This window comes from Emys orbicularis, chromosome 7, assembly GCF_028017835.1.
Source record: "Emys orbicularis isolate rEmyOrb1 chromosome 7, rEmyOrb1.hap1, whole genome shotgun sequence".
NCBI lineage: Eukaryota > Metazoa > Chordata > Testudines > Emydidae > Emys > Emys orbicularis.
Genome location: NC_088689.1, coordinates 2,562,473 through 2,705,047, shown reverse-complemented (window position 1 = coordinate 2,705,047; position 142,575 = coordinate 2,562,473). Strand labels below are relative to the sequence as shown.

Below are 142,575 nucleotides of genomic sequence, written 5' to 3'. Positions count from 1 at the left end.
CCTATTAACGTCATTGGGTGACTCCCTAGTTCTTGTGTTATGAGAAGGAGTAAATAACACTTCCTGATTTACTGTCTTCACACCAGTCATGATTTTATAGACCACTATCATATCCCCCCTTAGTCGTCTCTTTTCCAAGCTGAAAAGTCCCAGTCTTATTAATCTCTCCTCATACGGAAGCCGTTCCATTCCCCTAATAATTTTTGTTGCCCTTTTCTGAACCTTTTCCAAGTCCAATATATCTTTTTTGAGATGGGGTGACCACATCTGCACGAAGTATTCAAGATATGGGCTTACCATGGATTTATATAGAGGCAATATGATATTTTCTGTCTTATTATCTATCCCTTTTTTAAAGATTCCCAACATTCTGTTCGCTTTTTTGACTGTCGCTGCACATTGAGTGGATGTTTTCAGAGAACTATCCACAATGACTCCAAGATCTCTCTCTTGAGTGGTAACAGCTAATTTAGAGCCCATCATTTTATATGTATAGTTGGGATTATGTTTCCCAATGTGCATTACTTTGCATTTATCAACATTAAATTTCATCTGCCATTTTGTTGCCCAATCACCCAGTTTTGTGAGATCCTTTTGTAGCTCTTCGCAGTCTGCCTGGGACTTAAATATCTGGAGTAGTTTTGTATCATCTGCAAATTTTTCCACCTCACTGTTTACCCCTTTTCCCAGATCATTTATGAATATGTTAAATAGGACTGGTCCCCGTACAGACCCCTGGGGGACACCACTATTGACCTCTCTCCGTTCTGAAAACTGACCATTTATTCCTCCCCTTTGTTTCCTATCTTTTAACCAGTTACCAATCCATGAGAGGACCTTCCCTCTTATCCCAGGACAGTTTACTTTGCGTAAGAGCCTTGTTAAAAGCTTTCTGAAAGGCCAAGCACACTGTACAGACTGGGTCGCATTCACCCTTTGGGCCGCAGCGTTGCACTGGGAGCCCACGTTTAGCTGATTGTCCACCACGACCCCCAAATCTTTGTCAGAGTCGCTGCGTCCCAGGATAGCGACCCCCCCCCCCCCCCAGGGCTGGCTGCATTCTCCGTTCCTCCATGCGACATTCATAGATTCATAGATTCTAGGACTGGAAGGGACCTCGAGAGGACATCGAGTCCAGTCCCCTGCCCGCATGGCAGGACCAAATACTGTCTAGACCATCCCTGATAGACATTTATCTAACCTACTCTTAAATATCTCCAGAGATGGAGATTCCACAACCTCCCTAGGCAATTTATTCCAGTGTTTAACCACCCTGACAGTTAGGAACTTTTTCCTAATGTCCAACCTAGACCTCCCTTGCTGCAGTTTAAGCCCATTGCTTCTTGTTCTATCCTTAGAGGCTAAGGTGAACAAGTTTTCTCCCCCCTCCTTATGACATTTGGCCACATTCGAATGCGTATCCCCAGCTCGCCCTGCACCGGGGATCTGACCTCTCCGTTACTTCCCACTCCCCCAGTGGGTGTGTCACCTGCAAACGTTACCAGGGAGGATTTTCGGTTTCCTTCCAGGTCACTGATCAGAATGGTAAGTGGTGTAGACCCAAGAACCAACCCTGGCGAGATTCCTCCAGAAACCCCCCCGCTCCACGACAATTCCCCGGTTACATTTTGAGACCCATCAGCCAGTTTTTAATCCATGTCCCGTGGCCGTGTTAGTTTGATATCGTGCTAGTTTTTTAGGCAAAATATCATGTGGTACCAAGTCAAGCGCCTGACATGGCCTTTGGGGGTGAAAGGAAACACAAGGGTCTACAAGCCGGCTGGGAACCACCAGGGAGGGCCTTGCGTCAAGCCGCCTAGCGGTACGTGAACCTCACGGAGAAATCAGGCTTCAGGGCATAAACCTGCAGGGTCAGAAAGGAATTTTGACAGCAGCTGTACAATTAACCAGGTGCATTATGGGGATTTGGCCTGACTGTGGGTCATAGGTGTGATACTGGCAGACCAGGCACCAGCTCGCCTGGGCACTGGCAAATACACAGCCGGAGTCCGGCTCACCTGCTAACGCAGGTATTCGATTGATCAGCAGCCGTGTTGTGTCTCTGTGACTGCGAATCGCCGTACAGGAGAGGGGCATTAACCCGAGCGAAGAGCTGCAGAGAGCGCAGGAGCTCCGGGGCTGGAGAGTGTCTCGGAGGCTGGGTTACCGCCCTGCCTGTCCACACCCAGAGTACTAGGTGCAAACGCTGGCTCAAGTCACAAGGGGGAACGAAGCGGGTAAGGACATAGGAGCTGCCAGGCTGGGTCAGACCAAGGGTCCGTCTAGCCCAGTGTCCTGTCCTCAGTATCCTGCTAGTGGCCAGCGACAGCTGCTCCAGAGGGAACGAAGAGAACAGGGCAGGTATGGAGTGCAGGACTAAGTGGCCGGGGGCTGTGGGTTGGGATGGGGGCACCGGTGGGGAGGGGGAGGCTGTGGGTCAGGATCAAAGATCGCAGAGCTGGGGCAGGGGAGGGGGGGAGGGGAGTATAGGGCTGGGAAAGCCGTGGGGTGGGGGTGGGGGGTCAAACCAATGAGCTCATTGGATCAAGGACTGTCCTTTCCTAGCTGTGTACCACACCTGGCACATTTGGGGCACTCCTGTAATCCTGGGGTTCTCCACCTTTTCCATACCAGGACCCCCCCCCATCTAGCCATGACCCCCACGCCCCATAGCAGAGAACCCCTGCTGGGGGTCACAGCTACTAGCAGGCTCAGGGACGCAGGGCAGCAGCCGGCCGTGGGCACACGGGAGAGGGGTTAAGCCCGAGCCAGGTTCCTCGCCCGCTCAGCTCCCTCCCGGGCACCCGCCGGGCGAGCTGTCGGCACTCACCATGGGCAGGATGGCCAGCCCCAGCGCCGCATGCTCCTCCACGCGTCCCAAGACCAGGCCTGAATCCAGGAGCGAGAAGCAGCCGCCCTCGGCATCCAGGAACGTCCGTCTCAGCTCCTCCAGGAGGGACAGGCCGCACGCCTTGGTGAGCCTCCCGTAGGCGTCCTCCACGGACGTCTTAGTGGGAGCGCTGGCACCCGCAGGCCCCAGGTCCCCGATTTGCTGGGCCTGGCTGGCCGGATCCTGGGAGACGGTCTGGCTGCTTTCACGGCCCGGGCCGGCTGAGCCAACAGAGCTCCCGGTCCCCGGCCGCTTCCCCAGCTCAGTGCCCCGGGGCCGTCTCGTAACTGCCTCCTCCTCTGTCCCGCCAGGACCTTCCGGCGGCAGCTCCTCTCCCCGTGGGTCTGCTGAGGGGGGCTCTGGCTCAGGGGGGGCACACGGGGCCAGCCCACTCCCCACTGGATGGGGGATGTCCCGTGCCCCTTCCCGGCCTATCACCGGCTCCCTCGCACCCTCGCTCAGCGCGATGCTGCCGTCCCGCTGCGGCTTGGCTGCCGTTTCCGATGCCAAGGGGTCACGCCCACGGCCTGCACCCTCAGCCCGGCGTGCGCCCGCCCTGCCCGCCGAGAGGCCGAGAGCTGTGCTGGGAGGGACGCCCGCACAGCCCTGCTCTTCCCGGACCCCATGGCGACTCTCTGGTGGAGACACATCCCGTCCCGGCTGCACGGGGCAGGGCCGCGCCTCAGCCCAGCGGGAGCAGCCTTCTCGGATGGGGGGCTTCTCCAAGGCCGAGGGGGGAGCCGTCCCATCCTCCAGCCCTGGCTTGGTCTCTGGGGGCTCCCAGAGCTCTAGATCCAGGCCTTTGAGGCCCCCGCACCTCCCTGGCTCTCCCCAAGGCCCGCTGCTCAGCCTGGCCGTCCCGGTGGGCAGCTCGCTGGGCTGCAGTGTGAGGGGGGGGTCTCGGTGCGGGGGCGCAGAGTTGGTCCCGAAGCTGAACGGCAGTGTGGACTGGCCAAAGCCCTTCCCCGGGCAGGACCCCGGGGGCAGCTTGGGGTAGGGGGCGTTCCAGAGCCGGCAGCCGGCGCCAGGCTGGGGTCCCGTCTGCAGCTTAGCGAGGCTGCAGCAGCGGCAGCCGGCGGGAGAGGGGGGCCCCTCGTAGCCCGGCACGGGCAGCGCCCCCGTCTCGCTGACGGCCGTCTTGATGGCGTGCTGATGGCTCCGCGTCCCCCCCGAAGGCAGCAGCGCGGCGGTGAGGTCGATGTCGGTCTCCGTGGTGATGGGGGACCCGGTGCGCTGCATGGTGACCCCGCACAGATGGTGGCTCCCCAGCAGGAACAGCCCTGGGAGGAGACACAAGGGACGGGGTGACAGGCGCAGGCCTCGGGGCTAGCTAGGCGCTGGGCATGCGGGTGCAGCCCGCTCCCCAGCTCGGGTGCAGCCCCAGGGCCCGTCACTGACCCGTCCCCAGCCTGGGGCCGAGGAGAGACGAGGGGAAGCTCAGGGTCTGTTCCCACCCCGGGCAGGTCCCCAGCCCTCGTGGGGACGCGGTGCATTCTCACTGCTCTCCGGGTGCCCCCCACCTACCCCGGCCAGCCCTGCAGCGACCCCTCTAGGGCGAGGGGGATTTGGTCCCCCAGTCCCTTTCAGTCCTCGGCCCCCTCTTGGGGTCGCCAGCAAGGGGCCTGGCTAGTGCCCAGCGTGGGGGCTGTTTGTACGTGGACACCCACTCCCCGGGAACCGGGCGGAGCGTGACCCGCTTGGCACAGGTCAGCACTGGCGGTCCCCACATCCGGCCACCTGCTGCTCCCTCCCGGCTGCCCTGGCGGCTGGAGGGGGCTGATCTGCGGGGAGCTGGCGGGCGATCAGGCCCCAAGGACGGGCTGCAAATGAGGGAATTCCACAAGCCTTGTCCACACACGGACTCGGCAGAGCGGCCACAAGAGGGTGCCATTCTCACACCGATGCTCACGGGCCGGGGGAATCAACGGGACAGAACCGTAGCCACGGCTGTGAGCCCGAGGGGCCAGGCAGGGCCTGGGGACCCCCCGCTGCCTGCCTCAGCCCCGTCCTAATGCTTTGAGAGCAAGAACGGGTGAGCTGCTGCGCCGCAGGGCCCCGCTGCCACCCCGGCTGCGAGCTTCCTCCCCGCAGTGCCCTGCCAGTAGCAGGGTCAGTCCCCTTCCGGGGGCTGAGTCTCCGTTACCTGTGACCCGTCCCCGTCTCCACCCCTCCATCGCTCGCTCTGTTCTCAGAGTTTTCCCCACTCAGGAACTTACTGGATTCTCCCCGACCTCACTGGCGCCCAGGATCCGCCCCACGAGGACACCCGCTCACTCGCTCACAGCCTTGGCACCGATCTGGGGGTCAGCTGCAGAGAAAGGGGACTGTCAGTGGGGGAGACGGCTCCTGAGGGGCGGGGGCACTGCAGCCTGTGCCCTCCCTCAGCTCTGGGCCTGGCATGAGCAAGGCCTCAATCCTGCCCATCAGAGCAAGGCCCAAGTCAGATCCAGCCACCCGATGCGAGCTCCCTGGCAGCAGTGCCCCGCCAATGCCCCAGCACTCCCCAGCTCAGGCCCCTTTTCCGGGAGGCCTAGGTGGGGCCCTGGCTAAGGCTCATCTGGTTCCAGCCTGATGGGAAGTGCCCGAGAATCCCCGCTCAACCCCCCCCCCCCCCCCCCACACACACACGGGGCCTTATCCTCACACCCAAGTGTTCAGGGAAGCGCCCGAATCCGAGCCGCACGCCCCAGACTGCCTGCACCAGAGCCTCGCTGCCCCTTCCCCTGCACGGTTACCCAGGATCACTCTCAGTCCCTGAAAACCCTATCAGTGCCAATGTGCCCACCCCAGTACCCCAGGCTGTTGAGCAGAGCCCCATGGGGACAAAACGCCGATCCCCTCCTGCACAGGCCCTGACCCCAAAGAGAATCCCCATCTGCTGTTGGCAGTACAGGGCCAATGACACACAGCACAGCGGCTCCAGCTCCATCCAGCAGAGGGCGGCAGTGGCACAGCACCCTGGGTGGCTTATTGCCACATTCTCCCCCTACCTAGGGACAGCACTTTGCTGTTTTCCAACCCAAGCGCACAGCCCCAGATCCAACCCCCCACCCCACTCCCCACCCCCAAACGCTGGTGCCGGAGTCTGCCGCACAGATCCAAGGGCCTTCTCTGCCGCATCACCGCCCAGCTGGCCTTGGCCAAGGGCCTGCACGAAACCCCCACGCAGCAAGGCCCGTTACCTCGCCCTGAGATCCTCCGGCCTACGTGCCGTAGCCCAGGCCCGAGCGCACCGACTCTGCGGCAGCCACCCAGCTTCCTTCCTCACCACCCTGCCGGGGAAAAGCAACAGCGAGACCGAGAGGGGAGGAAGTGCCGCTGCCAGACCCTAGACAAGCAGCCCTGGCTGGACGCCGCCCCACGGAGCCTGGCCCGCAGCGGCCTGTCCAGCCCCCGACAAACTCCGGGCTGGGGAAGCCGCCCGTCCCAGGGGATCTAAGCAGCTGTGGGACATCGGTGCCAACCAAGTCCAGCCAGAGCAAGCCCCAGTCGGATGGAAAGCGAAAGCAGCTCCCGCCCGTGCGCATGTGCAGCCAAGTCTGGAGGCTGGGCTTTGCCAGCTGCCCTGGCTGCGTGCCCAGAACTGGCCCACGGCTTGTTAAGGTCCCCGGGCGGCTGCATGGGCAGCGTTAGGTGGACAGGGTCGGTTTGCCGATCGCTCCCTCGGTAGCGGGATGGGGGTCCTCATGGGTTAGTGTCCCCCTGGGACCAGTCACCGGACCGGGGCTGGGTTCAGAACACCCCGAAGCGCAGGGTCATTGTCTGGGGGCGGCCAGGAAAGGGGGATGGAGACCCCGCGACCTCTGTGAAGCAACGACACAGATGAGCTTTGAGCTCAGCTTCTGCGGCAGCAGCCCAGACAGGAAGGTGATGGGCCCTTTAGCAACGCCTAGACAGACGCCACAGCAGGGTAGGGGGCCCAGGCCTGTTTCTGCCCAGACCGTCCCCGTGGCACGGCGGGGGCCCAGAAAGGCCACGGGCATCGCCTCTCTAGCAGGTTGGCGTCTTCTCCCAGAGGGGCCCGGCCCAGAACGGGAACTCAGGCCACGTTGCCTGGCTCTTCGGGTCCCAGGGGGTGGACGGGCTGAAATCCTGCTCCCTGCAGCTGCCCAGCCGCCCGGGGGGTGAAGCGGGGAGCCGACAGGGAGCGAGGGGTGAGATTGGCCCAGGGAGGGATGGGCTCATTCGTGAGGTTGCAGCAAACTCAGAACAGGGCCCAGCGCCAGCATCTCATGGAGTGGCGAGAAGCGCTGGGCACATAGCGCCGGCTGTCCTCGTGCTCCGTGTCCGGAGTCACCCCAATGCCTGGGGGAACGGGGAGGACCTGCCAGGCCAGCGCCCCTCACCCGATCACAGCCCCAGGCAGACGGCCGGGCTCGGCGGTTTGGATCAGATCCTGCCGCTCGGGGAGAAAGGAGCGGAACGAAGACGGACAAAGCTGCTGCAGTCGCTACACTGGGCGTACGGCCCCCTCGAGCCAGCCCCAGGGGCTCCCGCCTTCCCAGGAAACATTCAGCGGAGACAAGACCGAACCGGGGCGGGGGGAACGGCAGGGAGGTTTGCAAAGCCCAAGGAGGGGCAGCTTGGCTCAGCCCTTCCGGCCTGGGGGACCCTGCCACTGAGGGCTCCCTCCTTGGCAGCAGAACCGCCCTGAACGAGGGCTGCGGAGCCAGCCGGCTCCGGGCCCCAGCCACGCCCTCCCTGGGCGCCGGGAGCCGGGGGGCTCAGATCCGCCCACCCAAAGGTCTGGCAGGTCCCTGCGCTGGGCCAGGGGGCCCTGGGCCTCCCCCACCAGCAATGGGAAGAGGGCGCAGCCGAGCAGCTTACCCACTCCCAGCCAGCCATCGCCGCCCTGGCTTCCTGCTCCCAACCCCGCGGCCGCTCACAAACACCAGCCGAGCTGGAGCTGACGAGCCAGCCTGCGCTCGGCCTACACGTCGCAACTCGCAGCCTGGCGGAGAGCCGAGCAGCCCCACGCAGGGAAGGGAAGGGCTAACGGGCGAGCGCAGGCACCGCAGGGGCATCTGGCTCCGGCCCAGACCCACTTCAGCTCCTGGAGGGGAGTCGTGGGAGAGGCTGGGCCTTCCGGATGGGTGTGAATTAACACCCAGGAGCGTCAAGAACTGATGGGGCAGCTCTGCCGGTGCCCCTCACTCCTGACCCGCAGCCCCCTGCCGGCCCCATCCTGGGCCCCCCTCCCAGCTCTGCCGGTGCCCCTCACTCCTGACCCGCAGCCCCCTGCCGGCCCCATCCTGGGCCCCCCTCCCAGCTCTGCCGGTGCCCCTCACTCCTGACCCGCAGCCCCCTGCCGGCCCCATCCTGGGCCCCCCTCCCAGCTCTGCCGGTGCCCCTCACTCCTGACCCGCAGCCCTTGCTAGTCCAGCCCAGGGCACCCTTCCCTGGGCCGATGCCAGGTCTGAGCAGCAGATAAATGCGCCCATTTCCCAGGTCCCCGTCCACCCCCCAATTACAGACGGGGGGGGGTGCTCCACAGCTAACACCTGGAGCTCTGGGGGGGTTCGGCGGCTACGTCCACACAAGGAGCTGGTTCCCAGCGTACCGCACTGAGCTCTGCGGGTACCAAGGGCAGCGTAGCCGGGGTAGCAGCGGCGGAGGCTCGGCTGAGCCGTGGGCATGTCCCTTGACACGGTTCGGCCGGGCTGCCACGGCCACACTGCTCTTCACCCAGGCCCGGTCCGTGAGCGGGGAGCACACCCCTCGCTCACAGACGTAGCCTGACGCTGACCGTTCCGGGGGGGGGGGGGGGAAAGGACAACGCCCCCGGACCCCTCCAGGGGACGCAGCCCAACACACCGGCCAGCCCTGCACTCGCGGGCCGAGGCGTCGCTGGAGCGCGTGCGTGAGGCCTGCCGGGAGCTGGCTGGGACCCGTGGGACGCACTCTGCGCTTTGGCGAGGGGTCTGCCCATGTCACCCGCTCTCAGCCCCCATCACTAGGGTCCTGTAGGCCCTGCCCCAAAGAGCTGCCAGGCTAACACAGGGCGAGGGACCTGGCTCCCAAGCCACAGACTCGAGGGATGGGACCCATGCCTCCTTCCCTCTGCCGGGCTGGGGCCATCCAGGGCCGGGTAAGTATCCGCTCAGCAGCGCCACACTGAGCCAGACGAGCACAGAATAAAGCCGGCTGTGTCCCCCACACCGCACTCCCCAGCGATGGCTGTCACCGCGGGCTATCTGCCCCAGGAGAAGGGGCTGGCCGGGCCACACACTCACCCCTGCAGATCGGGCCCATCTTTGGCCAGGCTGAACTGCCCGTTGACCCCCTCGCCTTGCCCTCCTTGTGGGTCTGCCCCGGGGGTGCCCTTGCACAGACAAAAGCTTGCTTGCTTTCCGTGCCAGTTACTGCCTAAGCCGGGGGTGGGGGCGCTGGCAGGCCGGGGAGGGGCAGGCCAATGCACAGATGACATTACGACTTCGGCAACGACGTGCGACCCCGCGGTGCGAATTTTCTCACGGGCTGGATGTGCAGGGCCTGGCCGCCCCTCCCCGGGACAGAATCCATGACAAAAGGGGCTGGGCTGCGGGGGGCAGGAGCCTCGGCGCTCCTTCTGGGGGCTGGGAGAAGTGGCCCCCATCAAGCTCTGGCTGCTGTAAGAGCAGCAGCATCACCCCGGCTCCGTCACACACCTGGGCTTCTCGGCCTTTTGTCAGCCGCTCGTAAAAGCCCTTGTAACTCCGAGCCTGGGCTCTTTGATGAGCCGCAGGCTCTGGTTGGCGCCTGGGTGTGAATCGTGGCTCTGACCCCCGCTGCAGAGGGACTGACAAAGGGAGAGAAGGGGGGGGGTCCCCAGCCCCATCTCACATTCCCAGCCAGCGAATACCTCACGGGCGCAAAATCCAGGGCAGGTGCAGAGTGGGATCTTACCCAGCCCCCACTGCCCACGGGTCTTCCCGGTGCTACGGAGGGGCATTCTCGCAGTGAGCAGCGCGGTCAGGCAGAGCCGTTAGAGACAGGACAGAGAGGGCATTGCCCAGGGCCTTGTCCCGGCTAATTTCATGCCCCCCAAGGGCCGGGTCTCCACGGCCCAACAGGTCTCTCTGGGGCGGGGAAGCTGATCGTGCTGGTTAGCCTGTTTCTCCTTCATTTTCCCACCCCCCGGCTACACCCCTGGAGCCCCTCAACGGTCCTCACCATCCTTGCGCCTTTGAAACACACGGATGCTCTTCTGTCCTCTGCCATCGCTCGGCCAAGCCAGACTCACTCAGGGGTTCCACCCGTCCTCGCAGGCCCCCCCTTCTCACTGCCGTTCTCAGCTCCGGCCACTGCAGGACGGAGGGGCCTGGCCCGGAGAGAGTCAGGGCAGTTGTGATGCCCCCCTGTCTGCTCCGCGCCACACCTCTGCTCAGCCCGCCCCAAACCACAGCCACAGGGCACCAGTTAACCAGGACACAAGGACTCACTCTGCCCTGGCCAGGGGAAGGCGCTGGTGACCCGCTGGGGCAGGTTGGAATCAGTGACCTACAAGTGACAGGGCGCTGACCCCAGTCCCCTTGCCTCACGCCCCTACAGCGGCAAGCGGGGCCCGAGCCCCCTGGTCTGGGACAGGCTGAGGCAGGTGCTGACGGAGCAGAAGCAGACGAGAGCCGAGGCTCTGGGTTCTGTACTGGAAAAGGCTCCAGACAGCAGCCCGAGAAAGCACAGGTGGCCGACACCAGCCAAGGGTGCTGAGCTGTTCCCGGGATGAGGGCGGGATAAGAACCTGGACCGACCAGACCAGAATGAACTTACAGACACCAGCAAAGGAGGAGAGCGGGTGGATTTTATTGTACTTCCCTTCCAGGAACTCAATTTCCCAGGGTCGTGGCAGATTCTCCCCCGCGAAGTTTTTAAATCAAGCTGGGCTGTGTTCTCCAAAGCTCTGAGCTAGGGATATCTGGGGGCAGGTTTCTGGCTGGCCACGCAGGAGGTCAGACTAGATGATCACAGTGGTTCCTTCTGGCCTTGCAATCGATGACAGCAGCATTCCTCTTGCTACCCCATTCTGGCACCGCTCAGCCTCCACCAGCCCACTGCGGGAGGGAGCAGACCCCCGGCTGACGGGTAGGAGACAGCAGCTGGACCAAAGAGCCCAGCGGGAAGCTAGGTGTGAATGTCTGGGTTAGTGCCCCAGCGCCGGCAAAGCAGCATTGTTGCTCAGTGGCTTTCCCGTCCACGCCAACTCTCCGGGCGCTGCTGGAGAGAAATCAGCGTGTGGTTCACAAACCAGCATCCGCCTACATCAGAGCGAGGCACTGGAGAAAACAGGAGTGGGAGAGGAGAAAGCCGCCATACGGGAGGAAGGCACGGCATGCCCACGCTGTGAGGTCTGGTGAGCTCGCTGGTAGTTACCCCGAGGGGACCGCAGAACTGAATTCACCTGACAGCTGGGAACACTCCTGCCCCCCCCCAGCAGCGTTACCTGTACGGCGTCAGAGCGGAGTGCCTGACGCGAGCACCACAAACGAGCAGCTCCTGGGGATGCACGGGGATGGAGAGCGGGTTTGTGCGTCTCTTATGCGGAGCTACGTCTGCCGATGTGTAACTATTGCGCTCCTGGGATCAGAGGGGCCATCACACGCCCCCCCACCCCCAGGGATCCCAGCAGCAGGGCCGGCTCCAGTTTTTTTGCCACTCCAAGCGGCGAAGAGAAGAAGAAAGAAAAAAAAAAAAAAAGCCACGACCAGCAGTATTTCGCAGGTGCTGTACAGCGCTGCTTCATTCGTCGGCTTCCCTCCGAGAGGGACTGAGGGACCCGCCGCCGAAGATCCGGAGGTGCCGCCCAAGCACCAGCTTGCTGTGTTGGTGCCTGGAGCCGGCCCTGCCCAGCAGGCCACTGAACTACATTCCAGAGCTGGTGATACCCCAACTCCCAGGCCTGGCTGGACAGTCACAAAGTGCCACTAGCAGCAACAGCAGCCACTGTCCATCGGGGCCAGCTCAGAGCGAGCCCGGATGATACGAATGTAATAATAATAATAATTAATAATTAATAATAATAATAATTAATGGAGATATCCCATCTCCTAGAACTGGAAGGGACCTTGAAAGGTCATCGAGTCCAGCCCCCTGCCTTCACTAGCAGGACCAAGTACTGATTTTGCCCCAGATCCCCAAGTGGCCCCCTCAAGGATTGAACTCACAACCCTGGGTTTAGTAGGCCAATGCTCAAACCACTGAGCTATCCCTCCCCTACGAGATGAAGGACTGCCCCCCTTCAGTGTCTGACAGGAAACCCCCCTACCCTACTAGGGCACTGGTGCCTGCAGGACTCATCAGGCAGCTGGCAGCTCCCCCCAGGACACCCTGGAGGGCAGGAAGGAGAGGGCTGGGCCCAGCCCCATCACCAGTCCCGCTCGGTGGGCTCCCGGTAGGGCAGCCCCAGCAGCATGAAGACGTCCCTCTCAGTGGGGGTGGGCAGGACGAGGCCGGGCCCCACCTTGCGGCCGCCGGGGGCACGCACCACGGCAGTGTGGAGTGCGTGCTCTGACAGGCTCATGCCCTTGGTCTTGGCCAGCGCTCGCATGGAGCGGTTGAAGTGGGCTGAGCCGGTGAAGTACAGGAGGGCGCAGGCGAACTCGCTGTGGGGCACCACGATGATGTCGAGGCGCCGGTGGCGCCGGCCCAGCCCGGGCAGCCGGCACACGCCCAGGTACTTCTTCTGGTTGCCGCTGTCTTCTTGGCTCACCAGGTCGTCGGTGAGGAAACCTGCCAGAGGAGTAGCGTGAGAGGAGGGGCCGGGCTGTGACCCCACCCTCTTCCCTGGCTCCTGCGGAAACATCCCATAATCCACTGCACGGGTCCCTGGGCACCTCCTAAAGGGGGCTCCTGGGCACTGGCTCTGGGTGCAACGGGAGCACTCGCCAAGCCGCACCCACTGCGCCGGCAGCACCAACGCTTGGCCGCCTTCGAACGAGGGTCCTGTTGGGAGCCGCCCCCGCCGCAGCGCCGACCCAGCCAGCTTCCCGAGCTCTGTCCCAGGCCCCCCGAGTGAGAACGCCCCCGGGACCAGCTGGGGTCCATCGAGCCCAGCATCCTGGCTCAGACAGGGGCCAGGACCAGATGCTGCCGAGGAAGACCCCTGCGGCAGGTACTATGGGGCACCCACCCACAGGGAAAGTCCTCCTGACCCCCAAGACAACAGACCATCCTGGATTCAGCCCTTTAGTGTCTGATCCACAGGCAGAGCAAGGGCCACGCGCCGGCCGCTCGCACTGACACAAACCCCTTCGCCTCCCATCGCGGAAAGTGCCAGCCAGCCGCCCGGCTGCAAGCCACGTACCGCTCCGCCGCAGGCTGTCAAGCAGCTTGCCGAAGACGCCGCAGTGAGACTGCCCGTCAGGGTGGGTAACCAGGACGTCCACATCGCCGCAGGTGGCCTTCCCCCGTCGGTACGAGCCGCACGCCATGCACACCAGCCCAGGGTTCAGGGACTGGGCTGCTTCTCGCACCTTGGGGAAGAGTCAGGATCAGGAACCAGAGACCAGCACTCGCCTCCTAATGCCGTGGCCCAGTCTCCACGGCGCCCCCACACAAACAGCACCACCTGCTGGCCAAAGCCCGGTGCCTGTAAAAGGCACCAGCACCTTCCGCTCAGCACCGCTCTGCCTACGCAATGCAGCACAGACACTCAACTCTTCAGAGGCCGCCTGCCTCCCTCCACACCGGGCCATTTAGGGAACGTCTGCGCAGCAGCTGGGAGCTGCCGTGTAGATGGACCCGAAAACGGCCGAGCAACCCTGGCCTGCAGTCACGGGGCGGCCTTGGCGAGTCTGAGTTTGTGCTGCCAACCCCTTTGAGGGGGACTGGGCTGGATCGGAGTTCATGGGGGATCTCAGCAGCAGAACGCACGGAGAGTGGGGGAAGCAAAGGCAGGGTACAGGTGATGGGGAGCCCATAAGCCTACAGATAATTGGTGGAGTGGCAGCAGGCTTTCAGCTCTGCTTCCACCCGTTTCCCCGTGGCTGGCTGGCTCTGCTATGGCAGGTCTGCGCTGAACCAAAGCTCTGGAGAGCAACTAAGGACTGAGCAGGCAGAGTTCAGCAGCAACTCACAGGCGGGCCGGCCGGAGAAGCAGCCCCAGCCCCTGGCTAAGTGATAAACAACCAGGAAAGAGACATGGCCCAGCAATAGCCCAAAGGCCGGAATGCCCAGGAGCTTCTCACCAAACTGCTGCACTGTGGGTGTAGATGTAACGCACCTCCCTCCCCAGGCCTGCTAGCCAAGTGCACAGCCTGGCCCCTACCTAGCAGGGCTCCAGGAGAGTGGGTCTCTGGCTTGGCAAAAACGGGCAGTCTAATGATATTAGACACGTTTGCCATTAAAGTGCCACGTATCTACAGCCACGCACAGGTAGCTAGGGGGCCTCCCATCCCAAGGGATACCAATCAATCTCATAGAACTGGAAGGGACCCCAAAGGGTCATTGAGTCCAGCCCCCTGCCTTCACCAGCAGGACCAAGTACTGATTTTGCCCCAGATCCCTAGGTGGCCCCCTGAAGGATTGAACTCACAACCCTGGGTTTAGCAGGCCAATGCTCAAACCACTCAGCTATCCCTCCCCAAGAGCCTTACAAACCACAGAAGTTGGGATTGCTTTGCCTGTGCGCTGAAATGCAGCCACCTCTGGGGTGGAACCTGGCAGCTATTCTGCATGGGCAATGCGAGCCAGCCAGTTCTGATGGCTTCATTCCCGAAATGCTGGAGCAGTGCGAAGGGCTATTCCGGTATTCCGGTGCCAATCACACTGACAGCCACAAATCATTCCAACACCAGCTCTTCCCTCTGCCCGGGCTCAGACAAGCCCAGCCTGTCCAGGACACAATGGCGGGGGCAGGGAAAGCAGGCTGGGGCTCGAAGGGGGGTGTCAATCTCAACTGTCCCGAGTCAGTCTCCAGGATCATCCTTCATTAGGGAGAGAGAAACCCATTAACCTTTGCCCCAGAGGTGCTCTGAGAAGCCAGGCAGCTTTTCTCATGCAGATCGACCCCTCCCCTGCTCCCTTTCTTGCCTCAAATGAAGATTTCTAGACAACTACAAGCCCTGCTGGAGTCTGAAAGCTCCTCAGATCTTGGTGTGAGAGGCAGCACGGACGGTGGCTAATCCCGTCATTCTCCTGTCTGTCTCCGGGGGCCCAGATCCCAGGTGGGGGGGGAGACGCGTAATCCCCTCAAACCAACAACAGCCCCACCCCTCCTCCCTAAGGGCCAACGCTACACCCTAGCGGGCTTGGGAACGAGGCGGCTGGCTCTAATCCCGCAGTGGGGATGGCAGCGCCGACGGGGGCGTATTCTTCGCGGCCAGGCCCCGTGGCCGAGTGACAGCGTTGCACTGGCCGCTGCTTCCATGGTGATCACATAGCAGGAGGGAGCAATGACAGAGCGAGCCCTCCCCCAGCTCTCTGCTAGCACGGGGGCAGATTGGGAATTCAGGGCGCCCCGGGCTGAGCCAGCGTCCAGGGCGAGGTAAGGCCTTGATGCAGAGGAACGTTCTGGGGGGTGCGGGAGGGGCAGATACAGCCCGTTTCCCTCATATGGGGATTTTTCATCCAACGATGCTGACCCCGGTCTGATGACCAGCAATGGCTGCCCCCCATGAGGCACTCCCAGAATCCTTTGCAGAAGTGCCAAGGAGTGGGCACAATGGTTTGCGTGGCTCAGGAGGACCTGGGTGACGGCAGCTGGTTCCGTGGGAGATCAACGACAGAGAACAGGCGCTGGAGGGTAACATGCAAACTGCCCCCTTCGTAAGTTACAGGAGGGATTAGTGCCAAGGACAGACCTGTACACACACATCCAGCCCTGCTCTGTTGGTAAAGAGCCACTCCACTAGCTCTCACCCCTCCTGCCATCCTGAATTGCCAGGGATTTCAACCACAGAGATCCCTTTGAATCACAAACCCAGCACCCATAGCCCAGGGCTGCTGCCGTCTAAACCGCCATGGCAGGGAACGTTCCCAACTCCCATTGCTCCACGGCGCAGATTGTCAGGGAGGAAAACCAGACTCCAGCTGGCCTGGCAGTTGTTGGACTGTGCTCAGCACCACTGCAAATCGAAAAACTTGGGGTATGACACTGAACTGCTCTGTGCCTCAGGTCTGCATCTGCATTAAGCCAGGAAGAGGGGGGGGGGGGAGAGGGGGGGTGGGCAGGCACTTTGAGATCCTCAGATGGAAGTCCCTGGCAAAGCACTCAGTTAACAACTCGGCCCTTGGCAGCTCCTCCAAGCAGGGCAGGGCATCTGCTGCAGGAAACGTCCTACGCCCTTGCTGGACACAGGAAATGAACTTCTCGAAGACTCAAAATGAGTCTGGGTCCCTTTTTTGTTTGTCTTTTTATTTTCATTGCTGCCCCTGCACTTTCACCCAGCTTGGGACCCAGAGTCCCAGCTCTGCTTGGGGACAGGCTGGGAACCTCCAGAGAGAGCCCAGCTCTGCAGGCCCAAGAGCGTGGGAACCTTTGGGTGTCAGCCCCCTGCCTGTGATTCCCTGGGGCTGGGCTACTTACAGTCTGTTCTATTTCGGCAGCCTCCTCTCGCGGCATTCGCTCCAGGAAGTCTTCGTAGTGCTTCAACCCTACAGCCTGCTGGCTGGTCAGACGAGCCTGGGTGCGGATATCGTCCAGGGTCCGGAAGCCCTGCCCCAGAGCACATGGAGACATTCAAACAGGGGGATCACTGCAGGGATTTTGGGGATTGGTCCTGCTTTGAGCAGGGGGTTGGATTAGATGACCTCCTGAGGTCCCTTCCAACCCTGATATTCTATGATTCTATGACTTTGCTCCTCCAATGCCCCCACCACGGGTCTAGGGGGTGTCACGGCTCAGGTGACCAAAGCCGCTGGGCCCAGACCTTACCCAGGGAAGCGACCCTACTTGTACGGCTCCCCCTGCCCGTGGGGACTCCAGTGCCCACAGGACCGTTAGGCGTGCAGCTTGGACGTCACGACGACGAACGCTGCCTCACCACGCATCAGCACAGCGTCGCCGCAGGCCAGCCTGTGATGTGGGTGCGAGTCTAGCACCCAGATCAAGCCTGTTCGATTCCAACATGAAACACCCCAGGCGGCCTCTCGCAGGCCTAGCCTAGGTTCTAGACACCCCCCCACACACAAAACATTCACAGGGCAGCCAAGCCACAGAACTGACGGCTCCCCACAGCTGTCCCATAAAACCTTATCACTCCCACCCCTCCCCACACACCGACTTTGGTACATGCCCTAAAGTCCAACAAATACGGGCTCTGGCAAACCAGACTGGAGTGGTGAATTCCAAGGCCACAAGCCCTTCCCAGAGAACGTCCTGCCATCAGCCCCGGCTCCTGCTTGGGCACCTCCTGTGATCTCAGCTGTGGCAGTACAGCCTAGGGAGAGGGGTCTCACACACACGCAGCCCTTGAGGGTCAAACCCAACACCTTCAACCCACCGGAAACACCCAGGGAGCCAGTGCAGTTCACAGAGCCTGAAGTCACGTGCTCACAGCCAGAGACACTGCTTAGCACACAGGCTGCTTCCTTTTGCGCCCAGTGCCGCTTTCACAGGATTTAAGAAGCGGCCGTGTGCTGAGGGCGTTACGAGGGGCTGAGCTTGGGGTGACAGAGCAAAGAGGGGAATGCTCTGCTTGCAAAGAGACCGTTCTGAGCAGCCATGCTGAAACGCTGCCGGTGAGCACGGTGGGCAGAGGAATAGCAGGAGGGAGCCCGCTATGGCCCGACTCGGCTCACGGTGTCTGAGAGCACACACTCTCCATAGGAAAGGAGGAGACAATGACCTGTTGGTACCACATCTGGGCTTTCTTGACTCCTGCTCCCCAGATGTTGGAGAAGACCTCCAGCACTGCCACGCTCTCGCTGATGTGGTCCAGCTTACGCAGGTGGCCGCTCTCCAAGATCTCCAGGATCTTCTCCGCCATCCGCTTCCCGATCCCAGGAATCTTACAGGCTTCCTAAAGGCAAACACAAAGGAGCAGCCGGCTAACGGGCAAGCTACTGAGCTGCCCCAGGGCTCAGAGGCGGGAAAGCCCAGGGGGCTGGTTCACACCTCTGAGCCAGGTTAGCACTCAAGCAGTGGATGACAGCACCGGAACAGCAGGGCATGGGCTCTGCACACGGTACCTCTCGGCCAGTTTACGGCAGGCTGGCACGTCGTGGGACACAGTGTAACCGTAGAACATTGATCGGACACATCGGCAGCCGCGATGTAGCAAGTGCGTCAGCACCTCAGACATGCATCCAGCTCTGCCACTGGCCAGTAGCTGAGGCTTCAGCAGAAGGAGAAAGGCCCCTCCCTGCGCTGCTGCTAACTGAACGAGGCAGTAATGCGGGAAGGAAATTACTCCAAAGCTGGGCCCGCCAGCCTGCAGAAGCTCAAGGCTCCATTCCCCTTGCTATCTTCTTACTCCCACTTGAAGACTTGAAAATACCACTCATGCTCAATGAATCATATTCAGGCTGACTGAACTGGTCATGTCCACAGCCTCCCATGGCAGGGGCCAACTCCGGGGAACTGCACGTCTGGAGAGAGGACCAGGCAGCCTTGTGATTAAGGCCCAGGACTGAGAGTTAGGACTGGTCCCTATTCCCACCTCTCCTGCCGATTTCAGCCTGCTCACAGGATAGTGGGTTGCTGGTTACCTGGTAAGAGGTGACTGGTTTGTGGTAGCTCTTGAGTGCATTGATGGCTTTGGAGTAGCCCAGAGCCCTCCACTTGTCCCCCTGGACGGTGTAGGCTTTTCCCAGCACTTCCAGCTTCTCTGTGATGTGCCGGTTGTGATTCTCTTTCTTGCTGTCAGAGGACTGAGCACAAACCCACTTGCCAGCAGCAGGGGGCACTGTGGTACAGCTGCCACTGGACAGCCCCGAAGAGGTGTCAGGGCAACGTCCTGAAATTAGTGCTTCCAGGTCTCCCCGGGTGACGCTGGTCTCTTCCCCTTCGCTTCCTTCATCATCAGAGACCCTCTTCAGGGAGAGACAGAAAAGCAGCAACGAAATAATGCCTGTGTCTCTCAAACACTTCCTTGGCACTGGCCCCAGCATTTCCTGGGGCAGGAAGTCACCACAGCACTAGGGGAGGTGGGTAATCTCCAGTGTGCGCTGAAGTGCTGTTACAGTAGTGGGAAGTGGCTGTGTTCTCTAATGATCCATGGCTGTGTATACACCAATCCCACCCCCAATCACACCTAGTTCACACCTAAGGCACAGGGGAAAGAGGCAGCTGCATATCAGGGGAGTGATCTGGACTTTTGAGGTGACTAGGATGCAAGGGGTTCCACAGATGTGAGATACTAGTGTAACCAGCAGCAATGGAATGGCTTTTATGCTCTACAGGCTGCAGCCACTAGAGGGTGACATTGTCACCTAATCGGAGCTGACACTCCAGTCAGTGGAGGGCAGTGGTACTGCACAGATGCACATGGTGGATATTCATGCAAAAACCGGTGTTACTGAAGTGTTACGGTTGCGCAGTTAAAAAGTCGGGCAATGTAAAAGTTAGCGTTCAGAAATCATCCACCAGCTGCGTTGCACTTCCTGGCTATTTCATGCCATGCAGCGTGCTAGAGTTGACATTGTTGGAACATTAAGTGACAGAAAAGCCAGGGAGGTGGGAAAACGTAAACTGTGCAACCCTAATATTTCACTAACACCGATTTTTGCATTTTATTTCCTAGAAAAAAAAAATGAATGAAGCCTGGAGCTCAGAGTCGGCAACAAGGCTTGTAAGCTCTTTAAAGCAACCCGTGCAAACTTAACTAGCCACTCCTGAATGCGCAGCACACATCCCCTCAAGTGCACAATTGTAGCCTTAGTCAGTCTGTGATTTTCAAATGCTCATCATTGTGTTAAATCAAAAACATTTTTTCCAAACCTAGAAAAGAGCCTATGGGTAAATGAGGCTATTTCCAGGCTAAGATTCCAACCTCACCCTTTCCTGCTATACTTATAATAATAATTATAATTAATGGAGATATCCCATCTCCTAGAACTGGAAGGGACCTTGAAAGGTCATCGAGTCCAGCCCCCTGCCTTCACTAGCAGGACCAAGTACTGATTTTGCCCCAGATCCCCAAGTGGCCCCCTCAAGGATTGAACTCACAACCCTGGGTTTAGCAGGCTAATGCTCAAACCACTGAGCTATCCCTCCCCACCCTTGTGTCTTAAAAGAATGGTTGGAACTTTCTTTAAAGTGTTTCTTCCCCCTCACCTAATCCTAAAGATGACTCAAGAAATGTTGCTCAAATGCTTAAAAAGACTGCTCTCCTCCACAGACCAGGCCTGGAAAATTTAATCACAGAAGGTAACTTTATGAAAAAGTTACAAGTCTGCAATCAAATCTTAACCACAGCAGATGCTGCCAAGCGACCACTATAATAAAACTCCTCACAAAGCAGGAGGCCTGCAATGGAATCCCTACGTCTATTACAATTGCCCCTAATAGTGGGGTTCGTTAATAGTGATGATTACGACGTTAGCAAGTGATGCAAATATCAGCAAAGAGAGGGGAATGCTAGGAAGGGGCCTGGAGAGATTGGAAACGTGGGCACAGGAGATCGTGCCTGTAATATACCAGCTAATATTTCTAGGGGACAAGGAGGGAGAAACCTTAACAAAGAGGGAACCAGTGGACAGCAAGTTAGGTCCTGGCTGGTGTTCTGTGCCAGAGCACGGCCATGGCAACTGGGGGCAGAGACACCACCGTGCAGAGGAGCAGCTCACTCTCTAGGTGGCCCTGGGACGTTCCTGGCTGGAGAGCATCTTACCAAAAAGATGTCAACAAACGGGAGCGAACTCAGAAAAGGGGGAAAGATAATGCAAGGTCTGGAGAGGCTGCCTCTGCGAGGTATTGTCCGACCCCATTACTGTAGTACCTGACACCTCACAATCTTTAACAGATTTATCCTCAACACTCCATGAGGGCAGGGCTGTTATCCCTACTGTGGGGAACTGAGGCCGAGAGGCTAAATGACTTGCCCCAGGTCACACAGGAAGTCTCTGGCAGAGCACAGACCTGAACCACGTCTCAAGTCCCAGGCTAGCGCTCTAACCACTGGATCATCCTTCCTTGCGCTGAGACGGACTCACAGGGAAGGAGTCTAACAACCTGATATGTATATTCCGAGTGCAAGCGATTGGGTGCTGGGAAGCAATATGATCTCTTGTAGCTGTATGGGTGTCAGAAGGGGTAACCCCATGGCGTGGGGAACTGGTTGGGGTGAAGTATCAGAGAAAGCTTCCTAGTAGGGAGGTGTCTTAAGCTGGTGAAGTCTCCCCAAGGATGCAGGGGAAACACTGGAGTTTTCCGGCTTAGCTTGGCCAAAGCCCTGGGACTTGCTCGGCTGGGAATGGTCCTGCAGGGACAGACACCTAGAAGGTGTTTTCCCCCCTCTAACATCCAGGAGAGGCAGAGAGAAGCAATAACAACGCCCACATTGCTGAAAACCCCAAACACTGTCGCCGCCTTTTGGCTGGGGTAGAAACTGACACTTTTCATAGATTCATAGATTCTAGGACTGGAAGGGACCTCGAGAGGTCATCGAGTCCAGTCCCCTGCCCGCATGGCAGGACCAAATACTGTCTAGACCATCCCTGATAGACATTTATCTAACCTACTCTTAAATATCTCCAGAGATGGAGATTCCACAACCTCCCTAGGCAATTTATTCCAGTGTTTAACCACCCTGACAGTTAGGAACTTTTTCCTAATGTCCAACCTAGACCTCCCTTCTTAGCCTTGCTCGGCTAGCACGAGCCAACAGAGCAACCACGCAGCGTGTGTTTGGGATGACACTGACCTGGGTTTGAAGGCTTTGCTCCTCCACATGTTGCTGTACTGAGGTGGCTGGGCCCTGAGGCAATATGGCTGCTGTCTGTGCTTCAGCCTTCAGCTCCAGTGCTTCCTTCTTTGGCTGGGGTTGGACAGTCTCACTGCCCAGGAGCTGCTGTTCCCCCTTCGGCAGATCTCCCTCCTCCAGGTACCTGCCAGGGGCCAACATGGAGCTGAGCAGATTCACAGGCAAGGAACACAAAGACTTCTCAGCCCAAACCCAGGCTGGGAAATCCTCTCTCTGGTTTGGGGATGGGACAAAGAGCTAGTGTTAGCTTTGCTCAGCCACGCTATAGATTCATTGCTCTGGCTATGCCTGGCTTCCTCACACCTCACTGACTGCCACGTCTACCCCTTGCTAGTCCAGCCCTGGGCTCCTCCTACACAGCTCTGCGGATACGCCTCAGGCCTGACCTGCAGCCCCCCACTAGTCCATTCCCGGTCCGTTCCTGGGCTTAACTGCCAACCTGCTCTCTGCTTTCCATCTGCAATACGCAGGAAATGGTATTTAATTGTTAATCGTTGTATTAGAAACATGCCCTTGTTATCGCTAATGAATCGGGAATGTGTCCAGCAGTTAGAGCAGGTGACTGAGAACCAGGATTCTTGGGTTCTATTCCCAGCTGTGCTATGGACTCACTGGGTCACCTTGGCACTCTGTGCCTCAGTTTCCCCATCTGTGACATGAGAATGATATTGACCCCACCAGCAAGGGGGTTACGAGGCATCATGGATGAAAGGTCTCTGGGTGAAAGGTCAAGATCTCAGCTCAGTTCGGGCAGGGACAGAGCTGCTGCCGGGGGGGCTGAATACCTGTCTGGGATGAAGATGCTGTACCCAGTGGTATCCAGCAGCTTCTGCTCTCTAATGCACAAGCTCAGCCAGGCTGCCTTCACCAGCTGGATCCCGGGGGGAAGCCTGGCCAGTCTGAGGAGGCGAAAGGCCCGGTCGCAGTCCATGTCTTCTGACACTATGACGTGCGTCACCTCCGAGGAGAGCTGGCTGCAGACGCGGCCCCCCTTCTGGACAATCTGCGTGTGAAAGATCTCTGCCCGGGCCCGCCCGATGCCTGCTGGCAGCACGTAGGCTGTGACCGGCTTCAGCCATTCTACAAAGAGGAGGCACAAGGGAGAGACATGGGAACAGCTTCCCAAACGGAACAGGTTACATACCTTGCATGGCCTTACTGGGACTGTCAGCAGTGTCTGGCCCCAGGACGACAGAGACCATGGGGTGCCCTGGCTTGACACATAGAGTTGCCTAGCCACAGCCCCCTCCCCATCCCCCGGACATCAGGGTTGCTTGGCACCAAATGATCTGATAGTACTTCAGGAAAGATCTCACCCTACATCTGCAGTTAATAAACAGGGACATGAGTCTGACAGATTGTGTAGAGTGGGTGTGGGTAGTACCTTCAATGCTCCCGGTTTCCTCCTCTTTCAGCACCTGTGGAGGGACCTTCCTCTCTGAGTCATCCCTCATCTTCTTCCTCTTTGGAAAGGCTTTGACAATTCCCCTGGGCTCCATGGATTATCATTACAGGGTGTCCCCTCCCTTGGCAGGCAGTTAACGTTCCACTCACTGAATACCAAAGATAAAGACAAGAATTGTTTAGAATGCCACCATGTGGGCAAACATGTGTTTCCCTAACTGAGTTCTCAGAAACAGCTGAACCGTTTTTACTGAAACTTTCCAAAAATACTCAGCCTGAGGCAGACAGCCGTAAAGGAAAATTTCAGCTACAGTTTGGCAAAGTTATAAGCAACTGAGAAGAGGTTCTTCTAATGGAACATGTCAGATAACTAACTGCAGGCATTGCTACCAGCTCCACATATAGTAATCACCTTGTAGCCACTTCCCAGCTTAGACAGAGGAACAGATTCCTCCAGCACTGAAATGCAGCCACCTCTGGGGTGGGATGTGGCGGCCATTTAACACTCAGACACCATCGCTACCTAGGACAGCAAAAGGAGGAGAACCTGGTCTCCAGTTTCAGTTGCAAGTGAAAATTAGCGAGGTATAAAGTAACTAACTGAATTCATATTTGGTCACACCACCAGAGTTAACACCCCAAAAATAACATTGGATCTTGCCTCAGGGCAGGGGCTGGACTACACGGCCTTTCCAGGTCCCTTCCAGCCCTACATTTCTATGCGACTGTGATCTTTAATGACCATCCACGAGTGATCAGGGCCTTCGTTTTCATCCCATCCAAAAGCCAGAACCCTCCGGCATCACAGTCCGCTAGCACTATGCTGGAGCTCTGATTCTCTATGGACTCTGAGAGGGTCCAATTCCTGCAGTACCTGGGTTTTGCTTAGAGATCGCTCATCCAAGTACTGAGGCAGCCCGACCCTGCGTGGCTTGCAAGATATAATAAACCCACAGCCAGTCTGGTTCTAACAGGAACACAAGCTAAGTGTCCATACAAGGCCAACACAACCCTGCATTTGGTTTTCAACACTAGAGGGGAAGATTTAACTTAAGAAAGAAAAAGAACCTGTACATTTTAAAAATTCTAATTCATGAAAACATTTCTGTTCCTATGAAGTTTTGTCAGATGCTTCCTTTAAAAAATGGCATTCTGGGGGCTGAAGTAAAATCCTCTTGAACTCAGAGCTTTCCACCACATTGCAAACAGACCCGACACTCCGGAGATCATTACGGGCCAAGAATACTAGAAGTGGAGTTGCCGCACTGATCCCAGATTGGACCGCACCACACCCCAGCCAGGCAATTCAGGGCGAAGAGCAAGGTGCTGTGATGGGAGGGGGGAACGCCAGAGCTCACTGCAGGCATTTCAAAAGCAACCAGCAGGGTGGATAAAAATCAATGATTTTAAAAAATAAAAAAAAATAAAAAAATCAGATTTTGTTGATAAAATGTTTTTTGAGGGAAAAACTATCTAAAGATAGTTTGAATTAAGATACATTATAGCTCAAAGATATCTCACCATGGAATAGGGATTATAAATTCTAATTCTATAGTCTGAGACAATATATTCATGTCATGTTTAAGAAAAGTTTTGTAAACGAGTTCCAATAGTTCATGGATTAGGGACCCAATCTTATGGGGTTCCAGGGGCTTCTGTACAGATTATTTAGGTTAATCTTTCTCTCTACCCAATGGGACTCAGTGCTCAGTTTAGGAGATACCATCAGAGATGCTTAGTTTTGCAGTTCTCAAACTGTGGATTTGTGTCTCCAGAGGTAACACGCTTGTTAACAGCAAAAATGTTTTAAAATAAATAAATAATGTATAGAGGTGAGAAATAACAGACCTCAACCCTACTGTCCCTCTGCAAATTTGTGTACACAGTGTCAATCCCTTATCTCTCTCTAAAAGTGCAAAGTTTCAAAAAGTTCAGTGAATAGAAGATAGTTGGGGGCGGAATAGATCTGGACAAGGAGAAGTCTGGAGATAAACGTGAGAAGCGAGGGACAGATGCGTGTTTTGTTACAATATTGTATGTTTGCTGTTGAAGAAAAAAATCCAGAATACTTAACGTTGTTGTTTTAGTTAAATAAAACAATTTAAATGTCTGTCTGGTGATGTTCTCCTCCTAATACAACATGGCAAGAAAATCCACCAAATATTAATGATTAACCTGTTGAATTGGAGATAGTTCACCTCCCAATGACTTCATAAATATCTGCTTCAATTACCTTTGGTAAATGAAATAACCAAACAATCATTCATTTTCTGATATAGCTGTAAAACTAATCTGAAAAGTTTTCAAAATAAATCACTGTTTAAAAATGCATAGTGTGTACCTTCTAAAAATGAAACCTACATCTATCTCTGAGTTGTGAAGAATATGTATTAAGGTTATAACAACCAACAAGAATGCACTTTTATGTAGAAAATCATGATTAAATCAAGTCTTCCTGACTAGTGATTTAAATCAAATCCACCCGGGCAACCAGTGATTTGGATGCCTCTATCTCCGGGCACCAACCCTGAGACCCGCGCTCAGCACTTACTGTGGGCCAGACCCCTTCAGGGGATCTCACGCCAGGGATGGGGGAAGGGAGAAAGGACCCCTGGTACCCCACACTGGGGGGAGGGACCCCAGCTTGAGGGGGAAGGGGAGAAGGGGCCCCCATGCCCCACATTGGGGGGAGAGGAGGGGGGAGAAGGGGCCCCAGCTCCCCAGCCATAGGGGAGGGGAGAAGGGTCCCCTGTAACCCACACTGGGGGGGAGGGAGGAGAAGGGGCCCCAGCCATGGGGGAGGGGAGAAGGGGCCCCCATACCCCACACTGGGGAGGAGAAGGGGCCCCCGTACCCCACACTGGGGGGGAGGGGGAAGAAGAGGGCCCAGCCATGGGGGAGGGGAGAAGGGGCCCCCATACCCCACACTGGGGAGGAGAAGGGGCCCCCGTACCCCACACTGGGGGGGAGGGGGAAGAAGAGGGCCCAGCCATGGGGGAGGCGGGACTCGGGGACCCCCCGGCGAAGGAACCAGCCCCTCCCCCGCCACTTACTACTCGGGCGGGCCCGGCGGAGCAGCCTGGGGAGGGGGCGGGGCCTCGCGCGCCCAGCGCTTCCGGGTCCGGCGGAAGCGAGCCGGTTGCCATGGGGACGCGGCCTAGCCGCCATGGCGGGGCCGAGCTGGCTGGAGCGGCTGCGCAGGGCCCGCAAGAGCGCGCTGCTGCAAGACGGTACCGGGGGGCTCGGGCCAGGCGGGACCTGGAGCCACGGACACGCGGGGCGGCGGGGGGCAGGGCCCAGCCCCTCCCTGCACGGCGGGGGCGCTGGGCTCAGGGCGTGGGCTGGGGCCAGGCACATGGGGGAGGGGCTGGGAATGATGGGGGAAGGTCTGGGGCCAGGGCACGTGGGCCCAGGGGAGGTGAGGAGGGGGGGGGGAGGGACTGGGGATGATGGGGGAGGGGATGGGCCCGGGGGGAGGGGATGGGCCCAGGGGAGGTGAAGGGGGAGGGGATGGGGATGATGGAGGAGGGGCTGGGCCCAGGGGAGGTGAGGGGGGAGGGGCTGGGGATGATGGGGGAGGGGCTGGGCCCGGGGGGAGGAGCTGGGCCCAGGGGAGGTGAGGGGCTGGGGATGATGGGGGAGGAGCTGGGCCCGGGGGAGGTGAGGGGGGGGAAGGGCTGTCCCCCGGTTCTGGCCTCACCTTGCCCCTGTTGTGTCTAGGGAAGAGGAAGGTCCATTACCTGTTTGAGGATGGGCTGGAGATGGCTGAGGAGTACGACCTGAAGACCAGCCAGCTGCTGGGTAAGTGAGAGGGTCCCTGGGCTGGCCCCGGAGTTGCCCTTAGTAACGACTCCCCCCCAGCCTGGCGCTGTAGGAATATGTCGCCAGACGGGTGGTTGGCCAGGACGCAGCCTTCCCCCCGGCATGCTGCAGAGTCAGTTCTGCCAGTAGCTACCCGCCTGCAACGCCCAGTGACTTCACCAGGGCCAGCCTGGCTGCCAATGAGCGCGGAACTGGGTGCAGGCGGCTCTGAGCTCCGTGCCACCATGGGGAACATCTCACCCAAACGGCAGCACTGCTGCCATAAGGAATTCAGCGTGGCAGAATGGCATTGCCATTTGCATTGGCCGAGGGTGCAGGGCAGGAACACGTACCCTGGTGAAAAGTGCCACAAGGGCTTCAGTTGCCTCAGGCGGTCAAGCTTTTGGTTTTGTCTCCCTCCCTCTGCAGCCAACGTAGAGTATTGATTCAGTACCATCTCCGAAAGAAGAGCTCCTGCGGCTGAGTCGCTGACACCACTTGCTGAGTTCAGCTGCACGGGGAGCAGCAGGCAGTCATCTGCCCTTTGGGGGAAAGGGCTGTGGTGGTCATGGGAATGAGACCCCATCAAACCCCTAGTCTGACGCAGCCAAGGCTCTGCCTGAGGTGTTTGCTGGGATTTTTCACCAAAGAGCAGCTTAAAGAAAAGGGGTGACCTTTCTTCTTTCCTCCACAGCTAGAAAGTGGCGAGAGAAGACTGCTCTGGGGAGCTCCGGCAAGTGGCAGTTTGAGGTGGGAGAGCCGACCATACACACTGCGGGAGCGCTGGAATCCGAGCTCATAAAGGAAAGCAGCTCCAATGTACGTAAGGTGGTCCTGCTCACAGCAGTAACTAGACCTACAGCCTCACAAGCTGCAACCACTGAGTGGCTGGGAGGCTGAGGTTATGGCTTATCTCCTTGGACTTGCTGCCAAGGTAGAACACTAAACTCTAGGGACACCCCTCAGCTGTGTTAGGACTCAGGTCTTCGGCATCCAGAAAGTGGGGGACGGGGGAGAAAAGGGAAGGCCTTGCTGTCTCCAAGGGACTTGTAGGTTTCCTAAGTGGAGGAATCTCCTTTATTGCCTGCTGGCTGCCTCAGTTGTCTGTCCTCCATGAAGCAGCTTGAAAGGGCACCTGGAAATTCCAGTGAGTGTAAAGCACTGAGAGGGTGACCGCTCCAGTGCCTGCTATTTATATGTCCCACATGCAGTGCTTTATTCTGGTTGGTCAATCCTCCCGGGAGGGGGGGTGGGGGGAGTCAGTCTTTGTCTCCATTCTACAGCTGAGGAAATCGAGGCCCTCAGACATGCCCAGGGCAGCACAAGTTAGTGGCAAAGCCAGAACTAGACTCCAGCAGTTGTGGATTTGTAGCCCCTGAGGAAAGGCAGTGGGCAGTTCCTGGAGAGCCTGAGGCCAGATTTCCTTGTACCAATGGCAGCATAAGTCTCCCTGGCCCATCTACGCAGTGGGAGAGTGATTGAGAGGAAACCTACCCTCACGGTAGGTGCAGGTGCTGCCATGGGAACAGGGAGAGAGAGTGCCTCGTCCCAGGCTCCATATTGCCTGTCTGACACTCCTGGCCCTAGTCAGTAACCTTAGCATGTAACCTCGGGAGCCCACCCCATCTCTTCCATCGGCCATGTCTGTGTTTGCTGTAGCCCATCTTCATGAGGAGAGACACTCAGAGCAGTTTCCAGTGGCGGATCCGGAACCTGCCCTACCCCAAAGAGGTCTACAGCGTCTCCGTGGAGAAGGAGCAGCGCTGTTGTGTTGTCCGTACCAGCAACAAGAAGTCAGTAAGCACAGCACTGCCTTCACCGAACCCTCCTTGCTTGTTTTGATTGGGGAGGGATAGAGCTCGAGGGGGAATAGGTGATCAGACCGGGGAGATGTTCTCTCCAGCTCAGTTGGGTGGCCTGAGCAATTTCTTGGGTGATTTATAAACATGGCTTTGCAGACCCCTCATCCCCACCACTAGTCAACTCTTGGGCGCCCCAAACAGTTGTGCTGCACCTCAGTCCTGTTCTGCAGCACCCTCGGGTATTCAGGCCTGTGGCCCCCGCCATACCATAGGCAGTGGTTCCTCCTTTCCTCTTCCCTAGACTGGGGCCCCCCATTAATGCACCTCAGATATAACCTAGTCAGACAGTTCACTGCTATCTGTTCTGAGGCCAGGCTGCATGGGGAGGAGGGGGCATTATACCTTTGAAAGTGTAATGCCTCATGTGCCCCAATATGGTGGAGCAAACTGCAGAGTGTGTCTGTAATGGATGGAGTCAGTCCTCCCACAGCACAGCTCTCCCTGCCCTTCGTGTGGGAAGGCCCTCTGGGGGCACTGCAAGGACCACTGACCAATCCCACTGCCTCACACGGACTGTGAGCGCTGCCCAAGGAAGGGCTTCCTCTACCCTCTCCATCCTCTAACAAACCCTCTGGTGACCATGCGATAGAACTAGAGCTGGGGAAGAGCCAGGACCCCTCCCAGCCAGCTCCCTGCTGCTTGCAATTCTCCTCAGTTCAGTAGCCTCTTCAGCGGTCAGTAACCTGGGGCTTGCTCCCTCTCCTAGATCACCGATGTACAATAGGCCCTACCCTGATCTGGGGGGTACCCTCCTGGATACATCCCCGTCACTCGACATTGAGACGCTAATCAAATTCATCAAGTCAGGGTACCTGAAGCCACAGAAAGAGACTGTACTCAAGGACCATTGTAACTACCCAGATTGGGGGTGGGGATGTAGCCAGCTGCAGAAAGGTGCCTCAGTTACCCCAAAACAAGTCAACTTTCTGATCTAGAAGTAGAGAATGCAACCAATGGCGAAGCCAGCCCGGATCTGCCATGGGTAGGGAGGAGCTGTCAGAATAAAAGGAAGCTTAGGTCTGTCCACACAGCAGTGGGGAGTGAGCCCCCAGCCCGGGTAGATAGACTCACACGACCTTGGCTTGAGCTCGCACACTGACACCTGCAGGGTGGATGCTGCAGCTGGGGCTCTCAAGCCCACCCGAGCCCCTGGCTCTGAGCAGGGGTGACTAGCCCAGGTATCCCCTGGAGCCACAGCGTTCACACTGCTGTTTCTAGTCTCCTCCTTGTAGACATACCCCTTGAGACCTGCAGCAGCCCTTGGCTTGTTAAATAGAATTCCCTGCTGTATAATGACATGGTGCTTTGTGCACCGAATGAGACTGGCTCTGCCCCAAAGCGTTTACAGTCCGGGTTCAGACACGGGCCTGCAGTCATGGGGACAGAGGAGGAGAGTTCAGACAAGGGAAGGAGGGATGTGAATGAAAATTCCCTTTCCTTCCATGTGCGAAAGGGCCTACTTGCAAATTGGGGACATTCCAGGGGTTGCTTAGCAGGAGCTGGAGGCAGCTGCCTTGTTCTGCTCTTCTCCATCTTCGAACAGTGTCGCTGGAGACAGAAATGAGGTTACTGGGGAGAACCCCACTCTGGGATTGCCCTGCTTAGCACCCAAGCCCTCTAGTCCAGCTCCTCGTAACTGGCTGTAGGTGGCGCTGTTGCCAAATAACTGTTCCTGTGACATTTAACAAGGCCTGCACGAAAGCAAAGGGAACAAGTGGCAGCCGTAACCCTCCTCTGCCAAGTTCCCCCGCAGTCACAGAGAGGGGGGTACGGTGGGCTGCACTAGGAACAGGACATGGCCACCCCTCAGCATTTAATAACCACAAGGTCGGAAGGATGGGGGTAGAGGTGCCTGTGCTCCCAAGGAAGTGCTGAACATTTGGGGTTCTCAGCCTGGGGAGGTGCAGGCTGAATCCACACAACTGGGACTCGAGGGGGAAGAGTGGCCAGTTACTCAGACAGAACCACGTCCCAGGGCTCAACATCACGCAGCTCAGGTTTGTTCCACCTGCTCGGAGCACGGAGCAGGGTTCAGGCGGTTGCCTCCCATGCCCTCAATGTGTTTGCTTGTAGAGGGGTTTCTATGTAGAGGCGGCACCCTTCCATTTGCCTCTGGAGAGCTGTTTGAGTGACAAGAATGGCAACGTTTCGGCTGCAGGCCAACCTGTGATGGTGCATAGAGTTTTGCACATGCGTGTACATTTGCCATTTTCACCTTGAAGCTCGTTCACCAGCTGGAAGGTGGGAAGGGGGCGGGCGGACAGGGACATTCACAAATGCTCGGGAGTGAGTGGTTGTGCACAGGAGTACTGAAGTGACAGGCCATTTCATTAACCTGAAGGGAAGGATACTCACTGAATGGGCAGCGTTAGATGATTGCTTCTAAGTGCTAGAAGCATTTTTATCAGAACCTCTCCCATCAGTCACTTAACTAGTAGCCTTGGAGCTGAAATTGGCCGTGTCCGACGACTTCTTATTTAGGGTTTGAGCCGGCTCCCCTTCAAATCAATGGGTGTTCTTCCCTTCACTGGCAGCGTGCTCGGCGCTGTACAATAGAACACCAGAGTTACGAACTGACCAGTCAACCACACAGCTCATCTGGAACTGGATCAGGCAGCAGCAGAGACAAAAAAAAATTAAAAAAAAAAAAGGCAAATACAGTGCAGTACTGTGTTAAACATAAAATACTAAAAAAAATAAAGGGAAAGCAGAATTTTTTTCCTGCTTTGTAAAGTTTCAAAGCTGTATTAAGTCAATGTTCAGTTGTAAACTTGTGAAAGAACCACCATAACTTTTTGTTCAGAGTTACGAATGTTTCAGAGTTATGAACAACCTCCATTCCCAAGGTGTTCGTAACTCTGAGGTCCAATGGACAATCTCAGGGCCTGACTTTGCAAGAGGCTGAACACTTTTAGTACTCACTGTTTTCAATGGCACTCGGAGGTCCTCTGTGAGGATCACAAGCCTGTGGAGGACAGTATACTAGCAAAGAGAATGTGCTATGCTCCAGGCAGCACATGTTCTGAAAAGGCCACTTCTCCTCCCACAGCAGTGAGAGTCAGAAGAGACTCTATTCAAGCCAGTATGATTACACAGCTGTAAAGCTAGTGAGAGATCAGAATCAAACCCCAAGCCCATACAGATCAAGTACATCAATGGGACAGGGCCTGGACTGTTTGTGTTTAGTGTGCGGGTTATTGTGGCAGCGTGTTAGGGAGGGAGCTGAAAGTTGTTAGCCTGCAGATGGAACTTCAGGTCACTCAGAAAGGGCTTACGTTTAAAACTGCCCTGTTACTTCAATGACAAGTACCTTGGCGATGTCTGAGGAACCTTGCTATGGAAATAAAGTTATAAGGATCTGAAAATTGCTCTCCTTAAAGGACTGTCAACTCCACTGGCCACGCTGCAGCTGTGAGCACAAGCCAACCTGAGTGGGATTAGCCAGGAGCTTTACAGCTGTCCGTTTTGTGCTCTGGTTTTTAAATTAGTTTTCATTTGTTTCCTGCTGACTACGGCAAACTTGTGCGGGGAGGAGCTAGGAAGTAGTTCTGGAAGTAGCAGCAGCTGAAGCAAGTTATGGAGCAGGCCAACGTCCCTTGTGGACAATTCGGATAGATCACTTGGTCCTAGGCCCCTCTTGCCCGATTCTATCCACCATAGCCAGTGGGAGCTCTAATCACTGACTTCATTGAGAAGGATCACACCCCCTACAGATGACAGGTGCGTTGGGCCCAATGCCTTAGATAGTTGAATTCTTCTGGATCCTGGATCCAGACCCTACTTGACTAGTAATAAGCAGACACTGGTAAAGGAAATGAATCCACAGGTGGTTAATGCACCATCATAGGAGAGAAATTAACCATCCCAGACACCATCACAGGAGAGAAATTAACCATCCCAGAGTTCCCGCAGCACTTCGCATTTCAGTTAACTCGTTACCCAGGGGAACACAGCAGTTCAAGGGGGAGAGGTTCTGGTTGGAAAGCAGTCGCAACTGAATGTCTGGACTCTGGCTCTAAGTCCTCAGTTACTACGTTGCAGTCAAGGGTTTCGTAAATCTAGAATTCTCTCTCCAAGTAAACCCATTTCAGACAAGACGAGCAATGAATTCACTTAAGCAACACATAACCTCTGCCAGCATCTAGTCAAGGAGCGGCCTGAGAGTGCAGTTCCGACCTCTGCCACAAGGGGAGAGCCCAGGGCAGAGAATGCCAGTGGCCCGAGCAGGGCTAACAAGTCCATTTGCTGGCCCCTGAGCGAGAGCCACGCACCCAAGGCAAGGGGTGCTGGTAGCTTCCGCCCAGCCGCTCCCATTCCCTCTGGCCACGGGGAAGGCTGCTCAAGTGGGATTTGCCTAAAACCTCTTGCTGTAAAATAAATCCATTAAAGTAAATTCTGAAAACAAAACCACAAAGCCGCCTCCTCCCCGCCCGCCGAACCTGATTCAATTCTTGAAGCCAGAGGTAGCGGTAATGTTACAAGGAGGAGGGGGATGGCCAGGCAGATCTGGTTTCCTTTGATCTTGTCACAGATTTGAGTTTGAGGCCAGTCAAAGCCATTCTTCTCCCCTGCGCCTCAGTCCTGGGGCAGCAGAAGGCTGGTGTTTCCATTGATGGCTCCCGAGCCCTTTCAAACAGTGGGTTTTTCTGTGTACTGCGGTTTTTGTCTAAGCGGTAACACTTCCTTACCATGTCTTTGTGTTCATCTAATCTCTGCTGTTTAACCTTTGACACTTCCATTATTATCCATGTCTGCCACCTTTCCCAAATACCGACAGCAGCGACAACACAGAATGGTTTGAGCCCTGCGGTAACAAACCGCTTGCATTCCTCCTGAGCGGGAGAGCCATTTGCCCTTTGTATCTGTTTTCACCAGGACTTGGAAAATAAACTAGCTGCACTTGGGGCAGAGGTAGAGAGACGCTGGGCTTCATGCAAAGCCAGCTTAATGGAGGTGAATCGCTCATGCTCTGACAGTAGGAAATAAACCCTTTTCCGGTCAGTTCGGGGCACCTTGGGGCCAGAAACGTGTCAGTTTCACAGGCCAATGGGGCTGCAGGCCTTGATGGAGGATGAAAGCCTGAAACCTCAACAAGGGCTGGAGGGGGGATGAACCATCTCCATGGAGGGTGTCAGCCCCCAGAGGGAGAGGATGGCTCAGCATCAGCCAGCAAGCCGCAAGGGGCGGGGGCTTGTGGTTAAAGCCCCAGCAGCGGGAGCCTGCAGAGTGGAGTTCCTGGCCATACTGGGCCAGACCAAAGATCCGCCTAGCCCAGTATCCTGTCTTCCCACAGTGGCCAATGCCAGGTGCCCCAGAGGGAATGAACAGAGCAGGCGACCATTGGGTGATCCATTCCATCACCCATGGGGCTCTCTGTGCCTTACCTCAGGCAGGAAAATGAGGCTACAAGGGCTTATTAGTGTGTTAATGGGCCATGTGCACCTACCTCCTTCCCTCCCTGGATAAGTCTCTGCTCCTGCACGCAGCATAAAGCTCCCCAGACTACTCTGGGAAGCTGTTCTTGGTTCTGGCTGCCCAGCCGAGAGTGGGGCAACAGAGCCGGCTGCTGCCCCTTTCTCCGCATCCCACGCTAGCCCAGACGCCCTCAGCTGGAATGCAGGGGAGCAGCAATGGCAGCGTGAAGTGGGACTACACGGAGGAAGCGCGAGGCTGTCCTACGTGCACCTTGCCAGGCCGGCAGCACTCCATCTCAGAGCCCTTGTGCTAAGACAGGGGGAAGGCCAACGCCCTGCCCACGTCGGCCCCTCGTTCTCAGTCTGCTCGGAAGCACGGGCCAGATTGGGAGAAGCCAGTTTCCGAGACACGCTTGGCTCCGAGGATGCAGCCATGGCAGCCGCTCGCTTCTCGCTACGAAACCATGGACTTGCCAAAGCAGCTAGAGCGAGTCTGGCCTGGGCCCCTCCTGACGGCAGGGCTGCCTTTTCAAGAGCGGCCGCTCCTTTCGCATCCCTCCATTACTGGGTTCCCCACAGCAGACACCTGGGGTCGGATTTGCAGAAGTGCGGAGCACCTGCAGCGGGGGCTGGGGCGCTCAGCTCCTCACCACAAATCGGTGGGCACTTGGGAAAGCTTTGGCCCGAGGGAGGTGCAGGCAGGGCTCTGGCTGAGGGGGGCGGGAGCAGACTGGCCCGCCGAAGGGCGGCGTTAGCCTAGCAGAGTCACCTCGCTGGTGTGCAGGACAGAATTTCAGTCTCTCCCCTCTCTTGTGCTCTTGTGCAGGTATTACAAGAAGTTCCCCATTCCTGACATGGACAGATTCCAGCTTCCCCTGGACGCGGCTGCCCTGAGCTTCACTTATGCCAATGCCACCCTCATCATCACGGTGAGATTCCAGCCCGTGCGGGAGCTGTCCAGCCTCCGTTTCACAGCTAGGGTGTGGGAGGCCGAGAGAGGAGATTTGCCCGAGGTCCCAGAGGGGATCCAGTGCCAGAGCTGACCTGCCTGATGGGTACTTGAGAGCCAGTGTATGTGCTGACAGTCCGCCCATTGCCAGGCAGCCCTTGGGCGCAGGGGTGTGCTCTCTGCCTAGAGCAGCTGTCTGAATAGCGCAAGGTGTTACAGAAGGGCCTTCTCCAGTGCCGCCCCTGAGGCCTGGAACACGCCCCTTCCTGGGGCAGCAAACTCGCCCCCTCTCCTTGGTCAGACCCCCCCGCCCCAGCTCCCTTTTCCTGGGGGGCCCCTCAGTGTTACTCCCACACAGGGTCACCCAGTGCTTTGGGCAGGGGAGGATGTGCGAGCTCTGCAGTGAGACACAGCTGTGGGCTCAAGGTACTCGCCAGCTGGGGGGGGGGGGGGGGGGAGTGGCTGCCTGCAGCCAGCGGAGGCAAAATGGTCACCTCAGAGCTGCAGCTCCTTGTCTGTCCCACACTGAAAAGGCCAGCGACCAGCAAAGTCTGCTGGGCAAGGATCCTGGTCAAGGCAGCGTTCAGGGCCCTCTGCTGCTCCAGAAGAACTAGGCCAGCCGGACCATCCTGTAGCTCTGGTCTGACCCGCCTGCCGCAGACTAGGGCATTTCCCCGCTGATCCCTGTATCCAGCTCCTTAGGTTGGACGTGACGAGGGAGCTCCCAGGGAGATGCTGGTCGTGGGCTGGGGTCTCCAGCTCCCTGCCCTCCACCACCAACACAAAATCTATTACACGCCTCGGTCAAGAATTCAGCATGCACTGAAACTTCCCAGGGCTCTCCTGCTCCGCTGCTCATTGCGTTGCTCAAGGAGGCCCGGGCAGTACCCGCTTGGGGGAGAAGGGGGAGCTGCAGGGCTCTCGAGGTCAACCTGACACCTTCTGCCTGTACTCTAAAACCCATCCCAAATCGTGGCCAATGGTCCCTAGCCTGGGTGCTGCCCCCTTGCCCCAGCGGGCACCAGTCGGATACAGGCAGGCGGCAAAGGAGGCACATTTCACGCTGCTTTCTGCCTGGATCCATGCTGCCAGGCAGGGAAGCTGCTAATGAAGATGCTGGCCATGCAGTGCTGGTCGGAATGGGAGCCCTGAGCGGCCGTGTCTCTTCCCTGCAGTACCGGAAGCCCCAGGAGATCCTGGCTGCGGAAGAAGAGCTGCAGAAGGAGCTGAAGAAGATCAAGGCCGCTAACGACGGGGACGGGGAGTGCAATACCCAGTAGGCAATGGCTGGGGGGGGGGGTGTTGGGGTTCTCCTGGCAGAACCACGCACTATTTATTTGGCTTTTTTCTAGTAAAATGATTTCCACAGGGAGGTTGCTTGGTTTGCGAGAATCGGCCACACCGCACTCAGGTCTGGGGACACAAACCTCAGGGCTGCTTCCTCTCCCCGCTCCCTCTCGGACGACTAGCGCTGAGCTACGCAGTCCCTCCGGCAGCGTGGGAGGCCAGAGAGTGAGGGAAATAATGCTGCAAACAGCTTTCTCCTCCTCTGGGAGCAGAAGCTCCGAGCTCCCCCTGAACGCTGCGGAGCTATCTGGAGATGGCTCCCAGCGGCGCTGACCCAAAGCAGGCGGGGGGTTGGGTTTGTGCCAGGAAGAGCAGGCTTTGCAGGGGCTCCCCTGCCTGGTTGTGTCAGAGGAGCTACTGTCATTCCGGGGAATCTTTGGCTGTCTCCCCGTTGTCCTGGCTGTGAGGGGCTGGTGTCTGCTCCCTCGAGCTGTGCACTTTGGAAGATGATCTTGGGCCTTAACCACCTTTGCAAACAGTGCCAGGAACCGCCCTGCAAGTCCCTCAGAACACAGAGCAATGCAGCCAGGGAGCAGCAAGTGGGGTAAGCAGGGCAGGCCAGGACGTGGAGTATGGGGCATTGCAGGGAGAAGTGACTGTAGTTATTCAAGGTGCAATGTGGCCGGCCCAGTGGGGCCAATAAACCTGCTCTTTCCCATAGCACCAGGGGCCCATAAGTGCTCACAGGCAGTTTCCCGACTCCTCTGAAGTCACGCTGGGACCCTGGGGAAGAGCGCCACCTACAGCTCTGCTCACTTCTTCTCACACCTCACCTCATCCCTGGTGCCCTCCAGATGACAGCAGGCTCACCACAGCCACCCCTCTAGTTCCTTCCTCCAGCCAGGTCAGCCCTGCACCGCTCAGGGGAGATCTAGGTTTACTTGGTCCTACATCAGAACAGGGGTCTGGAGCTGATGACCTCTTGAGGTCCCTTCCAGCCCGACATTTCTGAGTCTATGAAAACAACCTCCCTCTCCCGCAAGTCCCAGAGCCCACCCCTGCAGAGTCCAGCCCTGCGAGACCTACACCTGCCAACTCCTCAATACAGCACTTTGCCCACTCCCATATTACTGGCAGACCCTTCCCCCCTTAAAAGGTACCACTCTCTGGTTCTCCCAGCAGGGCATGGCTGATCGTTGCCTCTTCAGTTATAAGCTACACAGAGCAGGGACGGCCTTATTCGTTATAACCTCTCCTGCCTGGGTTTCCTTGGCCATGTCCCCATCCAGACACTGACCACGCCCCTGGCTGTTAGCCCATGGGAACTGACAAACACAGCTTAAGGTCAGTTGAGCTTCCTAGGTACAATGTCGACGTTCAAAAGTCACCTACGGTCGCCCAGAGCAGCAGTGCTAGCCGTGACAAGTCTGCACCTGTATGTCCCCTGGGGTAGGAGGGGGGCCCACTTTGCAAAGCACTTTGTGGAGGGGCAGCTGTGGTTACAGCCCTACAACTGCAGCTGGCTAGTGGCACAGGGCAGTTTGAGTTCTTTGCCCTGGCACACAGCCACGATGCAGGAAAATCCCGTGTCGCTAGGCTGACAAGGCAGCAGGGGATGTGCACTCAAGGGCAGGCAACACAGATTCTAAGACAATGAGAAATGGGCAGTGATGGTGCACCCGATTGTTAACATTCCACCATGTTGAAATGTGACCCTTTATTCCTACTCAGCTTGGCTGGTTTCTGATCCAGGACAGAACTTTACCCCTCACCCCCTGGCTACTTACGGTTTCCTTAAAAGCCTCTCACAAGGGACTTGGGCAAGGCTTTTTGAAAGGCCAAATGAATTAGATCCCCCAGTTCTTTCTCCACTATTTCATTAAATTCTAACCGATTAGAGATGCTACTTTGTCCCAATCATGGTCACACAGAAGTTGTATACTTCTGTTACTCCCAGTTTGCTGAAGTAAGGCTCCCCAGTTTCATTCACAGTAGCACCCTCTGGGCCGTTATGAAAAGAAAAGCTCCATTGAGTAGCCTCCAACCTTTGGGTCCAGGAGCTGTTTTTTAATGACATTTCCTAAGTGTTAGCAGCTCAGCCACTTTACCCTGAAGTGCCTTTAGACCCGGCGGCTCCATCCCATCCGGTCCTAGGTTGATAGAATTGGTTTGAGTAGGTCCCTCATTCGCAGAGACCACCTCACCGTCTGACAGAGCCTCATCTTTACGCTCGGAAGAAAGAGTAGGTCGCCCCCCAGAGGATGTTGCGAGGTGAGTAAGGAAAAGAACGGTCAGTTATTGCTGTTATGATTGGTGCCTCATTGGCCTGGAAGCAAGGCCAGCCTGCATGGCGGGAAATGCAGGAAGGGTTGTCTCGTTTCAGCTCGCTCACTGGAGCCCTCGCCACCTGGGAGCCAATCACCAAAGCTTACCCAGGGAATTTGTTACTTCTATCAAAGAAATAAGGAAAACCAGCAGCCGCAGGGGAGGAGTTTTACGCACCTACAGTATCACAAACCAGCGAGCCCACGAGAGGTGCCTCGCAGAGGAGCTTGGCTCGGCTGATCACAGCACGAAGCTTAGCAGGCTTCTCCTCCTTCACATCAGGGATACCCCAAAAGTACAGACCAGTGTAACCTGAATGCAGAGGTGCAGCTCACAGAGACAGGTCCCAGCATGCAGTGCTCCAGCTACTTAAAGACAGCAATGCATGCTGGGATCTGTAGTCTTTGTAAGATGCAGTGGTAGTCCCAGTTAGGGCATCTGCGATCTGCTCCATCTGATGCCACTTAGGCTGCCCAGGAGGCCCTACCTTTGGAGAAATCGGATTTGCTGCTGTAGTACCTGCAAGGCCAGGGAGGCTGAACAGCTTCAAGGCAAGGCAGGTAACAGGGTAAGTCTCTCCTGTACCACCAAGGTGAATGGCAGGTTCTGCACGCCCTGTGCAAGAGAGCAAAGCTGGCCATTTCAATGGCATTGCTTGCCCCACTCCGGGTTGCAGGACCGGACCGATCGATGTAGAGGTTAGGGGCAGATTACGGGCTTGACAAAACATCATCTCCCCGTGAAGGCCCAAGGGCAGGATTCCGTGAGCCCCTTTCCTGCCCTGCGATCAGCGGGTTCGTGGCAGAGGAGGAGGTTGTGGGTTCCAGACCTGCAGCCCGCTGTACATTTGCCATCTACACACAAGAAGTGAAACTCAGACAGGTGCCCAGGCTGCAGACACTTGGGCCATTTTGCATGTGAGCCTCTCGCGGTGCACGGCTCAGGCAGCTGCATTGGGAACATCGGCCCCCAGTGTCTGTTACCAATTCGGGAGCCTTACGCAGGTTCACAGAATTGAGTCTCTTCCATTTCCCTTTGACATTTTATTTAGCAAATTGAGACTGTCCCAACCCAACCGACCACGTCCTCCAGTCCCCGATAGCCGGCCGGCAGAGCCGAGCTTTGGTAGGATTCAGCCAGAGCCTGCCGAGGTTTCAGCTCCCGGATCCATTCCCGTTCGCTGTTTAGGAGGCCGTAACAAAAAGCAGTCAGGACAGCCAGGGCAGGTGCAAAGATGGCAGCGCCTGGCTGTTCAGGGCTCTGCCCCTGCCTCCCAAGTGAAATGCACTGCGCACACAGTCCTAGATTGGCTCTGCACTGCTCAATGCCCGGGAGCAGCGCTGCCCAGCTGACGGGAACGTCTGCGCGGCTCTCCCAGCTGACCCGCTACCGTCGCACACACAAAACCAAACCAACCTGAACTGTACAAAATAAAAAGGAGTAAAGGACAATTTGCCTTTATTTAAACTAAAAGGCAGGTGAGTCGGAGACAATCTGGCTCTTCCAGCGCTCAAGGGAGATGCTTTCTGGCCGCTAAGGAATTCCTTGAGAAGTCTCCATGGCCGTTTGCCTCTCTCCCGCCCTGCAATCCCTGAGCGGAGCATCAGACCTGCCAACCTGGGAGCGGCCAGAGCAGCTGTGGTGCGGGAAGGACCTTGGCCCGGGCATCAGGGGGCGGTGAAGTCAAGGGCGTGCAGGGCAGACGCCAGGGCAGCATAAAGGTGGGTGGTGCTGAAGCGGAGGCAGTACACGGGGCTGCTGGTGGGGGAGGACAGCGAGAAGCTCTGCAAAGAATGAGACAAGAATCACTTCTCCGACCAACAACCGGAGCAGCCTCTTCCGAGTCAGGTACCTGAGTCACGGGCTGCCATCGTGGCTAGCAAAGGGAATTGGCACGATGGAGACAGGACTCTGTAGAGGGGAGTGTTCCCATGGGGGGTCCCGCTCAGAGAAACTCAAATTTAGGGCTATCAAACTGACACCTCTCAGCAGCCCCGACATCCTCTGCTGGGAGAGGAGGCACATCCAGGCCATGGCAGCACAGGCTTTCCGCCTGTGCCCCTCCGCCTTGTTCTGCAGACACTAGGGCGAAAGGGGGCCTGGTCTCTGGGGCCAACTGGGGGGGCAGTTTCTGCAATTTGGGGAACTGCACTGAGAACCACAGCTCATCGCACGCAGGCAGTGCACGGCCATCGGATGGGAACGACTTCCAGTCCCCACCCACCTGTGGCTTCCGGGGGGGGGAAGACACCGAGTCCAACCTCCGTACTCTGGGCTGTCCGGTCATCGCGCTGCTCTCGAGGCAGACAAAAGCCAGCAGCCTGGCCCTGCGCAGGCAGAGTTAGATACCGAACGGGCACAGAAGGGAGGCTCCTGGGCCCAATGTCACCTTCCATCACGCCTCACCTGCAAACACCTGCTCTGCCGTTTGTCCCAGAGCCGCACCACGCCGTAATATGCGGAGCCGCTTGCAATCATGTGATTCCCATCACTCCTCACGCAGTACAGGGCACTGTCGTGGGGCTCCTCCCACTCCATGACACACTTCCTGTGGGTGGGAAAGAAAAGCCGAGGTAGCTACCTGGCAGCAGGAAACCGGGCTGAGCGCCGGCTCCTCAGCCTCTGCCAGAGGAAGTCAGGGGAACCCGGACTGGGGCTGGATTCCAATTCCCTCGGAGGATTTGTCCCAGCGGGATGCACAGCCCGGCTGTCCAACCACAGGGCGCGTTTACCTCGTGCTCGCGCGCAGGTCCCAGGACCGGATGTAGGTATCGTAGCCGCAGGACAGGAGGGTGAACGGCGTTTCGTAGACGATGTCCAGGACTCCGGCTCCTCGGTGGAAATCGGTCCCTAAGCAGGTCGCCAGCTGCCCACTGGAAAGAGAACCAGGAGGGGGACTGCTCACTGCACGGCACCAGGACTCTGCGTGGGATAACGCGGCCTTTGGGCGCTTCTCCCCAGGGCACAGCTGCTACTGCCATGGGACTAGCAACAGCCCCTGACGTCCCAGGGGCTCCAGGTCTCCTGGACTCGATGCCAGGCCCCTCTGCGGAGGGAGAGTGGCACGGGCTCCGCCCTGCCTTCCCTGGAGCTAGTCACCCTCGCCCTCCTCAGCACTGGCGGGGCAGAGGGGAGATGGGACCCAGCAGGGCTGTCCCAGCGCCGAGGTCTAGCTTTTAACAGCATGCACAAGCCCTCAAAGCCCCTGCATCGCCTCCCCAGACACCAGCCAGGAGGGGAGCCACCGGGGGCTACATTGGGGGCTGAGGTGTCTCCATTGGTCCCTGGCGGAGAAGACTCAGGCCTTGCAGAGGGGGACTGTGCAGCCCGGCTCCCAGCCAGGCCGAATCGGTCCCTACAGCAGGGCTAGGAACGGGGCCGGTTTAGTTCCAACCCTCTCTGCTGGGAAACTTCCCCTGCCTTGGGCACTCAGCCTCGGGAAGCTGTTCCTAGGACACTGACCCGCATTGTCTGTCTTCCTTCCATCCTGCCAGCCCTAGCACCCCCCTGGCCAGGCGTGATCCTCACACTTCCCCCCCAGCCCCCGCCTCATGCAGCACTTGGACAAGCCCCCAGATCGTCCTTGTTGCTCTTCTCTGCACTCCCTCCACGCTCTCTGAATCCGCCTTGCGCCTCGCGCTCAGCACTGGGGGTCACCCCAGATCCATCCAGCGGGCAACAGCCACACCACACCCCTCTGCAACCCAAAACTGCACCGGCCCGACTGTACTGCTGGACTGGAGCAAAACAGGAACCTCACGATGCCTTTCCCACCCTCAAATCCAGCTGGCTTGTGCTCTCTCAGACACTGACCCCCGATCCATACTGGCTCTGCACAGCCACCGAGAGCGGCTGTGAACAGGGAGCCTTCCCAGGGCTGCTGAGTAAGGTGGCTTGGGAATCCCCTTCCTAAGGGCAGCCACCACCTGCGGCTCCTGGCACATCCCAGACGAGGGCTAGCTCCTCTCAAGCTCAACCCTCCAGCCTTCCTCCGCCGCCCCACAGGCCAAAGACACCAGCCAACCGCAGCTTCTCGGCCGCGCTGGGGAGACCCTGACCAGCTGCTCGGAGGGGCCAAACCCTCCTTTTCTTCTTTCTAGTGGCCTAATCCAAACTGGACACAATGAACCTTAGAGCACCTGCTTTTGAAAGCCCGCCGCACGGCCACCGTCTGAACCAGCCTCTTGGTTCCCAGGACAATGGAGGGCTCTTGAAAGCTGAGAGAATGGGCCCGCCGGTGGGGTCACCGGCAGCCCCCCCAGTTATTTTGTTACTTTCTGCTCCTTGATCCAGTGTCACACAGTTCTGAGGCATCCTAGCCAAATGCCTTAATTCCGTCTGTAATCTGGGCTAAAGCCTGGTTGGGGGATAAAGACCACACAAAAGGAGAAATAGAGTCCCGGGAGATGTTAAAACAAGCAAACACCTTTGTGTCCCGGGAGAGAACTAGCTGCTAAAGCAGATTAGCGGCTGGAGCAGTGGTGTCCCCCAGATCAGAAGGCGAGCCCTGCCCCGATCTTTGCAGCCAGCACGCTTCTATGATCACAGCGCTGGCTGCATGCTGGGGCCGGCCTGTTTCCCCCAGTCGCTCCCCAAAGAGCAGATTATGGAGAATAACCATTTCTTTGTGGCTGCGTAATTCCCTCCGTGACCGTGACTGTGGGCAACTACACCGGCCCTTGATGCCAGGCCCCTAGCAACCATTTAAAGAGGCCAGTCAGCCCTAGTGATGGCCCCCCCATGCAAACCTCTCGGACAAGCTTTAACATCAAGTGCATGAATTAATCCCCCCGACATGAATCCAGGGGTGCTGGGTTATTGGACTTTGTGTTTCTCCGGGCGAGGGATCTGGGGAATCCAGCCTTCAGTCCTCACAGCCTCTCGCAATAAATTAACCCTTTCCAAGAGGGGTTTCTATCTGCCCCTCGGCAGCCCTGCACCTGTGGGCAGGTCGGGAGGTTGAAGTGTTTGCAAACTCCGGGCGGGGGAGACGCAGGGGCTGTGCTCTGGCCTGGCTGTGTGGCTCCGACACCACAGAGCTTTGGCCTTCTGCTCCCTTCCCAAGGGCAGCAGCGTCTGGATCCACCTCCCGGCCGCAGCGCTGGCCCCCACACGATCCCAGACCGCTGTGCGTTAGCTCAACGGGCACAGGAGAGAGAGGGAGGCTGCGTGGCCTTTCCTTAAGGCACTCGGGGGAGATCTGGGCTCCAATCCTGGCTTTGCCACAGACTCCTGAAAGGCCTTGGACAAATTATGTAATCTGTGCCTTGGTTTTCCCATCTGTAAAATGGGGGTGATACTTCCCTGCCTCCCAAGAGTGTCTGCGAAGCACCTGGCAGGTGCTCAGACACTGCGGTGCAGGGGCCGCAGAGAGGAAAGACAGACGGAGATCCCTTTCCTGCCTGTCCAGCTGCCCCGGGCAGCACCTTGGGCCCAGCTATTTCTGGAAGCAGTGACACCAGCTCAGAGAGGGCGGGGCTGAGGGAGGTTAGAGGAAAGACGAAATCCTGGGCCTTGGTCTCCAGCTGACGCACTAGAGGTGACAGACATGGGTTACAAAAGCAACTGTGTAAACATGGGACTGCGATGTGGGCGTATCTGCTCCTATTAGCTCCAGCCCAGCCACTCGCGTGCGGGGAAGAGGGCCGACAGCTCCCGAGGAGATGCTCTGCCCTGAGATCGCAGGCCTTCCCTGCTTCCAAACAGTCCTCCTCCTCGGCACACAAGGGAGGTGTCCAAGGCCACCCAGCAAGAGCCCCATCTCCGAATACCATGCCTTGTCCACTAGACCTCGCAGCCCCCATGGACCCGGAGAACCGGCAGGAACACATCTCCCCTGTGCAATATACCGAGGGGAGGGAGGGAAGGAAGTCAACATTTCAGAGTTTCCCAAGAGTCTGGAACGGGAAGCCAAGAGGTTCTGATTAGCTCAGAACTTGCCAGCCTGTCCCTACACTGGCTAGGCCCCTTTCGAGTCACAGACCCCGTTCGGTCTGCTGGCCAAGGCTAGCTTTTCATCCCCTCGGCCCGGCTGAGAGGACACAGCTGAGCGAAACGTGCAGCGACCTCGTCTGCACTGCGCATCTTCAACCACGCAGCCAGCCCCGGCCTGCAGCGAGAGTCCCTGGGCCGCGGCAGACCTGGCAGAGCCCAGCAGAGCAGAGGCAGGTTGATTTGATGGATAAAGACAGCATCTCTAGTGCTGATGCTTGGCCCTGATATTACACTTCACACCTTCAGCAGGGCAGCAATTAACTTAGTTACTGAGGGAGAAAAGGATTGAGCACTACGTGTCACCCTTTGATGGGTCCCTGGGGTATTTTGGGATCACAGCCCATGGGCTGGCTCCTATAGGGTAGAGCTCTGCTCTGTTCTTTCCCGCTCCTGGTGCTCGGTGTGTTACTAAGGAGACCTGGCCGGTGGCACCGTCCACATGCTGCTCTCTCCCTCCCAGGCGAACGAATGCTGTGGCAGGTGCAAGAGGGTCGGGACGAAGGCGAGCAGCCTGGCCCCGCTCTGGAGGAGCCGGAAGGAAGGTCGGGGGAAGCCAGAGCAGGAGCTGGCGCCTGGCTGGGGAGGGCACCGGTTTGCAATGCAGGGGGGTGATCTCCTCGCACATACACGCTAGGGGGCAGATGGAGACATCGATCCCAAGGCCAGAAGGCAGCCTTGCATCTTCCTGTCTGACCTGCACAGCCCAGGGAGGGGGGTGGGCATTTCCTGGGATGGAGGAGCCAACGAGGCAGCGGAGTCCCTGCCCCAGAGCGTTTACAGCCGCAGGAAGCCCGAATAAGCAGCCGCGAGTGCCCCTTGGTGCCAGCCCTCGGGAGCCCGCAGCCATGCCACCCTGGCAGGTGGGAACCCGCGCAGCTCTGAGCAGTGGTGGTGTGCAGTGAGGGAGAGCCATCCTTGGCCTACTCCTGCCACAGGCTCTTCAGCACCTGCTGCTCTGGAGCGGTCTGTCGTGCCTGGCAGCCTGCCCCTCCGTCAGCACCTCGCTTCTCCGCCAGCCCGGGCCGGGCCGGGGAAGGGAAGGGGGAGAAGGTGTTGGCAGACGGAGCCCACTCAGGCTTCTCCGCTCAGACTTGAACCTGAGCCCTCCCCACTCTGAGGTGCGAAGGCGACTATCACTTGAGGTCTCAGCGACACCTCCGGGGACAGGCGGGGAGCCCCGCGCTCCTGGGCGGTGAGGAAGCAGGCAGCCGGCTGGGAAAAGGGGAGCACACAGACGGCTCATCGGGGCTGCTATCTCTGGGCAGCAGCCCCGATCCCTGAGGCTCTGAGCACCCCCAGCTGGCTCTTGGACTGCTCAGCATGGTTGCTTGCGTGTCCGCTGTCCCACAACCAGCTGTTGGGGAGACCTTCTCCCCCCCCCCCCCCCCCCCCGCACAGACTGACCCTGCACCAACAGGAAGGGACAATTGCAAGCTGTGTCTGTGCTGGACCAAGGAGAGTGCACACGCATGCACGCGCGCACACACACACACACCCCTGGAGTGCTCCCTGCCTGCCTCCAGCTACCATAGCTCAAACCACTCTCCCCACAGCACAGTCCTCTGCTCCAGGCAGCGCGTATGGGGGAGTTGGGGGGCAGCACCCACCAATGCCACCCCCAAAGGCCAATCCCTGGAACCCTTTCAGGACGGGGAGCGTTTTATCTGACTGTCACATCTCAGGGACGGGATCCGCCCGTCTCTCCTCTCCCCCCAGCTGTCCCTCTAGGTCCCCTTCCTCCATCCAGTCCTTTACTGGCGCTCACCAGACTGGGGGGCCCTGGCGAAGCCTAGGCCCCCCACTTCCACCTCAGCATGCTGAGTGCTGAGCATAACCCCGCCGTCTCGCTCTGAGGAGGCTGGATCTGGGGGGGAGGGGGAATCAATGTTCTGATCAGCCTCGCTGCTCAGTACGCTCCCCCCAAGCTGCCATCCCCAGAGCAACGCTTGGAGACGTTCACCCCCGTCAGCATCTTTCCCACACCGCGCGCCCCCCGATCCGATCGCTCCTCGACCCTCACAGCTCCCTTGTCCACGCGACAAATGGTTGTTTGCGGACGGGCTTGTGCAAAGCGGGGCCCTGGTGCCTCTGCTAGCACTCAGCCCACTTTCGAGTCATTCCCCCGGCCCGGCCTGCACACATTTGTTATTGTACAGCCGCATTCATTAGGTGAACATCTGCTGCCGCCGTGCTCCCCGGCCCGCGCATGTTTGGGGCCGCTTGTTTGCTTTTTATTTCCCCCGCTGTTTGTTGTTTTCCCCCCGCTAATGAGCCTTTAATGTGCGGGCGGCCGGGCGTGCTCTCAGGGGCACTTGTCTGGGCTCCTCTGTGTAGGTTTCATTTATGTTTGTTTGTTTGTTAAAAATAGGAGATGAAAGGCGGGGGGGGGGGGGGAAGGAGCCAATGGAGCTGCACTGATAGGGAAGCAGCCAGCCGAGGGAGAGGGGGCCGGAGACCCACTCCACTTGGGATTTACTCCGGGGGGGAAGGTCACCAGCCAGCCTGTTGCACCGCCAGGGACAGACCCCGGACCCGACTCGAGGTCCTGCTGCTTCCACTAGCCAGCGCTCGCTCCTTCGGGTGCGTATCGGGAGCCCACTGGCCATCACAAGAACGTGGTCCCTGCAGCCATGTCACTGCACAAGCTGGGCCTCAGCTCCTGGGGCTGGGAACGGCATCCCGCCCCCAGTGAACCCCGGCCTGGTCTAGCCAGACTGCTCCGTCGGGCAAAGGGATCAGCGAGCGGCCTTCCTCTCCCTGGCCCCCAGCTCGGGGCACTGGGCTGAAGTGGTGATGCCACTGTCATCCCGAGCCTTGCTCCAACCCTCAACTCCCGGGCATTAGAGACCAGCCAGGCTGCTCGCCTGCTTCTGGACAGTCTCTGTAGCAGCTTCGCGAGGGAAGGCTGCCTCCGAGGTGGGTATTTCTACATCGCCCCATCACTGCAGTACCCAAAAGCAGAGCTAGGAAGTTCCCCTTTCTCTTCCTTCCCCGCCCGGTGGGAAATCCCTCCGTTAATTACAGCTTTGGGGGGCAGGTGGGAAAGGAATGCAAGTGTGTAGAAGTCACTAAGAACGTCCGGACTGGTTCAGACCAATGGTCCGTCTAGCCCAGGATCCTGTCTCCAACAGCTGTCAGTTCCAGGTGTTTGACAGCGAATGAACAGAACAGGCGATTATCGAGTGACCCATCCCGTCGCCCATTCCCAGCTTCCAGCAGTTGGAGGTTTAGGGACACCCAGCACATGACCATCTTGGCTAAGAGCCATTGATGGACCTGTCCTCCAGCAACTGATCCAATTCTTTTTTGAACCCAGTTATACGTTTGTCCTTCACAACATCCCCTGGCAAGGAGTTCCACAGGTTGACTTTGCGTTGTGTGAAGAAATACTTCTTTACGTTAGTTTTAAACCTGCTGCCTATTAATTTCATTGGGTGACCCCTGGTCCGTGTGTTGAGGAAACGCAAAGTCACAGCGATGAGTTTTGAGGTGTTTAGTTCTGCAGGTTAATGAGCAAGAGGTCCAGGGCCCATGTGCCCAGGAAGGAGGAATCAACAATATAGTTTCCTGCATTCTAAGAAGTGCGATTTAAATTCAGAAACCAAACTTCCCTATCCAGAACTGGCACCTAGCCCGTTCATGCACTAGTAAATGTACCAGTTCCATGGTGCACCAGATCTCAAAGGAAACAGTTCCCTCCCTGAAGCCAGGCTACAGCAAAGCCTGTACCTAATCCAGTGTAACATTTCACCCGCCCTGTTCAGCAGAGTGAAGATGTTTCAGGAAGCGCTTGGCCTGGGGCAATTCAGTAAGACAGACAAGGCCTCTGCGGATGAGAGCACGCACGAATGCACACCTGATTGTGCTGTGCGAATGCGAGAAAGGAAAGGTAATGCGGACTCTGAGCCCAGCCTACAAAATCACAAGACTCTCATTCATCTAGCAGACGTGCCCGTCTCCTGGCCTGACTCAAGTTGTAAAAGGTTAAAATGCCCCCTAATTTGTAATCCCCCTGCTTTAGCTCTGGCACAAACTGCTCCTGCTTTCTCCCAGGGCTGCTCCACACTGGCAGTTTACATCGGCACAGCTACCACACCGAGAGAGATGGCTATGCCGACCTAACCCCTGATGGAGACAGCGATAGGTCAACCCAGTGCCTGTGGGGGAGCTGGATTACCGACAGTGACGGGAGAACCCCTCCCATCGCTTTGGGGAATGTCTACACTGAAGGGGCTCGGTGACTTTCACAAGCCATTCTCCTCTTCCCTTACACTCAATCAGGGAGCAGAAACCATACCCGTTGGCCAAGGTGGCCGATCACGCAGCAATAGAAATGAATAGCAGCAAGTTCATATGGTGGCCACGGTTTGCCAACAGCTCATCTGCCGACATGTTTGAGCAGCAGGAACAAATTCAAGAAAATCAAACGCAGTTAACGAAAAATTCACAAACAAGACGCATGTGCCACATTCATCAGATAAACAGATTGCTGCAACCGTTCAACCAGTCTACCAGAGCCATTCTGCAATACACCTGCTCTGTAAATCTTGCGGACAAACTGTTCTACAGAGAGTCAGTTCAATTAAAAAAAAAAAAACTAAAAAAACTAAATGAAAGAGAAAGTTAAGGTTGTGAAGCCAAGCACTCAAAAGTGAGGAAATGGCAGAGTTAAAGCTGCCCGTGGTGCCTTAACTCTGCCCCCTTGTGCATGTGCAGTACGATACAGTCAGTAATTACATCACCAGCCACTGTTTCCCTTTACAGGGCTCTTGCTTTGTTCAGGGCACTGGATGGGCATTGCCCAGCGAACGAGGCCACAGCCAGTGTGATGTTCAGGGAGTGATCTCATCCTGCACATCACCCAAACCCAGCACTACACAAGGACCCTTTTCCTTTTGTTATAGGCCACCGTAGCATCTGAGCACATCCCAGACAATAAGGCAACACTCCTGGGAGGTCAGGAAGCCCTATCCTTATTGTGTAGGTGGAGAACTGAGGCAGACGCACACTACGTGACTTAAGGGCCAACAGGCAGCCTACAGCAGAGACAGGACCTGAACCCATCTCTCCTAGGTCCCAGGCCATCCCTTCCCGTCTCATTCACTACACAACTGCCGCAGTTTATCTAGCTTGCAGCTCTCTATAGTGCCCATCACTGTACTTTCTAAAGGACAGATTTTCAAAGGTATTCAGAGCCGAAAGATGCAGGTAAAGACTTGTGAACAATCCCCATACGCACCTATTTGCATCTTTGGGCCCTGAACACCTTTACAAATCTGGCCCAAGTGCTTAAGAAGGCAGGGGTGCTGTGAACCTCAGCCCAGTTCACTACACCACCCTGCAGAATGGTCTCCCAAGGGAAGTGCTGGAAACCCTAGCACTGGGGCAATTTAAAGTCTTTGGCCTGGACAAGATACTTTCAGGAACAACCCTGAGCTGGCCCTAGGGGAAATGGACTAGGTGAGGTCCAATCAGCTCACTCTTTTCCTGGTTTAGTGGATGTTGTCGCATAAGAATATTCTGACTCCTCTGCTCCTGGAATGGGTCTTTGAGACATCTAATGGGAACACGGCGCTAGTGCTTTGGGGCTTGGGGAATGCATCTAAGAATTATTAAGTCCAGACAGGACCAATAGCCACAGGCATTTTGTTCAGACATTGAAGTTAGAAAACCCTTGATGCATTTCCATTAGTTTAGAATCCTTTGGACAAACAAACGTTTTTATGACGTTATTTTTAAAATATTCCAGTGGGATTTTGTTTGGTTTTGAACTCTTCCCTTGTGTTGGAACACTGAACACAACAGCATCCCTAGGTCATAAGAACCAGCAACCGAAAGTGACCAGGTGAGTTTCCCCCTCCCAGTTGGGTGAAATACAGAAAAGCAAACAGGAGCAAGGACAAAAAGTAAGTTAGAGAATTGAAAATGGAAGATTGGACATATCTAAGGATACAATCCAGCCTTGTTCAAATCAAGGGGAAATTGATTGGGCCCAAAGGCAGAGTTAATCCATCATGAAGCGAAAGCTTCCTTCGCTCTTCCAAGGAGCGATAATTATTTTCGGTAACTGTAATGTTGGGATTTTCAGAAGATCTTTTAACCCACTATAGCCGAAAACAAGCAAACACCTACCTCTCTGCACTCTGTTCAGCTGCTTTAGGTCTTTGCCAGGTGTTTCTTTGGGACAATTTTAGCCCAGCTCTTGGTCTTAATGCTACAAGCAATATTCCACTCACTGGTTCCGATTTTTAGATTAGTTTGATTCATCGGCATCTACAGCCCCCGTATGTTCACTTTCTACAAATATTCAGCATACCAAATTTGTTGGTAGGCGTGTTCAGGGAAACAGTTAATTGTATGCAAAACAGAGAGTGTGTCCCAAAACCAAATATTTGAATGTATAGAACAAATATTCACTCTGGAAGTCAGATTCTATGAATTATGCTCATCCACTAACCAAGGATGAAAAGTGATTCCATGTAACCTGTGTCCAATCAACTAACCAAGGCAGCTGGAATGTGGATTTCAAATAGCAAAACACTTGCAACCAACCAATTGTGAATGATCTACAGAATAAACAAATTATTTCAGTGCAAGTGATCTGGATGTTTGAACACATCAATTCAAGAAAGTCATAAGCCTGCCCTCCAGTAACGGCCAACAGGGGAAGGAAGCAAAATTCACCTAATAAAATTACGCACAATGTAGCGCTTGCCCAATTCTAGTTAGCACACTTGGAGAGAGCACCAAAACTGCCAAGTGACCTGCAGAGGAGCGCAATAGGGGCTGCAGACAACTAGGGGAAATACAAGCTGAATCAATGCCAAGGAGAGGCAAGGCCTAGCCATACAATGAAGGGATATACACCAAGGAGCCACACCCATCCTGCACCCAGATTATTTTCACTGCATTTTTGCAGCGTTATCCCAATGTTACTTTTTTCATGTACCCGAGGCCTGTAGGCCCAGCAGGGAATCGCACAGGATTAGAGTCTATGGAAGCGTCTCAATCTTAAATGGGCCACAGTAGGGAGAAGTGTTCCAAGGTGTGGAGACTAACAAAGGGAAGGAACACACTGAGTTTGCAGAGACTGTTTTGATCCCCACGGTGCCCTGTTAGCAAAGTTCCCAGAGCCAGCTGGAGGGAGGCAAGCTTTTGGATACAGGGGGCAGTAGGGGGGCGGTGACACCAGAGGTGGAGGGGATGGGGAAAGAGTTTTGCCCTCTTTTCTTCTGCTTTCTCTGAATTGGCCCACACACACTTTAAATGGTCCAATAAAAAGATACAATTTCTTTACCTTGCCTGCTCTGGGACCCTGTGAGTTTTTGTTGTCCGGGTTCCCGTAAGGTTAAGTTCAGAGGATAAACTGACACGCTGGGCTATGGGAAAAAGCCAGTTTCTTCAAATAAAGCCACGACGGTGCAAAAGGGACCCCGCTGGGGCTTTTATTTGGGAAAACAAACAGAAGTGGCACCAAGCCCTTCTGCTTTACGGACCAATTTAACTATAAAACCAATGTTCTCCCTCTCGGGGGTGAGGAGGGGAGAGAGACGGGGACATGACAATAGCCTGAAACCTTGGGGGGAAAAGGACAAAAAAAGCTGTCTGTCCCCTTGTCTTTCTTGTCCCTGGCTCCTTTTCTTAGCACACGTGTGTTCTTGTAAAAACGATTAGATTGCAATTTGTATAACACGGTGACCCCCAAATTCAGACATTTAACCCCTTTTCTCTGCAAAGAATGTCAAGAATGTCTCTCTGTCTTTCTTTCCAACGGGAGGAGTGGGGGGGAATTCTCTCAAACTGTGATTTCTGGGCAAAGAAAAAAAAAAGCCAGGGGAGGAAAAGAGAGAGGGAATTCTCAGAGCCTCTTGCACCACTTGTGTGGGAATAAGCAACTGTATGGCTCCTTTCTGGACAGAGCTCTGGAGGTCTTCTTTAGTGGGCAGACAAAAAAAATGGAGAATCCCAATCAAAACAAAGCCATCTGTTTAAATGAGCGAGTGCTAACCAGCGGCAGAGGGGTTCCTCATTCACTCGTTTCCATTCTTCTCCCCGGCTTCTGTTGATTCTCTCTCAACCCAGGGAAAAATAAAGATTGCTCGGGCTCCTGGGGATGAAACTGATCAATGCACTAGGCACTTTCACCCCCACACACACACTTTTTGCTTGTTTCAGGTGTTGTCAAGTTGTCATAAATACGTCTGAGTGGGAGTGAAAGGGACGGTTTGTGCTCTAGGACACACACAAATCCAAGGGCAGAAGTTGGCCCCATGTTTGTTTGGAATAAGAAGTGCCTGAAGCTGCAGTGAGAACCTCGGACTAAAAAACTTTAAATTGTGCTAGTGGGGAAGATGCATGGAGAGCCACAGGTCAACACTGGTAAGGGAGGAGCCTACAAAACTGCAGCCAGGGCCCAGAGAGGTGATGTTAAAATCACCATCAACAGAGAACAAAAGAGCCCAGAACTGGTTTTGGAGATTTTATATAGACCCCAGGAAAACATATCACATGTTCAGACAAGACTCAGACCTTTGGAGACAGCTAACGGAGAGATCGCAAGACGGGCTGCACAAGGGATGGTCTAGACAGTATTTGGTCCTGCCATGCGGGCAGGGGACTGGACTCGATGACCTCTCGAGGTCCCTTCCAGTCCTAGAATCTATGAATCTATGAATCTATAAGAAGCTGCCGTCCAAAGACATGGGATCTGATAGCTGGCCCATCAAACCCAGCATCCTGCCTCTGACAATGACCAATGCCTGGATTCCTCAGAGGAAGGCAAGAAAAACTCAGGTAATGCCTTTGGGTTACCTGGGGAACTGGAGGGGTTCCTTCCTTCCTGAAATTCCTTCCTGATCTCTCAGGCAATCAGTTTGTGCCTGAAGGCAGAAGATCCATCTTCATTCCTAAAAGTATCCGTCTATTTTTCTTTTAACTAGAACTAAAACCTGGATCCGATCTCTCCATTCAGCTGCATAATGCATCCTTTTTATTAGGACTCTTTGTATTGCAGTAACGCTGGAAGGTCCGAACCAAGACGAGGGCCCTGCTACACTGAGCATTGTACAAAGCACCCAGACAGAGGCCCTGCCTCCGAGGGCTTACAGTCTGAACAGACAAGACACAGGGAAGGGAAGGGAACAGAGGTGACATGACCTACACAAGGTCACAGAGCAGGTCTGGGGGTCAGCTGGGAGAGGAACCCCCACTCCACTAGACCATATTACCTCTCACCCCACTACCCCCTTGCATTTAGAGATCTGGGGACAATACGGGACTTCAGTTCCCCAAATAATCCAAAGGACACACAACGCGGCATTAGAATCTGGGACTTTATCGAAGTAAGCAGCTATATGGAAAAACAAACTCGCTCCACGCCAGCATGGCAAAAGCCCAGGCAATAACTAATCAGCAAAACCAAGGTACTGTAGGAGGTTGGGTGAATTCTGGGTCTACAGCCATTTCTCAGTCCCTGTCTCCGGAGCCCTAAAAGGTGGCATCCATGCCAGATATTTACCATCATACAATATCATTCCCGCCTCTTGGCAACCTCTATACATTTTTGACTATCAAGAGGAAGCCAACTTAAGTGGCTTACTCTGGTGGGAGTTTCTACCAGCGATCTCTCTCCCCATTTGGGACGTACTACATCAAAATTACTTAACTGGTTTGCTCCCCTTCCTCCTCCCCCCCATCCTAAAATCCTGGAGGATCCCCTAGGGTTTGTTTAAACTCTCCAAGCTGTAAGGTTTCACTTTCTGCAGGACTTTGGTGGAATTTAACAGAAGACACAGATCTAAAACTTCCATGGTGTACCAAAACCTATCCCTCGACAAAACTCTCTCTATGAAGAGTTAGAAATACAGCTTATAACTCGGATCTGATCCTGCAAACCCTTATTCTCCCGAGTACCCCTACACACCCAGCTGGTCCCAATGAATTAGTGGGGCTACGCAGAGTACAGACTTGCAGGATTGGGCACGAGGCTTAGGCTACATCCTCACTACAGGGGGGGGTCGATTTAAGATACGCAAATTCAGCTACGCGAATAGCGTAGCTGAATTCGACGTATCAGATCCGACTTACCCTGTTGTGAGGACGGCGGCAAAATCGACTGCTGCGGCTCCCAGTCGACGGCGCTTACTCCCACCTCCGCTGGTGGAGTAAGCGCGTCGATTCGGGGATCGATTGTCGCGTCCTGACGAGACGCGATAAGTCGATCCCCAAGAGATCGATTTCTACCCGCCGATTCAGGCGGGTAGTGTAGACCTAGCCTTAGAAAGACTGGATTTAAAATTGGGAACCATCAGTAATGGTCAATTTCTCTCACTATTCCTAAAATAACTAAAGCGTCCGTCCTCAATCAGAACATCCAGAAAGGTGAAGACACAAACGTAAAGACGCACCAGCCCTGCTGACAGCTGCTCTGGCTTTGGTCTTGATGTTAAAAGCTACAAATGTAGATAGGATTAATATGGTTTGAGACAGAAGAGACCTGTTAGTGCATCCACTCCACTCCCCTGCAAGAGCTGAGGGGGACCCGGCTCACGTTACCCGAACAGATACTGAAGTGGATCAGTCACCGTGCCAGGCAGCAGCCAATTCAGCAAGCTGCGGGGGCAGCGCCTTCGGGTGGCATGTCCTGCGTGGCCGCTCCTGCTTTGTTTTCCTAGCACTGCAGCCTGATCCCGGACACACCCGGAGGTGTATTACTGCCGCTGCCTGACCTGCAGGAACCTTCCCCCGCCCTCTCGGCACCGGGCCCGGTGCACACACCTGGAACTCCCCTCTCGCCTAGTCCCAGCAGCTTTTGTGAAGCCCCGCACCTTTCACCTGGCTTTGTGCCGGCGCTAGCTTCCCGCTGACATCAAAGGGGCCCTGCCTGGAACACCTGAAGAGGAGGCAGGAGGCCTGAGTCAAGAAATGCAACTCTGCGTCTTCCCCTCGGTGCGCCCTCTCCCTCGCTCTTTTTCATCCCTTTGAAAAGGTGGCAGAGATAAATGGAGAACAAAAAAGCTGCAGCCTTCGTCCACACCACCCCTACCACTTAAGGGGGAAGGGACCTTTCCGAAACCCCCCCCCACATGTGCTCATACACAATGGCTCAAAAGGCCGGGCAGCACCAGCCCACTTTGTACTGCTAACAAGGGAAACCTAATTACAGGAAGAGGGCGAAGAGGGACAGATAAAAGGGATACAAAATTTCAACATCTGTTGCCATAAAGGGATAAGAAGTGGGGAAACGCAAAGTGTCAGTTTGGTGTCAGAGACGGCGTAAAGCCGATTTCAAAGGGCTCGGGGGACGGAGGGACCCAAAAGAGAAATTAGAGGGTTCTTTAAAAGAGAAAAGAAAAGAAAACAAGCTGCCACAAACGCTTTCAAAGGAAAGAGTTGGGATACTGAAAAGGAAGAGAGAAGCAGGGGCTGTTTAACCTTAGCACAGTTAACATGCCTTCTCCTGCGTCTCAGGGCCCATGCGCCTCTGGCGGAGTAGCACGCTGCAGGTTTACAAAAGGACAGCGTGGTGGCTTTGCATATTCCAAGTGTTCGGGACACAGGGACAGCCATACTGGATCAGAACAATGGTCCCTCCGGAACCAGCTGCTCCCCAGGCCGGTGCAGAGAACCCCAGAATGGACAGACCTGGGATAACCTGCCCCAGGGGTTAGCTGATGGCTATGCCTGGAGGCAGGCAGGGTTTCTGTTCTAAAAAACGGCAGAACAGATCATGCCTCACAATCCCAGAGGGAGTAGGTGTAATTGGGCCAGTCATGACCCGGGGGCTCCTTACTTGCTGAGCAGTGATACTGAACTCAATGCGGTTCCAGACAGACAAGCAGTCCCCGGCCACGTCCCAAGGAGTTCAGAATCTACACCAAGTGCGCTGGGAGACGCCGAGGAAGGTTCCATCCCACACCACCTTGCCCTTCAAATGGGCTGGGGGACAGTATTTTTACTGAGCCCTGTTAGCGCCTGTCGAAAAAACAAGTTTTCGGGAAGGGTTTAACACGAAGCGGGCATGGGCAGCTGGCATGCTGGGATAGAGAGGGAGCGCCAGGCGCATGGCACAACATGGAAACAGACGAGAAGGGTCAGACCCCATAATGGGCAGAGAAAGGTAAAGTGCCTTGCCAAAGGGAAGTCCGAGGGAATCAGCGGGACAGCGGGGGTTAGAAGTCAGGACGACCTGGATGCCAGCCCTAGCCCGCCTCCCGAGGCAGAACTTCAGAATTACCCATGCTAAGGATGGAAAGGCCTGGAGCATGTAGTCCCGGTGGAGGCAGGCGTGTTCCCTACCGCAGATTCTTTGCCCTCACTTTTGGCCACACCACGAGATGCACCGTAACAGCATTTCTCGTATGGACGGCGCTGTAGCATCCCCTGTGCGCTCAGACCTGGCAGAGTGGAGCGACCCGCCAGGATTTCCATCCAAGAACGTCACGGGGTAATTCCGATCGCCCCCCATCTGTGAAGGTGAGCTTGCAGGGCACTCAGAGCCTCCCAAACACCTTTGGGACCCAAGTGGCAATAGTGTCAAGCTGAAGCAACGGGGCGACTTCCAGTCACTACAGCACAAGGCGTTAAGATGCCATGATATGTCCCAGAGGACAGAGTCTAAGGGATCGCCTCAAAATACTCGTTCAGGAACAACAGGTCTTATTCACAGCAGGCGAGAGGACCAGCTGTGTGCCTGCAGCTGGAATGTCAGCCAGCAGTCAATGACTGGGCATTACAGGGTCATTCCACTGCCTTCGACTCTGTTTTGCAAATTGCCTGTGCTGCTCTGGTCCGATGCCATCAACTGAACATGTTCAGAACTAAAGATGGTTAGTGGGGAAGGAGGGGCCTCTCCTCCCCCAACAAATATCTTCACCCCAAACTCCAGCCAACCCTGTGCCAGGCTCAGAAGGAGTTTCCAGGTGAAGACATTGTCCTCGTCCCCATCCCTCAGTGCGACACAACAGGACACCCCAGAGAACAGAAAAGGGCCTAACATCTTCATGCCAAGAACAGCAGCTACAAGTATCAGCCAAGGATTTATCCAGTCTGGAACCAAGAAGATCAGGATTCTCCGGTTATTTAGCTTTAAATCTTTTGTAGCAAGTCCAACTCTCAGCTGTGGAGAATTCAAGAAACCACCCACCCCAAGGGAACAGGAATTCTCAGGAGACCACCACAGCTTAGAGTCGGGTGTTGGACAACAGGACCACTGACATGACAACTGGGGGCTGATCCACGCTCCGAGTTCCTGGGGGTTTCACTGTGAGCCGTAGAGGCAGACGAAGACCTGCTCTCAGATACACACATGCAGCTCCCACCAACCTGTCAGGAGCAGCAGCATGGCCGTCCCAGGTCAGAGAACAGCCCGGGGCGCTCGCAGAGAGGCGGTCAGTGATGACGGTCTTCCCACCCCGCCTGACTGATGGTAGCAGAAACACTCTGCACGGGTGCTGCCTTTCAACCCTCACCGATAGCTCTGAGCAAAGGCCATACCAGCTCGAGAGGCTCTGCTATTTCTAGAGATCCAGGGACTGGTCTCTGGCTTCCTGAGCCAGTCAGGGCTGGCAGTGCTGCGGAGACCGCGGGCACAGACCCTGTAGGAGCAGCCCATAGTGCTTTCCCATGGACACTGCTGCTGGCCAGCATAGGAGCGACACCAACGGGCTCGGAAAAGGTGTCCCAAGCAGTGGCCCTTGGCTGGGGAGAGGGACATTATATGGAGAGGTTGAGAACTGCTGGGATTGAGGTCTTCCATCCCGTCCCGCCCCGCCGCCCACGGAGCTGCTTTGCTTTCCACCAGAGCCACACATTTCACCAGCAGCCCCTTGCTCTTCCACTGAAGTGAGCTCTCCATCCAGAAGTGCATCCTCACAGGACCCCGGGCCACCAGGGGGATCTCCCGCAGCTCTGCGGACAGGGCCCACGGTTGCACTCCAGCTGGGACAGGTGAAGAGGGAAGAATCGGCCCGATGAGCGAGGCCCATTGGCTTGGCTGTCCCAGCTTTTTGATCTGCCTGTCAATCAGGCTTTGGCCTTATTGAAAGATCAAACTCCTTCATGCCTGTTTGTTACCTTAATCCTATTTTCTGCACAGCTTTATTATCTGTTCAGGCTTCTCTGGGACAGGCTGTTGGATTGACTAGACCCTTAACCCTGGAGCCTGTCCCTTCGCTCCCGGTAGATGCTTCCATTCGAGAGGAGCCAGGAAAAGTTCAAGAGCACCAGAGGCCCCAGCACCAGCCAGGGTCTCGGAGCCTGTCTATGCACCTTCGGTATCGCAAAGGGCCCCCATCACCTCAACATCTAAGCACCAGTCTGGAACCGAACAGCTCACCACCCAGTTCACCAAAGAGCATGTGCCAGGGTTAATTCTGGACAGCATCAATTATGACAGGACCTTTGTTTTTCTTTAAAGATATAATAAAACTGAAAACTTAAATCATCAACTACAACTATAGAATAGCAGCGTATACAGCCAGCTGTGACAGACAGCGCCTGTAAATAAAAGGGCCGAACTGCTTCTCTCTCGGCCCTCAAACCTAACCCCCTAGCTCTGCCAGTGCACCTCAGTCCTGACACATACCCCCCCCCATTCCTCCAGCCCCTCAATCCTAATCCACAGCCCCCCTGACATTTCAGTCCTGGACTACTGTCTCCACCCCCAGCACCCCTCAATCCTGATGTGCAAGGCCTCCCTCCCTGCTATTCCAGGCCTAAGCGGAGCACACCCATCACGTACGGCTCGGCTGTGCTATTGTGACCTTGTCCTCAGTACACCGAGACGCCCAGGCTGTCAACCTCACACTTCCCTTCAGCGGAGTTCAGTTGCAGGACTGGGACCCAGCCTGTGCGGAGTCCTAAGGCCAGTGCTTTCCCAGACTGCACTACACCCCAGCAGCCTCCATGCAGGGACCCAGGCCATTAGCCTCTGCCACGTATTAAGACTGAAGGAAAAGACACATTTAGGTGATCACATGAAATTACCAAGTCACTATTCAACCCTTCACCACGGTGAACTACAAGCAGAAACTGCTAAACAGAACTAGACCTCCAGATTTCCCTGTGCTCAGCCCCTGGCATCTCAACAGCAGAGAAATGTTGGCAAATTGGAAGGAATTCAGATAAATGTAACTAAAATAACTCAACTGCTTGAAAGGGCGATGTAGCTGGAGAGAGACAGTAGAGAACACGTATCTTGACCAAAAAGCAACCAAAAAGGAGGGGTGATGTGAGATGTACAAGTACTTTCAAGAGACAGTATAGACACCACTGAGGAGGAACTAGTTCCTGTGGCACAAGCTGGTACAACAAGGACTGCTGGGATGAAACTGAGCAAAGGAAGATGTCGGCTGGATATCAAGGAACAGTTCCCACCAGTGAGATCTATTTGGCAGGGAGACAATCTCCCAGAGGAAAGGGGAGACGCCCCATTTCTTGGGGGTGTTTACATGGGACTAGGCAAAGTGCTGGAGAACAGGCAGCAGGGAACTCTGAGCATGGCAGGGGTGCTGGCCATGGTGACCATTTCCATCTCTGTCAACTATGGGCTATTCCAAATGTGGGAATCGAAAAACTGGATCAGACCCCAGGTCCGCCCAGGCCAGTATCCTGTCTCTGACAGTGGCCACCACCAGATGTTCCTGGGGAAGGTGCAAGAAACCCACAGTAGCAGATGTGGAATAATCTGCCCCCCAAGTCTCATCCTCCTCTCTAACAGTTAGAGATTGACTTAAGCCCTTAAAATAGGCTTTAATACTCCTTCCTAAATGTGTTATAATTAATTATAACTGGATAGTCTTGATATTCATATGAATGTCCAATCCTTTCTTGAATCTTGTTACATTCTTGGCCTCAATTATTTCCTGTAGCAATGAGTTCCACAGGCTAATTGCATGCCTACAAAGTGTTTCCTTTTATGGGTTTTGAATTTCCCACCTTTTAATTTCACTGAATATCCCCTCTTGTTCTTGAACGAGCTAAATAAACGACGTCAACTGGTTCTCCTTTATCTGCTCAAGAAAAAAACTGCAGCCAGTCTGTTCTTTGTACTAAAGCAAGACAGGATCGGCAATCCCTTCCACTGGCATGTTGGAGCACATACGTGCTGAATCCCTGGCACTGGGGAAGAAGGGGACTTCCAGGGCCAAAGAAGTTGCATATTAACACCTGAACTCAAGTACAGTAAAGGAGTTTCACACCATCTCTACTGAACTGTGTTCTGTGGAACAAAAGCTGAGGGTATTTCTTACTCTCTGTACAATAGCCATGTCTTTCTCTTTATCTTCAGAAGCTGGAAGAATATACAGGAGTTGTATGAGAGCAAGGGGCTTCTGAAATGTTCAATTCACTAAACACACTGCCCTCTAGGATATGGCTAGGGAAAAGGTTATTGGACGTGGTTAAGTAGGCATAAGGTTTGAAGCTCACAGGCTCACAGGGGACAAAGGTGGAAGAAGCCCTTTTAGATCACCCAACCCATCTTTGCTGATACAGAATTATCCACAATTACCGGTTTTCTAGTGCTTTGTCCAGTTATTTTAAGAGTCCCATGTCGCAGTTCCCGACTGAGATCTCAGGGTGTGGAATACTTTCCATGGGGAAGTTTTTTAGATGTCCATCTTAAGTTTGTGTCATTCCCCAACTCCCTGTCTCTGACATCAATCCCCTCCCTCACCCCAATTATTACCACACTCCCCATCTTGGCCTCTTCTCTGCACGCTCCCTCTTGGCTTGGGGTCCTTCTTTCAAGCTGAGTTGCCTCATGTCTACCCTGAAACTCTCACCCTCACCCCTTATTCTGAGGAACTGAAAGTCACTTTTCTTGAGATCCCACCTCTACACCTTCCTTTGCCCCATGGCTGACAAATGACTAAGCTGGCAAACTGCAGATGACAGTCAGGTTACAGGCAGCCTCAGCTGTGCATTTCTTCCCCCCCGTCCCCCAAATGAAACATGCACAGTAAGGTCTGGCCGCATGCTTACCTCTCTAAGTCCCAGATTCTCAGAGGAGACGTGTGTCCACAGCAAGCTGTCCCAGTCACGAAGGAACTGTCAAAAAACAAAACAGCATCAGCCATCTCCCCTTGGAGCGTGAAGAAGAGCTGTGCTACGTGGAAAACATTTCTAATTCAGGGCAAAGAACAGCAGAGACACCAAGAACGTTGTGATTCTGTTTGTATTACCACAGTGCCTAGGAGCGCCAGCCGTGTGCTAGGGGCAGGTACAAACACAGGAGCTCGCAATCTAAGCGTAAGACAAGAGAGAACAGATGGACACAGAGAGACCGACAGGGGAATACAAGGAACCAAACATTGGTCAGCGTGACAGGCAGTGGTCTCAGCACACCAGCAGCCTAACCACTGTCATGTTTTTTAGAAACATCGTGGCCAAGGAGGGTTGGGAGGAAGGATCTGAAGGAGGCGAACGGCTGGTGCTGAGGATGTCTACCCCGGATCCCCACGAGTTGGCCAAGCCACACAACACTGCGGAGGAACCCAGGACTGGAACAGCAGAGAGTGCCGCAGGTCAGGACTTAGGAACGTTGGCAGAGCTGCGTGGGGACCCCGGACTGGAAGCGCTGTAGCGCTGTAAGTTATAACATACGTGGGAAAGTACCTCCTCAACAATGACACTAGCACAATACTCCACATAACTGTGTATAAACCCTGCATAAATCCCACTGGTCAGGCATGGAATCAGCCAGCAAAAAATGTGCAGCACTTTCACAGCAGCGACAGGCCAGACGCCTGTTAGAAACACCCACCACTAGAACGGATTGGGCTCTCTTGCCGTATAACTTGGCTTCATTTCCACATTCCTACAAGGTCAGTTCAGAAATCCCATGTGATGAATACAGACCCACTGATGGACGTCTGGGCTCCAGAAGTCACTCTACAAGCCCTGGTCTTGAACCAATTCGATAAGGCAGGACCCAACCCCAGACCTCGAATGGCAGAAATCCAGTCGTGTGTGGCAATTCTCCGCATTGCTCATTTTGTGCCAGCCTCCATCCCGAACCAGAAAATCATCAACTTACGACAAGTTTTGCTACAAGTTATCTTTCAGAAGGTCTCATTTATTACAAACTACCAAGAAGATACCCCCAAAATCAGTGATGGGCATAGCTCAAATGCAGGAAATGCAGTCACAGCTTTAAATCCAGACTGGTATCGAGCTGAGCTGTAATGTACTCTGGAGTGGCACAGGATGCTTGGCAGCTGAAAGGACAAACCGGAATAAGGACCCAGGTGTCTGTGAACAGCCAAGCTGCTAAAATAGCCAGAATAATTTTTTAAGAAATCCCTTGGATTTATTACAGTTTCCACCTGGGGGAGGGTCTCGGACTGCTTTAATGAACAAATTAATTCATCTTCAGCCTTCTGTGAGGTAGGCAAGCATTATTATCCCCATGTTAGAGAAAGGGAAACGGAGGCACCAAGTAAGTCTGGGGTAGAACTGGATGGGAACCCAGGATTCTCTGTCTTTTCGCTCTCTGTTTCAGCTGAAAGATCAGCCCTCCCCTGACCATAAACTCTAGCACCCACCAAATATATTACTGGGAAGGGGTGGGGACCTGGCACCACCCACACTCCAGCAGTTACAGGAGGTGGGGGAAATTCTCCTTAAAGTAACTGATGGTGGCCACCATGTCTCTTTAATTTAGAAAAATCAGCACAGCATTTGTTTTTCAGACATGACCCAACATCACATGCTCTTGGACCGATACGCTGAAAACCCAGGTTCTCTGCCCCATGCCAACCCTCACCACCAGCTCCTTACAGAATAGCCAGGAGGGGTGTTCGAATGGAAATGCTGACAGGCTGTTAAATACAGAGCGGCACAAAACAGAGTCACTTCCACAACTCTGCAATTGACCGCCAATTTCGTAGGCAGCATTTTGGTCAACGAAGCCCAGAACTACAAAGCTAGGTGTTGGGTTTTGTCTCTTTTTTTCCCCCTTTAACGTAATCCATTAATAACTAGTAAAGCCAATTACTGTGGTTAGAAACATAATAGCAGCTCGGGAACCAGTCAAGCGGGCAATTGGGTTCTTAAGATTTTTTCCTTTTAAAAAAAAAACCCCCACAAGAGAAGCCCCTTGCTTTGCAGACACAGAAGGTATGCAACAAGCCCCTTTGACCGCGGCCACAGGTCTAAATTAACATGGAGGTAAATCAATAGGAAGGGAGAGGTGGGAGGAACCGCAAGCTCTAATCCCTGCCATTCTGACCGCCAACCAGCCTGTGATAGGGATTAGGGTCCTCTTCTCCTTACTCCCAGTCGTCCCAACTCTCTAAAGCACCATCTAAAGAGAGCTGCACACTGCTGCTCCCCTGCCCGAAACCTGCAGCTTTCCCACTCCCCTGGGCCGTTCCACTCTAGTGCTCTCATACTGGGTTGCAGCCGGAGGCTCCCCTACTCTTGCAGGGGCTTCCAATGTTCAGAGACTTCAATACCCGCCAGCCTAGAAGAACACAACCCAGATTAACAACAGTTGCAGAAAAGTCTCAACTGCAAATAGCAGCGGGATGAGATTTCCCCCATGGGGGGCACTGTGGTTGGGGCACTTTCATTGCAGAGATTAAAGAGAAGGATCGATATGGTGTCAATGGGACCAGTGGAGGAAGCAGATCCTTTTAATGACTGCTAGAGGCCAAAGAGTGAATGGAGCTCATGCAGATCTTCGGTGATGTAGGGCAAACCACTGCCCTTGCCCCGCTGAACCTGGTCTATAGATAGAGGCCTTCAGGCTTGTTAGTCCGGCTCCCTTCACCAAAACTAACTGCGCTCCAGGTGAAATGGCAACACTGCAGCCAATGAAAGTCAATGTTGATAAATACAAAGCAATGGATATTGGGAGGAAAAGTTTAAGCTACTCAGATATCTTACAGGGTTCTAAATTAACTATCAGCTCAGGAAAGGAACCTGAGGGTCACTGAAGAGAGATGAGAATGACCAAGGGCTGGAAAAAGTCTCCTCTGAAGAGAGTGAAAAGATGGGGATTGTTACCTTTAGAGAGGAGACAGTCAGAGGAGACATGATAGCCTCTCTAGAAATGCAGTGTCTAGAGAAGATACATGGGGAACTTGCGTTCTCCCTGTCACACAACACAAGAACTAGGCCAAGGGGGCATTCAATGAAATTAAACAGAGGGGAAATTCTAAACTGACCAAAGGAAATATCTTTTTCTACATAACACGTAATTAGACTGTGGCATTCACTGCCCCTGGGAGCGGTTGAGGACAAAAACTGAACAAGATTCAGTAGGGATTGGACATTTATGTGAATAATCAAGAATATCCAGCGTTGTTATATTTATAAGAATTTTGCAAGGGAGATAAATCCTTCATGTTTCAGGGCTTAAGCCCATCTCTACCTACAGAGAAGAGGTGAGACTTAACATGGGGACAGATTACCCCACATCGGCTGATGCAGGGGGCTTAGATCTTCTCCTGGAGCACCTAGTTCTGGCCCCTATTGAAGGCAAGACACTGGACTAGATGAACCTGGGATCTGATCCAGTCTGACAATTCCTACGGTCTACTTTAACACAAACCCAGCCATTCAGACGGGCTTTCTAACAGAGATGGTGCCTCTCAGGATGTCCCTCCTTCACGGGACAGTGGAAGCGCCAGTGGGGAAGACTCTTCAGTCCCATCCAAAGTGTTCCCTTCAGAAGTGCGAGATGAGTGATGCTGTCAGGCACTCGTGTTCATGTTGTGACCACCTGGGTGGGCCCATGGGCCAGCAGTGACTACATGTCCATTTCTGCACGGGAGGGTTGGGGACTTCACTTGGCATTTGTTCCCATTATTTCACAGGCTTCACACCCCACCTGCTTTCCAATGTTAGCGCTAAAGCAAGGAGCTTCTTTAGTCTTTTGAAGATTTTTATACTTAACACACAACACTTTGTATGGGAAGAAAATTCAGGTCCCCCCAAAAGCCCAGTCCATCTCCAGCTACAAACTCAACTTACCACAGAGCTGGCATTTCATGGGAGATCACCCCCTCGAGTATTCTGATGCTACCTCTGGAGGAGATACAAAACATCTCACTGATTTGCGGTCATTAAAGATACAATGGCATTTTTGGCAATAGTTGGGAGTATCCTGGCTAAATTCCAGCTGCGGCGATTCCATTTTACCTCTTTAAATTCCCCCTGCAGTTTCAACTAATCACAGTATCTCTTTTACTTCCTCTCCAAACTGCTACGGAGCGTTGCTCTGAGCTGTTAAAATGACTGGCTAGCGGTGGCTACATTTCAGAGGTAGATTCCAGCATAGCCATAGTTTGCAAAGCTCTTGGGATCAGTCATGGCTACAAAGGCGGAAGACCCCTTTGCTGATCCATACCTTCCACCCTGGCAAACTAAACGCTTGCAGGATCAACTCCAGTTGGGCTGGACACGCAGGCTACACGAAGATTTCAACAGCCCAACGTGAAAACCCCCCTTTTAGCATCCAACCCTGACACCATATCAATCCTTCTTTTCTAACACTCCATCGTGTCCCAGGCTTATGCCCTTCCCCTGTACTGTAAACAGATTGCTTCCCCAGCCCCATTCTGCTCTTGAGGTATCTGGATTCCAGAATCCAGCTGACACGTGCAAGCTCCTTTTCTTTCCGTCTCCCCCTCCCTCTGGAATTGGACGTCGTTGTTCCATTTTGGAGATGATTGTATACGGAGAACCATCGAACCGGGAAACAAAGGAGTTACTACTCCCCAGAGCCCGGCAGCTGGGAACGGGGAGGGCGAGGCAGGGAGCTGTAGGCAGAGACCGGGGGCGGGGATGGGACAAACGAAAGGGGAATAAGAGGCGTATGGGGAGGAAGAGAGTCCAGGGAGAAGAGCAGAGAACGCGGGAGAGGCTCTTGGCGCTGCAATGCTAACCGCACAGGTCTGTGGGTTGTGTAGCCTTTGGTTCAGCACTGACACGCTTTGGGAAGGGAGGCCACCAGAGCTGTCAAATCCTTCACCAACGTGCCCATCAATTGTATTCAGCTCTGCCCGACCCGCACTGGCATTTTAATTACTGTTGGGTAAACTAATTTGTACAAATGAAGGCAACTCTGCCTAATAGAATATGCAAGCTCTCTGACCTCTGACAGGCAATGACACAAGATACAAAGGAGGCAGAGGAAGGCTTTTTATCGGAGCCTTATTACTCTCTATTACTCCAATTAGTCAAGCTCCAGTGCTCCTAATTGGGGGAAAAAATTGCAATTAAATCAATTTTTGATGGGCTGAAAGTGGGTTACCGAACCGCCCTGCCTGTGAAACACTGATATTATAGCAGCAAAGGTCAAAGTCTTTGTCGGCACCTGTGGGGCCCCCGCCTTCCCACCCCCTTCCCCCAAACCACTCGACGCTCCCCCCTACATGCAGCCTGCTAAGCCTTAGCGAATCATTAGAACATGTCACGTCTGATCGCCGCTGCTGCCACTAGCCGACTAACCTAATCAGTTGACATCATTATGGAAGGTAACTCCTAAAGCATGAATATAGTGCTAAGGTCACACAAACTCGGTGCAGCCCCTGCTGAAGAGCTGGGGGGGGGGAAGAGAAGGAGAGGGGTTGGGAGAAGCAGCTGCAACAGTAACATTGTAAAAGATGGGAGGGGAGGAAAGAAGAGGGGGGGGAAATCTGCGTAGGAGATTCCAGCACTTGGAGCATGAGGCTTTTCCAACAGGACGGACGCACACAAAAGGGAGAGATGCAGAACGGCCCGGGAGAGAGAAGGCTGCTTTCTCTTGATGTCACCCACCGACACAGCAGCCTTTAATTTTATTGATTAACTCTGGCTTTCCCGCTCCACGTGGAAGGGCGTGCAGCCGTAGTCCAACGGCGGCGACTATGTCAGAGGGACACCGTGGCGGGCTCTCTCAATTTCTCACACAACAGTCAGCATTGGACTGGTTGTAGGCAGCAGCACCCATTTAGAAATCTACTGCTGAATTCAATCAGCACATTTGCATTGCAAACTGGACTGTTATTAAAAGGTCATCCCCATGCGCCGTGCACCACTGGTGTGTTACTGTAGGGTGGGTCACGAATGCTAAGCTGAAAGTGCTACGTGCTAAGCACTCGTGCGTTCTCGATGCAGATCTCGTTGCACCTTAGCACTCGTGATCCACCCTACAATAACACTGGTGCATCACGTGTGCTATGACAGGGCTGATTTTGAAGGCAGGGTTCTGCACACTAGTGTGATGTGGTAGGACTACTCAGGAGAGCTGGGCTGCACATGGTGCATTACTGTAGAGTTGCTGGTCGCCTGACACCAATTTATTTAAGCTGCAGTGATATATAGGAGGTCAGACTACATGATCTGGTGGTCCCTTCTTGTCTTAAACACTATGACTCAGTGGCTCTTGCAGAACACCGCTTCCCATCTCCTCCACGGTTTAGGGCACACTTTGCATAATCAAGCACATGCTCTAGTCCCTCCAGTGGCTCCCAGTCCCCTTCCACTGCCAGTTTAAGGCCTTGGTCTAACCTTCCAAGCCACTGCGATGAGCTGCAGCTCTTAGAACACTTGTGGTCCTCTGGGACAAGGCAGATCATAAAACCCCGAATGAAGGGTGTAAGAATGGAGGACAAGCCAAGCCAAGCATCCAGCTGTGGAGAGCTTCCAGAGGACGCTGCACAAGTCCAGAGCCCAACCACTGCAAAGCCTTCCACTTTGACAAAGCTTTTCCTCCGTGACCAGAACAACATTCACAACCGACACTCCCCAACTTCTCCAAAGACCAACCTACTCCAACCAGAGCTTTCTAAAGACGCCAGAGAGTCCTAAAAGATAGAGCAGCGGTTCTCAAACGGTGGGTCAAGACTCCATTTTGATGAGGTCACCATGGCAGAAAGTCCCAGCCTGGCTGAAGGCCCAAGCCCCGAGCCCAGCAGGGCTGAAGGTAGAGCATCACAATTTTTTCTGGGGGGGAGGGGAGGGGGAGAGGGTCACGATTGTTTTTTTAATCCAAATGGGGTCACCAACACAAAAGGTTTGAAAAACACTGCACTAGAGGCTTTGCTATTGCCAGTGTAACCAACATAGAAGGTGCCTAAAATGACAATAGAGAATACATACTAGATACAAACTGTTCAGAGAAAAGAGACTGAAGCATGTGCTTTGGGGAGAAAAACACAGTTTGCAGGAAAATAAATTAAAACACTAAATTAAGGTCAATCCTGAGCCCTTCTGACAGCCACCAAGCCCACAAATCTCTCTCTATAGCACTGCTAACATGCCCATCACCTTACGCTCTGGGTCTCGAAGTCTACAAAGTCCCCTTAATCAGTAAGGAACTAACTGAAATATATTCAACAGAGAAATAAAGACAAAATTTAATGAAACCCTCTAGCATAGAGAATGGCCAAGTTACTAAGCCAAAGGTGACGGCACTGAGACAAGAGGGTATTTCCCTTATCATTCACTATGAAAGGAAATGGATCCTTCAGGCTCTCCTCTGGTACCTGCTCAAATCAATGAGATTTTCCCTCCCTATTAAATACAGCAGTAGGACGGCAGGTGAACAGTCCCTGAGCCGTCCTCCTGCTTCCAACAAGATGACCTCCCGAGAAGCGTGGAAAGGTACAGCAGCAAATGAAAAGAACGGGTTAGTCCTTTGGCCTTGATTCTCCACACCCGCTGTGCTATGCTCAGACAGAGTGCGTTTCCCCTGCACAGGAGAGAGTCTCCACCAGCCGTCTCTGGCCAGGTTAAGGCCACTTTGTGCGGCATCACTAGCCCAGGTGGTCTTAGTGGACCAGAAAATCATTAGCATTGGGAACTCTCACGAAGGACCATCAAAGGGAAGGGCAGCTGTACTGAAAGCTTGGCAGCAGTTAGTGGGCCCAGTTACCCCCCCATGGAAGGAAACGGAACAGAAGCCTGTTTAGGACAAGAAAAATAGGAATGAAAATGCTGGATGCGTTGACGACACATGACAGAACTGGCCAGAACTTGGAACAGGATAGCACCTGCCTGCCTGCACAACTTCCCTCACTGCTCTGCCAACGCACCTCCGGTTTCAACAACAGCAGCCCCTGCTTCACAGTGTTGGGTTCCCCACAACGCTCTGCCAGCGCACCTCAATCCGGAGCCACTCATTCCAGTGCTCGGGCCCTACTCACAGCTCCGCCCACACACCTCAAACTCAGCCTGTGGCCCCCCTTGGTATTCCAGTGCTGGGCCTCCAGGATAGCCCAATGCTCTTCTTTCGTTTTAATTTGCTTGGCCACGTACTTCTAAGTTATTTATCACCAAAGGGTGGCAGCAGCTGGAGGCGAACGGCACGACTGGTCCCATGAATGGAACGGTGGACGTTGGGCATGTTAGAAGTTGCTCCCTTAGGCCCTACGCAAACGTCACAGTATTTCCTCAGCCAGCCAGCCAGCTCGAGGTTGAATCGCGCTCCCCGACATGCATCGTAAATTGCACACAGAGAAGCTACAGAAGAGCTCTGCCCAGTCGCTATTGGCATCCCGTCCAGGACTCTCAGCATAAAGAGGAACCAAAGCATGTACGAGGAGACCGAGTGAGCTCTCAAAATTTACAACCTCTTCTCCCCACAAGAGGAAACGCTGCGCTTCGGCAGAGAACACTGAAGACACGGGCCTGGAGAGACAGGCTAATAAGTCACTCTCATGCTGCGTTCTGCCCCACGCGCCGGCTGGAAAGCTGGTCCCCAGGACGCGGGCATTTGCATTTCATACTGAGAAGTACATTGTGGAGATGCTGGAAAAGCCATAACCTGGAGGTCTGAGCTGGAACAGAGAAGCCCCACATTCAAGGCTGGACTCCAGTCCACTGAAGAAATGAAACCCTTGCTTCATTGTTTAATGCAGACGGAGTTGTCGTCTTGACCTTCCCATGCCTCCTTTTCTTCTCTTTCGCTGTCTGAGTCGCTCTCTTGGTCTCTAGCTCCCATCACTTTGTCCCTCTCCGGGTCTCCATTGCTCAACACATTTTCAGAGAGTCATGGACAGGAGGGCCAGAAGAATCTCCACACCGCCCATTCGCTCTGGCCCCCAGCACTGCAAAGGACAGGATCCTAATGTTATTCCTAGGTGCCGATTAACAGAACCCCAAATACCTCCAGCCTCAGGGCCTCAACCGTCTCCAGCGATAATTCATCCCTGCGCTGCATCATTCTCCTACTGCTCCATTTTCCTTCCGTCTGTGCCTGAATGCTCCCAACTTCTGGCTTCAGGCCACTGCTCTTTAATTCACTATCCACCATGCTAAGCCTGTTCCTGCATGGCTCGCTGTATTTGGGAACACTATTCACAGGGAGACAACAGACATTTGGCCCTGTAGCCTGCTACTCAAGCTCTCTCTCCACAATATGGAAGCCCTTTACATGTGGCTACTGAGCCATAAAACCACTACCCTCACTGCCTGGAGGTCTCTCCCCAGCAATCTCCTCTCCTGCAACGCCAGTAAGGGACCAGTCCATGTATGAGGACTAAAATGGGAGTCCAACGACAGGTGGCACTTGATTTTATTTTTCGCAAGAGCAAACTTCAGTTGTTTGCATTTATTGTATTCCTTTCCCCCTCACACTCCTGGATGGCATGTGTCTTTTTAGACAGTGAAGTTCAGGGGAGGACCACGTCTGGACAGCACCCAGACAACGGGGACCTGACCTGGGATCTCTTTCACACCAGTATCTAGACAGTGCTCTTCACCCTGCTACCTCCACGCTTTAGAATGTCTAAAAGAACACCATTAGTAGGATCTGCCCACACTAATCCTGCTTCTAGCCAGCAACAGTTACTTAAATTCATACATCAAAACTATTTTAAAGCGAAAGTTTATCATACATGTATACAAAGTCTGACATAACTACTTTTCATATATGGCTTGAAGATCTTGCACAGCCTCGTAGCTGTTTTGTACAGAATATACGTACTCCTATGGCATCTTCAACATCCCACCCTCAGCCACAATCCCACAAAGTCTTCTCCAGTCCTAATTTAAGCCCTTTCTCTCACAACTTTAAGAAGTGGCAAATATCCATTAGGCAGGATATCCAATTCCACTTCATCCCACACCCACCTCCTTCCTCTCCTTCTTCTTGGCCTCTTCCATTCCTCACCTCCACTAACCCACCCACTTCCTAACCCTTCTCCCCTCACCCCCAAAAAACAGGTATTCCACTCTCCAATCTTTCACTATTTCCTACATCAAAACTAAGATTTTATTGCATTTACAAAAGGAGACAAGTTCTTAACCAAAAGTGAGACAGACTTGAGTATTTCATTCTGGTGCTGGTTTGAGTGCCAAGTACAGAAACACTACAGAAAAACCTGCACAAAAATAGTCCATACAGATATTCCTTTCCCCATCTCCACCATCAACTCCTTTAAGTAACCCTGGCTTTCACCTTGGACATGTCCACTGAAGTTATGGCTTGCAAATTACACATAAGGAAGTCACACCTCTTAGCTAGGAAGCCACACTCAAATCCATCAAAGCAAATATGAATAAGTTACAGTAAACTACACAAATATGTCTCAAATTATACCTACATATCTAAAATCCGATTTGGGGAAATCAGGAAAGGCCATTAGAGTTTACCTCCATTTATCTGCCCTCTCCTCACAATCTCCTTCCTTCCCAACCCCACTAGTTTGCTTATTGACCTCATGGTCTGTGGGGATACCTGGACCTACAAATCGACCCAACTTGTCAGCTCACCTGTGAAAAGTGCGTGGAAGTTCATAAAACCTCACAATAACCTGTAACAAATGTCGATGGGAAAAGATGCAAAAGCGAGACAAAAAGATAGATCGTCCAAACAAAAAGGCCTCCTGCTAGAACTCCAGGACTGTGTTAAGATCAAGCCTGGGAACTGAAAATCAATGAACCAAAATTGGTGTGTGGGAAATTAGGTCTAACTGGTGGAGAAAATAATGATGGGATGGGCCATTCCATCCATCACTCCCTTTCAGGGGCCTTAAAGAAAGAGCCTTGGAGAACAATGGGCTGCTGAAGGAAGCTCCACCATCATGGCTGCCACCCCCACTGTCCCCTGGCACCCCAGACCTGCATCATCCTGATCCTGAGAGATGTTCTAACCAGAGCAGGCCAGGGAGAGGGACCCAGATGACATCACCACCTCTACTGGTTCCAGCTGAATCCCAAACATAATGGGGGATGTGAGACTTTGTGTCTCTTCCCACCACCACCCTGCACCTTCCCCCTGCCGAGAGTCCTTTTCCTTCCCTACCTTATTTCTTCTCTTTCCCATCCCTCTCCTTTTGCCGTCTGTGTCGTACGTGTCTCGCTTCGCCAACCAAGACCACTTATTTTGCGACACTGCTGTGAGCCTGTGATCAGAAAGGCAACTAAAACCAATGCCCTAAACAGCTGAACGCTGGTACAAGTTTGCCAGGTCTCAGAGTGGCTGATCAGACCACGTGCTGGGCCCGTGTTTCTCCAGCAGTGAAGTTGTAACTAAGGGTCAACACTAGAGCCAGAAGCTGCATTTTCCACCTTTGCTGTTCTCTTCTCTTTCCTCTTGTGTGTGTGTCTTTTTCTGTCTTCTAGGAAACTGGATTGGACTTTAACAATAGCCACAACAGCTCCAGCTGAACTCAACTAACTTCTTCTCTTTTCCCCAAAAAGGACAGCTATTACCATCTTTGATACCACCTGTGAGACTGTCAAACAAGGGGGTTTCTAAAAATTCTCTCCAGCCAAAGGGGAAGGGAACGAGGGATGTTAAAAGAAAAGCCTTAATTAAGACTTCACATTTCAAATGCTTTAACTTTCCCCCCCTTCTTTTGTGTATCTTTAACAAAAGATTTAAAAGGGATTTTAATGCTGTGTTTGCCATGGTCCTACGCAGACTGAGGTCTCTGTGTACCAAAGCCTGAGCCTGGTTTAAAGCTGTTTAATGTTGGACGGTGACTTGGTTATGTTAATACCTTTGGTCCATATATTCCATCTATATTAATACAAAAAGTCAGTCCATTTTCAAGATTTTGCCAACACTTAATACATCTCCACACAAATGCCATGTCATTGGAGTTACGGCTGAAAACGTATCAGTATCGGACGTGTTAAAACCACCTTACAAGACCGTTGTAGTTCTCCAATAACCTACAGGACTGAATTTCTTGGGTTTCTAGTGTTAATGTTAACCTGAAAAGAAACCTAAACATGTGGAAGTAGGGAAATGAAGGGCCAGGGATGGCACGCAAACAACCTTAATTCTGCTCTGTAGCACTGCCGCGGAAAAACAAAGCAACAGAGGCAGCCTTATTCCTCCATAACAGCTTCCCTGCATCCACCCGAGTGCTCTGTCCTTTCCACCTTTGTGCACTGTCCACAGAGTCATTTGACTAACCTCCCAGAAGGTAAATCCCACAGCGAAGGCCACTCTCCAGTCGTCAGTATGGTGCCATGTGTCACGAAATACACGGACATGGGTAAAGGCAGGGTTAGCGTACCCACATCCAGGCAGAAACCTCAGCCCCAAGTGAGCAGGCAACCTCAATTAAATGATTTCAGTGCAGTTGTATCGAATTTCCTAAGGGAGGTATTTTTAAAAGATAAAACTCATCGTAACCAAATTCCATCATGCGACACTAAGTGCAGAATGGCAGCAGAACGCGGCACCCTAGCCAAGGGGCGCAGAAATTCCCCGACGCCCACCACAGCCACCCGCTCCGCTCCCCTCGGGGCTCAGCCCCCGACGCCCATCCCACCCGCTCCGCTCCCCTCCTCCTCCCCTCGGGACTCAGCCCCCGATGCCCACCACACCCACCCGCTCCCCCCCTCCTCCTCCCCCCCCCCGGGGCTCAGCCCCCGACGCCCACCACACCCACCCGCTCCCCTCCTCCTCCCCTTGGGACTCAGCCCCCAATGCCCACCCACTCCCCTCCCCCCCCTCGGGGCTCAGCCCCTGACGCCCACCATGCCCAACCGCTCCCCTACCCCACCTTGGGGCTCAGCCCCCGACGCCCACCCCACCCACCCGATCCCCTCCCCCCTCCGGGGCTCAACCCCTGACAACCCCTTCTCCCCACACTGCCCCCCCCAGGGGCTCAGCTCCTGATGCTCACCACACCCACCCGTTCCCCTCCTTCTCCAGGGCTCAGCCCCCGATGCCCCCGTCTCCCCTCCTTCCCCCCCCCGGGGCTCAGTCCCCCCAACACCCACCTTCTTCCTCCCCCCCCCCAGGGCTCAGCCCCCAATACCCACCACACCCACCCGCTCCCCTCCCCCAGGGCTCAACCCTTGACACCCCTCACGCACCCACAGTCTTCAGTGGCTTCCCACTGGCTAACCACTGTTGCCTTCTCCTCACACACTGCATCTCCAACAGCACCGAGCCCCCCTTCCCGCCCCTCTGGTGGACCCCAGGGCTCAGCACCCGGTGCCCACACACACACACAGGCGTACAAAGAGGCTCTGAATTACATCGTTTGAGTTTCCCAAGCCTGCCCAGGTGTAAAGCTCCAGTGATTCCTTTTTCTTTATTTACTTGTCATTTTCCCTCCCCCTCTGCCCGCCCCCCCCAGGCCCGTTCAGGCCACACAATGAGCTGAGAGGTTGGGGTATGCATTGAGAGACAGAACCATTCCTTGCAGACGAGTTCCTCCTCATGAGAAAAGGGGGGGGGGGGAAGGAGGGGGGAGGACAAATTCTAAGAAGCCGTTTCTAACACCCCCATCCCCTCCCATGAAATGATTTCCATTAATTGCCTGGTGGGAATGACTTATTTGGGTGGGGGCGGGGGGGTTTCTCCCTCCACCCCTAATTGGTTTATTGAAGTTTAACAGGGCTTTCACCTGGAGAAGCTGGTAATTATTCCCTTCACTTCGCACTCGTACCTGTAGCTTCACACTTAGCCCCGGACTCGCTCGGCAGGGAGGGTTTTGTTCCATCTAACTGCAGTCCCCACACAAATGGCCCCAGCAGCGGGAGAACGAAGCAAAGTGGTAATTTCCAGCCCGGCGTAATTAGCCACGGTCCTTTCAGCCATGGCCGCTGAATGGCAGGGTCCGCCGGAGAGGGTGCGCCCTGTGGGAATGGCGGGCTGGGGGCTGTGCTCAAAAGGCAGACAAAAGCATTTCAGGGATCCAGTCTGGTCCACGCTGGAGGAGGGGGTGGGAGCGGGTGGGCAGGCTGGCAGAGCAGTGACCCCTCAAACCATGGAGTTTACTCAGCCAAGGCCATACTGAACCCCCCCACCTCCATGTACCCCTTCCCTGGCCTTTAGCATGAGCGGCAGCAGAGACCCCCCCCCCACAGGGACAAAGGAAGAACTCCTGAGAAGAGCCCATTGGGAACGCATGGGGGGAGCCCGGTTGTGTGTACCCTCATTTCCAAGGGGCAGCGTTTCTGAGCATTTCAGTAGCTGACTGTACTGCAGAGGTGCCAGGCCTATGAGGGATGGAGGAGAACACGGGTCCCATATAAGACAGTGACAATACATAGTCTGGGAATTAGTGACAACTCTCAACCAAAGAGTACCAAGGGACCTGGTGGCAGGGTGCTCTGCATCCTCCAACTCCTGCCCCAGGATCCCTGGTTCCCATCTCCAATCAGCTTTTCGCTTGGTATGGAGATGGAACTCCGGGAGATACTAAACATGGAACCCTACTGCCGTGTTTTCACAGAGACAAGGTGGTGAGGTCATGTCTTTTTCTGGACCAGCTTCTGGTGGTGAGAGAGAGACAAGCTTTCAACCTCCAAAGAGCTCTTCTTTGGGGCTGGAAAACGCACTCTTAGGGTTCGTCTACCAGGGATAAAAGCCTGGCGGCACAACTGCGGCTGGCCCGGGTCAGGTGACTCAGGCTCACCGGGCTCAGGCTGTGGGGCTAAAAATTGCTGCGTAGACATTCGGGCTCTCGAGACCTTCCAGCCTTGTAGGATCCCAGAGCTTGGGCTTCAGCACTAGCCTCGAAGTCTACCCAGCAACTAAAGAGCCCCACAGCCCAAGTCAGCTGGCAGAGGCCAGCCACAGGTCTTTCTTTGCTGTGTAGCCATACCTTTAGTGTCTAGCAAAGTGATGAATGTAAGCTCCCAGGCTCATCTTGTGAAGATGTTGTGCAGGTTTCCTCACAGGATGAGGACTGAGAGATCAGAGACAGAGTGATCACTTTGTGAAAAGTGTTCGCTCACAGGTGACAGGGTGGTTTTGTCTTTTATCATTTTTCTGTGAGAGTTCATTTGAGAGCGTAGGGATTGTCTGGTTTCATCCGCATAGTTGCTATTGGGGCATTTAGTGCACTGGATGAGGTACAACACAGGTTGTGATAGGCATATCCAGGAAGTTGATGCTGGGGTGTGTGGGTGTGTGTGTGTTCTAGACAGAGTTTAGTGGATGGGTGGCAGTTGTTGAAATTGTGGTGGAAATCTGTGACGCAGTTTAGCTTGTCTGTCCACAGGATGAAAATACCATCGATGTTCCTCTGGTGTATCATTGGTTCCTGAGTCCCTGTCACGAGCACAAGACTGTGGGTGTTTAGTCATTTAACGTCATGGCAGATTATTATTTTTTAAAACCCTGCTTTCATTGACATTTTTGAAGAACAACAATCCTGGGAATGTAGTTTTCAGGGGGCTCATGGAACCTAGCAGAATCCACCCGGCCGGTATTAGGTTCTGTAACAAAAGAGTTTTACAAAACTTTTATGTTTGATGCTTTGTGTGCCCTGGAGCAAATGGTTGGTTTGCTGGTGGGATTACCCTGCTAATCGTCGTGTTTGTGTGCAGGGCATAGTATGGGGAGCTGCTGGGGACAGACCAACCAAAACACAGTGCCTAAGATGTTCAATCTCCCTGCCTGCCTGGCTACGAAGTGTTTTGGTTTCTGGGGACCTCCTTTGAAGATTTCTCTCCTCCCCCCTACGTGCCCAGCCCACCCCCCGGCAGATGAGTCCTAGCTATCTGGAGCTCCCTTCTGGAGGTCACTCTTCACCACTCCTGGATAAGCCACTGAGCATTGCAATGGAACATGAGGGCTCCTGTTTCACCTAGAGGCTGAGTATGTGGTCCTCATTGCATGGCAGGGAGTGAGCATTCAAATGGGGACATCTTTTGCTTGCTAGTGGATGACATGAACCACAAGGGCTGCTAGATTAGATCCTTAGAACTTCATAATATAGCAAGATTGTGCTGCTTCTGCTCTTGTGCTGCTTAGAAAAGGCAGCCAAATCCCAGAAAAACAGACAGGTTTTGCGAATCAGTTAGGATCACCAGTTCTGAGGTGGGGTTTTTTTGTTTTGTTTTTTGTTTTTTTTACTTGCCTATAACTAAATGTCTACAAAATGCTGAATGAGGAGCTTAGGTAACCACAGTGGTGCCTAAATACCATGGTGATGGGTACATTTTAAATGCATGTAGATAAGCAATCTAAGTTTTGACATCTTGCGGCCCAGAAGTGGGAAGGAATGCATCTGAAAGCCGTGTGATTTGTCTTGTCTACGTTTGTTTTGCAGCATGTTGGTTTCAAATAGTTTTTAATGAGTTATAATTCTAGGAATATCTAGATGCCACAGGACAGGAAGCCAACAGTGGAACAAAACCGAGATAAGTGAGGTGCCACTCTGAAAAGTGACTCAGTAAAAAAGCCCCATCACAGACCCTGATGACATACTAACATGTGGAGAATTGGAAGAATTGTTCCACTGACTCTGCCTCAAATAATTCTGTCCTAACAATGACCACCCACAATAGCCAGTTGCCAGCGATAGTCATGGGAAGAAGGAATCATCTGACTGGATACCCCACAATGGACAAAACCACATTCTTTATCATATCGATTGCTTTAGGAAAAAAACTGACTGCGAAATCCTTAACAAACATCACATCCACCTTCACCCTCTCCATGGTCGAGAGGACAGCTAGACAGTCCCTGAAATCCAATCAGCAGATGGTGATCAAACCAGCAGACGAAAGGGGCACCATCATAGTGACGACTACATTAATGAGGCCAACCAAGAGCTCTCCGACACCACCTATTATGAAGAACGCAAAGAAGACCCCATGCCACAGTTTATGCAGGAATTTAAGGATCTCATCAAATCCTTCCCCAAACAACTCTGAAAGAAACTCTACAATCTCATCCCCCATGAACCCACCACAGGAACCTTCTACGTGCTTCCCAAGATATACAAACAAGGGAACCCAGCAGACTCATCGTATCTGGCCACAGTACTCTGACTGAAGGAATACCAGGATTCATAGAAACCAGCCTCAAACCACTCACCACACAAAGGGCCAGCTTCCTCCAGGACAGCTGATTTCCTCCAGAAACTCTGCACCATTAACAACTGCCCTCAGAACCCCATCCTTGCCACCGTGGGTGTCACCTCTCTATACACCAACATCCCTCACACTGACGGCCTCGCTGCCTGTCTCTAATATCTATAAGACAATGGACAACCTTCAGCTTTCCACCCCAAACACATCCCCAAACTCATCCATTTCATCCTTACCCAGGATAATTTTACATTCAACAATCCAACCCTTTGTCCAAACCATGGGAACAGCCCCGGTTACTAGGACGGCTCCCCAATGTGCCAACCTCTTCATGGGCCACCTTGAGGAAGAATTTCGGGACAGTTGCACCATGAAACTGAAAGTTTCTATAAGCAGAGAGTGAAATTGACCAGCTTTGTTTCACTATCCAGGCCAAGCGAAGAGCCGAAAGCAAACCCGCCATCAACAGGGTACAGTGAATTATGCCGCCTTGCCTACTCTCGTGATCTTATCACAAATCTTGCAATATCTGGTGTTTTCCTTAAAGCCCCACGCATTTCCTTAAATGCTTGGAGTCAAGGGATTAAATGAAACTCTAAGCTTTAATTAAATAAAATTTACGTTTCTATACCTTCTGGTTGTGGAGAAACACGTGTGTCATGTTTTTAAGCTTAACTGAAGGAGTCAGAAACCATAACACAAAGCAAACTCCCAGAGTGTATCATTTTAAAAAAAATCTCATGATTTTGTGAAGACTTGCATGATTTTTGAATGCTTGGGGAGGGTGATGCTGATTGTTTAATATTCTCTTAGGTTTAGTAATTGACAGTGTTACGAGTATGCAGTGTTGGTATAGCCATGTCAGTCCTAGGCTATAAGAGAGACAAAGGTGCGTGAGGTAATATCTTTTACTGGACCAACTTCTGTTAGTGAGAGAGAGAAGCTTTCGAGCTACAAAGTTTGTCTCACTCACCAACAGAAGTTGGTCCAGTGTTACTAGTAACAAGTTTGTTCGGGATTTTTTTGTTTTATTTTAACTATGCTATGAGAACTGGTCAAAAGTTTTCCATTAAAACATGTTTGACAGAAAATGGCTTTTCAATCAAACAAAAAAAACTGGAAAGTTCTTGTTTTCATGTTTATAGGAACACCTAATAACCCCAAAATGTTCAGTTTAAAAACTTAAAAATTGTTTTTCAGTTGCAAAAACCACTTCTTAGTGAAGTTTTGACCAAAAAAAATTTGTTTGATGAAATTTTTCATGGGAGTCAACAATTTTCCAACCAGCTCAAGCAATCATCATCAGTCAGCCAGCAAATAGAACCATTGGGCAGTCATTTTTACTATACATAATGGGGACAGAGGCAGGAGACTGTACTAGCTCCAGGTCTACACAGAAATATTCGATCATTGATTCCAAATTTCTCCCCCCATTCCACGATACTCACATTATTCCCAGAGGAAGATTAAAAGAATTTCCCCCTGCTGGATAAGTGTCTTGGGTTCAAAGAAGGTCTTAAGAAGCAAAATGACCAGAAAGGTAATAAGTGTGTGTGTGTGTGTGTGTGTGTGTGTGTGTGTGTGTGTGTGTGTATCTATATATCTCACACACACACACACACACACACACACACGAGTCCCAGGACAATGAGGCATGGAGACACAGGTGATCCTGTGGAGGAGGTGAGCAAAGCCTCATCTGTGTTCAACTCAGCCATGAAATGACTGCTAAAGCCTTCCTGCTCCAACCAGAGCGGCCCTGGCTTCCCTCTTCCATCAGTGCTATAGAGCTTAACTTGGACACATTCAGGAGAGCCTCCTCCCACCAGCTCCCCAGCTTCTGGAAGGGAATGTCTAACGGCGTTTATAGTTTGTGAACTTTTTCCCTTTTCCCCAGTTGCTAAGCTGGAGGCAGAATCCTCTTCTCCAAGTGCCTCGCAGGCTCCATTGCTTGTTCTCCGTGCTCACTCCACCTGTGCAATTCCTCCTGACATCGGTGCAAGTTCTGCATACAAGAAGAGCGCAGAATATGCAAGGGAGACCTGCAGCACAGGTTGCAGAGAAGAACCATGCGCCGCATCCAAAGATGGGCCACTGAGCTAACAACCAGTCGAGGCACCAGCATACGTATTAAACAACTCTGCCTGGAACAGCCAGCTACTGGCTAATACAAAATGTTTGGGTCTCACACTGCTCCTGCTGAAGTCAATGAAAGTTTTGCAGCGGGCGTCAGTGAAGCTAGGATCAGGCCCTTTGCCTCTAACAACCATCAGTGATACAAGTTGTGCGGTCTGTGAACTAATGCAGATCAGCAGCATGGGCCCTGTTCAAAATGCCTCAATAGCTGCATCTGCAATCACGTGCTCTAGTGTCACTGAGCGATTTTAACTGATTTCAATGTATTAAAATGGGGAATTTCCAATAGCTCCAGTATTGCTACCAAATCTCAATCAAAGTCGGGGACCTCAAGGGGCCAGCAGCTTTGAGAACCATAACCCCACATGCTGCAGCCAGCCTTCGATCCTGAATGAGGTGGTCTTCGCTCTACTCCCACCGGTTACAAAGCCCTTCAACTCTACTGCCGGTGAACTTCAAAGCGGAACTGACTTCTTAGTTCTAAGGAGCATCCCCCACCCCAGGCTTTCAGGGACATAAACAAACAATGGCAGGGTTATAACCAGAGGCTTAACTCTGCCGCCTTTATGCTGAGCAGTGCCTTCACTACACGCAGTCCCACTGAAATCAAGTCTGGCTGGCATAAGTGGGTCCCAACGCAAAGCAAAATAGGTGATTATTTCTGTAGTGCTCAGTGCCGTGAAGTAAGTCATTATAAAATATAATAAGAACATAAGAACGGCCGTACCGGGTCAGACCAAAGGTCCATCTAGCCCAGTATCCTGTCTACCGACAGTGGCCAATGCCAGGTGCCCCAGAGGGAGTGAACTAACAGGCAATGATCAAGTGATCTCTCTCCTGCCATCCATCTCCACCCTCTGACAGACAGAGGCTAGGGACACCATTCCTTACCCGTCCTGGCTAATAGCCATTAATGGACTTAACCACCATGAATTTATCCAGTTCTCTTTTAAACTCTGTTCTAGTCCTAGCCTTCACAACCTCCTCAGGCAAGGAGTTCCACAAGTTGACTGTGCGCTGCGTGAAGAAGAACTTCCTTTTATTTGTTTTAAACCTGCTGCCTATTAATTTCATTTGATGACCCCTAGTTCTTGTATTATGGGAATAAGTAAATAACTTTTCCTTATCCACTTTCTCCACATCACTCATGATTTTATATACCTCTATCATGTCCCCCCTTAGTCTCCTCTTTTCCAAGCTGAAGAGTCCTAGCCTCTTTAATCTCTCCTCATATGGGACCCGTTCCAAACCCCTAATCATTTTAGTTGCCATTTAAGTGGCTAGTTAGCTTGCACACCCCGCTGATAAAGGCACGACTTCCAAGAGAAACCGTCTGGGACGGATGCTCAGGAGGCAGTGGCTTTTACACCCCAGCAAGAGGTCAGTGACTGGTCAAATCAATACATAACGGTGGCACATTTTGGGTGGGGAGGAGAAGCGCAGAAGAGGTGTTAAAATCTAGAAAATTTTTCCCTGAATCTAAAGTCTGCCACCTTGGAGTAGCACAGACACCCTGACAGGGTCACTCCATTGTCACCCCATGATGCTGCTGCCTTGTGAAGCAGATAAGCAACTTGCCCAAGACAAAAAAAAAATCTGGGAATGTTATAGGCAGGGCTGGCAGCACCACTTAAGGTCGCCTGACTCTTCCCATTGTAAGACCCTGTTTTCAAGTTGCTTGAAGTCTGGCAAACGTTAACCGTTTGGGCTGAAGCTGTCCATGTTGGGTATCTGCCTCAGAGTCAGTATTTCTGGAAAATTTAAGCCAAAACAGGTCAGCCGGTTCCACGAATGAGAAAAGGGAAAAAAAAAATTCTGGCAATCTTTTCTTTGAAAAGCCCAAAAGCCCCCATACTTTGGAGTTGGGACTAGAACTTTGTCAAGGGGTGGCCTGTGTGTCAGTGATGTGCCTTTTGCCATCTCTGAGAAAATTCAACCAATTTTGACCAAGCCTTTGAAAAAAAAATCACCAGCCTGGGGCTGAGCAGGACTTCTCTGCAATTGGAGCTCTGCTGCGGGCCATGCCAAGTCCAGGCACCTAACAGAGCATTCCCCTCTAGTGCTGGCCCACACAGAGGATGACAACCTACTACTGCTCTCAGTTACTCTGTTAGCTCAAGTGGCAGAAGTTGTAGGGCGGATTGAAAGATTCCAACCTTGCTAATGAACCATGTAGGTGCTAATATGATGCTACGTGATGGGATTTGTTTTTTCAGTTTGCTTTAAGTACCTAGGAAATAAACACACAAAAAACTATTCTACAAGAATATTAGGGTTTCAAAGTCCTGCATTCAAACGTTAGGATATGCCGAATTAAGGTTGTCTGCGTAACTTTAATTGGGCCTCCTAGTGTGTATATCTTATCACACAGTCTTTCATTTCATGATCACAAACTTTTTCCACAGGACGCCTGCCTCATTCAGTGCACAGGCTGGACCTGCTCTGGGGATGAATTCCGGCTGGGTAGTAAAGGAGGCTGTTTGCAGGAGTCCCCGTTCATTTGTTGCAGAAGCTGGAAGGTTTGCAGCGAATGAGGCAGGGAATTACAGGAAGAAAAAGGAGATTCTCATGGTTCAGGCAGTCGAATGCTGCCCTGGAAAAATGGATTCTGTCCCTACCTCTGCCACAGAATTCCTGTGTGATGCCAGGCAAGTCACTTAAACCAGACTTGATGGTCACCAATTGTGTGTACCCTATTTTCTGGGTCCCTGATCCGAGACCCTGGGGTCTGATTTGCAGAAGTGCTGAGCACTCACAGCTGCAACTGAAGTCAATACGAGCTGTGCTTTGAACATATACAGTGCTACATAATGCTAAATACACTGAAAAATCAGGTCCTATGCTTCTCAAGTTGGGCACCCAAAATTAGTGGATACTTTTGACCTTAATCTTTCTATGCCTCAATTTCCCATCACCAAAATGGGATATACCACCCCCCCCCTTCACCTCACAGGGGAGTTGTGAAAATAAATTCATTACTATGTGTGAAACACGGAGATCCTTTAGCGATGAGCACCACGGACAAGCCCATGAGGAAATTAGTAATCCTGTCTTCGGAGCAAGGTTTGACTCATGTGTAATAAAGCATAAGGTAAGGGACCAAACACTAAATGAAAACAAAATATTGAATAGGTGCTCATTAAGTGAACACCATCCATCCTGTGCACTGAATGAGGAAAGAGTCCTGTGGAAAAAACTAGTATGTGATCACGTAATAGTAGACTATCCTAATGCACATGCACAATTAAGGTTAAACAGGCTGCCTTAATTCTGACATTTCCCAACCTGAGAGCTTGACTTTGTAACCTTAACAATGTTCTTTTAATGTAGACCAAGGTCCAAGGATGGTCCCATGAAACTAAGGCTAGGGTTTTTTCCCGTGGATCTTGCAGTCTCAGGACAATGTTGGAAGGACACGAATACAAACTTTGTGTGCCGCCGGTATGTATCCCCTGCTGTGACCAATTCACTTCAAAACACAAAAACAACAAGGAGTCTGGTGGCACCTTAAAGACTGACAGATTTATTTGGGCATAAGCTTTCGTGGGTAAAAAACCTCACTTCTTCGGATGCATAGAGTGAAAGTTACAGATGCAGGCATTATATACTGACACATGGAGAGCAGGGAGTACTTCAAAACACAACTGGCCAACTGCAGAGCATTCTGAACTAGTCTGTTACCGGCCACTTGGCAAGAGGCCATCAGTGCTGTCAAATGTGGGGATGCCCTGGAGAATAAACAGAAAGACACCCACTGCAGACAGGCAAATATCTCCCTGAATTAGTAACTGGTAAAAGGGTTCCTGATGCCAGACTCCACATGCAGGAAGAGGGTGGAGAAAGTCATTGGCTACAGAACAATTTTTATTGAAATTCTGAAATGGGAAGTATCCCTCTGCTGTACATCCATCTGGCCCGATGCACTGGCCCATTCCTGGTTGACCCTGAAGTCAACCTTCCTGCTTATACACCAGATCTCTTAGGGCTGGTCTACACTGGGGGGGGGAGGGGATGATCGATCTAAGATACACAACTTCAGCTACGAGAATAGCGTAGCTGAAGTCGACATATCTTAGATCGATTTACCTCGCATCCTCACGGCACAGGATCGACGGCCGCAGCTCCCCCGTTGACTTCGCTTCCGCCTCTCGCTCTGGTGGAGTACCGAAGTCGACAGGGAGCGCGTTCGGGGATCAATTTATCACGTCTAGATGAGACACGATAAATCGATCCCCGATAGATCGATTACTACCCGCCGATCCAGCAGGTAATGAAGACGTATCCTTAGTCTCTCCTTTCTCCTTAAACTAATTAGGCTGAGAAATACCTGGAGAGTACTCTCCGTACCTCTATCACCTTTCCCAGTAAATTATTCCAAAGGGATATCATCCATCTTAAGTCCTGTCGTTCTGCTCAGGTTCTCTACTTATTGAGAGGTAGTGATATAGAAAGGTTAAAAATGGACCAGAGTCAGGACTTCTGCGTCGTATGACCAGATACTTGGGCAAACTAGCTTAAACATTCTGGGGCTTAGTTTCACCATCTGAAAAATACTACTAATAATACCTAGCACTTATATGGAAGTTTTCATGTTCCTACTGCTTCAAATACATGCCATAGCACAATTTCACCCAGTATCCAACAAATCCGCTCAAACCCCATGACGTAAATATTATTCCCCTTTTACAGATGGGGAAAATGAGTCAGACAAAATGACTTGCCCAACATCACAGAGGAAATCAGTGTCAGAGCTGGGACCATAATCTAGGAGTTCCTGGCTCCAAATCCTGAGTTCAAACTATAAGACACCACTCACATTAACTAGCATTTTCAAAGTGCTTTGAGACCTTCCTAATTTTGGATGAGGATATCCTAGTTTTTCATCGTTCTAACCCAATGCATCCCTGGAGCAGGAACCCCAGTGGAGAGGCTAGAGAGGCAGGCCGTTAAGGGAGTGTTTGGGGCGTACACTCCTGCTGATCAATACAGAGAACAAACATGAAAGGAAACGAAAACCAAAGGAAACAGATTGTGTTGGTCTATCCTGCCATGTGCCCAGCCCTCAAACATGCTAGGATGGGAGAGACAGGCTGCAGTACAAAGCACAGGTGTGAGCTACCAAACAGATGCACCTCACTTTGAAATCGGGAGGGAGAGTCCCAGCAAAGCAGCGATAGGGGCCACAGCTCTGCTAGGTTTCATGATCTGCTAATTGCTTCCTCTGATCATCCCATTTCTTTCTTTTGCCTCTCATTTTTGGGCAGGAGAGGGGGAGGACACGAAGACAGTCACAGGATTTTTCTTTGGTTTCATTTTTTGATGGAAACAAGCTGTCGGCTCTGGTTTTTAAGCCCCCATCTCACCCCCGCACTAATAAATCTCCAGGACCATCCGTCACCTTGGCACAGAGCTCTCTCCTCAGAGGAAATGGGCTCTCTCTCTTCATTAGCAGCCTGTGTCTACCAACCATAGCACGGACGCATTTCAAATCCCCTCTGATGGACGGGGAGGCTTAGGGGAGCAGGGAGTGCCATCTCAAGAGAGGGCGGTAGGAGGAGAGAGAGCAAGGATCTACTAATTAGACAGGGCAACAAACAGCAAAGGTTAGAAAGAATTAATACCTGGCTCCAAAATATTAATCAAAATCATCTGAAAAAGGGCCAACATGCTTAAAAGGGTAGGTGGACACACCCCATGTGTGACAGTGCACAGAGCTCATCAGGGTAGGATCTTTAAGACCCAGCATCTCTTTGCAATACGAATATTGTAATGGTCTGTCTTCTCTAGCTTACCTCCCACCCCCAGGCATGCCAGACAGAGCTTGTTTTGTCTTGTATAGTTGCAGGACACTCAGGTATCTTGCTTCCCAACCCCTATTCGGTGGGCATGGGTCACGCAAAGTTTTGAGGGAGACACGAACGCAACAAGGGTACCGATGAAGCAGCATGTGCCGTGTTGTTTGGGCATTCCGGGTATCAAGAGACCTCTGAACGATAGATGTCAATTAGCTTGGGGATGGTAATGTTTGGCCCTGTGCCCAAACAGGATATGTGGCAGGAGTTGGGGGTTTGGTGATGCCACATTTTGACGCCAACCTGCACTAGGCATTTAATAGCATGTGGAAAGACGACTTTATGGAAAGCTCTAACTTTAGAGAAACAGGTCCCTTTTGACACCTCTTGCCCCACCAAACTTACTGTCCCACTGCTCTCACTCTGTTTGGGTCTCCCTCCTGTCCCAGTCCCTCAGCCATTCCCCCCTCCTTCGGTCTCTCCACTTCCTGCCCCCATTTACACCAGGATTTCAAAGCACAGTTTTCTAATCAGAGACCAGATTCGGTTCTAAACCACATGTGTCCAGGATCAAAGCACATTCACAACTTTTTCACGAGCCACACTTGGTCCAAGTTCTAAACTGGCTGGCGGGCGCAAGAGAGGAAGCTGTGTCTGAACCATGCTTTGAAGGGCCTGTGGGGGCAACAGTGCTTTCTGCACTACACAATGGTGGAAATCACTGGCTAAGCACCAGGAGCCGGAGTTTGCTGAAGGGCTAAACCAGCTTTTGACAGCTGTAGCCTCTTCTGCAGGCACACAGAGAATAGTTTCTTCATTTCAGTTTATTCAACTAGTTCTGTTCAGTGACTAATTCAAAGTTGAGAAACCAACTGGGAGTTGAAAAAGGAGGGAAACTTGTTTTCTTCTTCCAAATGATAAATAAATACTCAGTATGAGAGGATGAGATCTACTACTTCTAAAATCTTGAAGGACAGAGTGACCAAAAAACAATCAATTCAATTCACTAACTACAGATAATACTTCCTTTGTTTAATAAATCAGTCTGTTTTAAATGCAAAACATGATTTGGCAACCTTACATTTTTCTTCTCTCATGTATCCAGCATATTTAAGGTTGTTTTATTTAACTAATAAAAACAATTTTAAAATGCTGGTTTTGTGCATTTTTAATTGTATTCCAATTTCCATTCAAACGTAGTTTGACACAAGTGATGAGTAAAAAATTAGAAATCGAGAAAAGAAGAAGTGCATCCTTCACCACTTCCTAACATAAAAAAATGTTTAAACATTAACCATCTGAATAAGTGTATATTAAGCTATATAACTGCCTAAATTAATATGTACAGATATAGTGTATCCTTCTGGTTAGCAAAAAGAAGTACCAAATTATACCAACTAATGAGAATAAACTTTTCTTTAGGAAAATAACTAAAAGGTACAAATGAAAAACAAAATTCAAAGCGATGATTTAAATCCAAATTCCCAGCTTGCTGATTTAAATCATGATGAAAATCAGTGATTTAAGTCACTCTGATATAAGTCAATCCACTCTGCAGATAAACACGTTTCAAAATGCTTACTGTGGTTTGCATCCACATCCCTGCTACTGAACCCCCATCTGTACTCTGCTGTGACATGTAGCGGGAGAGGGAGGAAGGTTAGTCTGGAATACAGGTTCTACTGAACATGGTTTAACTTCCACCTGTCTAGGGTAGCTTCCAATCCTACAATCACTTAGCAAGCAGCACACTGACATCAACAGAAGTACTCCGATGAAATAAAGTTGCACGTTTGTATAACCCGTGCCATACAATGGACAGGGCTTTATATAAAACTTCCTCAAGCTCTAACGGTCCAACCCTACAAACCTTTGTTTATATGAGTAGAGCCTGTGTTGCTTTAGTTCCCAGTTTGAGAGAGATGTAAGAATAAAATGACCAAGATGATGTCAGACTAAAATCTGTTACTTTTGTAACCTTGTGCCAGGCTGAAACGCCAGCTCTGTGTGCTCAAAGACTGGGCTTTTTAGTCAAGATCAAGTGTAGTAGCAGTTTAAACATCCCATGCTTTCTCCTCGAGGCCATACTTGACGAGCAAAGTGTTTCCATCACTAGCTTCCTGCAATCCCATGATCTTCCAATGTATAGGCATTTAACCTCCTGAACCTGGGACTTGAGAGTTTATGGATTACAGCGCTAGCTAGGCGGTGTGTGCTACCTACACACGCACGTCTTCTCTTTTATATTAGTCTGTGTTCCTTTTTAAAAAGACAGTTTAAATAGTGCTTATCCAAAACAAACACCACGTTTAGAAAAGGGCCAGTGACAATAACTGTGCGAATCACTAAATAGTCCAATTCCTACTGCCCCCATGCACAGAACACATTCCCTAGCTTGGGAGGCCAAGCCACTGCCCTCTCCTCACATACATCCCTTCTTCTGTGATGCCCGCAGTCATGAATAGTCACGTATGGCTTTAATTCTCCCCCCCCCCTTTTCTTTTTTTTACATGTACATGGCTTAACTGAACCACCAAACTGTGCCACCTACGTGATCTCCATGTTGTAACCCTTCACCTACCACTCCTGGTCATGTCACATCCAACAGAAAGGCCTCGTCTCTAGTCAAATTTGCAGTGGTTTAACGAAAGGGATGACTTAAACCGTTACCTGAACAAGTGAAAAGCAGTGGGGGAACTCAGTTTGATTTAAACCAGGCTTTTGTTAATTTAAAATGAACTCTGTTTAAAAAAAAAAAAAAAATCACACCTTTAGTCAAACCAGTGCACTTTGAAGACAGACAAGGCCTTCAGCTGTAAACTCTTTGGGGCAGAGACTAACTATTTGGTGTGAAGAGCTTTTTTTTTTTTCCCCTCTCGCTCTCTCTTTTTTTTTTTTTTTTTACCAGCCTAAGTCTCTAACAGGTTATTTTTCAAGTTTTGCCCATAAGAGGCAGGGCCTTTAAGATCTGTCTCCATTTCTCTTCTGCACACTGCTCCCCATGCACCGGGATCTAACACTTACCACCTCCTGATGTACTTTTAAAGCCCTAACTCAGACAAACTCACTCCTGCCCCCACTCCCTGATTCTCTCCCAAATATATTTTTACTTTTAGAAGAACAAACAAGGGGAATGAAATTCCCCTAAGAGGCCCAGGGCCCTCTCCTTCCTTGTAATGAAACCCTGTAATGGAATGCCCTGCACTCCAATTAGGAAGAAATGCTAATTTTCTCCAGTTGAGCACCCCCTATAGATGTATCTAATTTGTTTCAATGCTTTCATCTCTCCCCTCCACCGCGTTTTCATTTAAAGGTTATGATCTGTTTGTGCCCTGCATGCCGCGCCCTGACAAGACACCCCTATGAGAGGGCTACATGCCCCCTGCAACCTTTCTAACCCCCGTCCTGAACAAAAACCAAAGCTCTTTTTTTCACTGTCTCTTTAAGAAGTGCAGAGAAAGGCGGGGGGAGGGGGGCGAGGGTTTGTGGGAAGGGGGAACGTCTGAATAAAATCATTTAAAAGTAAAACCTCCTGCCAGTTTGGATGCTGGTAATTTTTCTGGCAGGGTTAAGATCTCTGCACTGTGAAATCTACCACAAGGGACGATGCTGAACTGGCTGGGAGAGTCAGAGTTGAAGGGCCCTATTCCCATAGGTCTTTTCTACCTTAGATTGCTCGATGTATTACAGTGAGGCTGGCAATGTGATGAGCCCCACTGCAGAGGGTTTCACCGTACGGAACGGCTCGGGTGCTGGCTCTCTGAGTGGGGGTCGATTCAGGCCCTCCAGCACCAGCCCCTACTTTAAAAAGGGAAGGTGCTCGGGAGCAGAGCCAACGCGAGGAGGCCTCTGATTCAGAGCTTGCTTGCTGCTCCCATTTCATCGGCCAGAGACAATTTAGGGACCTTCTGGGTCATCTGCAAGACTCCTCATTTCCCAGGCTTTTTGGAGGGACGTCGGGGTGGATTTGTCCGGGGCAGGGGAGTTTGTTTGGGGGCCCGGGGAGGCTCTTTCTGAGATCTATGAATTGTGGTTGCACTGGAGTGTAGGCAACACCTAGACACTATGCTTATCGGCAGCTCTCTAAGTCCCCAGACCAGAACTAGCGCAGGACGGATGCACGTCCATTCTCAGGTGAGCCTCAAGATGGCTGTCTCTGTACACACTCGTGAGATGGGCACTCAGGATACCGGGACAGGATTACGATACATCCCCACACAGTGACTCCACGGTACCCACCACACTTCCCTTCTCTAGCACCTTCCTTCAGAGGCGCTCACGGCCCTTTGCAACCAACGGACGTCGCCTTAAGTTCATCCCATTCCTCCCAGTTACATCCTTCGAGCCACCCCAGACTATCCTCGTCCTCGGAGAGCTCTGAACTAGGCTGCCATGGTACTCCTACAACTGGCCTACGTTGGGGCAATTTTATCTCTGACCAGGGTAACAGAATCCCTAGAGCCAGACTCAGTGTTCGAGACATACAGAGACTCTGCCTTTGGCCAAGAGATCTACCACTGGTTCTTTAAGTGTTCAGTCCCTACCAACCCTTGCCCTTTTACCAGTGTTCTTCCCCGAATTCCCTCCAACTGACTGGGGCTTACGCGGGCAGCACAGCCATCCAGTAAGGTTGTTCCTTTGCAGAACAGTTAGACTAGCCAAGGGATTTCAACTCACACCCTGCTACATATGGAAGCCACGTGAGGACGTTCATCCTGCCGCCCGAGAAAGGGAGTTCCACCAGACCCAGCCACTCCATCGGTAGGTTCATGGGGGTGGGGGGGTAGCTCAGTGGTTTGAGCATTGGCCTGTTAAACCCAGGGTTGTGAGTTCAATCCTTGAGGGGGCTATTTAGGGATCTGGGGCAAAAATCTGTCTGGGGATTGGTCCTGCTTTGAGCAGGGGGTTGGACTAGAAGATGACCTCCTGAGGTCCCTTCCAACCCTGATATTCTATGATTCTATGAACTGTGCAGCTAAACCCAAAACACCCATTAACAAAATTCCTGTTACGCTACCAGAGAGGTGACGTGGTCTAATGAATCCAGGACTGGAAGGCAGCAACTCCTGGGTTCTAATGCCAATGCTGCCACTTACCTGCTTTGGGCAAGTGGCTTAGTAACCTCTGTAGAGTGAGGAGAACGGCAGCCAACAAGCGCTGTAAAAACATTCACTGTTATGAATGGGCACTTTGCTAATGCTGCCCATGACGGACAGAGCCATCTCAGCCATTTCCTGACACAGCAAGGGAATTTCATGTATCAGCTATATGCTACATTACAAACTGTTTCCTCTTTATACCCGCTGTGCCTCCACAGACTTTTCCGCTGGTGACATGAATCCCCACAACTCGGCTCTGCAGTCACTCACTGGAAAACGAGGAATGGGCAAGAGACGCAACGCTTTGCTCTTTGGAGACGCAGCCCATTCCCCCTCTTCCCCCCCTTCCTATCTGGTCCATGCGAACAAGCCCCGAGTGGGAAAGACCCTTCTGAAGGGGCCTGCCGTCTGGGCCAGCCGCCTTTCATCGAGAAGATGCCTCTTCCCGTTGGAAAATACAAGCATTGTGTGAAAATATTTTAATATATTCATGCACATTCCGATAGCTAGCCGGAGCGAGTGGGTCCCCTCCCTGCCTTCCAAATGATTTTCACAGGCGCCGATGCACTGGGAAGGCCACCTGTTTTCTCGCATGCCCGCTAGTATGTAAATGGTGGGAATATGCAGGCCAAGCGCTGCCGTTTTATTGTGCTGCCGAAAGATTTTACTAATTACTCGCCGAAACTCCAAAGCAGCGCGCCTGCTTTTTACAAAGCGAGAGAGTGGGGAAGGGGGGAGGGGAAAGGGGAAAAACCTAAAGGGAAAGAGGGGGAGAGAGAGAGAAAGAAAGGGATGCATTTCAAAGTTTCTCCAGCAATTGGAGTGGGGGGAAGAAAAGCTGGGCCCAATGTGAAATCATAGAGGTCAAAGGTGGGTCTCCCTCCCTTGTGAGAAAGTGGTGAATCAGGACGGTTTATCAAACGATCATCTTCTTTTGAAACTGGGAGGCAGTAGCTGGGACAATTCTGCAGATGTGCTTGATGAGTTCGGGACAAAAATGGGCCGCCTCCTCCCCCCCGCCCTCCTTTAAGGTCTCCCATCGGGGGTTGCTTCTCCCTCCACTGCCTCCAGGACCCTCCCCTCCCTTCTTCAGTGGTCAGCTGAGACCCCCACCCACTGATTGCCTTTGTATTCTTGGCCTTTGGACACACTGACAGGGTCCTTTATGAGACCCCAATCAAGACCCCCATGTCACAGGTACCTAGTAGAGATACCAGACCCTTTCAAATGAGGAACAACAAGGAAAATATGCTGGCCCATTGTCCCCGAGCGGCATTAAGGGAGATGAAAGGGGCTGGCTGCTCCCTCTCCACAGACCGCCTGCCAATCAACCCCAGTTATTAAGGTCACGATGTGGAAATTCTTTTGACCTACACCTAATCAAAGATGCACCAAGCCTTTCGAAACAATGTGGAGGGAGGTGGAAGCATTGGGGGGCAGGGAACAGGGGCAGGCATTTTCTCCCCTCTGCTCCCGTAACTACAGTGGATCTTTCAAATATATATATATATATTCTAGCAGGAGTTCCACCCCAACTGCACTTGCGCTGGTGTGGCTCTGCTGAAGTCAAAAGCCTTACTCTGGCATCAACAAGAACAGAGTCAGGGCCCACAAGGCTTAAACCAGGGTGCCAACGGACCAGTGTAAGGATGGACGCAGGAGTCTAGATTCCGAGCACAGAAGGCCCAAATCCTGCAAGGCGCTGGGCATCCCCCATGCCCAAGGACTTGATTACCTTTCACTGACCTAGCACTTTGCAGGGGGGCACCATGTGAGATGGAGCCCTGGATAGGTATAACTGGCTGAACAACAACTCTCTCTCAGCCTACGAGGCTGGAGGCCTCCAGGAAGGAGAGGACGGGGTTATGGTGGTGCATGCAGCAATGGGATGAAGTTCTGCTTAGGATAAATATCAGGAAACCTTTCTGAATGATGAGCGCTACCAATTCGGTAGAACTGTCGCCCAAGGGATGCGGCGGAAGCCCCGTCACTGGAGTCATCTATTAGACTGAAGGAAGCACCTGAGTATGCAGTAGGAAACAATCACGAACTGTGAATTCCAGGCCCGGATGCCCAGGCTAACAGGTCCGTTCCAGCCCTCAGCTCTACGGTTCTTAGTATCGATGACAATAAAATCATCTACACTTAAGAGCTGTGTTACTCACACAGTACTTGGCAATACAGCACATGCTCTGAACACGAGGCTGTGCCACTGCTAGTCAGACAGGTAACTTCAATCCAGTCCACTCCGAGGGCTTGAAACGTTCGCAGGAATCGCCAGCCCGGATCAGAGCAGGGCTAAGACACGGGTTAAAAAACAAACCCAGAATGGACAATTACAGCGTTTCCTGGCTTCAGGGGAAAGCTTCTTTGAGTAAGTGATTTTGTATCTTGACAACGTCCCTCAAACGGGTTTTGTGCTGCAAGTCACAGTGTTGAATGAACCCCACTGTGCTAGCAAGTGAGACTCTCCACCCCTGAAGATCTTGCTTTCACGTTGCATTTTGTTCCTCGGTGCCACCCAACCCTTCTCTCCCTCTGCCTCCCCATGCATGGAACGCTATCCCATGCCATCGCTCTCCCCCATTCGGGTCCCACCTCGAGACCCTCTTCTGTCACAACAGCTACAAGAAATCAGTCAAATATCTATTTTCAAACATTCATACCAATAAAGCCATGAGCACTTTTTACTTGTATGCTGGGTCACTTTCCCCCACCCTGTGTCTGCTTTTAGACTGAACTAGTCTTCAGTGGGCAGTCCACAAAGGAGGATAGTCTACTACTGCTGCCAGCTAAGGGGGCGGGGGGAAAGAAGAGAAGGGGAAGAAGGGGTGGCAATATAAGTTCTTAGGGCACCGACTGTACCTTCTTATGCATTTGTACACCACCTTGCACGTCTTTGGTTCTACCCTATTACAAGTAATTACTATCAAATTCTAAGCCTTATAGTTCTGAAGCTGTGATCTATGGAGAGCTGGCAGGCTGCACAGTGCTGTCCCCATTCCCAGCTGCTTCAACAAGTCCCCTCGGCGCGGGGACCGAGCAGAAGCCAGCCTAGCTGCCTCTCATTAAGTGGCCACCAGCGCACAAAGAGGAGAGGAGAGGAAACGGGAATCACAATCAGGGATTGGAACCAGCACTGGGAGTGCAGCTGCTACCCACCCACCAGGAGCGACCAGCCAGAGAGGAGCACCATGCTGCATGTGCTGGGGTGACAAGGAGAGGAGGACCAGACTGCAGGGAAGCACATGCAGGGCAGGGAGAGAGACCAGAGCTGCTGGGGAAGGAAGCGCAAAAGCAGACAGTGTGATTGGTGGTTTCCAGAAAGGATGCAACACTTCCCTGATATCACTCAGCAATCGCTGAAGCTGCTGCAGGGAAGCTGCCCGGTCACACACAGGGCAGCGAATGGGCAGGGTGGCGTCCACGAGTCATGGCCCACACTGTGACGGAGGTTGGAGGAGCCCTTGCGGTAGAGATCAATCCAGCGCCTGAGCCAGGTCTTCACGGAGCTGTACCCTACTGGCCGTAAGCTCCAGCTCTGCATGCCTCTTGCCCCAGATGAATCACAGACAAGGGGAGTATTAGTGGTGGTCCTCCAACTCCATCTCCCAAGCACATGCACCAAGCAAGTTGGCAGCTTTCACCTCCTTTTACTGTAAGCCACTGTGCTGTATGCAAAGGCATCCGATCAGGTCATCTGGAACTGCAGGCTGAGAACTCACGGTACATGGGTTTCCCTAGCCACCCTGCCACATCAACACTGCCCGCTTACAGATGGCACTTGGTGTGGCAGAGACAACCCAGGGGAGGGGAAGGTCTGAAGGTCACCCAGACGCTCCTAAAGCTCAGCATTTTAGTCTCACAGCGAGGACCTGTTACTACGCTGGAAAGTCATTGACTGGGCAGACCTCCTTGCTTTTACAGCAGCCAAATCGCCTGCAGAGCCCTGCGCCTGCTTCAGTGACAATCAACTCGTGTGCCACAGCCACGCAGTACAGCCTCACGGCACACACACGCACTCCGGAACAGCACAGAACACAAAGGTGGAGTCCCAGAGGCTTCCCTTAACAGCCTGCCCCCACCACAACCCACTGCGTGGCTACCACCACCAGCAGAACACACACCAGCCTCCAGCTCCCCTGGATTTTTATTTTTTCCAAAGGAGACCAAGATGGTAATCAAGGACATTGCAGCGTGACTTCCCACCTCGAGGTGAGAACTCACATCCTCGATAGGGCTCCCCAGGACTTGCTGGGGAGGAGAGCACTGCGAGCTGAACCTGGTTACAGGCATTTGCACCTGGGGCTCTCACACAGCAGCAGAGGGGAGGGGAACAGACAACACAGGCTTTAATTGTAGGAGTGAAACCTGCATCCTGCTGCTCATCTACCTTTGCAGGTCTGGCTCCGATTCTCTTTGAACCTCTGGCGCAGCTTGTCAGGTCGCTGCCCTCCCCAGAGGAAGATCAGAAAATACAGCCATGATTACTGTTGTACATTCGGCTTGCAAGCAAGAGAGATCGCAGCCTTGCATGTGTCAGGCCATGAAAGGGCTGTGACTCTGAAGCCGCCTGAAAAACAAACCCTTAATTTAAATGTTAATGAAAGTGCTGTAGAGACATCAGAGGCTCGCGTTTCTCTGCAAGAAGCAGAATCGCCAGTACTAGAATTTATGGCCCCCCTCACCTCCTTCTCTGCTTCATCAGCCAGAGAAGTTGGGAGGGGGGGGAAAAAACAACTAATTTTAACATTAACTCCACACTTCCACCCTGGGATGCAATTGCTAAATTATCTGTTGGCAGGACACTGATCAAAGGTGGAAAAACAAAAGGCACGCTGTACAGCCAAGCAAAAGTAAATAGCAGCCAAGGTCCAGGAAAATTACCTTCTCTCCCCCTGGAAGTTTGGACAAAGAAGACAAAGATCACAAATTGGAAATAGAAACTGGAAGACATAGGCCTGCCAGACCCCTGGACTGTAATCAATGTGACCCGAGAAAATGACAGTCGCATTTTCTCCTTTCTTATACTACTTTGTACGTTATACAGCAAAGATACTTCCCCCCCAGCTCTCAGAAACAGACTTCCCCCTTAAGCACCAAGGAAGAAACAAAAATACCCTCAATATAACACGCAACTGCACTGAATTAGAAATGGAGGCATTGGATAAATTCAGCTACCCGCTTGATACAGTGAAACCCATCCAAAACAGACACCTGATGTACTAATTTCTGCAACACTTGTAGTAGTAAATATTATAGTAGCACCCAAAGGCTGCAACTGGTAGAACCTCGGCAGCTACAGGAAGGATGGCAGGAGGGAGCTATGAATTAAAAAGGTAAGGAAGGAGCAAAATGCATAAGCGGGCATCTGTAGGTGTGTGCGTGTTTGGAGGAAGGAGGAGAGGGAACTCATATGTATGTGTGTTCACTCAAGTGGAGAAAGCAAAATAGGGAATCAATATCACACACTAATTAAGAAAATGGAACAAGACTCGATCTCACCAAAACCTAAGCTATTCCTTCCAACATAAGGCGAGCAGGGTCAGAGCACACAGATGTGGGTTGGAGAGCACCATTTTAGCCCCTGAAGGGAGAAGCAGAGAGAAAACTAGCTGAAAGACCTCCTGCATTTTATTCTTAGGTAAAGAAAAGCAATGGGCAAGGTTCTTCTCCATCACAACTCTGGCGCTCCATGTTCACTGCCTCACGGACTCCAGCGCAAATCAGCACCATTAGTTAGATGTTTTACGAACTGCCAATTCTGCAAACCCAACCAGGGATCTGACAGTCAAGCGGGGTTCTTCCTGCAGGCTAAATTCTCCTCACACTTCCATCGATACAACCACACTGCGTTCTGCCGGGTGACCCCTGTGCAGCCAAGAGCACCGCTTCCTACATTGCTGACTCGGCTAGCAATTCTAATGATGGTGCATGAGCCAGCCTAAACTCCAGCTCCCTCTCCCACCACCGTTTTGGCTCTGCTGAGGGAGCAGTAGGAAACAGTGACCAAAAAATATTACCGAAGTCAGCAGATCGGATTCTGATACACGGAGAGAGAAATCTGCTGAGAAAGGTGGTGCCATTTTTCCAGAGTCACTGGTCACAGGAGAATGCACCGTAAGAGCAGTTCCTCAGCTGTTGGGAATCGTCAGAATAGCTCCACTGATTTACACCTGGTTAATTGAGAAGCTTTGGGATACCAAAAGAATAGATCATTTCAGACAAGCTTCCAGCTGAGGTGGAGTCAAGTAGGATTAATAGAGCCAAGCAAAAATTAAATGACGAATAAATAAAGGAGCCTTTAGCCAGGTGCCCAAATGCAAACAGTGAACAGCACCATAGAAATACGCCAGTACAAGGAGTAAACTTTAGAAGAACTTGGTTCTAGTTGAATGGCCTTTGGGAAGTCAGGAGAGAGCGTCACTGCACACGTTTGGCTCTGGGGCGCACGTGCGTATCCATCCATCCAACCCTGACACAAACTTAACAGTGTATCGGACAGAGATGTCAAATCATTCAAGTCACAAAGGGCCTACTGCTGCATCTACCCTTACCTCAGGTCAGAGCTCACCTCAGTAAGGAACACACATGCACGTCGGCTACAAACTTCCAATACATGTACATTACACAACTCCTCCACTTAATCAGCTCAGCCCAAACGTCTGCCCTTTTCCTTTTGGTTTCCTGTCCTGCTTTAGACCATCAACCCTTGCACAGGATCCAGAACATAGGTCTTGGCAGGTAAATTAAAAGAAGAACGAACATCCAGCTGTTTTGTCTTCACATTTAGTCAGTCGTTCATGTCTTGCTAGGCTTTGCCATGGTTCCAGAGCTCTCTGATCCCACTGATTAATTAGAATCATATGCCATACAAATCATATGAACGGTTTTTAATTTTATGCAAAGCTTTTCAGTTTCCCTTTATATTCAGGGAAGCTTTTCCTGTCATTCCATACATATATATTTTGTGGAGAGAAAGAGATGGCGTTTAATATTAAAAAAAAAAAAAAAAACCCCACTTGTCAGCCAGATTTTTCCTTCCAAGATTAATAAGCTACACATTATGGCCCTGATTGTGATATCCAAATGTGGGCTTCCTACCTCCAGTGGGTTGTTCAGGATCAGACTCTTTTACCCCACAGAAATTCTGCCAGGCACCCATTACAAATCATTCACAATTATTCCAAGTAATGTGAAGTTTAAATAAAAAAATCTGAAAGAAAATGTTTCACACTCCAGAATCACTGCTGAAGCCTTACGTATGTTCCTGACTTCTCTTTGGGATGCACATTTACCCCAGCACAGCATGAGGATAGGTGCTATCAGGCAGCCAGAATTTTAAACAAGGGTGATCAACTCCCCCCCACAGTTTTGCACCTGCCTTAGCCTGCAAACACAGAACCGCACCTGACGCATTGGAGGCATTTTTGAAAATGCAGCTGTACTGGTGTAATCATCCGTGTGCTTGTTAAGTGCCAGCGCGCTTGGAGAGGACAACAGAGGACAGTTCTCCCTGGCCCGAACTGTTTAAAATCTAGAAGGCAAACACTGAAGGAAAGGAAGGAGTTGGTTTGGATAAAAGGGGATTTGAAACCTAGTACTTCTTAGAAAATAAGTGCCAAAGGATTTCGGAATCACTGAGAATAAAAGTTGAATTCTTTTCAGAGTGCACTACCTCTTTTTCCAGTTTACAAGTCTCTCCGTCATAAAAAAAGGACTGAGCTGCAGTCAGGCTCTCCTCAAGAAAGGTGCTTTTAGACAGCACGAGACACACTGCAAACCCTGTGTTTCTGAAGCCATAAACGCCAGGCACTGACACCGGTTTTCTCCATAAACTTAGCCCCAAATCAAACAGTGCACAGTGATCGCTTCTCTTTTCTGGCTTCCCTCACCTCTGGGAGACATGAAGCATGAAGGTGCAGCTATTCCACTGGAAACCCTAGAGGCTTGGATTCACTTTGCAAATTTGAATCGGTCCATTTCATGCAGACTTGGACTGGTCCCCAAACACAAATAAGTCACCACAGTAAGCAGCGTTAAATGAAAAACGTAACACGCACATTACAGAGTTCAAAAGGCAAATGAATTCGCAGTAAGTTACGAGCGGCTGGGGAGAGGGGTTTAGAGTGGAAGCACCTTTGCAACCTTAACTGCAGTGTTAGCTATCATAGTGGAGAGCCAGCTTTTGGGAGCCCTCAAAGCTGCACTCCAGTGGGGCTCCCACCTTATGGGACACCCCCAAAGTCCCAAAGGTGCCACATTACTGTGCGCTTTACTGCTCTCAGGGCACTGATCAGCAGAGATGCTGGCTGTACTGAATGCAAGAGGAGAGATTGTGCAGAGAAGGTGAGGGAGAGGAGACCGAAGGTGATGGGATGCAATTCCTTTACCCCATATAACTTTGTTAGGGAGCTCCACAATTGTGAAGCTGGTCTTACCACTAGAATGTGAGTATGGCATGACAACGAGGAAGTCACACAGCTGAACATATAGTTCCATGTGCATCAAAAAGAAGAGGGTTACCCAAATAGTCAGTCACAAACAGAGAACTGAAAAATCTGTATTTAATTGCAGATGTTGTAAAAATAATCACATAGAAGACTAAACTAGCATTAAAAATGTGGATTCTTTACTTGTTGCCTGAGTGTGGGACCACCCCTGACAGAACAGATGCAAAACTTTTGTGGGGAGGAGTCACAGTAAACTGAATGCAGTTAATAGGTGCATGATTTAATAAAAAGCACTAGAAATGACATACTATAGGTGTTGTACAGGCTCACTCTATAATACGGGGACAACCTGATCAAGACAGGAGGATTATATTCCCTATAATGTCTCTTTAAACAAAAACGAATTGCTGGAATGATTGTTTTGTTTCTGGTATTTACATGGCAAGGATTTGAGAACTTGTTCAGACTTCCTAAATAAATACATCTATTTTTGTTTTTTTAAAGGTGCTTAATTGATATCCCTGAAGACCAAAGTCCTCTTCATCCACCGAACAGATCTAGGCCAGGCAGCACTAGCATAATGTACCCCACAATGTGCAGCGAGCGTGCCTCACCCCAATTCTGGGAGGACCCTCTTCAGGCCCAGGAAGGCGAGGAAACATCCATAGCCCATTTAATCTTCTCTGCTGAAGTTGCCAACAAGAGGGCCAGGAGGGGCCAACTGTGATAGTGGGGTTTGGGGTGTGGACCTCCATTCGCTGGTAAGTTGCTTAGAAGCCCACCCCACACGCTCTTCAGGCAGGCCACCTGCTTGCCACCAGAAGGCTAGAACTTCGAATTGCCACCTACTGAGGATGGATTTGAACTGCTGTCCTAGAAGGGAGTTCAGTATAACCAGGGAGCCTTTTCACCTCACGCTCAATGATACAGGGAAGAAGTTATGAGGAGCAAAGTGCAGTAGTGAGACCCAGGGGCCATTCACACCATCGCCTGGAGAATCTGCTTTTCTTTGCCACTTCCTATTTACTCTACGAATGGTGCTTTTCAGGCCATTTCCCCAGCTCCAGGGTGCTAGCGCATTCCAAATCGAGGGCCTAATCCAGCTCCCCGGGCCAATTCACGTGAGCAGCACCAGCAGGATTGAGACACTTGTAACATTCCCTTGCTCTCCACAGATGGGACTAACTTCCTGCCTGATCCAGTTCCACTTAAGGACACCACTTTACATAGAGAGCTCATCAGTAGCCACTCACACAGCTAACCCCACCTCCCCCCACCAGTACAGCACCACTCCCGACGGCACACACTGAAGCTACCGTACAGGGAGGGACCTCTGTTTTGACTCCCAAAGAAGTTATGATTCTAGGAAGTTCCAGCAGAAGATGTAGAACCCCTGAATGCCCTTTATCAGCTCACGTGCAGTTCTCCTAGGGAGCAAAGAAAACTCATGGCTGCGGAGAACTTAGACGTAAAGAAACACTTTGATACACTGCGGCACCCATCTGGTCACTCTAGCTTTCCTCATTTCGAGTGGGCTGCACTGTTGAGCAGACAGGGCCCCAAGGTCAGATTTTTATTTTTTAACTACAGAAAAAGAGTGGGTGCATTTACGAATTGCAATGGCAGGGAAATGACTAAGTGAGATATGTCCAGATAATCCCAGCAATTGACCTGCACCCCACGCTGCAGAGGAAGGTGAAAAACCCCTGAGGTCACTGACAAGCCGACCGGGGGGGGGGGGGGAGGAAATGCCTTCCTGATCCCACACAGGGTGGTCAGCTAGACCCTGCCCATGTGAGCAACAACCAGCCAGGAGAGCACATGGACAAGAGAATGCTCAGGGCCACCCTGTCCAGCAGCCCATCTCCAGCTGTGACCATCTCTGATGCTTCAGAGGCAGGAGACCAAAAGAACTAGGCTACAGAAAAGCAAGATGGGAAACTGAAGTGCTGACTGATGGTGGTTATTAAAGAATCCATGGTGCTTTTCCAAATGGTTGGGGTTTTAACTCCTGTGGCCTGGCCAACTTCCAGTTTAAGAAATTGGATTCTGTCTGAATTCCCTGGCAGTTTCAAGTTGATTTGGTGGCATTCTTTGCTTCCTGTCCTAGCTGTTGTGCACTATTGCTTCGCGTGGTTAAAAAGCGTCTGTGTTCCACCATAGAAGGGCCTGGCTGCACTTCAGTGCCGGCTGCCCGACACGGAGGGCCAGATTCTGATCTTGCATCAGTTGCACACCGGGGTAGCTGCTGACTTCTATGGAGGAGCTCCTGATTTCATTCAGTGTGGGAGAGGGGAGAATCGGGGAAAGAACGTGCAGTATCTGGGATGAAATGGAAGGTGCCAGTGATATTATGTTTAAAACAACAACTCCCCTGGCTGACGAACGGCACTACCCAAGTTCTATCCTGAGTCCTCCCTGCCCTCTTCAGCTCAACAATGCAGACGCTTTAGACCAGGTGTGCTGGGCATGTAAAGCAGAGAAGTACAGGATCCCAACGGCTCAGGCAGGGACAAGCCCCCCAATAGCTGGCCTGGCTAGAGATCAGAGACGATTTTAGATACATGCTCGTTAAACAGCGAACAATACGTTTATTAGTGAAAATCCATCTCCCCTGCTCCTGCTCCCCCACTCCCGTGCCCTCCTGCCTGCCCCTGCTCTGATCCCCTCTCTCTTCTAGGATGGCAGCGATTTGTTCTTAAAAGCGACAGGTTTATAGGTTAGCCGACACCTTCACTCTGTGGAATTTTAATTAACTTCTCCCATCGTCAATGTGTTAAGGAGCGGGGTTTCCATTATGCGGGGTCAGCAGTGTGTTTCGGGCCCTGCTATATCAGCCGTCAAATTGAAGAATTAATGACGTGGCTAATCGGCTCTAATTCTTAAAAAAAAAAAAAAAAAAATATGGAGGGGCAGCGAGAGGGGAGGCTGGCGGGATTCGCGGTCTCATGAAACGAGCGAGTGATCCGAGCCCACTCGTTTGTGGGGTAGCTACTCTGCAGCCGCCCATTTGTCACCCAGCGGGGGGAGAAAGACGCTAGGTAAATATTGTGACAGAGAGTGTGCACGAGTGTGTGCGCGCCGGCGAGAGGAGACAGTGTCCTGACAAGAGGCCAGCTCCACAGGTCATCACTTAGGAGAATACAGCAGCCCGCTGCATAGCTCTTCCCAGCCATGGCAGAAGGACCAACAGATGCCGTCGGAAGGGAAAACCACCCAGGCCCCTGCCAAGAGATTGAAGGCCAGCACGGGTGCCTTGGTCACCACTGATACGACTGTGGATGGCTCAGAGAGCGGCCTGCACGCGCGCACGCCCACCCACCCACAAAAAGCATCATGGAACTAGGCACAGGTGAAGCTCACTTGGGCAGGAGGTTCAGCTCCATCACCCCCCCAAGACCCACCCCACGTAAAATGGATGGGGAGCTGCAAAACTGGCTTGGAAACCTAATGAGGACAAGTTCTCACGGGAAATTCCTGGCACTGGGCTGGCCTAAAATTCATCCCATTGAAACTCAGGGATGGCAGAGCCCAACAGAGCAGCGCAGGGTGCAGTGTCCGTTGCGATGGGGACACCGGGAACACATGGGATAGAGCTCAGTGCACAATATGGTCCACAGTCTGCAGAGTAATTTGGGATCATTTAGGTCTATAGACACCATCCGGGCATTATTAGCAGCTCTATCCGGGTCGCTCCCGGGGACAGGAAAGGAGGCATGTCTCCTGCAGGAGGGACGACATCAAGGCCAACTCAACAGCACATACACATGGCAGTTCACTGCCAGTCCAGTTCGAAGATTTACTGGACACAGGTTCAGTTTCTCTGAGTTTATCATCATTCCACCTTCTCTGAAATGGGAGGCACAGACTCTTTGATCAGTAGATTGGAAGAGGCTGCAGCTTCTACACTCGCTGCTGTACGCAACATCTTGACATCCTCTACTGAACAGTGACAATCCTAAGGCCTCAACTGCACGCTCAGGAGCGGGGTTAAGTTCAGAAGAGTAGCTGGAAAACAGCATCTTCGCATTCCATTTACTTTCCATTAATGACCTTCCCTATCCAATTTGCTCCATTCCCAAGCCAACTGAGCTCACTGGCTCCACAGGCCCAGCCTGACCTCAGGATTCAGGAGGACCCCTTTCTGCTTCGCTCGTCAGCAGGCAAGAGGCTGGAGTCAGAGCGCAGGACACAGAATAGGATCTGCCTTGTTTCTCCACAGTGCCACCTGGGCTGAGAGGAGTAAAATGCAAGCTCTGCGTGTAAAGCTGAGCGGCTCTCACTCGGCAAGTGAACAAGGGAGCAGACAGGGATGGAACACCAAGGGGCCATTTCTACAGAGTCACTTTCAAGGCTGGGACCACATGGCTCTGGTGGGAGGTGACCCTAAGACTTCTGCCCCCATGGAGGGCTACAGTGATTCGAACTCGGCCTATTCCCTCCTCATCTGCCCCCACCCCTATCAAGTTCCTAGACAACTGCACCACTATCTTGGATATATTTGCAAATCCAGAGTACCAGGGGATGGGGAGTGGGGGGGGGGAGGGGGGGAAGTTAAGCAGTACCTGTTAAAATGACTAATAAAGGTCTTGATTACCTTAATAATGGACTAATGGCGATGGACCAGACCCGGTCCTCAGTCTGCACCGTGTGTAAACAATGCCCAACTCTGCCAGAGGATAGGGACCAAACCTGGAGAGACAGAGAGGTGCTACATCAGGTCACCCAGAAGCAGGCAGGGAAGGGTACAGGCATCCAAGCCTGTGTTTGAAGAGAACCACCCCCTCCCTGATCTTCTGAATGAACTCTCAGTCATACAATTGCACCAGCAGGAAAAGCACAGGCCTCAACTGTGTCCCCAAGCGACTTTACTGCCAGACTTTGATCCTCTCTCAGCCCCAGCCCAGCTGATCATCAGCTCCACTCCGTGGAACAGCCAAAATGACACTGCAAGCTCCTCAGGGCAGGGACCTGGTACTACAGAGCGTGCAGTGCAGAGCTTCCAGAGCAACCAGATCAGGGTATGTTCAAATACCCCCTTGTTCTCCTGCGGGGGGCGGGGGGGACATAACTGAGTATTTCCATTTGTACTAGCTCGGAAATTAATTGCAGGCTTGTCTCATTTGTGCTCCCGTATAGACCCATCTCCGTAGGCCCGGCTTTTTAAGCCCACCCCCTAGGTATCTTCAAACAATAGACATGCAGAGAGGGCAAGGCCCTTGACCTCCCAGCAGCCTGGAAGAATCCCCTCCCCTCCCCCAACACATGCTCCCCTTACACTGACTCACCCTTGCCATCCACCGCACCCCTTGCCTTCCCTAGAGATGAACGGTCGGAGCAAAGTGTGGGGTTCTGCCAGAGCCCCCCTGATCCCCAAGCCCCCTCCCCCTCCTCAGCTTGGCTGGCTCTCCGGACTCTAGCCCTTAGCTCCCTTTTTCTCCCCATGCCCAATGTTTTACTTAGAGACTTCAAAGCCGGGGGTGCCGTGTTTGTTTGTTTGTTGATAATGCCCAGGATTGCAGGCTATTCCCGTCAGCAGGGAATTTAGCACCTAGTGTCAGCAAAAGCAGCAGAAAAGCTTAACTCTTTTCAGGCGTCCCTATCTCCTCCAGGTTAAAAATGTTGCTCAGCGCGCGCTATCTGGTGCCTATCCGGGAGGAATGTACATTAGCAGCTCCTCGGAGCTTAGCTCTAATCAACACTCGGAGAGCCCTCAATAGCATCCACTGCACTTACAGCTCCCTTAAAGGACCGCTGCGGATTCCCGTCCAGCCGCCAGACATTACAACGCACACGAGAAAAATCCCTCAAGTGACTCCGTCCATTATGGCCAGATGGGAGGGTCAGGCGGACAAGCTCATTCCGGCTGCAGAACCGGGCAGAATACAAAAAGTTAAATTCCCTTTGACCTTCGGGCGTTTCTTCTCAAGGTCATAAGAGGTCTGACCTGCTCCTGCCCATGGGAGCTGTGTGACCGTGCTGCCCGAAACACAGGCCCCGCGGTCCTACTTGAGCACAGTTTGGTGCCCGGCCAGCTTCAAACTCATTCAAGCCCAGGCAAACTCTGCCCAGAAATTGTGTTCGACAAAAACATAGCTATGGAACATAGAGTGACAATGGGTTAGAAACATCCAGAGCGGCCAGCCAAGCCAAGCCAAGCAGGACAGCGTGGTCCAAGGGTCAGGGCGCTAGCCTGGGGCTCGAGAGACCCAAGTTCAATTCCCTGTTCTAACACAGGCTTCCCGTGTGACCTTGGAAAAGCCACCAGGTCTCTCACGGCCTCAGTTCCTAGTCTATGAAATGGGGTAACAGCACTGCCCTATCCTGCAGGGGTGTTAGGAGATGCTCCCATACTAAGGGAATGGAGGTCACATAAGTACCTTAGATCCAGACCAGATGCACAAGATAGTGACAGGGGCAAAGGCCCAATCATGAAAAACAAGAATTGAATAATCTTTACACGTCCTGCTCGTCTGATCACCTGCATATCAGGAGAAACGTCTAGAGAGCGAGAGCTTTTCAACCCGTGGAACAGCTTCCCAGGGGAAGGGCCGCGAGCACCATCACTTGGGACATTTAAAACTCAACTGACCACCACTCTGGGGAATTCTTCTCTAGCTCCATCCATCAACACAGCACTGCACGATCAGGGCAGAGTGCTAAGAGAATAACGAGTCCTAGCCTCAAGGAGCCTAGGCCTAGCACGTACTAGCTAAATGGCTCCAATTTGATATGAAAGTCACTGAAAGACAAAAAATGGGTCCTGGCTGTCCCTGCACACTTCATGTCTTTTTACAAAAAACACTTTTATAGCTTGGAATAACGCCGTAAAGAAGAGCCCACAAAAGAGAGACCGTCCCGGACGCTTGGGATGAAATTTGAGAGCGACAAACAGAAAGGGAAATACATGTTACAACAGCATTATAAGGCCAAGCCAAAACTCCCCCGTAAGTCCATCTGGTCTGACCCTCTGTTACTACCCCATCTCACCTTTCAAGCCAGTGGCTAGTTCCCCCAGCTCCTGCTGGACCCCTTTCCTGGTGGGCTGACATCGCAAGCGGCTCTCCAGAAACCTAAGCAAGGTTTATTGTGCTCCCAAGCCAGAGAGGCAAGTGCAGGGCTCAAGGTCCCATTCAACCCGCCTTTAAACACACGCAGAGCTCACAGCTCACCTCTCTGCAACAGCACGTGCAGTGCCGGACACGACGCTTGCTCACCTTTGCTGTTCTGTCCCTGGAGCCGCTCACGATGATGCCCCCTTGACAATCCACACAGTTCACCTCCTGCTCGTGCGCAGAGAACTTTAAAGTCCATGGCTCCTTCAGCATAGAGAGGACGATATTTCCATCACTGTGAAATAAAACCCCGAGCGGGAAGTCATCATCTTTGCAGGGCAGCTAAAGCATCAGCACTTGATGAGCGCGTCTCCAGTTAATGTTTGGTAGAACTGCATGAGGACTAGAACACCTGCAATCCCAGGGGAATGGAGGATTCATTCCCCCCACCACACCCACCCAGTTCCCATTAGATCCTATTTCTGGTCATCCCAGGCCAGAGCAGCTGCAGATGGCAGCATGTTCTCACCAGTTTGGGACCTTCTCAGTGAGGGCCATGCTGCACAAACCAGCACAGTAGCCATTCCGTCCTCTGGTGTTCCTGAGGAAGCCGGAATCCTGTCCAGATGCTATGCAGTGGGGGTGGGATGGCAGGGAGCCACATCCCTCCCCCTCATGCCAGGGCAGCTAGAAGCACAGGAGCAAGATCTGACCCAGAGACTGAATGAATTGTATTAACTCGGCAAAGAATTTGCTACCTTGTTATGCCAGTAAAATTATAGAAACTGGAACATGTCTCAGAGTAGCAGCCGTGTTAGTCTGTATCAGCAAAAAGAACAGGAGTACTTGTGGCACCTTAGAGACTAACAAATTTATTTGAGCATAAGCTTTCCTGGGCTAAAACCCACTTCATCGGATGCATGCAGTGGAAAATACAGTAGGAAAATATATATAAACAGAGGACATGAAAAAATGGGTGTTGCCATACTAACTCTAACGAGACTAATCAGTTAAGGTGGGCTATTATCAGCAGGAGAAAAAAAACTTTTAGAAATGGGACATCCTGATGATCACTACAAGTTTTTTTTCTCCTGCTGATAATAGCCCACCTTAACTGATTACTCTCGTTATAGTTAGTACTACCACGCTCAGGTACCAAAAGATGAGCATCTTATAAACTAGGTCTTTTCATTTGCTAAAGACCAGGTAGATGCAAGTTGTTTGTGTGCACAACTGTAGCTAGTGAATGCCCAGTTCCGAATATCATGCCCCTTGACGGTCGAGATGCATTGTCCTTACAGTCACCATTATTGCAAAAGAAAAAAATATATATTAAAATCCCTGGCAAAATCGGCACTGCTTAGCCCCCTTATCGGCAGCATCTGCAAAAAGATCAAGGCTTGAACGGGTCATTAGCATGAGACTGTGCTCTACCCCTGGAGAGGTCTCTTTCGGGAAGAAGCAAATCAAACTGGCAGGAAAAGAGCAGTGCAAGGAAGTTAAATATGGTGGAACATGGAGCACTGGATGGCAAACACACTGTTCTGCTCTGAAACAGATTTATCCAGAGTGCTTAGAAAATTAATTCCTCTACTGGGGCAGCTGAAGAGCCCTGGCCCCACACGGCACTGAGCTTACCCTCCTCCACTGACGATGTGGGAGCTGGTGAGAACAAATCGACACACATCTTCCTGGTGGCCGGAGAAGATGGCTTGAGGACGGCGTTGTAGGCCAGTGCTGTCTGGACGAAACCGGTAGGCCCGGATGTCTTCTGCCTGGGACAGGTAGAGATACTCGCCATCTAAATGCATCCAGGGCATCAGGCTGCAGAGACAATGACAAGGGAAACAGATCAGACAGCTGCTGGCCACCCCGGGACATATTCCTAGGAGCACAGGTCTGAGTATAGCGTCACAGCCAGGAAACAAGTACACTTCTCAATACATGCCAGAGCAAGGTTCTTTCTGACCAAGGTTCCAGACCTGAGGAAGAGGCCAAGAATGGAGTCTTTGGAAGAGGGGCTGGCTAAGGAATCTAGAGGCTTAGATATGAAATACTTAGGACTCCCATGGCCTCTTTGCAGGGGTAGGTTTTGTTCTGAGATGGCCTTTGAGTTCCTCTTCCTTCCTCCACACCCATGTGAACATCCAGCTTCCCCACAGACTCCTCTAGCCTGTCTCAGTGGGTCTCTCCCCGCTGCAATTTAATTAACTCTCTACATTTTTCTACAACTTTTTAATAAGAAAAAGCAACCAGTTTTAATTCAGGATAAGAGAACAAAAGGGAAGACAAAGTAGTTTGGATCGTGGCTTTATTAAATTAGCTAATGAACTGTCAGAGCCCAGCTCTGAAGGCAGCACAGAAATGAGGGTGGAAATCCTGTGACACCCCGCCACCCACCCCGCCCAGAACAACTCTGTGACGCCTCCCTCCCCCCCTCCATGATCCCATTTTGGGTCGGGACACCCGTGGTTACAACACCCTGAAATTTCAGATGTAAAAATCTGAAATCATGAAATTGACTAGTTTTAAAACCCACTGGCCATGAAATTAACCAAAATGGTCCGTGAATTTGGTATGGCCCTTCTCACTTGTCCTCAGCCTGGCTGATGTGCAGGCTGCATTTACAGGAGGCCTGGTTCTCAAGCAAGGGACCTTGTCTTCCTAGATGTTTTGCAAAGCACATAGCACAGCTTTGGACGCAGTGCCCACAAGTTAATAATCACATTCACCTCTACTTACTGCTACGCACACATCTCGTTATCCTGGGAAGGAACTAAGTTAATATTTTAAGATTTGTGGACTGCGTCCAGACCAAAGGCCAGGTGGGGGCCCAACAGTGGAAGGCAATGAACAAAAGAAGTGAATCTTGAGGAGGGATGTGAAGGAGAGAAGCTCATGGACTGTATTAGCTCAAGGGATTATTCTAGGCTTAAGGTGCAGCAAGGGAGCAGCGAAGCCCGTTCTATTGTCAGAGCACAGATTAGGAGCGGCGCAGTGGTATGAGACAAGATGCAGACAGGCTCTGAAGACAAATCACTCAACAGTTTAGGATCCAAAGTGAAGAACACTGTACCCAACTAGAACTGCCTGGGGAAGCAGAATGCATTTACCAGGGCTGGAATATGCCCCAACCCCTATTGTTGGGAGAAGCACCATAGGCTCCTCATTGACGGGTGAGACTGGGTTCTCGGGTTTGGGGTCTAGTGGGCTAGGCAGCACCTCCAGTTATCCCACTGCAGTTTCATCAGGTAAGTCAAACGACAAAGCAGCCTTGTCTGTGTCACTTGTAAGACCCTAAAGATCTTAGGGGGGGGGCTCGAACAGTCTGAAATCAAAGTACAGAGGCAAACCCAGTGTCCCCTATTGGCTGCCACAGAACAGGGTAAAAGAAAAAGGAGCCACTTGCTTGCGTTTCCATTTCAGGAGCGTTTCCCTCCGGCAGCGCCCGTGCCTCCAGTTCTGAGAGACCTTCACCCTTTCCTTCACTGGGATGCCAGCCGCTCTGCAGATACAGGAAGACAGACACAGTGAGCCCCGAGCACTGATGCAGCATGTGGACCTCACACGATCCGGCCAGGGTCACGTTCTTGCTCCAGTTCCATAAGTGACCAACCAGCACGCACCGAGCTAGCTGGAAACTCAGGGCCTGACTCACACTGGGCAAGGAAGAGAGGAGCACGGCCTCGGTAGTACTGACTGGAGCCATGCTAGGCACCGCAGGGGAGAGTGCAGTGCGAGCAGGCCTGCCTTTACTTTTCAGGTGTAGCCAGTGTCCCAGCCACAACTGTCACGATGCAGGGGGGAGGGAAGGCAGATGCAACATAGCCCTGCTCACACCTCCACTGCCCAGAAACACCCCTTGGGGCTGGTCAGCACCGCACATCGGAGTCCTTGTGCCCCTACCAGCACTCCTCTTGGACAGGGGACATGGAGTGAGACAGGGAAGAGCTTCTGCCATCCTCCCTGCACACCCTGGGGCGTTTATCCCGTGGAAGGCATAACCTAGCCCTTCACTAGCTGTGCATGCATCTTTGATGCAGCAATGGTCCAATGCACTCCTGCAGGCTGGGAATTTTCTACCATTTGGAAGTTACAACAGCTCCTGTCCTCAGTAAATCAAAGCCAGTTTTTAACCCCAACTTAAGCAAAGGTCCTACTCCTCACTGAAGGCTAAATTCATACCCAGTTCCCCATTAAAAGCCATTTCAGTTTGTAGCCTTATCTTTAAAAAAATGTCAAGAATTTTATTTTAACAGTAGGAAGAGATTATTTCTCCCCCACTCACTCCTCAGCTGAAGGGGGCTCAAAGGGATTCCATGCCCACTTGCTGAAGATTTTGCTCTTCAGGCAGATCTCAAGTATGGAAGAGTTCAGCCTAAAGAGCGAGTGTTTTGAAAAGTTCATGGATTACAAGACCAGAAGGGACCATTATGATCCTCTAGTCTGACTTCATGCAAAGCATGGGCCAGAGAACCCCACCCAGCAATCTCTGAAGAAAGCCCACAACTTGTGTGTGAGCTACAGCATTTCTTAGAGGGGTTTGATTGAAAGACCGCAAGTGATGGAGAATACTCTGCATTCCTAGGAAAAAGTTCTTCTAACGGTTAATTATTAAAAATCGCACCTTATTTCTAGCCTCCATTTGTCTAGCTTCAGTTTACAATCATTAGATCTCGTTATGCCTTTTTCTACTAGATTAAAAAGAGCCAACTACTATCAAAATATCTCTTCTCGTGTACATACACCTCTACCCCGATATAACACGAATTTGGATATAACGCGGGAAAGCAGCGCTCCGCGGGCGCGGGGCTGCGCACTCCGGCGGATCAAAGCAAGTTCAATATAACGCCGTTTCACCTATAACGCGGTAAGATTTTTTGGCTCCCGAAGACAGTGTTGTATCAGGGTAGAGGTGTACTTTTCAGACTGCAATCAAAGTTATGATCATGACCCCACATACTCTGAGGCAAACAACCTAAATTCTGCAGCAGATTCCGTGGCTTCAGCATGCACAGGGATCCAGTTACGAGCAGGTGAAAAACAGTTCATAAAAGAAAAACTATTCCGCAACCTGATCCATAACACCCACCAGAATACATAAACACCCGCATCCACTGCTGAACTGCAGCTGCATCTGGGGTGGAATAAAGTAGCTATTCAACAGTGCCCAGCAAGGCTACGCAACAGTTTAGAACAAGAAGTATTCAGCATTCCACAGAAACTACAGTGAGCATTTTACAGGAGGCGGAACAGAATTACTCAAAATGGAATTTGGTGAGACCGACACAGCTAACACTCCCCATAGGATAGGATATTAAACACAGTAATCTAAACATTTCAACTAGTGACTAAACAGAGCCCCAAACCATGACTGGCAACCCTATACATAGCTTATCCCCAGCAATATTCTGATAAACCCAGTGAGTTGCTGTTCCATAATTAGCAAATTCCCCGGTTCCCTCTAACGCTGTTCCTGGATGACCTCCTTTGGCCCCATGGTCACAGCTGCTCACTCTCTCTAGCCTAGTCTCACCTTCCACTCTTACATTGCCAACATCTCCTCCTTGACCATGACTTGGTCAACGCTTCTCCAGCCTCCCGGCATCTCAGCTGCTTCCACTCTAGCCAAAACTGCTGCTGCTAAAAGAGTCATCTTCCATGCCCTCTGCTCAAACGCGGTCACTCCCCTTTTTGACTCTTTTCTCTGACTTCCCCTTAAGTTTCACAGCAAGGCTGGATTTCTTGTCCACACCATCCATGTCCTGCACAACTACGCCCTGTCTACACCTCTGCTCTCCTTTACTTACATGTCCTTCCTAACGGCCCCCTTGGCACTGAGGGCTGGTCTATACTGGAAACTTACATCAGCATAGCTACATCTCTCACAGGTGTGAAAAATCCGCCTGCCTGAAAGCCCGAGCTATGCCCACCTAAACCCCGGTGCAGACAGCGCTAGGCTGACGGAAGAATTAGCCACCACCTTTCGGGGAGGTGGATTAACTACAGCAATGGGAGAATCACGCCGATCGTTGTAGTGAGCGTCGACACAAACGCGGCAGCCCTGCAACTGTGCCACTGTCGCATTTTACGTGTAGACATAGCCTGAAGAAGGGCAACGTTCGTTAATATTTAGTTTAATCGCAACGATTAATTTGAGCGGTCCCCATCTCACTCATCCCAACTGCTCTCCCTGCAATAGATCCGCAAGCTGCCAAACGGCCACAGAAACCATTTCTAATGTCTTCTCCAAACACTGGATGGGAAAATATCCCGCTTCTCTCTACTCCAAGAAGCGCACGCACAGATGAGAGAAAGGGTCCAATTCCGTATTCACAAAGCATTAGAAAACACTCTCTTGAGAACTATCTTGCACTGTCTCCTGACCGGTCATTGCTATTTCTACTTTCTATGACACTGTCACAGTTACGGCTTTATTCCCAGCTCCAGGCATGATTTACCTAGGCTAATCCACACACAGAGACAAGCACATGCCTAGTTCTCAACTTTTACAGTCGTCCCACCAAGGAGAGCTAAGATGGCAAGAAGTTTCACTTCCACGAGCAGCCCGTGGAGTGCGACCTGCAAGCCATCTGAAGGGAGGAAAGGAGGTTTGCCCAGACCAAGGAGGATTTATTTTAACTACCATCATCAACAGAGTGCCTTGGATCTAAATTTAGTGTCTGCTGGACCGATAAGGAGAAGAAGAAGAAACTTTGCAGCCTCCTAGAGAGAAAGCAGAGGCGGGATCCAATTAGCCCTGCCCTTCACCCTCTCCAGGGAAAACCAGCGCAGGCAGCACTTTGCATAGCTTCTTCTAGCTTTAGTCCCCCAGAAAAAAGGAGCTGTTTAACCAGGTATGTGCAAGGCCATGAGAAACAATGGTGCAGGAATGCTCTCTCCCTTGCTCTGTGCATTCCAGTCCTGGATTCGTGTGCAAGGACTCTCCAAACATGAGAGAGGTTACAGCACTGTGTATATGGCAGTTATTTATTTAGGTGAATTCAGAGGGGTTGTTTGTTTTGTTTTTAGTTCCCATGAAAGTGATGCACCCCCATTGTGACCGGCTGCACCACCTGTCGTTCCAGTCCCAAAGTCACAACACCCTTCCCATTCCCAAGCTCTGCCAGTGCACCTCTATCCTGATTCAGAATATCCCCTGCTAGTGTACTCTGTGGCTTCCCCAAACAGCTCCGCAGGTGCGCCTCCAGCCTGCTCCATAGCAACCTTGCTACAAAGTCTCCAAATAGGTCTCAAAATGTACTTACATAAGAACGGCCAGACTGGGTCAGACCAATGGTCCATCTAGCCCAGTATCCTGTCTTCCAACAGGATGCCAGGTGCCCCAGAGGGAATGAACAGAACAGGAAATCATCAGAACAGGGAATCATCAAGTGAGCCATTCCCAGCTTCTGGCGAACAGAAGCTAGGGCAACTTCAGAGCATGGCCATCCTGCCCATCCTGGCTAATAGCCATTAATGGACCCATCCTTCATGAATGTATCTAGTTCTTTTTTGAACCCTGTTATAGACTTGGCCTCAACAACATCCTATGGCAAAGAGTTCCACAGGTTGACTGTGCGTTGTGTGAAAAAATACTTCCTTTTCTTTGTTTTAAACCTGCTGCCTATTTATTTCATTTGGTGGACCCTAGTTCTTGTGTTATGAGGAGGAGTAAATAACACTTCCTGATTTATTTTCTCCACACCAGTCATGATTTTAAACACCTCAATCATATCCCCCGCTTAGTGGTCTCTTTTCCAAGCTGAAAAGTCCCAGTCTTATTAATCTCTCCTCCTACGGAAGCTGTTCCATACCACTCATCATTTTTGTTGCCCTTTTCTGTACCTTTTCCAATTACAGTATATCTTTTTTGAGATGGGGTGACCAGATCTGCACGCAGTATTCAAGATGTGCATGTATCATGGATTTATATAGCGGCAATAAGATATTTTCAGTCTTATTATTTATCCCTTTCTTAATGATTCCCCACATTCTGTTCGCTTTTTTGACTGTCGCTGCACATTGAGTGGATGTTTTCAGAGAATTATCCACAACGACTCCAAAATCTCTTTCTTGAGTGGTAACAGCTAATTTAGACCCCATCATGTTGTATGTATAGTTGGGATTATGTTTTCCAATGTGCATTACTTTGCATTTATCAACATTCAATTTGGGTTTGTTTAGTTTGGAAAAGAGAAGACTGAGAGGGGACATGATAGCAGTTTTCAGGTATCTAAAAGGGTGTCATAAGGAAGAGGGAGAAAACTTGTTCACCTTAGCCTCTAAGGATAGAACAAGAAGCAATGGGCTTAAACTGCAGCAAGGGAGGTCTAGGTTGGACATTAGGAAAAAGTTCCTAACTGTCAGGGTGGTTAAACACTGGAATAAATTGCCTAGGGAGGTTGTGGAATCTCCATCTCTGGAGATATTTAAGAGTAGGTTAGATAAATGTCTATCAGGGATGGTCTAGACAGTATTTGGTCCTGCCATGCGGGCAGGGGACTGGACTCGATGACCTCTCGAGGTCCCTTCCAGTCCTAGAATCTATGAATCTATGAATTTCATCTGCCATTTTGCAAACAGGAAATCATCATCAAGCAGTTGTGTTTCTAGTGGGGTCTTGCAGGGATCGGTTCTTGGCCCTACACTGTTTAACATTTTTATCAGTGACCTGGTAGAAAACAAAATCATTACTGGTAAAGTTTGTAGATGACAAAGATTGGAGGAGTGGTTAATAATGAAGAGGACCGGTGACTGATAAAGAGAAACCTAGATTGCTTGGTAAACTGGGCACAAGCAAACAATACACATTTTAATATAACCAAATGTCAAGTCATACATCTAGGAACAAAGAATGCAGGTCATACTTCCAGCATGGAGGACTCTATCCTGAGAAGCAGTGACTCTGAAAAAAGACTTGGGGGCTATGATGGATAATCAGCTGCCCACAAATTCCCAGTGCAACGCTGTGGTCAAAGGGGCTAACATGCCCTTGGATGCATAAACAGGGGAATCTTCAGTAGTAGAAGAGAGTTCTTTTGCCGCTGTAATTGGCAGTGGGGAGATTGCTACTGGAATACTGTGTCCACACTTCAAGAGGATCTTGAAAAATTGGAGAGTGCTCAAAGAAAAGCCACAAGTAAGATTAAGGATTGGAAAACATGCCCTATAGTGAGAGGCTCAAGGATCTATTTAGCTTAACAAAGAGAAGGTTGAGGGGTGACATGATCACGGTCTATAAGTATCTACATGGGGAACAGTAATTTGATAGAGGGCTCTTCAATCTAGCAGAGAAAAGTATATAACATGATCTAGTGCCTGGAGGTTGAAACTAGATAAATTCAAGCTAGAAGTAAGGTGCAAACGTTTTCAGCACTGAGGGTAATTAACAACTGGAACAACTTACCAAGGGTTGTGGTGGATTCTCCATCACAGACATTTTTTTAAAACAAGATTGGATGTTTTATCTACAAGCTCTGCTCTAGGAATTATTGTGGGGCAGGTCTCTGGCCTGTGCTAGACAGGAGGTCAGACCAGATGATCACAATGGTCCCTTCTGACCTTAGAATCTAGGAGTCTATGAAGTGCATTTAAAAAACAACAAGGACGCCTTTATCAAGGATGTTACATCTGAAGAAGTGGGTTTTTTACCCACGAAAGCTTATGCCCAATTAAATCTGTTAGTCTTTAAGGTGTCACCGGACTCCTTGTTGTTTTTGTGGATACAGACTAACACGGCTACCCCCTGATACTTAAGGATGCCTTTAGTATCCTTAAAGTGGGACTTTCCAGACTTCACAGTATTGAGGTGAGACAATTTCAGGGGCTCACAGACTCCCAGGTTTCCCTTACAAAAACAAGGTCCCTAAGATATAGGAGGAAAAAAACAAACACTCTCAATCACAGCCCTTTTGGTCCATTTCCCCTTTGAAGTGAGAACTAATGTACTGTTATTAATACTAAGCAAACAGCAATTGGGCACATGTCCCTCAAGGGGAGGCAAAACTACTTCCCACGCAAAGTTTCCATCCAAAGGGGAAAAGGTCAAGTTAGAACCCAAGGATGGATTTATTAAGAAAGCACTGACATCTTTAAAGTTACGTAATATTCTGCAAAGGCATAAGTAGCACCTCCTGGAATACCAAATTTCCTCTCTCTCCATGAGTCTAGAAGATCTAAATGGTCTGCCTATGAGATGATCCCTCTCTCTACCAGCAGCACAAACTCAAAACGAACTCTGCCACTGATGTCACCAACGAGAAAGATTCAGCAATTGCAATTTAGCTAAAATCCTCCTGACTAAGTACAAGGCAGAAAAGAACACCTTAGCCAGACTCACTTTGCACACCTAACCTCTCCCTCTCCTGCCATGGAAGCCAGCAGAGAGAACTCAGAAGACATTGGGAGCAGAGGTGTCATTTTTAGATAGTCACTTCTCTGACAATAACAAACCGTAACAGAACACACGGTACTGCAGGAATATTAGCCTGAATGCCATGGTTGATGGCACAGCCATGATGCATTTGTACACATTGCTGGCCTAGACTCAGGGTATTACGGAATTCCAAGGGACAGCCACTCTTCTTTTAAGATTCTGGCCTTCTTTTGTTCTTTACTGTCCCATCTTGCTGGTAATTACACCACTAAGGAAACTCTAGCAGAATCTTAAGAAACAAAGAAAAGATTCCAATCCCTCTTTTTGCAGAGAACTGAAAAAAGGTGCCAAACATATTAAAGACTAGTTACCAAGAAGCCGCCATCCTGACAACGACAGCACTCCGCATTTAAATGCATGAGAAAGCCAGTGGAGCTGCAAAGCAACATGGTAGGATTTTCACAAGTGGTAAGGGACTTTGGATGCCTCGGCGTTCCCGTATGCCCAAACTGAGACACCTTAAAGGGACTGATTATCAGAGACGGGGTGCTAGGATCTTTCTGAAAACCTGGCCCCTTTGAGTGGGTCTCAAATTGGGCATCCCAAAAACAAACAAACAAACAAACAAACAAAAACACTAGTCACTTTTGTGAGACTTTGCTACCATTTGATTTCATGATCCACATTTGGATCTACCAACAGATCTGACTTCACACCAACTTTAAAATCCCATCACTCTCCTGTGTTTAAATGCTAAGTCACTTTCCCTGTGTCCTGGAGCTCTTGGTGGGGGGAAGCATGAAGACAAACTTTTAAAGTCTCTCTGCAGTCTGAGGTAGCGATCAGAATACGCTGGAGTTTTCCTTTTAAGTAAATGGCATTTGCATTTCTCAGTGGCGGACAGTTACCGGCAACATTGGATGCAAGAGGAAGGAAGGAATCTTAACAGACAAGAGCAGGTGCCCCCAGATTTCTGTAACCCCTCTCACCTATCTCCAAGGTGCCCTCCAGTCCTGTTCCCAAGAACTGATATTGTTTTTTAAATGACAGAGCACCCAGAAAAGATTAGCCCCCTGTAAATAAACATCTCCTGTGGCTGTTAATGCGTGTAGGAATCTCTAACCTGGCCCCAGGGCCTGGCCAGATACTCTTTTTCCCAGCCTTCTTTCCATAGCCTGGGGCTCATTTTTCTCTCCTCTCTCCCCCTCCCCTTGTCTATGCTTTCCGGCACTTAGCCACCATTAAAATTTGACTGCATTCCTGGGCATGTGACCCATTTTAAACACCCCCACCCACACGCAGCTTTTCATCCCCTGGAAACCTTCTGCAGCATGTAAGTTTATGATCAGTAAAGCCAGGCCAGAGAAGAAATTTAGAGCTTCCCCAGTTCACCTTTCATTTTCCCAACACCAAAAAAACAAGACCAGCCTGTGCAAGGAGGAATTCCATTTTTAAAAGAGTTTGCAGGGCCAGAGAGTGCTCTGCATTCTGATCTAAGAGGCTGAGAAGTCAGGTCCGGCACAGCAGCCGCATCATCACTTAAGACTCTCCCAGACAGATTTTGGGCTCTGTGCCCACATTCAATTCCATTCACGATTCTGAAACACCTCCCTCCCCACAGGTAAAATCGCCCCCGTGTACTGATTCCAAGTCCCTCGCTCAGCCAATGATTTAACACCCACACTTCCCCCATGTGCTGCCTCCAGCAGACACCTCCCACACAGCGCGCATGCAGAGTGCCCCTGTCTGGCACGCAGTAAGCCCGAATTTAGCTTGCAAGGTTCCAAAAAGGTCAATTACGGCTCAAAAAGGATCTTCCGCTTTATGTGGCTGGTCACCCACTTAGCCAGGGGACATCAGTCCAGATCACCTTGGGATGGGAAGGGGGGGTTGTGCAGGAAAGGGTCGTGTGCAATTAGTGCCTGCCACAGCTGGCCTCTACTCAACCCACGCTACTTGCTAGCTACTTCAGCGACTCCTGGTAGCAAGCCGTCCTCTGCTCCTAGCATCGTCCCCTAGGTAGAAGGGCCAGCGTGCTTTGTTTCTTACATAGTAAAATATCTGCCATTTAGTCCCACTATCCCTCCAGACAGCTCTCCTGGATCCAGTGCATTTCAATGGAGCTGGAAAGTGACCATCTATGTGACTTCTGAAACATTTCTATTTACACAAAGCACAGCGGCAGCACAGGGGACCGAAGGCAGGGGTAGAATTAGAAGGGGGAGGCAAAAGTGGAGCCCATTGCTTAGATACAAAAGTACTCCTGGTTATTTACTCCTTCCCATAGCACCAGAACTAGGGGTCACCCAATGAAATTAACAGGCAGCAGGTTGAAAACAAACAAAAGGAAGTATTTCTTCACACAACGCACAGTCAACCTGTTGCCAAGGGATGTTGTGAAGGCCAAGACTATAACTGGGTTCAAAAAAAGAACTAGATAAGTTCATGGAGGACAGGTCCAGCAATGGCTATTAGCCAAGATGGGCAGGGATGCAACCCTATGCTCTGGGTGTCCTTAAGCCTTTGACAGCCAGAAACTGGAAGTGAACCACAGGGGATGGATCACTCAATGATTCTCTGCTCTGTTCATTCCCTCTGGGGCACCTGGCATTGGCCACTGTCGGAAGACAGGATACTGGGCTACAAGGACCATTGGTCTGACCCAGTCTGACCATTCTTAAGTACCTATCATCTTTGCAAACACCTGTAAAACAAAGATTAGATAGCAATAGCTCTCAAATGGTGGCAGGCACGAGTCTATAAAACAAAGGATAGTTTAAGGCGAGCACCCGGACAATTCACTAAACACAGCCCTCAATTCTTTTTAAAAACACACAAGTTTGAAGGACGATATTTCTTCATAATTTAAAAAAATTAAGACACCTCATTTAGCACCCTCTCTAAGAGCATTCTTCTGCTATGAAGCCCTTCAAGAATAATCAACCAATCCTCCAAAGGGCAATGTTTTCAGAAAGATTTGATCTATGACGACTTTGGACCTTCATCAGGTCTCATGCACCTCCACTGTATTGTCAGATTAATTACGTGCCCGATCCTATGTCCTTCGGCTTGCACAAGTACTTCCAGCTGCACAATGGGACTACACGCATAAAAACGGTACATAAGACGGGGCCAGTGAAATCAGACAAGCAGAATCAAGACTTTAACTTGTAAATTCTAAAGAAATTACAGCCCAAGGTGCGATGGTTACAATGCTTTCTAACCATGGGAACCGACTACAACTTATAAAACACCGCACATCACCTGGGTGTCTTTATCAGCAGCTAACTAGACTAACGAACCCACTCCCAATACTCTGAAGCTTGCTCTATAGTATTTGACTGCAGCAGGATCTGTCCTCCATCAGGTGTGCACAGAACTGAAAGTCCCGTGTAAAGAGAAGAGCTTGTTGCTGGGTTGCAAGAAAAAGAAAATGAACATTTCTTATCGTCCACTACATTTCCAGGATAAAACAATCTCGACAAACCCACTATAAAAGATTTTCATTTCCCCCTTCCAACCTCACCCCCCACCCCACAAAAAGTTTAAATATTCTGCTCAAGTTATGGATTTCCTCTCTTTCTTGGCAGAGTTACCAGAAGAAATACAATATTCCTTATGGACCATACTTCCCAGCTGCTGAAGTGAGCGAGTGGGTCAGTCCCTTCAGTACCACTGCCCCAGGTGATCCCAGGCCACACCTCTGCAGTGACTGCCCTGGGCCCCCTCAAAAAAAAAAATATCGCTCAGCCAAGAGTGAATAAGTTTCCTCCGAATGCTTCCCCTCTAGCAGTGTTTGGTGATCCCCGATAACCACAGTCTCCCGCAGTCATGAAAGATACTTCTGCAAGATCTCCCAGCCTTTTATTGGGAGATTCCTACTTGCTTTGTGTAATTTCAGCATGAGCTGAAACAATGGTGCCTGCAAGAACAGATACTGTCTTACAGAAGATGTGATGGCCTCTTGCTTTATTTTTCCAGTAGCATGGACTATCCCTCCCAATAACTATGCACACTCCCAAAAGTGCTGGCCGTTTTTCGTCACCAACTTCAATCTGCATTTGCGCAGTACGCAAAGATGCAGAAGCAGGCTGGCTACATTTCTCTTTCTTTTAGAGTTGACAAAAGGCGCCACAACTGAGGGAAATCCTGTCTATGCTGTATCTATTCTGAAGATAAACAGAAGGTTTCCCTACACTGGCCACCAACAATCAGCCTCAAACCTAATTTGGAGGAACCACATATAGGAAGGAGAGGGAGGCTCACTTTTTATGACCCATTCAGTCCTTGGCCTCTCAGCTGAGACTGCTAACAAGGGGGCCAACTGTGTTTGTTGTTTGTGAGATCTGAACACGTGTCCACTAGGAACTGGACTGAGACCCACCAACTCATAGACCACAAACAAAGAGCCAAGAGAGGAGAACTATTTATACTAGCTGCCCCATTGCTGTCCTCAACAAATCTACTTGCTATATAAACAGCTCTGGCAGTAGAGCAGAGATTCTCAAACTTCATTGCTCTGCGATCCCTTTCTGAGGACAAAAATTACTACACGACCCCCGGGGGGTCTCAGCCCAAAGCCTGAGCCCACCCGAGCTCCACTGCCCCAGGTGGGGGGCCAAAGCCAAAGCTCAAGGGCTTCAGCCCCAAGCAGGGGGCCTGTAACCTGTACCCTGCTGCCTAGGGCTGAAGCCCTCGCGCTTCCGCTCCGGCCCTGGATGGTGGGGCTCGGGCTTCGGCCCCAGGCCCTGGCAAGTCTAAGCCAGTCCTGGCGACCCCATTAAAATGTGGTCGTGACCCACTTTGGGGTCCCGACCCACAGTTTGAGAACTGCTGCAGTAGAGGAATTCCACTTAACCCCCTTTAGTGCATGACCCACATTTAGCTTATGGTTGGGACGATGTTTTCTTTTTTTCTATTTGACATGGTTCAAATAGCTAAGAAAGGTGACAATTCTGAAATGGAAAAGAGCCCTAGAGTCAACGTAAACACAGCAGAAAAGGCAAGCAAAGAGCAACAGAACAGAGGGCATATGCTGACAAGATGACACCACATATTATTATTGCTACGCTACATGTCCGGGGGGGCTGGAACAATTTTTATAGAGGGGGTGCTGAGAGCCATTGAACCAAACTCTAAACCCTGTATATAATGGAAACCACTTCACGCCCAGGGGGTGCAGCAGCCCCCCTGCGCCCTAGTTCCTGCGTCTATGTCCATGTCCATCATTTATTATCATTATTATTACATGCGTAATAGGGTCGTGTCCAGAGGCCTTGATCAGGATCAGGGCCTTGTGCTAGACACAGACCCTTGCTCAAAGCTGCCAGCTATTTAATAAGCATCACTGAATCTGGATAAGGAGAGACATGTCCAGTCCTTTGATCCATCTCTCTTCACGTGCAGAACTGTTCCCTATTATGGAGGCATAAAGCGTGGCTTCACAGTTAAAGCTGCAGCAGGATTTTGCCTTTGACAGGAGCTTAAAACCTCTTGAGAAGCTGCCTTAACAGAATTACTGTGAACGTGTGAAGGTATTTTCCGCTAGTCAACCAGCCCTAGTAGTAAAGTACATTCTTTTAAAAATTTATTTTAAAAAGCTGAGTTGCAATAGGTTACGATTGGATACAGTGAACAAACAGTGTCTTTAAGCTGCAGGGGTATAGCAACACAAGTGTTTTCACTCTGATCAGTAGGCTTAGCCCTGGGCTAGTAGATGCTGGATACATTTTTTAAGCTCTGATCTACACAAAAGTTCCTCTTCCACTTCAGCCTCAAGATCTTACCAGAAACAATCTCAGTACATGCCCCAGACTAGTGGGACTAATTTACAGACCTGAAAGCAATCCTGACAGATCCGTGTATCGTTCATTACTAAGTTTAAAAGGTGTTGAGAGGGAGGGGGGAGAAGATGACAAGAAGCGTTGTCTGCCCACCGTGAGTTTTCAAGCACACAGTGGCCAGTTAACTGCATGCCATGCTTCTGGGCTTCACAGGAGTGGCAGAGACTCTGCTGTACTCTCCGTGGACAGTAAACCTTTCTGTAGATTCTGTCTCACTTTACTGCCTGCTTCCTTACTGGACTTAAAAGCCAGAAGAACTCTAAAACTTCTGCTTTACAGGGTCTGAAGAGAGATAAAGAAGCTTTGCACCTCCACTCCTGCATGCCTCAGGAAGATGCCTCCTGTCATTAATGCAGTTTGCATTTCTACACTTGCGCAGATCAGCCATTTCCTGCTCTTGCAGGTGTTTGTTTGTTTTAAAACATGTAAGTGAACTCTACTTTTTATTAACTCACAGAAACTATTAAACACGATATTTGCAAATGGCTGAAGACAATAAATATGTCCGTGAAAAAAATCTATTATGCCAGTGGTTCTCAAACTTTTGTACCTGTGACCCCTTTCACAGAGCAAGCCTCTGATTGTAGGGTGACCAGACAGCAAATGTGAAAAATCGGGACGGGGGTGGAGGGTAATAGGAGCCTATATAAGAAAAAGACCCAAAAATCGGGACTGTCCCTATAAAATCGGGACATCTGGTCACCCTATCTGATTGCGACCCCCTTTATAAATTAAAAACACTTGTTTATATATTTAACACCATTATAAATGCTGGAGGCGAAGCAGGGTTTGGGGTGGAGTCTGGCAGCTTGCGACCCCCCATGTAATAACCTTACAACCCCCTGAGGGGTCCCGACCCCCAGTTTGAGAACCCCTGTATTATGCTAAACTGGAGAACAAGTGAAGTCTCCTAATGGGTAAGGCAGGAATGAGGAGTGGGGAAGAGGTAAATACGCAGCAGAACATTTTGCATATTTTTGACAATTATTACACATCACAAAATACACGCTGTCAAGTTGTGTAGGCCACATCTTGAACTTGCCTTTTAAAATTCCTTCATAACCAGGAGGAAATAAGTTTATGCCACTGGTTACTTTGCTTTTTTCTTCCTTTCTTTAAATATAATAGAAGGTCCTCAGAATTGGTTCTTTGCTAATAAGTTTGAGAGAAAATAAGGTCCAGTAGCTAGGCACGCGATGGGGGTGTGGAGACCCAGGTTCTAGTCCAGGCTCTGACACTGACCAGCTGTGGTACTGAGGGCAAGTCGCTTCAACTCCCTCAGCCTCCATCGCCCCTACCACTCTGAAGAGCTTATCGGCTAAACAGAAGATGCAAACAAGCCTTATCTATTTAAACTGTAAGCGCTTTAGGGCAGGGTCTGTCTCTTACTGTGTGCAGTGCAGCGCCAGGCACAACTGAGGTTGGGATCGCTAGGCACTACCATAACACATCATAATTATTCTCACCCGAAACAATGGTTTCATACCACTTCTCAGTTAAGGTTCAGCTGCAAAGAGAGTTATTAAGACAGGACTTTTACATGATACACTACCGTACACTTTTAACCAGGAAGTGTCCTGCATCCAGCTATTGCATCTGGTCATTAACCTAGGCCCCGATCCTGCAATGCACTGTGCCAGGGCAGACCCCGGTATGTGCATGGAGCCTGGACACTTAGGCTGCAAGCTCTTTAGACTGTATTTTTACTGGGTTTGCACAGCAGCCACCACAATGGGGCCACTATTTCCACTTGAGCCTGAGGTCTCTAGGCACTTCTGTAATATAAATAAAATATAAATACAATCATAAATTTTGGGTCTCATCCTGCAGCCGCTCCACAAAGAACCTGCCCAGTGGGTCAATGGGAATTCTGCCTACGGAGTTGGCAGGGTCACATTCCAGAACCACACAGGTCAAAAAACAAAGTACACTGCGATGCAAAATTTTTTAAATGTTTGTTTGCCGGCTGATTCACCAAGGGTCTGATCCAACAAAGCACTCATGGCACATTCCTAAGTGCTTTCCTGAATCAGGCCCCAGAGTACTTAATACACAATGGATGTGAATTAGTGACATTCTTTCCTATTTTTTCCAGGGATAATTTTATTAAGAACATTGTTCAAGGGAAATTCATTCCTTTTCCCTCACGTGTGTGGTTGAATCAACACAGTGAATATGAAACATCACTTAAACACACATCTCCTAATTAGCTGTGTTTACCTGAGGCGTTGTGAGTGAGGGGTTGTTAATGTTGCTTACATTTTAACACCACCACTCAGCACCAATAGCTGATTGTGTGAAACAGTTAAAGTCTGAGATTAAAAGAAATGGACCCAATCTATGTGCCTGAACCACTTTAGCAGGGTTTTTGTTTGTTTGTTTTTTTGGGGGGAGGGGGGGTCTGAATATGTGCCCAGATACAAATATGATGGGCACAGTCAACCTGAAATCTAGGCAGTTTCAAAGAATGAATTCAAAGGAGTTTCAGTTACTGCCTCACCCTGCTGCCAATGGTTATGGTTTTACAATCACTTTTTTTTTTTTAAAAAGGGGGTGGAGGGTGGAAGGGTCTCTCTTTCCCATTGCTCGATGAAAGGTTCATACAATAGTGAAACTGACAACACAGTCAAACGTACAAACTAAAACAAAAATAGCTTTGTTTCTCTGAGATTTCAGTTACAGAAATCTTCAGTTATACTTAAAAGTACAAAATTTTGAGAGACGTGTCATTTTCAAGTTGGTGTTCCTTTAAAAAAACGAAGGGGGAAAAAAAACCCAATCAATTACCGAGGACATCCCATATTTCAGACCCAAATTTACCTCTATCCCACACACAGTGTTATCAGATGTCTTATAACAAGTTATTTAACAGCAGAAGTAATAAATCATAAAGCTACAGCAAATGGGACTTCTGTACCATAAAAAGAAAATTTGCACAGAATTTTACACCTTCCACACTAGCATTTTTCTTGTGCTAACCTTTCAGGGGCCAACAGTTTGAGATCTCTGCTAGAACTGTGCAGTTCAACACATTTATTGATAAGGGCACCAGCATTCTTTGCTCTCTTTCCCTAGTGAACGTAGTTGTGCAAACTTCTTGAAAACAAAAACCTTAATTTTAGGCAATGTTTCCATTGCTTCTCTAAAGAAAATGATGGAAGCCCTATTACTTATATAATTTAAAACTAAACTGGCAAATCTCCAGAGAATAATCTTGCATTAGCCAGAGTGGGAGGGGTAGACAAGACGGCCCAACTATCTTTGGTCTCTATCACAACTCCATTCACCCTGTAATGGTTTAGCACCTACTCTAATAGTTAAGTTTGTGACCAGTGAGCCACCTATACCAAACCACCATCATTCCTTATGTATAGACACTTATCCCTACACCCCAAGTCTCCAGCTTCCAGACACACACAAAGACCAGGGGATAGACAGGGAGGAAAAAGCTGCCATGGAAGGTCTGTTAATCCAATATCAGTAAAGTCTAGGTGCGAGTTTGGCACCTGTGTGCAGCAGTGCTATATGGAACATTTATATCACCCCTTTCGCTCCACAGCTCTTCACAAGATAGCTCTATACTGACACACCATGACTGGAGAGAAGGGAGGCAACCAGCTGGGGTACAGAGGTGTGGAGCTTTTGGCAAAGAACACTGGGATAATCCTCACCCAAGAAGTCCTATGAGATCTTTAATCTCCATGCAGAGCCAGCAGATCTGCACACAGCACATGCCGTGATACTCAGTTTATCTACCTCAACAAAGAGTAAAGATCATATGAGCGTCCATACTGGGTCAGACCAAAGGTCCATCTAGCCCAGTATCCTGTCCTCCGACAGTGCCCAATGCCAAGTGCCCCAGAGGGAGTGTACAGAACAGGGAATCATCAAGTGATCCATCCCGTGTCTCCCTCCTTGAGGTTCCATGTTTTTCAAGCCTGCTGGTTAGCCACCTGATACTCCTTGAGATTGCTGCATAAGCAGCTTGTAGTGTCATCTGGTGCAGTGGTTCCAACCTTTTTTCATTTGTAGACCCCTAAAAAATGTCAAATGGAGGGGAAGACCTTTTGGAAATCTTAGACATAGCCTGCAGACCCCCATGAGTCCGGGGACCACAGGCTGAAAACCACTGATCTGGTGTATTGTCCATGTCTGACTGTAAATTCCCTGGGACCAGGACTGTGTGTCCATTTATACAGCACTGACCATACTGTCAGCATTCAAATAGTACTCACCATGCAGAGGTATTTAAAGAGACATTTTAAAAGGATGCCCCAGAATTATCAAAGAAATTGTCCAAAGTGCATCTAAGAGAACACCAAAACCCTGGAAGTTTATGTAGGTTCAAGCACCCTTGCCCCCCACTTACAAACATCCTCCACTCATATCCCCCACAAACTTACTGAAGCTTTTTGTAGCTGTTTATTGGCCTACATTCCACTGTGTTGCACCTGCTCTGCTGTATACCTGATCCCTCCTGCAGCCGGAGCGGCACTGCACCACCTTATTCTTAATGAAAAAATACAGAACTTCATTTCCTCAGAAGACAAAATAATATATCGGAGCAGACAGACTCCAGAAGCCACAATGCACAGCTGCCCCACAGCTCTTACTCCCGCTGACTTCAAAGGGAGCATTGCCTGAGCAAAGAGTGCAGTCCTGGGCTGTGATGGCTGAGTGGGTTAGGTGTTAGACTTGAACACCAATTGGGTTTTCCTACACAGGTTTGTATCGCACTCAGCGTGGCTGGGACTTTAATTCTATGGTCTGTGTTATACAGGAGGTCAGGCTAGATGACCCAACCCTATCTTCTGATCTTAAAATCTATATGTGGGAGCTTCCCACAGCTCCCATTAGCCCCTTCCACAATCTAAGCTCTTGTTTGAGCCGTTTCGTTCAGGAACATTTTTATACAGATCAGTAGGAAACGTTTTTTAAAGAAGTATGCTAATTTTTAAAGAAGTTTATTATCTATCTGTTGGAGTCCCAAAAGTAATAATGAAAGTAAATTAGAGGGACAAGGTGAGTGAGGTAATATCTTTTATTGACCAACTTCTGTTTGCGAGAGAGAGACAAGCTTTCGAGCTTATACAGAGCTCTTCTTCAGGTCTGTGTCAGCTCGAAAGCTTGTCTCTCTCTCGCCAACAGAAGTTGGTCCAATAAAAGATATTACCTCCTCCACCTTGTTTCTGTAATATCCTGGGACCAACATGGCTACAACAACACTGCATACAAGAAAAGTAAATGTCATGTGGCTGCTTAAGACAGCGTTTCATACATTGTATAAGGAGCTTAATAGATTTTAAAGAGAAGCAAACAACGTTTGGATCCTCAGTAACCCAAGCTCCAACCCTGCAAGCTGTTTCATGTAGGCAGATACTTGTGTCCATGCAAAGCCACACTGAATAGGGCTCCACGCAGAAACGGTTGACAAATCCTAAAATGTGCTACAAGCTTTACATCCAAGTAAGAAAATGAGGTTCCTGCCCTGAAGAGTTTATAACCCATAAACCCCAATGGGTCCTACAATACATGAGTCCCGAAGAGCTGTTTCTTCTGTGATGGCCACAAGTGGCTAGTTAATAATAAAAATAAAAACTCAGATCTCTCTTGTGGGTTTCTCAGTAGATCCTGTCTTCCCTATCCTTACAGGCCTCATCCAGCCAAAAATACACGTGAGTAACTTCACGCACATGAGTAATCCCATTTACTACAAAGGAACATTTGCACAAGTAAAAGGTTAGCTAGATTGAGCCCTTACGGACAATTTGTAGGCAGAGAATAGGAGAGGAGATGAAGTGAGCAGCATGCGAGACACGAAGATTTGTATGTTGTAAACAAAAGTGCCTTTACTGGCTACTAATTACATCTGGGTTATTAAAAGCAAGAGAATTCAAAAAAGCCCAATTTACTATTAATGCACTTTGGTTACTTTCTGCATTTCATAGAATATCAGGGTTGGAAGGGACCTCAGGAGGTCATCTAGTCCAACCCCCTGCTCAAAGCAGGACCAATCCCCAACTAAATCATCCCAGCCAGGCCTTTGTCAAGCCTGACCTTTCTTTCGATTCGGACAAAAAAATTACTTTCTGCTTCATATGTAGCCAGTGTAATTTTTGCTCACATATAATGACGTGCTGTAATGCTGGGGTTTCAAACATTTCTGTGGAATATGTTTTTATTATTATCTATTTGTATTACAGTAGCGCTAGGGGCGCCAACCAAGACACAAGCCCCACTGTGCAAGGCACTGTACAAAGACATGGGGGGCGGGGGAGGAAACAGGCCATACCTCAAAGAGCTTACAAACTGTGCTCAAGAGCTATCTGCATTATTATTTTAATGCGGTCTTTGGTTTGGACAAAGCTTGTTTCCACAACAGTTTGGAGCAAGTTTAACTTGACAGCATTCTGCATGGTCAATTTCACTGTCGAATGAACCTTCTTTGTTTTTAGGTAAAGGTGACTGTAAAACCATGAACGCTGCCGGCGTGGGACATCACCGGACGTCACACAGGGAGCAAGGCTAATAGCTGGCCGACACCAGCGTGAATATTTTGGATGCAGGTGTGTGCTCACGTGTGTGTCAGTCGTGATAACCTACTTACCTGGGCTACGTGCGGCTTTCCCCCCCCCCCCTTTTGGAGCAGCAAACAAAGGGTCTGTTTTTCATGCCCACCATGTTTCGGGGGAGAGGATGGGGATTTGACGACTGTGTGGGTGGGTGTATATAGATGCACACACACATGTATTTCATAGCAGGGATGGGGTCTTCATACTGGTCTGTACAGCGCCTAGCACAGGGTGGGGCTGCACTGACATGACTCCTTCCCCCCCCCCCATGGCTTTTTAACCTCTGTTAGCCATGGGGGGCCCCCAGTCACCCATAGGGCCAAGCTCAGGCTGCACGGGGGGGGGGAGTGGCTCCATCCCCTCCGACAGGGCAGGGGACGAGGGGCCTGGAGCCCCCTTGCCCTGGCCTCCAGTGGGGGCCGGACCGGGCCCTTGGGCTCGGGCAGGCGCAGCCGCGCTTCGGGAATAGCCCCCTTACGGCCGCGGAGCCCCCGCTACGCCTTAGCGACCACGCCAGCCCCCGCGCCGGCCCCTGGCAACCAGCTAGGCCGCGGCCTCCCCGGCCTTTCCCACCCGCCGCGGCCGGCCCGGGGAGCCCGCGAGGCGGGGACGGGGAGCGCTTACAGGTCGGCGCCGAGCTGCGTGAAGCCGGAGTTGAGGCAGCCGCGGGCTATGCGCCTCCAGAGCAGGTCCCGGCCGGAGAAGGCGCGCAGCCGCCGGCAGACCTGGCCCAGCCGGCCCAGGGCCTGCGCGTCCAGGTAGGAGCAGATGAGCAGCAGCAGCTCCTCGGGCAGGGCCCACAGGAGGGAGGGGCGGGCGGCCCCGCATCCCCCCTCCGCCTGGGGGGGCCGCGGGCTGCCCTTCCTCCCCATGGAGCAGCAGCCCCTGCCCCTCCTCCCCGGGAGCCGGAGCTGCTGCTGCCTGGGGGAGGCCAAGCCATGGACGGGGGCAGCCTCTCCCCAGTCACATGGGGCAGGAGCAGCTGCCTGTCACTCCCCAGACAGACAGGGCCTGGCCAGCTGGCTAATTAACTCAGTAATTGGGCCCATGGCTCATAACATCCTGGGTGCCCCGGGGAGGGCTCCGCACCCACCCCCGGGGCAGGGCAGCCTCCCACCGCACAGTGGCCAAGGCAGCCAAATCTTCGTTAATAACGGAATAATGAGCCTCCCTCCGTGGCCGGAGCGGCCGGCCAACGCTGCCAGGGCACCGGGAGCGGGGGGTCGCTTCTCGCCCACCGAGGAAACGCGGCCCCACATGCCAGGGCAGGGAAGGAACCACTCATGTGCATTAACAATAATTTAACAATATCATCCGGGCCCCGAATGCCAGCATGACAAACACATGCACGCGCACACTGGGGCAGGAAAAGAATAATTAATCATAATTAATAACTAAGTCATTAGTGCCATCCTGCAGGAGCCTGGACTGATGGGGACATGGATCGCTCCTGAACGAATGCGGAAACACAGCCCCGCACGCACTGGAGCAGGCACATATTATATTATTTATTATTAACAATTTACTAATATGATACGTTTTCATAGCAGCTTCCACCTAGTCTGGAGCGTTTTATACAGGGAAGGCTCCTAACCCAAAACAGACATGCAGCCCCACTCTCCCCACTGGGGTAAACAAATAATCTAACAATATCATACAAGCCCATAGCACCTTCCACCTGCTCAGAGTGCTGTATGCAGGGATTGCTTACCAATCATAGAACTCCAAACCTGCCCCACAGTTAAAAAGGCAAATAATTATTAATTGATGTCATATGATCACCTCAGAATATAATAGGATGACCATAAGAGAAGGCCTTTATTCAATACTTAGGTCTTGATCCAGAAAAACACTGAAGTATGTGCTTAACCTTAAGCACTCAAGTAGTCTTCTTGACTAAATTAGCGGGTCTGGATAACTTGCATCCAATAGTTTTAAAAGAGCTGGCCGAGGAGCTCTTTGGAGCATGAATGTTGCTTCTTAATAGGTCTTGAAACACTGAGAAAGTTCCAGAGGAATGGAAGAAAGCCAAAATTTTAAAAGGGTAGACAGGATAGCCCCATTAATATAGGCCTGTCAGCCTACCTTTGATCCCAAGCAAAATAATACAGTGACTGATACAAGACTCACTTAATAAAAAATTAAAATAAAGTAATATAATTAATGCCTAGCAACATGCATTTATGGAAAATAGAGCTTATCAAACTAACTTGATTTTTTAATGAGGTTACAAGTTTGATTGATAAAAGTAATAAGGCTGATGTAATATTCGCAGACTTCCATAAGGAATTTGACTTGGTACTCCATGACACTTTGATTAAGAAATTAGAATGATGCAAAATCAACATGACATATTAAATGGATTAAAAACTAGCTAACTGATATGTTTCAAAATATACGTGTAAATGAGGACTCATCATAGAGCAGGTGTATTTCTAGTAGGATCTCGGAGGGGTTGATCCTTGACCCTGTGGTGTTTAAGATTCTTATCAATGACCTGCAACAAAACATAAAATCATTACTGATAAAGTTTGCAGATGACACAAAAATTGGTAGAGTGGTAAGTAACGAAGAGGACAGGTCATTGATACAGAGCGATCTGGATCTCTCTGTAAGCTGGGCACAAGCAAACAATATGTGTTTCAATACAGCCAAATGTAAAGACATATATCTAGGAACAAAGAATCGAGGCCACATTTACAGCATGGGAGTCTATCCTGGGAAGCAATGACTCTGAAAAAGACTATGGGGTCCTAGCTGAACATGAGCTGCCAGTGCCATGCTGTGCTAAGAGGGTTAATGCGATCCTTGGATGCATAAACAGGGAGATATTGAATAGAAGTAAAGAGATTATATGACCTCTGTACTTAGCACTGGTGTGACCGCTGCTGGAACACTTGTCCAGTTCTGGTGTCCACACTTCAAGAGGGATGTTGATAAATTGGAGAGGATTCAGAGAAGAGCCTTGAGAATGATTAAAGGACTGGAAAACCTGCCTGATAGTGACAGACTCAAGGAGCTATATTTATTTAGCTTATCAAAGAGAAGGTTAAATAGTCTATCAATATCTACATAGGAAACAGAAATTTGCTAATAGAGAGTTCTTCTGTTTAGCAGACAAAGGTTTAACACGGTCAAGTGGCTGGAAGTTGAAGTTAGACAAATTCAGATATAAGGCACAATTTTTAAACAATGATAGTAATTAGCCATTGGAACAATTTACCAAGGGCTGCACTAGATTCACCATCACTGTTTTAAATCAAAATTGGATGTTTTTCTAAAAGATATGCTCTAGCTATTGGACAGGAAGCAGGAATTAATTCAAGAAAGGTCTATGGCCCATGTATGCAGGAGGTCAGACTAGATGATCACAATGGTCCCTTCTGGCTTTGGAATCTATGAAGTTAAACATGTATGTAAGTCCAATAAAGAGGTACAGAACTAAGAAGTATTTGGATCAGCTAAAAGGTCTATTTGCAAGCAGTAATTATGCAAAGGATCAGATATAGGACAAACACAGTACTATGAATAAAACATTGTGGGGTTATGCACCTTAAAAATAAGTAGGGCTGTCAAGCGATTAAAAAAATTAATCACGACTAATCATGTGATTAAAAAAATTAATCACAATTAATTGCACTGTTAAACAATAATAGAATACCATTATTTAAATATTTTCGATGTTTGCTACATTTTCAAATGTATTGATTTCAATTACAACACATTGCACTGTAAAAAAACAAAAGAAATAGTATTTTTCAATTCACCTAATACAAGTACTGTAGTGCAATCTCTTTTTCATGAAAGTTGAACTTACAAATGTAGAATTAGGTACAAAAAAAACTGCATTCAAAAATAAAACAATGTAAAATTTTAGAGCGTGCAAGTCCATTCAGTCCTACTTCTTGGTCAGCCAATCACTCAGACAAACAAGTTTGTTTACATTTTCAGGAGATTATGCTGCCCGCTTCTTGTTTACAACGTCTCCTGAAAGTGAGAACAGATTTTCTCATGGCACTGTTGTAGCTGGCATCGCAAGATAGTTACATGCCAGATGTGCTAAAGATTCATATGTCCCTTCATGTTTAAACCACCATTCCAGGGGACATGTGTCCATGCTGATGACGGGTTCTGCTCCATAACAGTCCAAAGCAGTGCAGACCTACGCATGTTCATTTTCATTAACTGAGTCAGATGCCACCAGCAGAAGGTTGGTTTTCTTTTTTGGTGGTTCCGGTTCTGTAATTTCCACATCGGAATGTTGCTCTTTTAAGACTTCTGAAAGCATTCTCCACACCTTGTCCCTCTCAGATTTTGGAAGGCACTTCAGATTCTTAAACCTTGGGTCGAGTGCTGTAGTTATCTTTAGAGATCTCACGTTGGTACCTTCTTTGCGTTTTGTCAAATCTGCAGTGAAAGTGTTCTTAAATTGAACAACATGTGCTGGATCATCATCCGAGACTGCTATAACATGAAATATATGGCAGAATGCAGGTAAAACAGAGCAAGGGACATACAATTCTCCCCCAAGGAGTTCAGTCACAAATTTAGGTTTGTTTGTTTTTAAAAAACGAGCGTCATCAGCATGGAAGCATGTCCTCTGGATTGGTAGCCGAAGCATGAAGGGGCATACGAAATTTTAGCATATCTGGCATGTAAATACCTTGCAATGCTGGCTTCAAAAGTGCCATGCAAATGCCTGTTCTCACTTTCTGGTGACATTGTAAATAAGAAGGGGGCAGCATTATCGCCTGGAAATGTAAACAAACTCAGCAATTGACTGAACAAGAAGTAGGACTGAGTGGACTTTTAGGCTCTGAAGTTTTACATTGTTTTGTTTTTGAGTGCAGTTATGTAACAAAAAACATCTACATTTGTAAATTGCACTTTCAGGACAAAGAGATTGCACTACAGTACTTATATGAGGTGAATTGAAAAATACTATTTCTTTTGTTTATCATTTTTACAGTGCAAATATTTGTAATAAAAAATAATACACACTTTAATTTCAGTTACAACATAGAATACAATATATATGAAAATGTAGAAAAACATACAAAATATTTAATAACTTTCAATTGGTATTCTATTGTTTAACAGTGTGATTAAAACTGTGATTAATCACGGTTAATTTTTTTAATCATGATTCATTTTTTTGAGTTAATCGCGTGTGTTAACTGCGCTTAATCGACAGCTGTAAAAATAAGCTTTGTGTACTAGTGTAGATTTTTACCCTTCAACATAATCGCAAAGACTACGGGCTTGTCTACACATACAGTGCTTCAGCAGCGTAGCTACATTGTGTCTGGGGAAGGCGCTCTATGCGGATGAGAGAGAGCTCTCCCATTGACATAATAAAACCACCTCCGTGAGAGGTGGTAGCTCTGTCGGCGGAACATAGCACTGTCCACGCCAGTGCTCATGTCAGTGTAACTTACATCGCTCAGGGGGGTGATTTATTCAGCCCCCCGAGTGACATAAATTATGCTGACATAAGCCGTAGTATAGGCATAGCCTAAATCTTTTCAGAAAGATGCTAGCACCATTCTATTATTTTAGAAAGAAAGAAACAAACAAACAAACCAAACAAACTGAATGGTTCCAATGCTGCAAGCATGTATTCCCAGGCATAGTTCATACTACTGTGACTTCAATGGGACTGTCTATGTTATCTACCCACATGACATACAACCACAAAGTATCGAAATGCTTATTACCTACAGACTGCTCACAGTAGTAGGGACTACAGGTAAGTGAGTGTTTGCAGCATCAGACGCTAAGAACCCACTGGAACTACTCTACTCATGTGTGTAAAAGCAAGCATGTAAAAATGTTTGGAGGATCAGGACGTAAGGAAGCACTTGGGGATCTTGCCTGTTACTAATAAACATACATCTATCATTATCACTTTTGTTTTATTGTTTATATTGCACCCACCTGAGGCCCCATTGTGCTAGGCACTGAATAAACATATAGCAAATTACATTTTCTGCCTCAAAAAGCTAACAAGCTAAGGCCCCAATCCTGTCATGGGCAATGACTGCACAGAGCCTCATTGAAGTTAGCAGGGCTCTGGGCTGGCACAGCAGGAGCAGGGCCTAAATGAGCAGTTACAGTCTGAAAGCTTCTAAGGTAATGGTAAAAGTCAGTCAACTGCAGCATGTAAGAAATACCATGTCAATACCTGCCCATCATTTGCTTGCTATCTCCTTTCCACGGGCTTTTATTCATCTCTGTACTGCCCTCCAATATACCTTTCCAGCTAAAGACACAGTCAAGTGGACAGGGTTTGGTTTTGTTTTTCTTTTCACCCAACGCTTTTGTATATTTCTGAAACTTAAGCCACCGCATATACTACTACAGTACTTATCTGTAACACCATCGCTTTGAGGGATTAAAGCAGGTTACTTGTTACACACTTAGATCAAGCGTTATCTGAGTAGAGAGTCTACTCCGTTAGGGATGGCGGAATCTGTTTTTGATCTTGAGTTGTTTTGATTTTCTCTGAGAGCGGTAACATGTTATTTTAACTTCTGAATAAGGTGTGCTACCTGACTGAGTCTCTTCTCTTCTTTGGCAGAAAGGATTAGAAACCTCCACCGAACTTGCACTCTTTTAAAGCAGAGTGCTCTCCATTGAGCAGCAAGGAGCTGAATTGTTTTCAGATTACATGTGTGTGTGTGTCTTTCCCACATCAAAGACTTTGATGGAAGCTGTTCACACTATTGTCAGGAATGCAGGGATTGGCGCAAAGGTGATTAGCAAAATTGCTTTTCTGCAGGAGAAGCACAAAAAATTATTGAGGGATTAAAGAGGATAAAAAGAAGGTTATGTTGAATATGAGGTAAAATCTTCTGCTGTTTTTTTCCAAATCATGCTTCATGGATTTGGTTTAGTCTCCATAAAAATAAGGCAGAACAAATCAGAAATAAAAGCTGCTTTGTACAAAGTGCCATTAAAGGGGCAAAAATCTCATATATTACTATATTCATCTCTCCCCCGATATAACATGAATTCGGATATAACACGGTAAAGCAGCGCTCCGGGGGGGCGGGGCTGCGCACTCCGGCGGATCAAAGCAAGTTCGATAGAACACGTTTTCACCTATAACACAGTAAGATTTTTTGGCTCCCGAGGACAGCGTTATATCGGGATAGAGGTGTATATCTATTGGTCCCTATCCTGTGAGGTACTCAACATCTTCTGCAAGAAGCTGAGAGCCCTCAGTGGGAGCTGAGGGGAATTATCACGTCTCACAAGCTATTACACGTTTCCAGGATGGGGCCCTTTATTACTAATATATTAAGAGAAAGAATTTTACAAATCTAACTTTTCTGTCATCGTGGATGTTGTTTGATTGCTTTTTGCGCTACACTCAGCTCATAGTGATGTTAATTTCATTTTCCACTTGCCATACCTGGACAATACTTATACATTGGCCTCAGCAGCAGAGCTGGTTGAAGAGGTTTTTTTAAAAATTTAAAAACCCAAATATTTTGGTCAATGAAACCTAACAGCAAAGCTTCCGAAAGCTCTGTCTTGGCAAAGCGGCAGTGTAATAAAAGTATATCTTCAGCTACAGTCAGTAAAACTGCATCATCTCCTTTTTTTCAGATTTGGCCTTGACAGTTCATTTATTACTAATTTATTTGAATGATTATTATTCATTAAGTTCCAAAACTGCAGGCGTTCCTTTACTTTGGATTCTGATTTTGTTATTGGTTTGTTTTGTTAATTTGCTACTTTCTTGAAGTCAATCAACTGATTTTATTTATTTATTAACCTTGTTTTTCGAAGAATTATCTGAAGAATCTATTTAGAAAAAAGTTTAAATTAACTGTTTTCGCAACAGTAACTCACTCCCCCCACCCGACCCCCCTCAGCCACATAAGGTTGTCACTCACCAGACAGCTGTGGGATTCTGAATGATTCAATTTAAAACGCTTTTTAATTCCAAATGCTAGATTTCTACTGGTGCAGTATGATTGCCGCACACAGATTGAGAAACTCCCCAACCCTCCAGGCTTCAAAGGCTGGTCACCCTTGATCTCCAAAAGGAATGTTTTTGAGTCTTGTGTCTTCTCGGGGCTACCTACAAACATATTTTAGGGTTTTTTCTTTCTCACTTGGAGCCTGTTGGAGTCAGTGATAAAACTCCCATTGGCTTCTTTGGGAGCATGCTCAGGACCCCGTTCAGTGAGATGTTGTTTCGAGGGGTCGTCACCCCACTCTTCACATATCTCATAGGTACACTCCACAGCTTTAGTCTTCAGCAATTAGAAATTCACAGAACCAGGGTTGCTGGAGTTTCTAGGCTTGCTAGTCCTTATTGTAGAAGATGGTAAGAGTCAAAGGAGCACTTCAGAGACATTCCTTTCTTGTAGACTGGACTTTTTTCACCAGAAGGCTGCCAGTCTTTTGCTGCTACTTATTTTGGCTAGTTCTGGTGTTTCTTATTCGGACCTAGAATCAGCAGTGATTCGGTTTGTAGGGTGAATGTGACACCAATACCTATATAAAGCAATAGGAGCTTATTCAGTGCTGGAAACCAACATTTTGGTGCAATTCTCAATTTATCCCATGCTGATCTCTAAGGGCACTATCCTCTCCTCCAAAACTCTCCTGAAGACCAACCTCTTCCATGAAAACCATTTGAAAGGATCATTTGAGAGGCAGCTAGGGAGAACTGTGTTGTCTTGTATTTCTAAGTAAACAAAAATGTCTATAATGCAAATAGAAAAATAGTACAGAATGAATTGAATCCCTCCCCGTGACAATTGTTTTGTTAGGCCCGAATCCTGCATGAGTGCATTGGTCCATGCTAGCAGATCCAGTTGCAAGATTGTAAGAGTCTTGGGGCAGGGACAATGTCTTTCAATGTGTCTCTTCAGTGTCTAGTACAATGGGACCCCTATTCTGTTCAGGGCCCTTCGGTGTTACTGTAATGTACATAAATACTAACTAGAGCTCAATCGTTATAATAAATATATGTAGATAAAAATCTAAAGCCAATGCGCTAACCTAGCCTCCAGATTTGTAATAACAATAAGCTGCAGGCACAAATAATTGCAAACATCGTTTATGGGCCAGAGGAGGGGACTCAGATCCTCACTTACATGGGATTCTTAGGATCATACAAGTCCCACCTCTCCTTTGGAAAGACTACTTTTGGTTTATTTGTTTAGATCAGTAAAAAAAATCCCACATCCCAAAATAAAGAATGTTTTCCTTTGGCACTGCAAACATCCTTGATAGCTTTAACATCTGCTGGACAATGTATGGATGAGAGGCAGGCAGGTCACACAGTTCTGTGACAAACATGTGTGTACAGCGTGTCGGATTATAAATCCAGGAATAAAGAGCTATTAAACCCCCTTTTCCAGCCCACCTGCCACGAAAAAAGGCCTTTCACTTTGAATTGATCTATTTAAATAGAAACAAGAATTGGGAAGGAAAACGCCAACATCCCAAAGTCTCAAGTCAAAACCTCTCCATCTGATAAGTTCTGTCAGCTGCAAGCAAACTGATTCACTGTCTATCTTTCTCCAGGATGTGTGGACTACCCTGTGTGAGTATGCTTGTGGTTCAGCCAAAACATAAGGTTATATGGCTCAGGAATCTTTCAAGTAACATTTGTATCTGTCACTAAATTGATCTTAAGCCCCACCTAACCCTTAGATATGTTTTCTCTTTTGCCCGCATGTTTGAGTGCTTGATGCAATATTTGGATGAGAACTCCAGCGAGATCAGCTGTGCCACCCAGCAGAGCTAGAGCTCTCAGAGCTCCACCTTGAGTGCAAAAGTCTTTCTGTTCTTTGGAATGCAGAACGAGAGGAAAAAACTTTAGGCCAATTTCCCCCCTGGAACAACTCTAATGAAATCAGTCAGGTTACATCAGCGATAAATTTGGCCCTGTGCTTTTAGCTTTGCTCTGTGATTGCAATGGACTCACTGTTGATAGTTTCTCTGAATTATTTGAATTACATAAAAATGCAGTTAGAAATTCAGAACAAACATCCAGTGCAGAATGCCTCATAATCCAGAGCACACGTTGCCTAATGGTTACTGCAGGAGAACGGGAGTCTAGTCTCTCAGGTTCTGTTCTGAACCCTGACATTGGTGTGAGAATTGCATGACATGGGCAAGTCACATTGCCTTTCACTGTCTCACTTTCCCCATCTACAGAATATAACAAGATTTACCACTTCACAGAGAGGTTGAGAGTCTTGAGGTTGTTTTAGTACCATTGGGATGAAAGTTCTTTTAAAAGGCAAAAACAACCCAACTTTTCAATAGGGCCAAAACCCAGCCTCTGCTGGTGCACATGTGATTGCAACCAGGACTTGCCAGTACTGACACCTACGCATGTTTATTCAAATACCTGGGCATGCAAGTCATAGAACCCTAATGCGCGAGACCCATTGGTCCAATGGATTTGCCCACAGGTGTTCGCGCATGTAAAGTGTACATGCAGGTGTGTGCACAGGCAGACTTGCATGAACACAAGCAGAGCCAGGGTTCAAACAGCAGGGCCTTTGAGCCTTAACCTGACACTCCCCCTTTAAAATCAGAGACACTGACATCAAAGTTTTCCCCTCACCAGAAGAAACCGGCTATTTTGCACCCTTCCAAGCTATGTTTCTCATCTCCCCGCCATTCCTACTGCCTTGTCTCTCTTGCTTTTTCTAACACTATCCCTCCCGCTCCACTTCAAACCCTGGGAAAAACCTAGGAAAAGCAGCTTGCTGACTAAGGGGCCATTTCGTTGCATTGTGTTTTCCAGCTAGACCTGAACAGACTGAAATCAATTCAGCTCTCTCGCGCTCTCCCTCCCTCATGTCTTTTTTTGTTTCTCTTAGATTGTGCCCTCTGCCTTAAGAAAGCCCAGTTTAGTTACATCCCCATAGCAATCAAGTGACCAGTAGTTTCTGTTTTTTGTAAAAACAGTGCCCTTTTCATGGGATTCAGGTTCCTCCTCAGTTTGAAATGCCCATTGAGCAGGGGTAACAATCTGCAGAATCTTTGATCAATTCTTGTGTATTCATTTTAGATATTTCTAATGGTCACATCAACCGGAGAAATATGTGCTTTTGTACTAATATTAAAACATTGTATCAGCCATCCATTATATTACTGTCACTGAGACCAGATTGAACAGAAGTACACACAAACATCTGTCTGATCTGTGTAGCTATGTATCCTGAGAAATACGCTTATTATTATTGAAGTCCAAGGGTTTCCATTCTAAGATCCTTTTTGCAATTCCTTCTAACTTTCTAAAGTTTTCAATATGAAATTTTCCAGTCTTGATCCCATACCACAGTTATGAATGCAATATAAGAACAAGAAGAGAATAAAATAAGGTTTTTGGAAGTTTGAACAAGCATGGTTAAGCACAGTCCACCTGGTGCACTAAATGAAGCCCGGTCCTGTGGAAATAATTATATGGGATCATAGAATTAAGGGTTATATCCTATTGCATCCTCACAACGGAACAGCATTAAGGTTGCATGTGCAACCTTAACTTTGTTGTCTCCTGATTCTTTTGAGTGCTTAACTGGGCAAACGTTGTGTTTTCTTAGCGTAGATTTTCTTTTTTCTTTTACAATGGAATGTAGATTTACAGGCAGACATCCTCAGCGGGTGTAAATTGGCACAATTCCATTGCAGTCAACAGACCCAAGCCCTTGACACCAGCGGAGGATCTGAGCCAGAGATGAGATGTGTGCGCACACCCGCAGCACTGAACTACTATTCTAGCCCTAATGACAAGAAGAGAGTGGGGGTTTTATATATATAATTATTTCTTTTAATTTAGAAGAAAATATTAAAAGCCAGCCTTGAGTATCTCTACCACGTCTTTAAGAAGATACATCCAGCAGCCACGCCTTACCATATAACATAAAATGAACATAAGAACATAAGAACGGCCGTACTGGGTCAGACCAAAGGTCCATCCAGCCCAGTATCCTGTCCGCTGACAGTGACCAATGCCAGGTGCCCCAGAGGGAGTGAACCTAACAGGTAATGAGCAAGTGATCTCTCTCCTGCCATCCATCTCCACCCTCTGACAAACAGAGGCTAGGGACACCCTTCCTTACCCATCCTGGCTAATAGCCATTAATGGACTTAACCACCATGAATTTATCTAGTTCTCTTTTAAACACTGTTATAGTCCTAGCCTTCACAACCTCCTCAGGCAAGGAGTTCCACAAGTTGACTGTGCGCTGTGTGAAGAAGAACTTCCTTTTATTTGTT

The 142,575-nt window shown here is 50.8% G+C and overlaps 3 protein-coding genes across 4 annotated transcripts; 1 reads left to right on the top strand and 2 right to left on the bottom strand.

The window, feature by feature from the left end:
* Positions 1-12,230: 12,230 nt before the first annotated feature.
* Positions 12,231-23,228, bottom strand: POLL (DNA polymerase lambda). Of its 2 annotated transcripts, XM_065407740.1 has the most exons (8): positions 23,114-23,228; positions 22,515-22,809; positions 21,670-21,853; positions 18,515-18,838; positions 17,653-17,826; positions 16,392-16,520; positions 13,170-13,338; positions 12,231-12,595 (listed from the first exon to the last, which is right to left on the bottom strand). In XM_065407740.1, the coding sequence occupies exons 1-8, from the start codon at positions 23,226-23,228 to the stop codon at positions 12,231-12,233; spliced, it is 1,755 nt and encodes a 584-aa protein (XP_065263812.1). The 2 variants fall into 2 exon arrangements, with proteins under 2 accessions (XP_065263812.1, XP_065263813.1); XM_065407741.1 differs by lacking the exons at positions 21,670-21,853; positions 22,515-22,809; positions 23,114-23,228 and having other exon boundaries at positions 18,797-18,829.
* Positions 23,229-26,276: 3,048 nt separating this feature from the next.
* DPCD (deleted in primary ciliary dyskinesia homolog (mouse)) lies at positions 26,277-36,525 on the top strand. Its single transcript, XM_065408159.1, has 6 exons — positions 26,277-26,363; positions 26,854-26,934; positions 27,629-27,753; positions 28,594-28,727; positions 35,037-35,139; positions 36,335-36,525. The coding sequence occupies exons 1-6, from the start codon at positions 26,300-26,302 to the stop codon at positions 36,437-36,439; spliced, it is 612 nt and encodes a 203-aa protein (XP_065264231.1). The 5' UTR covers positions 26,277-26,299; the 3' UTR covers positions 36,440-36,525.
* A 3,292-nt stretch (positions 36,526-39,817) lies between these two features.
* Positions 39,818-131,189, bottom strand: FBXW4 (F-box and WD repeat domain containing 4). The gene is made up of 9 exons (XM_065407464.1): positions 130,942-131,189; positions 110,934-111,029; positions 109,163-109,348; positions 107,687-107,819; positions 105,067-105,161; positions 61,749-61,814; positions 41,504-41,644; positions 41,178-41,319; positions 39,818-40,555 (listed from the first exon to the last, which is right to left on the bottom strand). The coding sequence occupies exons 1-9, from the start codon at positions 131,187-131,189 to the stop codon at positions 40,439-40,441; spliced, it is 1,224 nt and encodes a 407-aa protein (XP_065263536.1). The 3' UTR covers positions 39,818-40,438.
* Positions 131,190-142,575: the final 11,386 nt, after the last annotated feature.

Coding starts and splice junctions, on each gene's coding strand:
- DPCD (XM_065408159.1), top strand. CDS start 26,300: ATGGCGGGGCCGAGCTGGCTGGAGCGGCTGCGCAGGGCCCGCAAGAGC. Junction 27,754..28,593: donor TAAAGGAAAGCAGCTCCAAT/GTACGTAAGGTG, acceptor TGTTTGCTGTAG/CCCATCTTCATGAGGAGAGA. Junction 35,140..36,334: donor ATGCCACCCTCATCATCACG/GTGAGATTCCAG, acceptor TCTTCCCTGCAG/TACCGGAAGCCCCAGGAGAT.
- POLL (XM_065407740.1), bottom strand. CDS start 23,228: ATGGAGCCCAGGGGAATTGTCAAAGCCTTTCCAAAGAGGAAGAAGATG. Junction 21,854..22,514: donor AGCATCTTCATCCCAGACAG/GTATTCAGCCCC, acceptor GGCCCCTGGCAG/GTACCTGGAGGAGGGAGATC. Junction 13,339..16,391: donor CTGCCGAAATAGAACAGACT/GTAAGTAGCCCA, acceptor CTCTTCCCCAAG/GTGCGAGAAGCAGCCCAGTC.
- FBXW4 (XM_065407464.1), bottom strand. CDS start 131,189: ATGGGGAGGAAGGGCAGCCCGCGGCCCCCCCAGGCGGAGGGGGGATGC. Junction 105,162..107,686: donor CCAGGGACAGAACAGCAAAG/GTGAGCAAGCGT, acceptor CTGTCTCTCCAG/GTTTGGTCCCTATCCTCTGG. Junction 41,320..41,503: donor GACCTGCGCGCGAGCACGAG/GTAAACGCGCCC, acceptor TCCCACCCACAG/GAAGTGTGTCATGGAGTGGG.